The sequence below is a fragment of the Rhinatrema bivittatum genome, chromosome 14 (assembly GCF_901001135.1).
Source record: "Rhinatrema bivittatum chromosome 14, aRhiBiv1.1, whole genome shotgun sequence".
Taxonomy (NCBI): Eukaryota; Metazoa; Chordata; class Amphibia; order Gymnophiona; family Rhinatrematidae; genus Rhinatrema; species Rhinatrema bivittatum.
Genome location: NC_042628.1, coordinates 70,395,770 through 70,539,948, shown reverse-complemented (window position 1 = coordinate 70,539,948; position 144,179 = coordinate 70,395,770). Strand labels below are relative to the sequence as shown.

The window sequence follows — 144,179 nt, the reverse complement described above, 5'->3', positions numbered from 1 at the left end:
TCTCCAAGCTGAAAAGTCCTAACCTCTTTAGTCTTTCCTCATAGGGGAGTTGTTCCATTCCCCTTATCATTTTGGTAGCCCTTCTCTGTACCTTCTCCATCGCAATTATATCTTTTTTGAGATGCGGCGACCAGAATTGTACACAGTATTCAAGGTGCGGTCTCACCATGGAGCGATACAGAGGCATTATGACATTTTCCGTTTTATTCATCATTCCTTTTCTAATAATTCCCAACATTCTGTTTGCTTTTTTGACTGCCGCAGCACACTGAACCGACGATTTCAATGTGTTATCCACTATGACACCTAGATCTCTTTCTTGGGTTGTAGCACCTTATATGGAACCCAACATCGTGTAATTATAGCATGGGTTATTTTTCCCTATATGCATCACCTTGCACTTATCCACATTAAATTTCATCTGCCATTTGGATGCCCAATTTTCCAGTCTCACAAGGTCTTCCTGCAATTTATCACAATCTGCTTGTGATTTAACTACTCTGCACAATTTTGTGTCATCTGCAAATTTGATTATCTCACTCGTCGTATTTCTTTCCAGATTATTTATAAATATATTGAACAGTAAGGGTCCCAATACAGATCCCTGAGGCACTCCACTGTCCACTCCCTTCCACTGAGAAAATTGCCCATTTAATCCTACTCTCTGTTTCCTGTCTTTTAGCCAGTTTGCAATCCACAAAAGGACATCGCCACCTATCCCATGACTTTTTACTTTTCCTAGAAGCCTCTCATGAGGAACTTTGTCAAACGCCTTCTGAAAATCCAAGTATACTATATCTACCGGTTCACCTTTATCCACATGTTTATTAACTCCTTCAAAAAAGTGAAGCAGATTTGTGAGGCAAGACTTGCCCTGGGTAAAGCCATGCTGACTTTGTTCCATTAAACCATGTCTTTCTATATGTTCTGTGATTTTGATGTTTAGAACACTTTCCACTATTTTTCCTGGCACTGAAGTCAGGCTAACCGGTCTGTAGTTTCCCGGATCGCCCCTGGAGCCCTTTTTAAATATTGGGGTTACATTTGCTATCCTCCAGTCTTCAGGTACAATGGATGATTTTAATGATAACTTCTGCACACCTTGAAACATACTCAGAGGCCGTCAGCAAGACAAGTCCTGGTAATTCTGGGCCACATGGCAGCGGCGAATTTCATCGTTCCCAACACCAGGCTACACATGAGACGCCTACAATGGGGTCTAAAACGACAATGGAAACAGCATTATACCCTGTTTCCTGAGATGAGCCACCACCACTATCATGCATTTGGTGAAAACTCTGGGTGCAGCCGAAAGTCCAAAGGGAAGAACTTTGTACTGGTAGTGTTGATGTCTGTAGCGAAAGCACAGGTAACGCCAAGATGAAGGATGGATTGGAATGTGCGTGAAAGCATCCTTCAGATCGATGGAGCACATCCAATCGTTGGTTTGAATGAGAGGAAGAATTGACTTCAACGATACCATCTTGAATTTCTCTTTGATGAGAAATTTGTTCAATTCCCTTAGGTCTAGTATTGGGCGAAGGCCCCCAGACTTCTTGGGTATGAGAAAGTACGGGGAATAAAATACTGCTAAATTGGGGTGTGGGTGAATTTGTCGAATTGCTTGTTGTTTGCGAAGTAAAGCAATTTCCTCCCCCAGTTGTGGATGGGAATTGTAAATCTTGAGTGTGGAAAGATGAGGCAATATGGGTTTTGTTACAAATTGGAGTTGGTATCCTTGACGTACTATCTCCAGAACCCATTGATCTGATGTTATTCTTTCCCAGACATTCAGGCAAGTACGAATTCTGCCTGGAGGAGCTTGATGTTGTGGTGGCGGCTGAGTAACTAAAAAGATGACGTTGGTTTTGCTACAGTAGTCGGCTGTTGTGCCTGTTGTCTCTGGTTACGTGGTTTACCTCTTCGTTGATTTGAGGTATTGTTTTGTGGAGCAGGACGTTGGTAGGCAGGGTATGGCTGCGTACGAAAAGATTGATAAGATCTATAGGGTCTTCTGGCATATGATTGTCTACGGGTAGACCCCACATAACGACGTGTAGTCGAATAAGTAGGATGTGATGCTAGCGATTGTACCGCTAGGGCTTCATCCTTTAATTTGCTTACTGCTTCCTGGAATTTCTCTCCGAACAGGTTGTCTCCTGTACATGGGAGGTTTGTTAGTTTCTCATGCAAGTCATCTCGTATGGAACTGGAACGTAACCATGCCAGTCTGCGGGCTGCAATAGCTGCTGCAGAAGCCCTAGATGAAGTTTCATGCGCCTCATAGATTGATCTTAATAGGTGTCGAGAACATTCTTCCATGTCATGAAGAGGCTGAGGTATCTGTTCAGCTACTGAGGAATGTATACCTTTCATAGCTTGCATACACTCATATAAATATTGTACCATATAAAACTGATGTTGCATAATTCTTGCCGTTAACATCGAGTTATGGTATATTTTCCTTCCAAATTCATCCAAGTATTTGTTATCTTTCCCCGGTGGGAAAGTAGTGTGTAACTTTGTTTTCTTGAACATTTGCATCGCCGACTCTACTACAATTGATGCGTGAGGTAATTGTGGTAGAGTGTATAATGATGCCTTTTTCATACGAAATTTCATGTCTGTCTTCCTGGAAACAGCTGTAGTTGTATAAGGCGTTTCCCAGGATTTTTGTAAGACTGAATGCAGGATTTCTTGTGGTGGAAGAGATGTTGGTTCCACCTGAGTATCAAAGATTTTCAGAAGTCCAAGAGTTTCTGCTCTAGGGTCCGTTTCTTTTTGGACCTCTAGGTGTAGAATGGTACCCATCTTTTCTATGAATTTTGGGTATGCAAGGTCCTCAGGAGGGGAATACGGCTCCTGTATTTGGTCCTGGGTATCTGACAGACATCCCACTGAAGATGATGGGGATGTTTGTATTGAAGGAGAATCAAGAGATGTATCTTGTATATGAGTAGGCGAGGCTGGTTGGTTTATCCAGGGAGATGTCGGTGGTTCTACCGATTGTTCTCCATTAGATTGTGCTTTATGTTTTGTAGCATTGTCTTGAGAAGTATTAGTTATTTTAAAAGATGTTTGAAGTGTCTCATAAAGCCTGCTAGAGACTGCGACAATTGAAAAAATGCTTCTCTTGTATGAGAGGGCATTACCATACGATTGTCTTGTTGATGTGAGATAGTTGTTGTAGGCGAAGTTGCAGGAACTTCCCTATCTCTCTGTGTCTTATTGATTGGAGTATGTTTTAGATCCTCTGAATCTGAAGAAGTAGTAGAGGAAGGAATTTGTACCAGTTCTCTTAATGAGCCGGTATGAGATGGAACTTTATGAGATGATTTAGAAGTTGAAGGACTCATCTCTCATGTAGCACTCCTCTTTTTAAATCTTTTAGAATGAGAGTGATGTGAGTAGTTATGATAGTCCTCAGATGACGACTCAGTATCTGTGACTTCAGCCTCAGAAGAAGAGCCTTGTGAAGGGTATCGTTTTCGCTTCAATTTTCTCTTTAATTTTTGAGGCGAGTAATTTCGGCTTCTACGCGCTGATCTTGAGTTATGTGGCGAATTAGCTTTATGCGCGTATATGTTTTTACGCGCATAAGTAGGGGTATGCACCGGTATGCGCGTATGCGCAACTGTGGACTTATGCGCGCTTGAATATCTATGCGCGGAATTAGAATTGTGCGCGGTTGTAGTTTTATGCGCATATTTCTTTGATTCCGAGTGCTCAGGGTTTATCGGCGCCGTGCGCGTAAGTTTTCTTACAGTCGGCGCCGTGCTCGCAGGTATTTTCGGCGTCATACGTATAGGCGCTGCTGGCGCCATGCGCATAGGTTCTTCCCGTGCCATGCGCATAGTTGTCTTCGGCGCCATGCGCCTGAGTTTTCGGCGCCTTGCGTATCTCTGGGCGGCACAGTGGTTTATCCTGCGCCATACGCGCCGAAAATTCTGAGTTATGCGCAGACTCTGTCTTCGGCGCCGGTGTGTGAGCATCTGGCGCCATAGGCGCAGAAGTTGTCGGCGACGCCGGTAAGATTTCTTTCTCCGATGAGGTATGTTGCGGCTCTTTAGGCACTGGGGATTTCTGAGAACCCATTGGCCTTTGTTTTTTTCGATTTCCCATTACCTTTTAATTTAGAGGATTTAGGAATCGACGATAAAGCTTTCTTTTTTGTTGGAGCCGAGGAAGTTAACGGGCCCGGTGATGAGTGCGCCTCCGACGCGTCCCGTGAGGCAAAAAGCTCTTGAAGCCTATAGGCTCTTTGTTTTAACGCTCTCGGGGACATTTTAGAACAATACTCACAGTTGTCTGTATCGTGGTGTGATCCGAGACATTTATAACAGCGGTTATGGCTGTCGGTGACAGACATTCTTTTACCGCAAGGACAGGGTTTAAACCCCGGTTTTGACATTTCTCTGTTTTTAAACACTGAGGAGAGTATCAGCTCCGTGTGTGATTCCCGCTCGCGGAAAAAACAGACTGAGGAGATTCCGTTACTTTCCTGCGCGGGAACACACGCGCAGCCGCAGAGAGCAAAGCTCTGTTCTCTGCTTTGACAAGCTCCGCCTCCCGGGCCTGATTGACAGATCCCATGACAGCATGGCTAATTCAGCCCTGCTGTCGACGGGAAATATATGTGACACGGGTTTCTTGTACTTTATATCTTCAGGGTTAAGGCTGTAGAGACCTGCAGTTCAACTGATAGCCCAGCACCAATAATGAAGTTACACACCGCATTAGCATATAACAGCATTAAGCTTTACTGAATAATTAGCAGACTTAATCATTCTGCTCACTCTGCGAACACAGGCGCACTGTAGCAGCTTAGACATGAAATACTGCTCAAAGATTTCAACTGATGATAATTCAGCGGCTATCTCCAATCTTTACACCGTCTTTGCATTTAGTTCAAAGTCCCAGCTGGTGTCCTACTGTGAGGACGTTTGAATGCTGAGGGGCGGGAGATGACGTCAGCGCTTCTTCTGGTCCTAACGGCTGAAGGCTGAACCCTTGTTACAAAGGGAACCCTGTGGGGTACATTTTAAAACATAGCGCTCAAGTCAGGAACAAGTTCACAGTGAAGCAGGCTTGAGCAGGGAGCTGGACTTGCTGGCCGGCCACCAGAATCAGGAACAAGTTGCACTCTTGGAAGCAGGTTCTGTAGGAAGAGGAAGGTCAGCATTCAGATTGCTGCAAATAGCTTCAAGCTCCTAACATCTCCTTTTAGTCGTTTTTTGCTGCCCAGGAGTGTGACCTAAAGGGCTCTCTGAACAAGTCTTCTGTCCTACTGTTTCAGCTTACTCCAGATGCTCAGCTGGCCTAATAGGACTTGTGTCCTGAACTCTGGTGCTGATACTGGTTCAATCCCTTGTTTTGATCTTGTCCTGACATATGCTTTGTGTGCCTGTTTGCTCCTAGATTGCTTCATGCATCCTGTGTTCCTGTTTTGTCCATAGTATATCCACTCCTCCTGCAGTGGGCCTATACTGCTGATGTGGGTGCCTTCATTTCTCCATGTTTGGGTGCTACATTGCCTTAGTGTGTGCCTTGTGTTTCCTGTTTTCCAGTCCAAGGCCGCTGGCCACCAACACCTGAGAGCCCAAGCAGGCAGAAGATGTCACCTTCTACTCTTTTTAGAACCCATCAAACTTGCCTTGTCTGTGCTCTGCCTGCTCTTGGCTTTGGGGTCACATCTCTGGCTGAGTTCGCTATCACAAGTTCCATATTAGGCGTTACTACCCAGGAAAAGGACCTTGGGGGTCATTGTGGAGAGCACTTTGACATTTTCACCTCTGTGTGCAGCAGTAGCTATAAAAGAAAATAGAATTTTAGGAATTATTCAAAAAAAGGAATGGAAAACAAAACTGGGAATATATGAATGCCTCTGTATCAATATATGGTGCGGCCACACCCCGAGCGTTGTGTGTAATCCTGGTTGCTGCATCTCAAAACAAGATATAGAAGAACTAGAATAAAAGAACAGAGAAGGGCAATAAGAATGGTTATGAGAATGGATGGCTGCCTTGAGAAGGAAGGCTAAAGAGGTTAGAGCTCTAACTTTATAAAATTATGTGTGCTGTGGAACAGGTAAATCGGGAATGTTTATTTACAATTCAGTTAGTATTAACACTAGGGAACACTCTGAAACTATCAGGTGTCAGATTTAAAACACATTTCAGAGAGTATTCTTTCAGTCAATGAACAATTAAACTATGGAAATCTTTGCCAGAAATGTGGTTAAGGTTAGTGGTCTAACTGAGCTTAGAAATGGCTTGAACAGGTTTCTGGAGGTCAGGTCTCTAAGTAACTGTTCGCCAGATAGACTTGGGTTACTTCACCTCTAAATTCTTGGGGAGAGAAACCCGAAACAGGTTTTCAGATTGGGATTCGCCAGTTACTTCCCATCAACCCAGATTAGCCACTGTGGAAGACAGGAAGCTGGGCCCAAGGGACCACTGGTCTCGCCCCGCAGGGCGTCTCGTGCGTTCTTATGGCTCAGTCCGTTCCTGGCGACCTGAAGCCCTCTGGGAATCTTAGAAGGGCCGGATCACTCCCTCTCAGCTTTCACAATGTCACTGCATTGTCTGCTGCACCTTTTGCTTCATTCTTTTGGCTGTTGGAAAGTGGTGTAACGGGTTTGGGGGTCTTTCACAAGCAGAGGTCAGGGGACGTGCTATCGCAAGCCGTTTCCCTTCCTCAAGCTGCAGGCGTAACTCTTGTCAGTATTGCTGTAAAGTTGTAGTGGCCTTTTGCTGGCTCAGTGAACGAGATGTGGTAATTCTTTGCATTTCCTGAAAGCCCAAAGCATTGAGATTCTGGGACAGGAAGTGAACAGCTTGATAACTGGAAGAGTTTGTTCAGTATATTTATAATAATTGATGATGTCTCCTCCAAGTGGGCTGGGAGGAGCTTCTACAGGGCCCTTTGCAGTTGTAGCACAGTTGACAGAAGAGTAGAGGCAGCCTATGTGTGGGAAAAGGCTGTAAGGGAAGAGGGGGGAGGTAGGGGGGATATAGAAACATAGAAATGACGGCAGAAGAAGAAGACCAAACGGCCCATCCAGTCTGCCCAGCAAGCTTCACACTTTTTTTTTTCTCATACTTATCTGTTACTCTTGGCTCTTAGTAACCTTTTGGTTCTATTTCCCTTCCACCACACACCCCCCCTCCCCCCTCCCCCCCCCGTTAATGTAGAGAGCAGGGTTGGAGCTGCATCTAAGTGAAATATCTAGATTAATTAGGGGTAGTAACTGCTGCAATAAGCAAGTTACACCCTTGCTTATTTGTTTACCCAGACTATCTAATTCAGTCCTTGTTGGTTGTCTGTATATAGATCCACTTTTCTTCAGAGAGACAAGATGGAGGCAGTCCAGAGAAGGGCGACCAAAAAGGTGGAAGGTCTTCATCGAATGACTTATGAGGAGAGATTGAAGAATCTAAATATGTATACCCTGGAGGAAAGGAGGATACAGACTTTCAGGTACTTGAAAGGTTTTAATGATCCAAAGACAATGACAAACCTTTTCCGTCCGAAAAAATATCAGCAGAACCAGGGGTCACGATATGAAGCTCCAGGAGGAAGACTCAGAACCAACATCAGGAAGTATTTCTTCACGGAGAGGGTGGTGGATGCCTGGAATGCCCTTCCGGAGGAAGTGGTGAAGACCAGAAGTGTGAAAGACTTCAAAGGGGCGTGGGATAAACACTGTGGATCCATAAAGTCTAGAGAATGTGAATGAATGTGGAAAAAAAAGATTTGCAGTCACAAAAAAGCGGGGAGTAGCTTGCTTTTTACAGCAGTTACTACCCCAAACCAAATAAGCCTGATACTTCACTTTCAATGCATATCCAGCATAGCTCTCTGCTTCAACGGCAGAGGAGAAAGACCGATACTTCACGCATATCCAGCATAGCTCTCTGCTTCAATGGCAGGGGAGAAAGACCGATACTTCACGCATATCCAGCATAGCTCTCTGCTTCAACGGCAGGGGGAATGAAGAAAAATGGATCTATATACAGACAACAACCAACAAGGACTGAATTACATAGTCTGGGTAAACAAATAAGCATGGGTGTAGCTTGCTTATTGTGGCGGTTACTACCCCTAACTAATTAAGCTAGATATTTCACTTAGATGCAGTTCCAACACTGCTCTCTACATTAATGGTGGGGGTGGAAGGGAAATAGAACCAAAAGGTTACTAAGAGCCAAGAGAAACAGATAAGTATGAGAAAAAAAAAGTGCGAAGCTTGCTGGGCAGACTGGATCGGCAGTTTGGTCTTCTTCTGCTGTCATTTCTATGTTTCTATAAGTTTTATACAACCAGAAAACATGACAGAGATTTCTTACTTGCATACCGCATTTAACACATAAATTAGAGTTCCATAGATGCCTGGATGCGCCCATTGCTCCAGAAAGATATATTCTGTGTAAGAGCTTGAACTGGGTCTCCCAGAGTGCCGCTGAGAGCAGTTGTTTCCCTACTCCAGAAAAGGCTCTTTTTAGGATTTCTGCCGTTATCGATTCCCCAGGTCTTCCTGCCATTTATTCACCAGGTGGAGTAGATGAGAGTTGGGCAAAGTAGCTTTCAGCTGGAACATCCATACCTTGATTTTATTGAAATGCAGAGGGGTGTCAAAAAAGGAATCTTCCTTATCTGATAATGTTATTAGGCTCGAGTCTCCCTTGCTTATATGAGAGCAGTAATGTCGTGCCTGGAGATATGCGAAGAACTGTGATGAGGGAATTTCTCAGTGGATTTGCAGTTGTTGGAACAAGCAGATGGAGGAGCTATCCTCATCCACCCATTGATAGAGCAAGTGAAGTCCTTTTGAGGCCCACTCCTTAAAAATGCCCCCTCCCTGGCCTAGAATAAAATTGCCAATTCCCACCAAAGACAAAAAGGGAGAGACATGGCAGCTCCAGTGAATAGATGTGCGCCACCACCTCCAAGCCTTACTATGTGCCCCCATCCAAAATGATGACGATACCCGGGTGTCTACTTTAGAACTAGGCATGTGAAGAATATTAAGCGGAGAAAGTGGGGTGGTCCAGTCCAATAACAAGTCATCTGAGTCAAACTTGTTTGTCCAGATGCCCAATCTTGAATGTGACACAATAAGTAGGCAATATTGTATAGTCTCAGATCTGGTAATGCAGTGCCTCCCAGTCCCTTGTCCAGTCGCAGAGTATCATATTTAATATGAGCACGTTTCCCACCCCATATGAAGTTCCCAATCATAGATTTAAAACTATGCAAATCTTTGTCCCTTACCCAAAGAGGCAACATTTGGAGACAATATAAAAATTTGGGTAGAACCGCCATTTTAACGACGATACATCTCCCCAGGAGAGGCAGTGGAAGATCCCGCCAGCGGGCAAGTTGGCGTTTAGTTTTATCCATTATTGGGGTGAAGTTGGCTTCATATACTTTCTTATTCTGGACGACTAGATAGATCCCCAAATATTTTATAGTTGATGCCGCCCAGCTTAAGGGGAACGTACCCACCCATCGCTATGGTAAAGTAGTGTCTAATGGTAGGACTTTGGATTTGTCCAGTCGTAAGCCTGCACAAGAGCCAAAATGATCAATAGACTGTAGGATAGCTTCCAGAGCCTCTCCCGGATTCCGTACAAACAACATCATATCGTCTGCATATAGCCCCAGTTTAATCTGTTGCCGAAAAATTTGTATACCTTGATAATTGGGTAACGTGCGTAGTTTGATCGCTAATGGTTCTAGGGAAAGCACAAAACGTAGTAGGGACAGAAGGCAACCTTGGCGGGTATCCCTCCCCAAAGTGAAAGGCTTAGAAAGAGCCCCATTAACCATAACTTGGGCCTGGGGGTTAGTATACAACATCCATACCCAACTGATAAATTCCTCTCCCAGCTCAAACTTCCCCAGGGACCACAGCAGATACGACCATTCCATGTCACCCCCCAAATACAAATGCAATAAAAAAAGGCAAAGTGGATAACAAAAGTCAGCTAAATAAGTCACACAGAGAGTCCAAAAAAAGCATTAACCTGTACCAGAATAGCTGGAAAGCTATGTGCACAAATGCTCATAGTTTGGGGCAATAAAATCCCAGACCTGCAAGCCCTAATGGTGGAGGTGGAATTGGTTATTGTTGCTGTCACGGAGACGCGGTTCACGGATTCACATGATTGGGATACGGCCATACCGGGATATAGCTTATTAAGAAAGGACAGAGAGGACAGAAAAGGGGGAGGAGTGGCTCTTTATGCCAAAAACAATATCCAAGCATCCGAGCTGCAGGGAAAATGGGGCAAAGAAGAAACTTTATGGGCCGTCCTAAAAAAAGATGATGGGACATCCGTTTCTATTGGCATGGTTTACAGGCCTCCAAATCAAATGGAAGTACTAGACAGAGATCTGATTGAAGACATCCAAAAGAGGAGTAAGAAGGGAGAAGTGGTGATTGTTGGAGATTTTAATCTACCGGATGTAAATTGGAGAATCCCTTCTGCGGAATCTAACAGTAGTAGAGAGATAGTGGATGCCCTGCAAGTAGCTCTGTTCAAACAAATGAGGGAGGGAGCTATACTCGATTTAGTGCTCACTAATGGAGATAATGTCTCTAATGTCCGGGTGGGTGCCCACCTCAGCACAAGTGATCATCAAACGGTATGGTTTCATATCACTAGTACGATACGGAGAAGTCGCACTAAGACCAGGGTTTTGTGTTTCAAAAACACGAACTTTGTTGAAATGGGGAAGTACCTGGAGGAAGAACTAGAAAGACGGGAAAAAACCAGAGATGTGGAACAACAGTGGGCCAAACTAAAAGGAACAATTACTGAAGCGACTAATATATATGTTAGAAAAGTAAAGAAAAGCAAGAAAAGAATGAAACTTATCTGGTTCACAAAGGAGGTGGCTGATAAAATAAAAGTTAAAAGAACAGCGTTCAAGAAATATAAAAGATCCCAAAGGGAGGATCACAAGGAAGAATATCTGGTAAAACTGAGGGAGACGAAGAAAGTAATCAAGAAAGCAAAAAGTCAAGCTCTGGAATTTGTTGCCAGAGGATGTGGTTAGTGCAGTTAGTGTAGCTGGGTTCAAAAAAAGGTTTGGATAAGTTCTTGGAGGAGAAGTCCATTAATGGCTATTAATCAATTTTACTTAGGGAATAGCCACTGCTATTAATTGCATCAGTAGCACGGGATCTTCTTAGTGTTTGGGTAATTGCCAGGTTCTTGTGGCCTGGTTTTGGCCTCTGTTGGAAACAGGATGCTGGGCTTGATGGACCCTTGGTCTGACCCAGCATGGCAATTTCTTATGTTCTTAAGTGGAAGAAAGGATTGCCAAAGAGGTAAAGCGAGGTGACAAAACATTTTTCAGATACATCAGTGAAAGGAGAAAAGTCCAAAGTGGTATAGTGAAATTGAAAGGTGAAAAGGATCAATGAGTGGAGACAGATGACGAAATGGCAGAAATATTAAACGAATACTTCAGTTCGGTGTTCACTAAAGAAGACCCCGGAGAAGGACCGAAGCTAGTTAACAAGAAACTGGAGGGGACTGGAATGGATGAAACTCCGTTTATGGAAGAGAATGTATGGGAAGAGCTAGGAAAACTGAAAGTGGACAAAGCATGGGGCTTGATGAGGTTCATCCCAGGATACTGAAAGAGCTCAGCAATGTGCTGGCGGCTCCGTTGAGTGACCTGTTCAATAGATCCCTGGAAACGGGAGTGGTGCCGAGTGATTGGAGAAGAGCGGCAGTGGTCCCTCTTCACAAGAGTGGGAACAGAGTGGAGGCTGGAAACTACAGGCCGGTTAGCCTCACCTTGGTGGTGGGAAAAGTATTGGAATCACTGCTGAAGGAAAGAATAGTAAACTATCTACAAGCAGCAGAATTGCTGGACCAGAGGCAGCATAGTTTCACCAAGGGAAGGTCCAGTCAGACGATTCTGATAGACTTTTTTGTTTGGGTGACTAAGGAATTGGACCGTGGAAGAGCGCTTGATGTCATCTACTTGGATTTTAGCAAAGCTTTTGATACGTGCCGCACAGGAGGCTAGTGAATAAAGCGAGAAGCTTGGGAGTGAGTGCCAAGGTGGTGGCCTGGATAGCAAACTGGTTGAAGGTCAGAAGACAATGTGTGATGGTAAATGGAAATTACTCGGAAGAGAGAGCGGTGATGAGCGGAGTGCCGCAAGAGTCAGTGTTGGGACCCGGACCTGTTCAATATCTTCGTGAGTGACATCGCGGACGGGATAGAAGGTAAGGTTTGTCTATTTGAGGATGATACTAAGATCTGCAACAGAGTGGACACGCCAAAAGGAGTGGAGAGAATGAGACAGGATTTAAGGAAGCTGGAAGACTGGTCGAAGATATGGCAGCTGAGATTCAATGCCAAGAAGTGCAGAGTCATGCATATGGGGTGTGGAAATCCGAAAGAAATGCATTCGATGGGGGATGAAGGGCTGATGTGCACGGAGCAGGAGAGAGACCTTGGGGTGATGGTGTCTAATGATCTGAAGTCGGCGAAATAATGTGACAAGGTGATAGCTAAAGCCAGAAGAATGCTGGGCTGCATAGAGAGAGGAATATCGAATAAGAAAAGGGAAGTAATTATCCCCTTGTACAGGTCCTTGGTGAGGCCTCACCTGGAGTATTGTGCTCAGTTCTGGAGACCGTATCTCCGAAGGGACAGAGACAGGATGGAGGCAGTCCAGAGAAGGGCGACCAAAAAGGTGTATGGTCTTCATCGAATGCCTTATGAGGAAAGATTGAAGAATCTAAATATGTATACCCTGGAGGAAAGGAGGAGCAGGGATGATATGATACAGACCGTCAGATACTTGAAAGGTTTTAATGATCCAAAGTCAACGACAAACCTTTTCAATTGCAAAAAAATCAGCAGAACCAGGGGTCATGATTTAAAACTCCAGGGAGGAAGACTCAGAACCAATGTCAGGAAGTATTTCTTCACGGAGAGGGTGGTGGATGCCTGGAATGCCCTTCCGGAGGAAGTGGTGAAGACCAAAACTGTGAAGGATTCCTAAGGGGCGTGGGATAAACATTGTGGATCCATAAAGTCTTGAGGATGTGAATGAAGAGAAGAGGCATGGGGATGGCTTGCAGGAATGACAGCGACTACCTGGTGATTAATTCCCTTATTCAATAAACACAGACATGGTTAATGTGACTCCAACGTTGCTCTCTGCTTCAACTGAGTGCTGCCAGAACCCCGGATGAAAAATCTGGAAAGATCAAAATTTTATGTCCTTCATATTGCAGTTCTTTCTTTTTCCTATATGCTTGCAGGATGTTATGTTTATCCATGTAGTGAAGATAGCATGCTATGGCTTGTCTTGGTCTCCAATTTGGTTCAGCCTGTGGGCCTAGCCTATGGGCTCTTTCCACCATGATAGGCCTGCCTGTTGCAACAATGTCCAATGCGGTTGGTAGCCAGTTTTCGAACCAGTGGTGTAGAGCATCCAATTGCAAGGACTCAGGCAGGCCCACCACTCGTACGTTGTTTCTCCAGGCGTGGTTCTCGAGCTCGTCTATTTTTTCTCCCATGTCCTAAGTTTTTGCGCGCAGGGCATCATGCTGTTATCGGCCTCCTCCTGCTGTTCTTCTTGCCGCATGACTCGGGCTTCCATGGCAGACAGCTGGGTTTGATCCGTGGCCCATTTATTGTGGAGCTCGTCCAGGGAAGACTGTAGTTTCTGGAGCTGGTCGTTCAGCGCCGCGGAGACCGCACGAGTGATTTCTCTAATCAGCGTGTCCAACACCCATTCAGGGGGAAGCATGATGTCCGACGCCATTTTGTCCTCTGGAGCTGCAATTTTGTCTGGCAGAGGTCTTCTTTGCCGACTCGACATGCCGGGGATATGCAGCCGGGGCAAAATCTCAACTGGGTCGGCGAATTACAAAGACTTAGTTTATTGTGGAAGGAGGCCATTTCACAGGGGATGATTAGCAGCAAAATCTGTTTTTCGTTGCGAACTCTCATGGAACCCAGAGTAGGACCTCTGCTCAGGCTAACGTCATCGCCGGAAGTCAGATTTTTGGGGGGTTTTTTGTTAACAAATTCTGCTTTCATACTCATATTCACTAAAAGGTTCTCTAATTGTATCAGTGTGTTTGACAATAATTAGACCTCTCCATAATTCCACCAGAATCACAACCCTACCTTCCTTCTCACTCTTAACTGATACACGCTGTTTTTTTCCTCAGGTAATATTCCTACATTAGTGACATCATTAAAGAATAGTTCCTTACCTGTTTAGTTTATACTAACCTGGAATCCATTAATAAAACTCCTGCTTGTCTAATTTTGAGGGACAAAATTGTTTTAATAACTTAGAAATTATCTTCAAAGGATGCTAGTTTGTTAAAAACTATTGTGATTTGGCTGCTTTAGCCTGCTTACTACCATGACATTTCTATGGTAACAATACCATAGCTCTGTTTTCTCCTTTCCCTCAAGAGAACAGAGTTTGTTTTTAACAGATTCACTTGGAAATTTCAATATTAATGTGAATAATTTTAAAAGAATGAGAATTCGCCTTAACCCAAACAAAACTCCTGAAATACTCCCAATGTAACTCCCAATGTAACTTTATCCAACGTTCAAAGATAGAAAGTTTTTTTTTCCGAAAATAAGGATATAATCAGCACTTCTGGCACTTTTACAGAAGCTCACAACTTGAATTTAGATCTCCTTGAGAGTTTTTTAATTCTTTTGTAGTCTCTGACACCCTTTGTCCCAAATGGGATAAATAGGTTTTACAATAATCAATTCTGTCAAGGTTCACCTGGGACTGTAAAAATTGGTAGGAGCTTCTCCTGCCTCCCTTCACCTGAATTGCAAAAACTTTACATTTTATTTACTTCAGCTTTTATTTTAACTTTTAAACATAAGATTGTAACATAGTAATGATGACAGAAAATGACCAAATTGGTCCATCCAGACTGCATAGTAAGCTTCTTATGATAGTATCGGCCGCACTGTGCACTTACCCCCAATGTTTCTCTTTTACTGGGTGATGAGCCTTCTTGAAAATTTAGACAAGTGCTGTTTGATGTGCTTTGCTTATGGACTTGGCCGTAGAAGCAGTCCTGTGCTTTTTCCTTTATGTATATTAGTACCCCAGAAAGTCAGGGCCCGTGTTGATTATCGTCTGAACCCAATACCTCTTTCTCCCTGCCCTCTACTCCCTGGCAGAGAGTGATGTTGCAGTTGCGTCAAAGGAATCAAGGTTTATTAGTTAAGGGTAATAATTCCATACCTTATGTTAAGGGTTGTAACTGTGCAGATTGTCCCCATGCTTATCAGTTCCCCAGACCGTAAAAGTCAGGCCCCTTGTTCGTTGTCCTCTGAATGCAATTCCCTTTTACCCCTGCTGTTGAAGCGGAGAGCAATGTTGCAGTTGCATCAAGGCTTATTAGTTAATGGTAATATTAATCTCTATATCTTCTGTTAAGGGTAGTAACCGCCATACTAGCAAGTTACCCCCATGCACTCTTTTCTTCGTGTCCATCCTCTAGGTTTTAGGGATCCATAATGTTTATCCCATGCTCCTTTGAATTTTTAGATAGCTTTCGTCTTCACCACCTCCTCCGGAAGGGCATTCCAGACATCCACCACCTTCTCCATGAAGAAATATTTCCTGACATTGGTTCTGAGTCATTCTCCACTGAGTCACTTGTCGACATAACTGGCATTGCTGAGTTCCGCCAAGGTCATTGATGACATCAGCGGCCTAAACAACGCTATCATGCCAGGGGCTTACTTAAGACCTTCTGTTGTCTGACATGCCTTAATGGCATGGTGGCAGCTTCCCTAAGACTACCACTACCCTTCAAGACTCCACTGCGGCAAAGTCCCACCTCAAAATTGCCACTGCCGCGACTCACGTCAATGGGAGGGAGGCTTGGAACGTCAGTGTCAGCTGAATCAGCTGATCCTTCCAAGTCTTTCCCTATCGCAGCTGCTATTTCATGCCCTAGGAGCTCCCCAAGCTCCCATGCGACTGTCACACTCTTCCTGTGCTGTCACACTCTTCCTGTGGCTGATTATCACTTCCAGCAGGATCTCTCTGCCTTCTCCTTCTCCAGGGCCCTTAAAAAGAAACTCAGGTCATTCACCTCAGGCCCTTTCCAACCACCAGACCCTACTAAAAACATCGGGCACTCACTTCTGTGAGCCTCTTCACCTCCTACAGCTCAGGTAATTTATTTATATCTGTTTTCCACTATTTACACAAAAGCCACACTGTTCCTCATGCAAGCTTTCTTTTATCCAGTGTTGCAGCCTGCTAAGCATTCGGTGAAAGGGACAGTATTGCAGGAACACCATCTGTTTTATGAGCTTGTTTTAGTTGATCTTTTTAGGTCCTTTTTCATCAAGAGATAAGTAGACCTTTATTACTTCAGTCAATGACTCATTGTGAAGAAGCCTGAAGTATTGGTTTTATTGGTAGCACAGTCTGTCCATATTTATTTTTTCAATAAAAAATATAACAAAAATCAGAAATTAAGATGGCAATATTTAAAGCACATTAGAGGATACCAAAAGAAAATGATTACAAAAGTGTGCAAAAAAATATTCAATTCTGTGTTCAAGCTCATCCGAACAAATGGATGCTTAATCCAAGGTACCACTGTGATATATGATACCATGAGTCCTTTGGGATATTATATGTACTTTCACATAGATGTGGAAACCTCATTGTTTACTTTCCTTAATGGTGTGACAGCACTTGAGTATTGTATGCAGTTCTGGTCATCCCACCCCAAATCGACAGAGCAGAACTAGAAAAGATGCAGAGGAGGGCAACAAAAATGATAAAGAGATAGAACTGCTGACGGCTGAGAGAGGATATGCAAGAAGCTTATAAAATCACAAGAAGGATAGAGTGGGTAAAGAGGGAATGGTTATTTACCCTTTAAACTGTAACCTCCAGGCTGGTAGACCTGGATACAAGATCCAGAGAATATATCTCAAATATATCTCCCCCTCGTATGGTAAGATCTGAGCCGTCAGGATTCCCTGAGTAGGGGGAAAGAAAGTTTTGAAGGCACTGCAGTTACTTAATTCTGGGTTCAAAGTTCTAGTGTACAGCAGTAATGATAACAGCACTGATGAGCATTAGTCGCTAGGCAGTAAAAAGCACACGGAAAGCTGATTTGGTTTCCAACATTACTTTTACTGCTATGAAATGATGAAAATAGTCTTTACAGCTGTTTGACTTGCTTATCGATGTTACAAGTGATGCTTCTTAATAAATGTGTGACCTCTTATAGTTTTATTAAACTTTAAGTTGGCAAAGTCAGTTTTCTCTTCTTTCCTTCCCATGATTTTAGGGCAAATTTTAAGCCTCCCTCCCATGTGGTTGGCAGGTAGAACGTTCAATCCAATTTATATTTATGTCCAAATACAAAGTTTCATAATCTCCTACCTTCTCAATAGTTTGTCAGATACTCCTTTTCTCCTCATAGTTTCAGACTGATATTGTTTTGTACTCCTCTTCTAAAACCTTCAGGAGATGTTCATGGCCCTGTTAGGGGTTCATCCTTTCTCCCCTCTCTCCCCCTTCTCCTCTGGATGACTGAATGTCATCCCTCCTCTGGATACAGATGATCCTCGGGCCCTTTCTCAGTGACTCAACCTGTCCCTTTGTTTTGTTGGTATCAAAAGATTGAGCCTTTGGTTAATGGGAACCCAAGAAAGATATAACAAAATCCTTTTACAGAAAAAGAGAGAAAATGCATGCGCAGAGGAGGGTGGAAAAACTCCCAGCTCGCCAAAAGGAAATATTCTTAAAAGTGGTTCTTCAAGAATAAAGGAAGGCTCTCCAACTCCATCTCTGTCCCAAATCTCATTCTTGAGAACCCCGGAGGCCTAACCCCTTCAACAGAATCAAAATAGGGGACAGCCAGAAGCAATGCTGCCCCGAGAGGGAAACTAAAAACTCCACAACATAAAATGGTGGTCAGAGCTTATACAATCAGAGGAACTCACCATTTACTCTCCCACATAGGGGAGCCAAACACTCACACTACAGCTTTGTTCTTCCCCCATAACCACTTTACTACTGGTAGAGATCGAACAGGATCGAGACAAAATAATACTAAAACAAAAGGACACTATACAACAACATGCCAATTTACAACCAATCATAGAGAATATTTTTTTCAATCAGCACACAATAAATCTGTGGTACCCGTTGCCAGAGGACGTGTCCAAATAGTGGGGTTTAAAAGAGGTCTGGACAAGTTCCTGGAGGAAGTGTCCATAAACCATTATTAGCCAGGTAGACGTAGGAAAGCCACTGGTTATTTCTAGCAGTGAGCAACAAGAAGTAGATATACTCTTTCTGCTTTGCTGGGAACTTGGGGACAGGATACAGGATACAGGATACAAGGCGGGGAATTTAAACCTCCGCTCCAGCCCTCATCGCTCCTTTCTGCCTTGCCGAGCACCGCGACCGCACGGAACGGATCCCCCTCCACGATCCAGTAGGCGCTGGGAGAAGGGCCGCGCAGCCGGCGCAGGGCCCATCGGGGTAAGGCCTTAACTTCTCGCCCTACCTCCGACGGCCCCACTCCGGCCACGAGGCTGCAACCACGACCCAATCCGAATTTACTTACCTCCAGCCAGCCTCCCCTTGCCGCCACGAGTCGCCCGAGTGGAGTCGCATGGCCGATGACGTCAGAGAAGAGCAACCAAGGCGGGGAATTTAAACCTCCGCTCCAGCCCTCATCGCTCCTTTCTGCCTTGCCGAGCACCGCGACTGCACGGAACGGATCCCCCTCCACGATCCAGTAGGCGCTGGGAGAAGGGCCGCGCAGCCGGCGCAGGGCCCATTGGGGTAAGGCCTTAACTTCTCGCCCTACCTCCGACGGCCCCACTCCGGCCACGAGGCTGCAACCATGACCCAATCCGAATTTACTTACCTCCAGCCGGCCTCCCCTTGCCGCCACGAGTCGCCCGGCCGATGACGTCAGAGAAGAGAGACCAAGCCGTTCGCCTTTCCATAAAGGCCAAAGCAATCTAGGCGTCACGCGCCGAGTGTCACGCGCCGAAGGAACGCGACAAAGGGGCCTGCCCCTTTGAGCGCCCCTTCGAGCAGCCCCTTCGAACAGCCCGGAAGAATTGCTTTCGCTTTCCAGTTTTCTGGTCTTGCTTTAGTGGTCGCCTCCAAGCTGACGCGGAACATTGGTAGTAAGTCCCTACGCCTTTTTGGCCACGCTCTTACCGAAAAGGACATTACAGCACCTCGCACGTATATCCTTAAGCAAAGCCTTCTAAACAGTCACGCTATGTACCCCCAAGGACAGATACACCGCCAGCAACCGGGCAGACAACTCCATTCACAACTACTGAGGACAGAGCACTCCTCCAGCCAAATCAACAAATGTACAAACACTCTCAACATTCTTCCAAACCTCTCTTCAATCAGACAGACACCATTTTTTCAACCATTCTTCTCGGACTAAACCTCCTCCAGAATTCCTCGCATCATGTTCACTTACAACATTCCAATCATCCACAACCAAAGGAGAACACCTTCAACTTATTCCACTAACGTCATACAAAAAAGAATCATCCCTATCATGACATCACCACTGAACCAACTTCTAGGCCTCACGCTTCTCTCAGTCACCCTCTTCAATGCGCAATCCTTAACTAAGAAGACACATATCCTCATTGATTACCTTTTGGATTCCAACCCAGACATCTGTGCCATCACAGAAACCTGGTTAAAAAACTCGGACATAGCCTTAACCAACCAACTACCCATCCAGACATATGACATTTTCACCTTCAATAGACACAAAAAAAGAGGAGGTGGACTCCTCATAGCCTCCAAGAAAGAACTCAGACTGACCGCACTCTCAATTAAGTCAAAGTCCAAATTGGAAATGGGTCTAGTCAAATCAAAACATCTTCAAATACTCTTAGTCTACGCTCCCCCGGGAGCTCTAGAAACGGACCCGTCACCCCTTATAGAATCCATCGTGAAACATATTAACTCAGACCTACCAACAATGATCATGGGGGATTTCAACCTCCATACTAACGCAACACCTCTTTCTGCAAACTGCGAAGCCCTCCTCACCACCCTCAGTGCTATGGGATTTACTCAGACCATCAACAGTCCCACACATAAAGCTGGACACACTCTGGATCAAATATTCATCAACTCCAACTTCACCTGCACAGTAGAACCTTCATGTACCCCAATCCCATGGTCAGATCATTTCCTGATAGAATCTTCCTTCTCCTCACACAAACAGACACACACCGCCCCACTCCTGTCCACCATTCAATTTAGGAAAGCATGTCCATCTGACACTCTCAGCGATCAACTCTCCAAAGAACTTTCCAACCTAGACCTAGCTAACCCCGACTCAGCCCTATCCACCTGGCAAAAGATTACTGAAGCAGTCGCAAACAAATGGTGCCCTATAGTCTCCAAATCAATTAACCCAAAAAAAAAGGGAAATCAACCCTGGTTCAGCGCTGAACTTAAACAAATGAAACAGACCTTACGCCATAAAGAAAACAAGTGGCGAAAAACCCCTAACACTTCGACCCTTTCCACATACAAGGGATTCTTACATCACTACAGGACCGCCATTCTACAGAAAAAAAAGGAATACTATGCAAACAAAATACACCATTTCCAATATGATGCCCAGGCCCTATTCGCCTACGTGACACAAATCACCAAATCTACCCCCCCACCTATTCCAGATGAACAAGCTCTTTCCAAGGCTAATGAGCTTGCCACATTCTTTCAACAGAAGATCTTAAATACTCTCGCCCTCCTGCCTCCAAATACTACACCTCCCAAGCCATGTGAGAATCCCCAGGCTCTTACTAGACCCAAATTTGACAGTTTCGAGTCAATCTCCACTAAAGAGATTGAATCCCTTTTAAAAAGGCAGAAACCATCAAGCCATCCAGCTGATAACATCCCATCGAGACTCCTGCTTCTCATCCCAAATGTGATCTCAGGACCTCTATCCGGTATCATTAACAGCCTTCTAACGCAAGGAAAATACCCAGACAGCCTAAAAACCGCTTCACTCAAGCCCCTCCTCAAGAAACACAATTTAGATCCTAATGTACCAGCTAATTTCAGACCTATCTCTAACCTCCCATTCATTGCTAAACTAACAGAGAAACTGGTAAACACCCAGCTTTCTGAATATCTTGAAGACCACAAGATCCTATACCCGTCGCAATATGGGTTCCGTAAATCTCGCAACACGGAAACCCTTCTCATCTCACTTACTGACCACATTATCATGGGGTTAGACAAAGGACACTCCTTTCTGTTAGTCCTGTTAGACATCTCGGCGGCATTTGACACCGTCAACCACACCATCCTGCTGGATCGCCTAGCAGATATCGGCATCTCCGGATCTGCCTACAACTGGTTCAAGTCCTTCCTCAGCAATAGGACTTTCAAAGTCAAAATCAACAATAAAGAGTCACCCCTAACTAAATCAACTCTAGGCGTTCCTCAGGGTTCCTCCTTATCTCCTACCCTCTTTAACATTTACCTCCTCCCCCTCTGCCAATTGTTAACAGACCTCAACCTAATTCATTATCTGTACGCAGATTCTAATCCCGATAACAGAATCAGTCTCAAAAGCGCTCACCCATTGGAACAACTGCCTTCTATCCATCACTAATCTACTCAACAGCTTAAACCTGGTTCTTAACACCTCCAAGACAGAGCTTCTCCACATCTCCTCAAACGAAATCAATACCTCCCCACCATCTTCACACATCCCTCACATTACCTGCAAGCAGGTTAGAGATCTCGGGGTAATACTAGACAATCGTCTAAACCTGAAGAGAATGGTCAACACAACATCCAAAGACTGTTTCTTCAGATTACAGATTCTAAAACGACTCAAACCACTCTTATTCTTCCGCGACTTCAGGACAATCCTCCAAGCGCTACTGTTCGCCAAAATAGACTACTGCAGTGCCCTTTTCCTAGGCCTCCCCAAATCCACTGTCAAACCACTACAGATGTTACAAAATGCAGCGGCGAGATTGCTGACAAGTACCAGTCGTGGCGAACACATCTCTCCCATCCTTAGGAACCTACACTGGTTACCAGTTAATTTCAGAATCCTATATAAATCAATCACCGTAATACATAAAACTATCCATCATCATCTTCAACTCGACCTGGAAATCCCATTCAAACTCCACTCCTCTAACAGACCAACTAGAGATATTCTAAAAGGCACCCTGAAATTTCCCCCTACTAAAGCATCACGCCTCTCGATGACCAAAGACAGAGCTTTTTCGATAGCTGGCCCATCCATATGGAATAGCATCCCTTCAAGTCTTAGAGTGGAGCCTTGCCTGTTAACTTTTAGAAAAAGACTCAAAACCTGGCTCTTTCACCAAGCCTTCGCCGACCCACCAGACAATCACTAGTTGTCCTCACGCTTACCCGTTATGGTGATTACACTTCACGAATGGACTCTGAATCTTCCAGGTTAAAGCACCATTAAGCTTCAACCCGTGCACCCTATGATATAACTTCATATTTATTTCCTGCCTTATCTTCTTTCCAGCTTATTGCAAGCTTCCAAGTTCGCTTACCCTGTTAATTGTAACTTTGACTCATTCCTACCTACTGTTTACTTTTGTTTACTTGAATTGTTACCCCAGTTATATTCTTTGTTTATTGTAAACCGGTCCGATATGGTTATTTACTATGAAGGTCGGTATATAAAACTGTTAAATAAATAAATAAATAAATACTGTGTGTGAGATGGATCTTGGTCTGGCCTAGTATACATTTCTTATAAAAGTGCTTTTCTGGACAATCTCACATTTCGAGATCTCATCAGTCAAGCTTTTACAAGATCAGTGGGAAATTTAGTAAGTTGTAAAACCTCTTAAATTGGTCAAACTTTTAGATAACAGAGCGTTCTGAGAAGATTTACTCTGATCCTCAAATACAAAATTTTCTACAGGATTATGATGCTGTGTTTTATGGTTTGGTAAACTTAAGAAACATAGAAACATAGAAATGACAGCAGAAGAAGACCAAACGGCCCATCCAGTCTGCCCAGTAAGCTTTCACACTTATTTTTTTCTCATACTTATCTGATACTCTTGGCCCTTAGTAACTTTTTGGTTCTATTTCACTTCCACTCCCGCCATTGCTGTAGAGAGTAGTGCTGGAGCTGCATCTAAGTGAAGTATCTAGCTTAATTAGTTAGGGGTAGTAACTGCCGCATTAAGCAAGCTACTCCCACGCTTATTTGTTTACCCAGCCTGTGCAATTCAGTCCTTGTTGGTTGTCTGAATATAATTCCACTTTACTTCATTCTCCCCTGCCGTTGAAGCAGTGAGCTGCGCTGGATATGTATTCCAAGTGAAGTATCATGCTTAATTGATTTGGGGTAGTAACCGCCATAACAAGCAAGCTACACCCATGCTTATTTGCTTATCCAGACTATGTAATTCAGTTCTTGTTGGTTGTTGTCTGAATATAAATCATCTTTTCTTCATTCCCCCCCTGCCGTTGAAGCAGGGAGCTATGCTGGATATGCAGTGAAAGTGAAGTATCAGGCATTATTTGATTTGGGGTAGTAACCACCGTAACAAGCAAGCTACTCCCCTCTTTTTTGTGAATGCAAATCCTATTTTCCACATTTCCTCTTGCCGTTGAAGCATAGAGCAATGTTGGAGTCGCATTAACCGTGTGTATGTTTATTGAATAAAGGTATCTCCAGGTAGTAGCTGTCATTCCTGCAAGCCACCCCCGTACCTCTTCTCTTCATTCACATCCTCTAGACTTTATGGATCCACAATGTTTATCCCAAGCCCCTTTGAAATCCTTCACAGTTTTAGTCTTCATCACTTCCTCCGGAAGGGCATTCCAGGTATCCACCACCCTCTCTGTGAAGAAATACTTCCTCACATTGGTTCTGAGTCTTCCTCCCTGGAGTTTTAAATCATGACCCCTGGTTCTGCTGATTTTTTTGCAACGGAAAAGGTTTGTCATTGACTTTGGATCATTAAAACCTTTCAAGAATCTGAAGGGTTGTATCATAAATCCCCTGCTCCTCCTTTCCTCCAGGGTGTACATATTTAGATTCTTCAATCTCTCCTCTCTCTCCATACACCTTTTTGGTCGCCCTTCTCTGGACCGCCTCCATCCTGTCTCTGATACGTCATGTACGTATTGACTCAACTGTTGTTACTACAGCTCAAGAGCATCACTGCATATATGCAAGCAAGCAGAGAATTAGGACTTCTTGAACAGCTGGATATCACAGAAAAAGAAAATGTCCCACTGCATGTGTTTTACCTATAGCAGTAATTCCAAAATCTAATATTCAGTAACCTGTCGAAAGGCAAAATTATCCCTGATAACTTTGGCTGAATAGTCAGTGGAAATTACCTTCAGTTAAAGTTACCTCTGCCACCACATTTTTCTTTAAACTTGGCAGGAGAGAAAGATTGCACTGCTGCTGTCCGTAACATTCATTTTATTGTTTGGTGGGAGGGCAGGGTGGCTGCAATATATATTTTTTTTCAGTTTACCCTAAGGCCAGGATATTCAGTAGCAAACCAGTCCCATTGAATACATCCAATTGAATTTAAAGTTGTCCGGGTAAAGTCTCCACCATGATCAGATTTACCTGGTTAAGTTGAAGCTCTGGCCCTGGAATTCCCTTATGCCACTTCTTTTTATGTGCTAATGACTTACCCGACTAAAAAGCTGGTTAACAAGATCATCTTGTATCCAGAAATGACAATGTGTTATAGAATACTCTGCTGTGTGATCTACGGTTGACAACAAAACAGGGCTTACCAGCTGTTCTGGAAGAGAGCGATAGGGAAAGGATCTCCCAATTCGGATCTGCGGGTGCTTCCATGTGACCTGTCTAATAGCCACTGTCAGAAACAGGATGCTGGGCTCCATGCCCCGTTGCTTTGACTACTACAAAAGTGGCAGTGCCAGTACTAGAGTGGCCTGAACATCCAGTCTCCTGGGTCCCCTTCATAGCCTGCTAGACAGATCTGGCTATGCAAGCACTTGGGTTTCCACTAGGACTCCTAGTTATTACTGTATCTGCAGTGTCCCAGACAGACCCAGCTGCGTGGCTGCCGGTGTTCCCGCTAGGATTTCTAGCATTTCATGTTGCCATTCATTGTGGCAGCCCCATAAAATGAATCATTCGAGGAGAGCATCTTAACGCTTAAGCACGTGCCACTTCTGCTGCCTTTTCCCAATAGAGTTGTGTCTAGGACCAGTATGGCTTCCAGACCCCTGCCCAGCAGATGGCCTGCGAAGCCGCTTGCGTTAAGTGTCTGTGGAATAATATGTTAACTATATGCTTGGTCAAAGAAATTGCAGGGTGGGAAGACAGGGATGCCAGCCATTAGCTAATTGCTATACTAAACGAGAGAAACCATTCATTTTTCAGTCCACTGTGTGGCCTTTGAAGCTGAAGCAAGGTCGGTAGGTGGTGAGGTAACTAGCTGACCGTATTCTCTGTTGGTTTTTACTGGGATTGACTGTGGGATTAATTGAGAAATACTGCAGCATTTATTTTTGCAAAAAAGGAAATTACCTAAAGGGCTGTGGTTAAGGAGGGAGGCAGTTGAAACTAACTCTATAACTCAACCAGAAGCCTGCACTATGCAATTTGAAACATTTTTTTTTAAATTCACTCTCCTATTATACCTTCAACTCTCCTATGTCCTGCTCTTTCTTTCTTTTCATAGTGGATCCATTGTGCAATTATGTAACACTCTGGTATTTGAATCCAATGCTCAGAATTCAACTCTCAGTGAATCCTTGTCCCTCAAAAAAAAACAAACAAAAACCAAGATGGGAAGGGAGGTCATGGCCAAGGAAAGAGGAGAAATGATCCAGTGGCTGGGAATCAGGATACCTGCGTGCCAGTTCCGCTTCTGCCACCTGAGGCTCCCTCTGACTTTGGGAAAGGTTATGTCATCTTCCTATGCCTCAGGTACCCACTTGCGGGTCCATTTTCAATCAGGCACCTAAGTGTAAAAGTATCTGAGCAGAAAGCAAGCCAATTTTCAAACACAAGGAAGCTGATTTTCAGAAGGTTTAGCTGTTTAACTGTGGAAGTTAGGCTCCTAACTTGCCACTTTTGAAAATGTACTTGATCTGAGAACATAAATTTAGGCTTCTAGTTTCACTAGGAGCCTAAATTTAGGAGTCTAAATAGAAGGTAGCTGCAGGGGTGGACTTAGGCCTGGGAAAAATGTTAAAGATTTTCACTGATTTTTCAGAATGAGGCCCCAGACTTGCAGCCTAAATCAAGACAAATGAATAGCAAGCGTAAATGTAGGCGCCTAAGTTTTAGAATCGAGAATTTAGGTGAATTTTCAGTTGAAACCTTAGGGCCTTAGGGAGTCATTTATTAAGCTGCGCTAGGCACTTACTGAGCAATAAATGCGTTAATGCAGTGATAGCATGCAGTATTTCACATGCTGTTTGTTATTTTTCCCCCAATAATGCAAAACTACTTTGGGCAGAACCTGCAAAGGTGCTGTTTCTAGTGCCGATGACGTAGTTCTCAGGGATGGAACCACAAGGCTGGCTTGTAACAGAGATCATAGAGGTTGGGAAGGGTCATAGCAGGTAATGGCATTGCTGAGACAGGACAGAGTCAGGTCTTTGAGGGGCTTGTAGGTCAGGGTCATGATCTTGAATTTGCTACGATAGTGGTGGTCAGGAGCAGTGCTCGGTGCTTCAAAGATCTGGGGCACAGGCCCATAGATGTTTTCTCTCCCCACCAGGGTTGCCAACTTTTCCAAAGACCAGGATTGGTCACTTGAGGATCGGGACCCAACTCTCACCTAATTTACATACATTAGCATAAATTTGCCACTCCCCCTTTCATCTTTCTGTTCCTTCCATTCTAGCCCTCTAAGGATAGTGGCAATGACCAATCTACCAATGAATCAGCAGAACCAACAGGGCCTTGAATGATGAGTGCTGCACTCATGAATGGACGTGAAACACCATAAGAATGATGTAGCATAATCTGTAGAGGTATGTAATCCATGAATTGTGTGCTCACGTGTAATAGGGGTATTTCCCAATGCTATGGAAATGAGTGCATCAATCATTCATACCTTTCACTGCTCTCTTCTTACGGAGATCTTACAGCTGGCTGAGGAACCCAAGCACAATACAGCACACAGCCACTTACATAGAGCGTTTGGGTTGTGTTATTATAGACATTTAAAAGTTGTGCTGTTTTTAATTTGATGCCGAAAACAAATTGACAATGAATCCTCTGGAAAAACGTGAATTACAATTATGATATAGTAAATTTCCCATATCAAAACAGCACTAACTGCCAGCACTTGAACAGAAACAACTCTACCTATGAAAATGCAGCACTGCAAATATTACACCAGGCCCGAAAGGAGTACCTGTTAAGGAGTCAGAGGTTTATGCTGTCATCCAAGGTCTGAAGCTTGGTAAGTGTCTGGGCTGGTTGGGCTGGGGACTGAATTTACAAGATTTTGAAATTTCCTATGTTGTCATCCTTAACAATATTCTATACTGATATTTTAGTGCATGGAGCTGTCCTTTCTGCAATGAAGCAGTTGTTAATAGTAGTCTTGCCAAAGAAGAATAAAGACCCTTTTAGGATAAGTAAGTGAGTAGGCCCTTTGGCCGAGGTAAGAGGTGTAACCGCTCAGGGGCAGGAGCCCTGCTGGGCCTCACCTTCGGGAGGCGGAGCCTCAGCTGCGGGATGGGATACAGCAGATGTAGAGGTGGGAGAAGGAGAGGGTGACCCCTGGAGACAGGCCATAATACGGCAGCAGAGATGCTGACATCAGACTCAGTTAGAGCGAGAAGAGTCAAATAGAGAAGTGGCACTACCTGAGGAGCAGGGAATGCCGAGAAAGTGCAGTCACTGAAAACACTAGATCTGTAGTGAAGTATGAAGGAGGGTTCTTCGATGGGAGAACACAGTAGTGGTCCATAGAGCATGGTACACCAGCGAGGGTTCCTCTGATGGTATCATGGCACAGGTCCGCAGAGCAGGGAGGAACCTGGGAGTGAGTCCTTGTGGCAATGGTCCACAGAGCAGGGTACACTGGTGCGGTATTCTCTGATGTTTAACAAGGTGCGTGTCCTGCAAAACAGGCAGAGACCTGGAAGTGAGTCCTCGCAGCAATGGTCTGTAGAGCGGGGTACACCAGCAAGGTATTCTCTGATGGTAACACGGTGCAGGTCCTGCAGAGCAGGGAGAGTCCAGGAAGTGAGTCCTCGTGGCAATGGTCTGTAGAGCGGGGTACACCAGCAAGGTATTCTCTGATGGTAACACGGTGCAGGTCCTGCAGAGCAGGGAGAGACCTGGAAGTGAGTCCTCGTGGCAATGGTCTGTAGAGCGGGGTACACCAGCAAGGTATTCTCTGATGGTAACACGGTGCAGGTCCTGCAGAGCAGGGAGAGACCTGGAAGTGAGTCCTCGTGGCAATGGTCTGTAGAGCGGGGTACACCAGCAAGGTATTCTCTGATGGTAACACGGTACAGGTCCTGCAGAGCAGGGAGAGACCTGGAAGTGAGTCCTCGTGGCAATGGTCTGTAGAGCGGGGTACACCAGCAAGGTATTCTCTGATGGTAACACGGTGCAGGTCCTGCAGAGCAGGGAGAGACCTGGAAGTGAGTCCTCGCGGCAATGGTCTGTAGAGCGGGGTACACCAGCAAGGTATTCTCTGATGGTAACACGGTGCAGGTCCTGCAGAGCAGGCAGAGACCTGGAAGTGAGTCCTCGCGGCAATGGTCTGTAGAGCGGGGTACACCAGCAAGGTATTCTCTGATGGTAACACGGTGCAGGTCCTGCAGAGCAGGGAGAGTCCAGGAAGTGAGTCCTCGCGGCAATGGTCTGTAGAGCGGGGTATACCGGAGAGGATTCCCATGTAGAAATCACCACAAGGATCCAGAGGAAGTTACTCACAGCGACTGGAAGCAAGGGAAGTTCCAAAGTAGGCCTCAGGGATGAGGCAGGTTGAAGTCTGGGTGAAAGCCCTCCGAGGAGCAGATAGCCAAGAGACAAGGGGGGCCCCCGAGGAGCGGGTACCCGATAGTCTCACACCATGGAAGCAGGAACTGGAACAAGCTGGAGAGAAGCTGTAAGATACAGCAAGTGAACTCCTTGCCAAGTCGCCGGCTGTCTGGGCTGGTGAGTATAAGTATCGGAGTAGAATGACGTCATCTGCTGGGGACACCCCCAAGGTTCCCGCCATGACGTGGTTAAGGCTAGTATGAGAGCACGTGTGCTTACGGAACCCCATGGGTAAGAGGGCGGTCAGCAGCATCCATGCTGCTCAAACAGGGCCAGGAACAGAGGCCGGAAGGCCGGCGGTAGCTGACCGAAGCCACGAGTTCGCCCAACAGAGCCAAAGTTGTAAAAAGAGAGGTGAGCAATGGTGGCCGCAGCCATCTGTGGCCGCGGAGTGTAACAGACCCCCTAGACCAGTGATGGCCAACCTTTTGAGCTCAGTGTGTCAAAATTCATAAAAAAACGAGCATAACTCGGGTGGTGTGTCACTTCTAGAAAAATCCATAATTTTGTGATATTTGTAGCTCTAATCAATAACAAAAAGTTATAATTTTAATATATGTTCTGTATTTATTAATAAAGCAAAAACAAATAATTCTTTACCTTACCTGCTTAGTGACTTTTTTGTTGCTGAATTTCATTGGCTAAATCTTCAATTGAAGGTTGGTATTTTGTACACTTCAAGCCCAAGCAAGCGTTACAAACTTCATCTGTCAGTCGGTTTCTTTTATTGGCTCCCATTCATTTTCACACCACTCCCTCCCCATCTCCCAGGCATGCACACATTCATTCTCACACACACAGACCCCCAGGCAGGCACCCATGCATTCACACACATACACCCCCAGGCAGAGTCCCATTCATACACATGCACACACTAAAGGCAGACCCCCCTCTCTTTCTTTTGCCAGCAACCTCAGAGTCTCTCTCATTCCTCTGCTGCCACTGTCACTGCTGCCACGTGGCTATTGGGGAGACGCTGATTGCTGCTACTGACACTGAAGCCCATTCTGCTGCCTCCTCTGTGCAGGCCCCGTGGGTTTCCACTTTCTCCATGTTGATCTCGTACATTGTGAGATCCGCATAGAGAAAGTGCTATTCTTGCACATTCCGAAAGATTACATGTGCCAATCACTAAAAAGTAATTTTTTTTTTTTTTGCCTTTGCTGTCTGATCTTAGTTTTCTAATTGGTTGGTCACAGGCTTTTTTTTTCCACCTTCCCTTTCTTAGTTTTTTGCCAATTCCTTTTATATTGTCTTTTTTTCTGTTTCTTTTCTCTCCATCTTCTTCCCTCAAACACACAGTCAGGTTCTCATTCTCACATGCATTTCTCTTTCTCACACACACAAACACACACATACACACACACACAGGCTCTCACTGTTACATGCTCTCTCATACAATCATTCATACACACAGGCTCTCACTGGCACATGCTCTCTCTCTCATACAATCATTCATACACACAGGCTCTCACTCTTACATGCTCTCTCTCATAGAATGATTCATACACACAGGCTCTCACTGGCATATGCTCTCTCTCATACAATCATTCATACACACAGGCTCTCACTGTTACATGCTCTCTCATACAATCATTCATACACACAGGTTCTCACTGGCACATGCTCTCTCTCTCATACAATCATTCATACACACAGGCTCTCACTGTTACATGCTCTCTCTCATAGACTCATTCATACACACAGGCTCTCACTGGCACATGCTCTCTCATACAATCATTCATACACACAGGCTCTCACTGGCATATGCTCTCTCTCTCTCTCATACAATCATTCATACACACAGTCTCTCACTGGCACATGCTCTCTCTCATACAAACATTCATACACACAGGCTCTCACTGGCCGCACCAGCAAGTTACCCCTAAGCACTCTTTTCTTCATTTCTATCCTCTAGTCTTTAGAGATCCATAGTGTTTATCCCATGCCCCTTTGAATTCTTAGATTGTTTTCGTCTTCGCCACCTCCTCCGGAAGGACATCTTTTCCCCACGACCCTCTCCATGAAGAAATATTTCCTGACATTGGTTCTGAGTCGTTCTCCACTGCGTCACTTGTCCACGTGACTGGCATTGCTGAGTTCTGCCGAGGTCATTGATGACATCAGTGGCTTACACATCGCTATCATGCCAGGGGCTTACTTAAGACCTTCTGTTGTCTGACATGTCTTAATGGCACGGTGGCAGCTTCCCTAAGACTACCACTACCCTTCAAAACTCCACTGCGGCAAAGTCCCACCTCAAAATTTCCACTGCCTCGACTCACGTCAATGGGAGGGAGGCTCGGAACTTCAGTGTCAGCTGAGTCAGCGATTATTCCAAGTCTTTTCCTACCGCAGCTGCTATTTCATGCCCTAGGAGCTCCCCAGGCTCCCATGAGACTGTCACATTCTTCCTGTGGCAATGGCTTCCAGCAGCATCCCGCTGCCTTCTCCTTCTCCGGGGCCCTTAAAAAGAAACTCGGGTCATGCACCTCAGGTCCTTTCCAATCACCAGACCCTACTACAAACATCGGGCACCCACTTCTATGAGCCTCTTCACCTCCTACAGCTCAGGTAATTTGTTTCCCACTATTTACACAAAAGCCACACTGTTCCTCATGCAAGCTTTCTTTTATCCAGTGTTGCAGCCTGCTAAGCATTCGGTGAAAGGGACAGTATTGCAGGAACACCATCTGTTTTATGAGCTTGTTTTAGTTGATCTTTTTAGGTCTTTTTTTATCACGAGATAAGTAGACCTTTATTACTTCGGTCAATGACTCATTGGGGTAGATTTTCAAACCACGCGATTTGGCGTACTTTTGCTGGCGCATCAGGCGCAAGCAAAAGTACGCGGGATTTTAGCGGGTACGCGCGTAGCCGCTAAAATCCTGGATCGGCGCGCGCAAGGCTATCGATTCTGTATAGCCAGCGCGCGCCGAGCCGCGCAGCCTACCCCCCGTTCCCTCCGAGGCCGCTCCGATTTCGGAGCGGCCTCGGAGGGAACTTTCTTTTGCCCTCCCCTCACCTTCCCCTCCCTTCCCCTACCTAACCCACCCGCCCGGCCCTGTCTAAACCCCCCCCCTTACCTTTGTCGGGGGATTTACGCCTCCCAGAGGGAGACATAAATCCCCGCGCGCCAGCGGGCCGCTAGCGCGCCGGGACGCAACCTGGGGGCGGGTCTGGAGGGCGAGGCCACGCCCCCGGGCCCGCCCCCGGAACGCTCCCTACACGCCCCGAAAACGCTGAGCGGTTCGGGCCCGCTCCCCGACACGCCCCCCTCAGAAAACCCCGGGAGTTACGCGAGTCCCGGAGCTCTGCGCGCGCTGGTAGGCCTATGTAAAATAGGCTCACCGGCGCGCAGGGCCCTGCTCGCCTAAATCCGCCCGGATTTGGGCGGATTTAGGCGAGCAGGGCTCTTAAAATCCGCCCCATTGTGAAGAAGCCTGAAGTATTGGTTTTATTGGTAGCACAGTCTGTCCATATTTATTTTTGCAATAAAAAAAACTAACAAAAATCAGAAATTAAGAATGGCAATATTTAAAGCACATTAGTGGATACCAAAAGTAAATGACTATAAAAGTGTGACAAAAAATATTCAATATTGTGTTCTGGTTGAATCGAAAAAATGGATGCATCGCTGCATATATGCAAGCAAGCAGAGAAAGAATTAGGACTTCTTGAACAGCTGGATATCACAGAAAAAAAGAATAGCAGTATAGAAATATAGAAATGATGGCAGAAAAGGACCAATGGTCCATCCAGTCTGCCCAGCAAGCTTATGGTCGTCTCTGCCGTGCCATAGAGTCACCCCCATAGTTTTCAGATTCCCAGACCATCAGTCAGGGACCTTGTTGGTTGCTGTTTGAGTCTGATTTCTTGTTACCTGCTGCCGTTGAAGCAGAGAGCAATATTGGAATTGCATCAAGAGTTTCAGGCTTTTTGATTAAGGGTAGTAACAGCCACATCAGCAAGTTATCCCTAGGCTTAATTGTTTTCCCAAACCACAAAATTCAATGTCATTGTTGTTTGCTGTCTGAATCTAATTTCCTTTTTCATCTTTTCCCCTGCCATTGAAGCAGAGAGCACTGATAGAGTTACATCAACAGCATGAAGGCTTATTGGTTAAGGGTAGTAACTGCCACTCAGCAAGTTACCCCCATGCACTCATTTCTTCAATTCCATCCTCTAGCCTGTAGGGATCCAAGGTGTTTATCTCATGCCCCTTTGAAATCTTTCACCATTTTTGTTTTCACCACCTCTCCTGGAAGGGCATTCCAGGCATCCATCACCCTCTGCGTGAAGACATATTTCCTGATGTTGGTTCTGAGTTGTCCTCCATGGAGTTTCATAACGTGACTCCTAGTTCTACTGATTTCTTTCCAACGGAAAAGGTTTGCTGTTGATTGTGCATCATATCAGGTCTATATCATATCTCCCCTGTACCTCCTCTTCTCTAGGGTATACATATTCAGGTCCTTCAGTCTCTCCTCATAAGTCATTTGATGGAGAATCCCCACCATTTTTGTTGCCCTTTTCTGGACCGCCTCCATCCTGTCTCTGTCCCTTTTGAGATATTGTCTCCAAAACTGAACACAGTACTCCAGGTGAGGCCTCACCATGGACCTGCACAAGGGGATTATCACTTTTTTTTACTAGATATTTCTCTCTCTATGCAGCCAAGCATTCTTCTGGCTTTAGCTATCGCCTTGTCACATTGCTTTGCCTTCATCAGATTACTAGACATGATCACCTCAATGTCCTTCTCTTGCTCCGTGCAGAACAGTCCTTCACCCCCCCATCACATACAGTTCTTTTGGATTACTGCATCCCAGATGCATGACTCTGCCCTTCTTGGCATTGAATCTCAGCTGCCATATCTTCGACCACTGTTGAAGCTTCCTTAAATCACGTCTCATTCTCTCTACTCCTTCCGGTGTGTTCATTCTGTTGCAGATCTTAGTATCATCCAGAAATATACAAACTTTACCTTCTATCCCTTCTTTAATGTCATTCACAAAGATATTGAACAGAACCAGTCCCAACACCAATCCTTGTGGCACTCCGTATAACACCGCTCTATCTTCAGAGTAGATTCCATTTACCATCACACATTGTCTTCTGTCCATCAATGAGTTTGTAATCCATACCACCACCTTGGCGCTCACTCCCAAGCTTCTCATTTTATTCACCAGCCTGCTATACGGGACCGTATCAAAATCTTTGCTGAAATCTAAGTAGATCACATTGAGCATTCTTCCTCGATCCAGTTCTTTAGTCATCCAATCAAAAAAATCAATGAGATTTGTCTGACAAGGACCTTCCCCTGGTGACAGCAATCCTCCCGACTGTAGATAGTTCACTATCCTTTCCTTCAGCAGAGTCTCCATTAATTTTCCTCTGGCAACAAAGTTAAGGGCATCCCAGGCTTTTCAGGGTATTAATGTGGTTTCTACAACATGTTTTGCTCTTCTTGGGGGTCCTATTGCTGGTATACCATTCATACAGGATTTGTTTTCACAATTTCAAGTTTTTGTGGGTTTAAAAATTAATTTTGATAATGGATATAGTTCTAAAATCACAGTGGCAAGATAATTTTCCTTTGAAGTGGACTGCTGACAAATTGAATTATTTAGGCGTTTGGATCCCGCAGGATCTTGCTTTACTATGTTCTGTTCGTAAAGAGGAAGTTATTTGAATTATGAGAGCGCAGTTACATACGTGGAAGGATTTACCTGTGTCTTTTATGGGACATTGTGAACTTCTGAAAATAATCACCCTTCCTAGATTATTGTATAGACTATACATGCTGCCCTGTTGGCTAACATAGACTGTTCTCTTTCTAATTTTGTCTCTGTTTATCACATTTATTTGGAGGGGCAAGGGTGCGTAGATGGACTATGACAAGTTGGTTAATACTAAACAGTGTGGTTGTCTTCACCTACCAAATCTTAAATTTTACAATGCTGCTTGTCAATTGCATTTTGTGGGAGAATGGTGCTGTAGGGAATTGCCTACTGTGAAAAGAATATGGTTGAAAGCATGGTTTCACCGTGGTTGCCATTTTTCTTAGTGCAAACAGAGAAATCCAAATTGCTTTTAGGGACAATGTTCTACTGTGGACTGGAAACTTGGCTTGGGAGTGTTTTAGACATTGGTGGGGCCTCAAGTGTAATACCTCTATGGTCATGCCCATATTGGGGAACAAAGAATTCCTCCCAGCCAGCCACCGCCGGAAACCAAGCTGGCGGGGGCTGAAAAAATGAAGATGGGCGCCACCCAGCCAGCCCCCACTGGAGACTAAGCCGGCAGGGGCCGAAAAAATGAAGATGGGCACTGCCCAGCCAGCCCCCGCTTGAGGCCGGCTGGGAGGCACCCATCTTCTTTTCTTCGGCCTCCGCCGGCCTCAATTTTAATTTCGTCGGCCCCGGCCGGCTTGGTCTCCAGTGGGGGCTGGCTGGGAGGCACCCATCTTCTTTTCTTTGGCCTCCGCCGGCCTCGATTTTAATTTCTTCGCCCCCGCCAGCTTGGTCTATGGTGGGGGCTGGCTGGGAGGTGCTGAGGCTGGGCTGAGGAAGAGCCACGCGGTCGAGACCACATGACCAGCTAGACCAGCCCACTGGGGGAAGCCCAAGATCTGGTCTTCACGAAAACAAACTGAATGGCCAATTGGGACTGCACCAAATAAATTGCCATTGTGGAGGAGGACACAATTCAAGCTCTGCTTTGAGCTATCGATGAACAGTCGCCATTCAGTTGCGTTATAGATTGGAATTCCCAATTCCTCCATTAAACCATGTATGTTATGGTAATAGACAAAGCCACTGTCACTTCGAAAGTACTGCAGAAATGCACTTTCTCTTGATCGAAAGTAGGATACCTGCACTCCTTTTTCAAGCAAGTTTTTCTCGTGCAGTGTGGAACGACTCCCTGGTAGGGACCAGGAATCACCTGCCCCAGGGGGCGGAGCACAGGGGGAGACAGAAGCTAGGATGAGCTTCACCACTGGAAGCCCGCGGTCCGCCCGGGTGGATACCATAGGGACTCAGGCCTCACAGGGTCTCCCGGAGTAGTAGAGAGGCGTGCCCATGAGCAGCAAGGGAGCGCAGGCGGTCACTAGGCTGTAGGCCTGGAGAAGCAAGGAAGGCCTGTACAGCGTAGGCGATAACAAGGCAAGGGACAAAGCCAGAATCAGAGACGTGGTCAATGGCAGCCGGGGTCAGGTTCTGAGTTTCAGTCCGAGGAGTAGTCAATGAAGAAAGGGTCAGGGTTCCAGAGGTCAGATGAGGTCAAAAGGCAGGCAGAGGTCAAGATCCAGACAGCGAGCAGAATGGTCAAGGAACAGGCAGAGGTCAGTACCAGAGAGTCAGTCCAGAGGTACTACCTGAGGAGACAGACAGATGCTGGAACAGAAGGACGTTGGAACAGGACTGGAACAATAGGATGCTGGAACAGTAGGACACTGGAACAAGGCTGGAACAAGACTGTGAACGCGGGGGCAAACTAGTACACTTGCAGTGCCAACCTGATTGCCAAGGCAAGGAAGTGCAGGCAGCAACTTCCTTATATCGTACGTTCAATCAGGGCACACTGCGGAGCTAGGACCCGCCCCTGGCCCTACAAGAGGCCAGGCGGTCCGAGCACATGCATGTAGGGGCATGGACAATGCCACTGAGGACGCTGAACTCCGGTGTGAGGCCTGTTGCGCAGTGGAAGGCCCGTCGGCCACCACCATGGGACGCCAAGGCCTGGAGGAGCTCGCGGCTACTGCTGGGGAGGCCGACCTGTGACCTGCAGAGGAGTTAGCTAGGTGAGCAGGCCCGTGCATGGGCCGGGCGTGGATGGGGCACGCAACAGTATCTTCTACGACAGAGATTCTGGCTTCTGCCATATCCATCCGACCTCCAGTTTCCAACACTGTATTTTTCAAATCAGATATATTTTTATTAATCGTTTCCAACTTATGTTCTAAAGCATTCACCACTGCCACCATCAGCAAGGCAATATCTGCATTGTCAATGGTTGATATTCCTTGAGCTTTCTGGCCATCGGCCAGCTTGCTGTCTAGTGCTTTTGGTTTATCTTTGTCCTTTTTTAGCACTCTGGAGGACATCTCCACGTCAACCTTATAAACAAACCGATGCAGAAATTCTCAGCAATCCCATACCATCAGAGTGTAAATCTGAAAGACAGGTTTAGAGGTAAAGCAGGCAAAAATAGTAGGGGCGGCACCCAGAGCTCTCACACTTCATGACCTCACAGCTCACCACATCACATGTACTGGCTATACTCCTCTTTTCCCAAGATCTTCAGTAGATGCCAGTGAATCCTTGAAAGGATTCACAATTACTCCTTTCTCCCCTCTCTCTATTTCTCCTCCTCTGGATGGCTGTAAATCATCCCTCCTTTGGATGCAGATGATCCCATGTTCCTTTTTAGTGAAGGGACCTCTCCCTTTTGTATGTCAAAACAAAAAGGCTGAGCCTCTAGTTAATGGGAACCCAGAAAAAAAGTAACATGAAAATCCTTTTACAGAAAAGAGGGAAAAATATACACGAGTCCAGGAGGGTAGAAAAATTTCCAGCTCAGAAAAGGAAAATACTCTTAAAAATAAAGAGACTCTCTGACTCCATATTCTTCCCAGTTCTCACTTCTGAGAACCAACAGAGGCCTTATCCCTTAAAACAATCAAAACAGAGGACAGTCAGAAGAATGCTGTCCTGGCAAGGGAACTGAATTCTTCCACAAAGTAAAATGCTGGTCAGAGCTTGTACATCAGAGGAGCTCACTATTTCACAGCCAGCTACCCCACTACAACTATAACGATGGACTATTCTGCCTTACTACTGGTAAAGATCTAACAGGATCTAGTAAATGTCCTCAAGGGCACACAATAATGGAACTTCGCTCCTCCAATATTCACCTCATTTACTAGTTTTCTACCCTAATAAGTTAACTGGCCCTAGACCAGGCTCGGACATGTCACACTGTATTTAATTTAATTTAATTTAATTTAATACCCTCTTAAGGCTTCTCTTTCTTTTTCCAGCTGAATCAGCTTCCAAGTTCATGGTCCATGATTTTATGTAACTTTTTGCTTCTCGGCTTTTGCCTCCTCTAATTATAAAAAGTTGTTCCTTATGTTATGTTATGTTATATTGATCTATCCCCTGTTCGATGTAAACCGACCTGATATGGTATTCAACCTTGAAGGTCGGTATAGAAAAAAAAATGTTAAATAAATGTTAAATAATAAAAAAGACCCTATCTGCAAACAATTATCCATGGATAGCTTAACTTCTGAGTGGTCCCGGACTCCATGTGGGGGGAAGCAAAGCTTCAAGGCCGTTTTGCATTTAATAAAATAGTCCTCCCTTTTTTTTCAGTCTCTGCACACAGCACAGATAATCTCCACATATTTTAGCAGCAATAACCACATTGAGAAGCAATACTATTTCCAACGTCTTTACTGACAATTGATGAAATGGATGAAAATATGTTTACATCCCTTTTGATGTTAATTAAATTACGTGTGCATGTTAAAATTCATAAATTGGTGACCTTACTCTTCTGGTAAAAGTCTTTAATTGATAAAGCCAATTCCTTAGTAATTTATCTCCTCCTTCCATTTACTCAGGTAAATACAGTGTAAACCTTTGCCCCATTCTAATTTGTGCCAGAAATCATACAACTCTCGCCCCAACACTTCTGCGGTCTGATTCCTTGGGATGTAATGGGGAAGGTTTATATGAAAGGATCACCAGTTGTGCTCCTTAGGGGGAGAGCTCAGGTTGTCCTTGCTTGGGAGGGTTATGGGAGTGCTGCTAAGTGACCACAGGGTGGCATTTGGTGTAATGTAGAGCAATGGGTTGTATTATGTTCTACTGAGAGGTTTGTAACCTGAATGTTATTAAGGAGTTTGGTGTAGATTTCCCCTTAAGAAGGTTAGAAGTTCTGATTGTTGGGAGAGTGGCCTAGGCGGGTATAAAACCTGGGTCAGTCTGGCGGACATAGCCCTCTTGGTTACACTTTGGAAGAAAAGAAGGACCTTCAGGATGTAGGGAGCCTGGAGTGACCAGCTCGTGGGCTGGTGAACCTAAGGACCCCTCCAGTATGGAGTGGGCCTGCAGGGTATACCTGAAAGGCCTATGTGCATACAGGTACTACAGTACAAAAGGGGGAAGGGATGGCTGACCGTATTCATAAACCAATCCGGCTACACTCGTCCCACGGTTCACGTCACCCAATACTTACATTCAGATTACTCTGCTGCTTCTATTTCATTTAACAATACACTTTCTGCCTGCTATTAATTTTAAAAAATCCACTTTATTGATGGTATGATAAAGAAAGTCTCCAATCACATTTCCTCTCCTCATTTCATAGCACATTGATGAGAGCAGTGTTTACCAGTCCAACAGCTTGCAGAATTCCCCTTTTTCTGGTACTGACATCCTCACAACCGTTCCCGCAGGCAGCAGTTTCTGAACAAAATGGCAGCGTGAGCAAAGGCTGTTTTCAGTGCCCCCTTCCTGTTTGTGCTTGTGTGTTCACAGACTCATAGATACACTGAAAAGATGACACGGCGCCCACACCTAGTGATGGTGGCCCTGCCCGCAGGGGGAAGGGTGCACTGGTGGAGACTGAGAGTAGCCCATTGATACCTATTCTGGTGGTGAGAACACGTGAGCAGCCAGGAACAGCGCACCTGTAGAAGAGACAGACAAGCACATTCATCTCATTATAAAAAACAATTAGCATTAATATTGCCAGCAACAAATGATCTGCCATGCTTCAACTGTTTGAGGAATATATCATCAGCCCATCCATCCAAAGAAAGATCATTTCAAAGCAGTCTTGTTAGTAGAAATGCAGGATGGAAGGATGACTTAAGGTTAGAGCAGTGAATCCGAGCATCCCAGATTATAATCCCTCCACATTCATCAGATCTCCATTCATCAGCTCCCTGAGGAAGGAATCTTGTCATTTGGAACCTGCAGGACTCCCTGGCCACTTAGATTCAGTTTCCCACCTATGACCACTTCTGACTCTGAAGTGGCAGCTGCCTTGATGACTAATTGTTATGAAATAACTTCTAACATTCACAAGATTAAGATGGATCTTAATCCAAACTAGGATGCTGTCTCAGAAATCCAGTTAAAAAGAGCCAGGTTGAGCGCAACTGCTCTGCAAGTAGAACTGGGTGACGGCCATCCCACAAATCTCTCCTCCAAGGAAAATGGCTCACGGTTTCTTCTCCTCAGAGGTCTGTCTCTTCTATGTGGCTCCTTTCCTTGGCTCTTTCTCTTTTCCTGTCATCTTCTCTGCCTTGCTCTACCCTCAACATTTTACTTACTTTCCACTTCTCCTTCATTATCTTGGTTTGACACTTCCTGCCCTCTTTTCCACACCTAGTCTCCTATTCTACCCTTTCTTCCATATCTCCTCATCTCTACTTTTCTCCACATCTCTCCTCTAATCCTCTTCTCTTCTATCTTCAACATCTCTCTTTCTCCTCCTCTCTTCCTCCCCTCACCACCCCTTCTCCTCCAGTCCCTCATCCTTTCCATCCCCAAGCTATCTTATCAATGGATTTCCATGACGGATACAAATCATGAAGCTGAAAGGGAGATGCTGAAGATAAATCCCAGTTTTATGGAAAAGTCTACTCTCACATGAGCAGTGAGGACCTCACCTTGGCAGTCATTCTGTATTTCCCGTTACTGAAATACTGACCTGCGATGAGAAGCAGAGGGAAAGCAGTCCAGCCCAAAATGAAGGACCAAGCATAGTGTGAACTCGCAATATTAGGTAGCACTTTTCCTATCTCTCCTGTATAAACTGCCATCGAAATGACCACACAGCCAGCTGCAACAAACAGAAAGGGTTAATTCCAGCACTCTAGTAACCGAAGATATTTTGGATCCTGGAGTGTCTATTCTAAGAATCTTCAGTTCTTTTTCTGGGCCCCAGGCTGACTTAAAGTACTTTTTAATATACAAAAATAACGAGAGAGAAAACACAAAACGTTTTAGTATTTTTATGATTGTAAAATTGTATATGATTATTTTAAGATTTTGTTTATTTAATTTGTAAACTGCTCTGGCTAGTATTTCTGATTGAGTGGTATATAAAAGTCTGGAAATAGCAAATAATAATATTCTGGGTATCAATAACTTATGCCAGACCTTATGCTTATTACCTACTGAGTTCCAAATGAGAGTGGTTTTGTCTCTTCGAAAAACAAAAAGATGACATTTCAGCGTTTTATTGAAATAATCTTGATATTTAATTATGATAGTGATACCACTGAAGCTGAGACCAACAATTGCTATGATTATTATTACTATTACCATTTCCACTGTTGTTGATCATCAATATCATCATTCTTAATTATCCTGCTAATCATTGTCATTGTCATGATCAACACCATAAATCATCGCCACCAGCCCCACTGTCATCATCACCCTCACCACATCATTACTATCAGACCTTCTATCATCACAATCATGTTCAACACTGTTATCTCTAGCCCCGGGATTGTTATCACTGTCATGACAGGCCCCATACTGATTACCACTATGATGCTCATCACCATCAACCATATGTTTATGATCTCCATCATCTTCATCACTTCCAGCCCCACTATCATCATCATCATCATCTTGCTCATCACCAGCTCCACTATTATCTTTACCATCATAGACATCATCAACCCTACCATTATCATCACCATCACCATCTTCATCACCAGTATCATAAACACCATCACCAATTACCACTAGCATAATCATAACTTAACTAGCACAGACTATTGGGCTTACCAGCAGCTACCATCACATCTGTGTATGTTTTTTAAGCTGTGGAGCTTATAGTGAGCTGTGTTCTTGAATTCCCTGAGCCAGGGGGAAATGTATGCTTGACTCAGTGAGACCTCTGAATCTTACAGTACTGGGATCCTCAGTATCATGGGCTGTTGTTACCTAGCAGTTCTGAGACCTGTACAATTGTGGCTATTTTATAAGCTCCAGGTCCTTCATGAATGAATACAACAGAAAAGAAGAATTATAGGAGAGGCCATTTTTCTAAACTATGTAGGCAAGGTCAAAGTCTGGGGGGTACTTTTACCCACTGATTTTTCACATACTCTCCCTTTGAAAATCATCCAAGGAAATGTGCACCTGTTTTTTTCCTGCAGATATTTTTGTGGCAAAACAATACGTGTAGTTTTGACAATCATCATCATTCATTTATGTATTGCTTTTCCAACCGAAAACAGCATGCTAAAGGTTGGATTCCTACAGGCTAGAGGTTGGAAATGAAGAAAAGCATGCATGGGGATAACGTGCACGGAGCGGCAGTTACTACCCTTAACAGAAGGCATGGGAAGTACTGTCCTTTGGTGCAACTGCTACATCGCTTTCCGCTTCGATAGCGGAGGGAAAAAGGGAATTGGCAAAAGCCAATGCTGGTCCCCAACATTTACAGTCCAGGGTCCTGATTATTTATTTTCTGCTTTTTGGAAGACAAAACTCACTCAAAGCAGATTACGGCATATTAGAAATGAATAAGCAAGCAGGCTGCAGCGCTCTGGAGGAGCTGCAGAACATGGTTGAGGGAGATGGGGATTCCAACAGAGGAAAATACAGTAGTCTGGGTGAGAGAGTATAAGGGCCTGAATGGCAGTTGCGAAGGCAGTGTCATCCAGGAGGGGATGGAGATGGCGAAGCCAGTGGAGGTGGGAAAATGCAGATTTGGCTACTATTTGGAGCTGAAGTTTGCTGGAGGGTTGGGAGTCTGGTACTTAGCCTAGACTCTGGATTTGGTTGCTGAAGGGTAGAATTGATCTGTACAAGGTCACTGTGGGGTGTAGCTGACTGCATTCTTTTTTCCCCGATCCACAGTACCTCTGTCTTCTGAGAGTTTAGGCTTGCTCTGTTTTTGATGTAGCCAGATAGCAATTTTTCCTAAGCAGTCAATTAGGTTGGTTATGGTACTGGACTAGTAATTGGATGTCATCAGTGTAGGAGAGGTACCGGATTAGGCAGCCTTTGATGGATTTGTCCAGAGGAGCCATGTAAATGTTGAATAAGGTTGGTGAGAGGACAGAGCCTTGTTATACTCTGCATGAGAGGGAGGTTTTGAGAGCGCTGTTCCCAGGAAGCAGGGGCAGTAGCAGGGAGACAAAAGCACTGCCTGCCTGCCCTCCCTCATGTCCTGCAGCAGGGAGCTCTCGGCTCCCAATCCACAGGAGTGTACAAGACAATATTTGAGGTGCTCAAGCACCCACAGAACTGGCACCTATGGTATGCTCTTGCCATAGGCTCTCTGATGCACTCTGCATTCATTCCTGTCAGGCTTTGCTTTTGATTTCTGCCACTTTCGTTCATTTCCTGCCAGAGTACCAAGGGGCTGGATTGGATTTCTTGATGCATTCCAATTGTCTGCTAGGATGGCAGAAGGGGCAGTTACTTCCCCTAGCCTAATCCTATGATGGGAATATCTCAACGAGAATGCGTACCTACATTTACCTACATACAGAGTGGATAATTTTAATAATGCCTTTTCACCTGTGTACATAGTCATTTACATGGGTAAATTATTTTTGAAAATTGCCCTCAGAGAGCAATTTTTATACAGCTCACATTGCTTGCAGATCTGCATACATTTTCTTGCCTGCCACCTATACCTGTATTGTGAACAGTACAGGTAATTTTACCCTCAGTGAAAGGAGTGGGCCATTTTCAACAGGCCTTTTCCTGCACGTAAACAACTGATTATCCATGGCAAAAGCATTGAAAATTATCTTCATATTGACTTAGACCTTGGAGTTCACTATAAAATTTATGCTGATGATATTCAATTCTGTTTTCTTCTCAAGGAAACATGGGTCCTGACAGAATCTTTCCTCACCAACTGTCTTACAACAATCCAAAAATGGTTGCACAGCAATAAATTAGCTCTCAACATATCTAAAATGGAAATCATTGTGTTATCACGCCACCCAGTTGTTGACGTTCCCAACCATATCTCTTTTGATTCCCATTCCATCTTCATCTCCCAAAGTGTATGAAATTTGAGAGTCACTATTGACCCCTCTCTCTCCATGCGCAACCATATAAGTTCTATTACCAACTGCTCCTTCTACAAACTATGCTTTATCACCTATCGGGTCTGTCCTTTGGGTCAGTCCTTCAATCTACTATTCTCTGAGTTAGATTACTGCAACTCCCTCCTGTCAGGTCCACCTTTATACGCTACCCATCCACTACAGATCATACAAAACTCAGCAGCAAGACTTCTTACAAGCACTTCCATGCACAATCATATCTCTCCTGTACTCAAAGCTCTTCACTGGCTCCCTACCGAATACAATATAAGCTTACCATGAGCATTCACTCCTTGATCCCCATGGCTCTCCTCAACAATAAAATTCCATGCCCCCTCCCGATCATTCAGATTGGCTAACCTAATACTACTAGATGCTCCACCTCCAAAACTCACCTTGAGGAAACCAGAGAACGTGCATTCTTCTCTGCAGGACCACTCCTATGGAACAGCCTACCTTAGGAACTACGATGTCTCCAAGAAAGAACTTTCCTTTAAAAAGCCCTAAAAACTTTCCTCTTCAAGAAAGCATTTCCCAACCTAAATGACAATGGACTACCCCCAAAATGTCCCCCTTAGAGGATTCTACTTAGCTTACTCCTCCCCTCTCCTCTTGCCCCAATTGCAATGGAACTTACTCCCTAGGTGCTTGTTTGTTTTCTCCCCCTTCTCCTAAAATGTATTCATTGTCCTGTTCCCTCCTTTCATCTGTCTGTGTATGTTTATATTGTACCCCGCTCTGAATGTAGGAAGGGTGGGTAATGAATGTTTTCAAATAAATAAATGTTAAAAAATATATGAAAATAACAAGGTCAAAATTCTGCAACAGGGTGTCTATGTACGTTATCTGGATCATTTAAACCGACACTGCTGAATATACCCAGCTAAAGGCCCGTTATCCAAATAACCATCAAACCATGAAATTTCTTATAATATCCTGTCATTTTTGATAGGTAGTTTTAAAATTCATGAGGGGGTCCATTTTCAGCTATTGAGTGGCTCGGCTAGTTAGCTGGATAAACATAGCTGGTATGTCTAATTGGATAACTTTAGGACAGCCCTATGCCCTGACCAGAGTTAGCCGCATAGGTTAAGCAGCTAACTCCACCTGGAAATGCTCCCGTCCCGCCAACACCCCCAACTTATTTATTCATCTAAATGCTTTTGAATATCGACCTCATTTCTTGTATGTTGCACTGGAGGTGGATCCTTAGGCTGAGGTGGAGTTGACGCTACCCGTGAGCAGGGGCCCTCGGGTCCCCACCATCAGCAGGTGGAGTGGGCTGAAGCTAGAGGCCACTGGAGCTTCACCTATACCAGACCACGTTCCCCTCGGGTTGAGCCTTTGGGTGCAGGGGCCGGCAGGACAGGCGGGCCTTGAGTTTGTATGACAACGGAGGATGGTTCAGCCCAGCCAGCAGATGGCGTGGTTCTACCCCGGACGGGTTATGGAACAGAAACTCAAGCACTAAGGAACAAGGGGTGGCTGGAGGTGCCTGAGCAAGGAAAGTCCAAAGCCTCAAGAGTCCATGTCCAGAGGATAGAGACAGGGGCATCACTGGCAAGCTAGGATGGAAGTTGGCAGCCAATGGGAGGTGTAGCAAGCTGAAAGAGAGTCTATAACAATGTCATCTGTAGGCAAGGGTCAGGGCGCGAAGAAGGCAGGTGAAGTCAGGCGTAGCAAGGGTCAAGGCTAGGAGAAGGCAGGTGTAGTCAGGCGTAGCAATGGTCAAGGCTCGGAGAAGGCAAGCATAGTCAGGCGTAGCAATGGTCAAGGCTCGGAGAAGGCAGGTATGGTCAGATGTAGCAATAAAGGCTCGGAGAAGGCAAGCTTGGTCAAACGTAGCAGAGGTCAGGCTTGGAAAAGGCAGGCGAAGTCAAACGTAGCAGAGGTCAATACCAGGAAGTCAATCAATGCAGGAAGATGAGACAAACACAGGAGCCAGGAATGGAAGACACAGGAACAGGATCAGGAAACACAAAAAGGCAACGAGCACTTGGAAACCAGGAATAGGCAAACCAAGGAGACCTGTTGCAAAGGCAAAGCTTCTGTGGAAAACCAGGGAATTTATATGATACAGGACATGATGTCATCATCCGGGGTCCGCGGCCTGGTTCCCGACGTGGGCCCTTTAAAGGTCTCAGGGTGTCGCGCGTGCCTAGAGGGAGGCGCAGCGCCACTGGAGGCGTCTCTCCATTGACCACACGGAGAGACTCGGCGGACGGAGATGTCCCGGCTGGAGAACCCGGGAGGAGATGCAGGGCCGGAGGCGCTGGTAGACACCCGAGGTCGAAGCCGGAGGCCCACCGCTGCCAGGGACAAGGAACTGACTCCCACAGGCTGCGCAGCAAGGTACGAGGGCCGCACCATGGGGTTGCTGCGGGCGGCGAGCGTAACATTAAGTGTGTTTTTATACTATTACATATGAAAAGAGAACTGGGAAGAGAATACTTTTCTTAGATTCAACCCATGATGTTATTGATTGAACAGCAAAAAAAATGTTAAAGGTAACCATTGCTGAAGAAGTGTTTACATGGAAGATTTTTGGCCTAATGATCATTGTTTGGTCAAAAGTGTCAATTTGACCTCAGGTTTTTGTAAAAATGTAGAATTCTAGTTAATAAGTTAAGCCAATCATTTTATAGGTTGGAAAAATGTAAATGCAGATCGAAGGCAATTTATAATCACCAGTTCCACTGTCATCATTCCCTTTATCACCTCTCAGCTTAATTGTCATTATTCCCATCATCAACATTACTTCCAGCCCAATTATTATCATCCTATTCAACATCCCCTCCAGCCTCATTCTCTTCATCCCCATTATCACCATCCCTAGCATCATCAACCCATCAAATTCATCCCTACAATCATCACCTCATCATAATCACCTCCAGCCCCATTATCACCGCCACCTCATCAACCTGATAATCATCACCTCCAGATCCAGTAACATCACCTCCCATTCCACTGTCATCATCATCCCTTCTGGTTCCCCTATCATAATCCCTATCACATCACCTCCAGCCTCACTGTCATCTTTCACATCATCATCATTACCTCCAGCCTCATTATTGTCATCCCCATCACCATATGCCCATTATAATTACTCCCATCATTACTGCCAGCTGCACTGCCACCTTCTGCCCCAGCATTATCACCTCCAGCCCACTGTCATAGCCTATCATTACCTTCAGTTCTACTATTATCACTATTGTCATCTCCATCATCATCATTCCCATCATCTCCTCCAGCCCCACTATCATCCCCATTACCACCTCCAGCCCCAGTGTTGCCATCCCCATCATCATAATCCCCATCATCACCTCCAGCCTCCCTATCATCAACCCCATCATGATCATGCACAGCCCCATTATCCCCATCACTGCCAGTCCCCACCATCATGGACAACCACCTCCACTATCAAATTATCTAACAGTCACCCTCAAACCAACTTCAATGTCTTTTGTTTAATACTAACTGAAAGTAGCTCTGCCAACTCTGTGATCATCTGACCAAATCCAGACGTTTGCAGTGTCAGAGCATCAGCAAACATGTGTTTCAGCATTTAGAATACAAGTCCCCCGAGCTTAAATTAAAAAACGGTTCTCGTGATTTTCAATAGCACTTACCTGATACAAAACTTAAAATGGCAGCAATCAGCACTTTACTGAACTTGCCAAGGAAAGGACTGTTGAAGGAGGAGAATGCTAAGATTCCAGCAGAGGAGGCAGCAATACAGGAGAAAATGATGAATGTTCTGGTGACATCAAGGAATCCTAAAAAGGACAAACAAGCAGATGGACAGATATTTCATGATGCCTCGTTTCCTTCGTTCAGGGCTCAAGCCTTGAGCATAGATGTTTCCAACCTGTGCCCGCTTAATCCCCCTTTACTTGTCTTCATTCTGTACATGGTTTTGATATTCATTTCTGAGATGGGTTTTCCTTCTAAGAAATTAGACAAGAACTGGTGTTAGCTGTTGACCACAGGCACCTACCAAGAACAGGGCAGCTTTTCACATGGAAGTGGCTTACCAGTGACGAAAGGTGGAATTTACTCCAATGAAATGAAAATGCTCAATGTGGGCTGTCCTGGTGGCTTAGTGGCAAGTGCTGGGCAATGCCAGGTGGAAGAGCCGGATTCAGTGCTCAGGCTGGGGGTGCCGCAGAGGCGGCGTTCTCAGCCAGAGTTTGCGCTTAGATTTGCTGTTAGTTAAGCGTGCAAGGGAGGGCCTGGGAAACAGCAGACATGAATTCTGCAGAGACACGGGGTTCATTTTAGCTAGAAAGGGGCATCCCACATCTGTCTTGTAATTGTGTGCACGGAGCCTTTCTTTCTCTTTCCTTTCCTATTACTTTTCGTTTCTTTAAAATGAAGACACAAACAGCATAATCCCCCTCTTGGGCTCAATGCCAGCAGCCGCCTCGGACCCCTCCCCTACCTTTTAACCCAATTGTGGTTTAAATGGGGCAGGCACGATCCCTCCAGTGGCAGCTGCTCCACTGCTGCTGTTTTCCAAAATGGTGATGCTCACTTCATGCCACTGAAAATTCCATTCCTGGGAACTCTCCAGAATTCCACAGGAATTGCTGGTTCTCCGGGCCAACATCTGAAAACTCCGGGGGGCGGGGGATCCTGTCCTCCCCAGCCAAGAAAAGACCCCATAACCACCGGGAGGGATCCCATCCCGCCCAGCGCAAGAAGGGAAGATGCCTGCGGTCAGGCCTGGCGCTAATGGCTCTGCACACCCGGAAGGGGCAATGACAGCCAAGAAGAGGAGGAGGGCCGCAGTCAAAATGAACAGGAGGGCAGCGAGGCTGCCGGTGGACCCCATCCCATCGGCGGCTGAAATGAAGAGGAGGAGACGCACAAGGAGGGAGCCCATTCTCCTGCTTCTCTGTGCCGGCGCTGGATATTCAAACCAGGTGCACCTAGCACTACTCTATGCACAAGATCAGCAAAGAGGAAGTGCTAGCCCCGTGAGATTTGACGATGTAGGAGTTAACTTCTGAGGGTAAAAATGTGTGCATTAGGAGGTAATAGCTAACAGCCTCATCAACGTGAATTTACATGTGATGAATGCTATTAGCTTCGCAGAGGGTTGGATATGCGTTTTCCAACGCGTTAATCCCCTTATAGTGCACTGTATTGCATTGGCCTGAAAGAGGAGTAGCAGAATGGGCTCCCCTGTCTGCTCCCGATGGTGTGTGTCTGTGTGTGTGTGAATGAAGGAATGAATGAGAGCCTGCCTGGATGTGTGTGAGTGAATGGGAACCTGCTAGTGTGTGTGTGTGTGTGAATGGGAACCTGCCTGGGTGGGTGTATGTGAATGGCAACCTAACTGGGTTGTGTGTATGTGAATAGGAATCTGCCTCATTGTGTATTTGTGTGAATAGGAACCTGACTGGGGGGGGGGGATATGTATGTGTGAATGGGAACCCCCTTGACTGGGTGTGTGTGTCTGTGTGAATGAGAACCTGCCTGGATATGTGTGTGTGTGTTATTGGGAACGTGCTTCTGTGTGTCTGTTTGTGTGTGTCTGTGTGAATGACAACCTGCCTGGATATGTGTGTGTGTGTTATTGGGAACGTGCCTCTGTGTGTGTGTTTGTGTGTGTGTGTGTGTGTGTGAATGAGAACATGCCTGGGTGTGTGTGGGTGTGTGTGAGAATGGGAACTTGAATGGTTGTGTGTTTATTGTGTGTGTGAATGAGAACCTGCCTGGGGGGGGGGGGGTGGTGGTGTGAATGAGAACTTGACTGGGTATGTATGTGTGTGTGTGTGTGTCTGTGTGTCTGTGTGTGAATAAGAACCTGCCGGGGGGTATATGTATGTGTGAATGGGAACCTGGCTGGGTATGTGTGTGTGTGTGTGTGTGTGTGTGTGTGTGTGAATGGCAACCTAACTGGGTTGTGTGTATGTGAATAGGAATCTGCCTCAGTGTGTATTTGTGTGAATAGGAACCTGACCTGGGGGGGGGGGGTATGTATGTGTGAATGGGAACTTGACTAGGGGTGTATGTGTGTGTGTGTGAATGGGAACCCCCTTGACTGGGTGTGTGTGTGTGTGTGTGAATGGGAACTTGAATGGTTGTGTATATATTGTGTGTGTGTGAATGAGAACCTGCCTGGATATGTGTGTGTGTGTTATTGGGAACATGCCTCTGTGTGTGTGTATGTGTGAATGAGAACCTGCCTCTGTGTGTGTGTGTGTGTGTGTGTGTGTGTGTGTGTGAATGACTGGGGGGTATGTATGTGTGAATGGGAACTTGACTGGGTATGTATGTGTGTGTGTGTGTGTGTGTGTGTGTATGTGTGAATGGGAACCTGCCTGGGTGTGTGTGTGTGTGTGTGTGTCTGTGTGAATGGCAACCTGACTGGGTGAATGTATGTGAATAGGAATCTGCCTCAGTGTGTATTTTTGTGAATAGGAACCTGACTGGAGGGAGTGTGTGTGTGTGTGTGTGTGTGTGTGTGTGTGTGTGTGTAAATGGGAACTTGATTGGGGGGGGTGTGAATGGGAACTTGACTGGGGGGTGTGCGCGTAAGGGAACTTGTCTGTGTGTGTGTGGGGGGGGGGGGAACTTATCTGGGTGTGTGGGTGTGTGTGTGAATAGGAACCTGACTGGGGGTGTGTGCGTAAGGGAACTTGACTGGGTGTGTGTGTGTGTGTGAATGGGAACTTGACTGGGGGGAGTGTGAATGGGAACTTGACTCGGTGTGTGTGTGTGTGTGTGAATGGCAATCTGACTGGGGAGGTGTGTGTTTCTGTGTGTGTAAATGGGAACTTGACTGGGTGTGTGTGAATGGAAATCTGCCTGCTTCTGTGTGTGTGTTATTGGGAACCTGCTTCTGTGTGTGTGTGTGTGTATCTGTGAATGAGAACCTGGCTGGGTATGGGTGTGTGTGTGTGTGTGTGTGTGTGTGTGTGAATGACTGGGGGGTATGTATGTGTGAACAGGAACTTGACTGAGTGTGTGTGTGTGTGTGTGTGTGTGTGTGTATATGAATGAGAACCTGCCGAGGGGTTTATTTATGTGTGAATGGGAACCTGCCTGGGTGGGTGTGTGTGTGTGTGTGAATGGCAACCTAACTGAGTTGTGTGTATCTGAATAGGAATCTGCCTCAGTGTGTATTTGTGTGAATAGGAACCTGACTGGGGGTGGGGGGTGGGGGGACTTGATTGGGGGTATGTGAATGGGAACTTGACTGGGGGATGTGTGTGTTTGTGTGTGTGTGTGTGTGAATGGCAACTTGACTGCGTATGTATGTATGTGTGTGTGTGTGTGAATGGGAACTTGACTGAGTATGTATGTATGTATGTATGTATGTGTGTGTGTGTGTGTGTGTGTGTGTATGGGAACTTATCTGGGTGTGTGTGTGAATAGGAACCTGACTGGGGGTATGTGCATAAGGGAACTTGACTGGGTGTGTGTGTGTGTGTGAATGGGAATCTGCCTGGATGTGTGTGTGTGTGAATAGGAATCTGCCTTAGTGTGTATTTGTGTGAATAGGAACCTGATTGGGGTGTGTGTGTGTGTGTGTGTGAACCAGTCTGCCTTCCTGCCTCTGTGAATATAAAAAAGGTTTGTGCCGCCCCACTAATCCACAACATGCTCAGGTTGACTGGAAATGAAGTTTTCAGGTTATGTAGTTCAGTGAATTTTCCATCCTTATTAACTTTAATTATTGGGTGTCTGTGTCTGCCATTTTGAAATATGTTATTGCTATTTGGAAAATGTTTAAAATGTTGTATGAGCTCTTAATTATTGGATGTTATTCTGTTCCTTAGCTTGTTGGAGAGAGTCATTTTTATTAGTATGGTTTTACTAATAGGATTGATTTATATTCCCTGATTTTATTGTTTGATTATTTATGAGGACGGGGGATGTTTGTTTCTCTGTTGCTGCATTACATACAGAGTCTGACTAGTTGCAGTTCCCAGTTCAGGTTTCTGTCTGTATGTCTCTGTTTACTCTTTATGGTCTCTTTATTCTGTGTTTGCTGAGGGTGAGTCTGCGTTCTGTATGTGTAACGGAGGTGGGCATTCTGCCAGCTTGCAGTTTCTGCGTAATGATTTACAGCAGCCTGGTGTGTGCTGTTTTTGCCACAATACATACAGTGGTGTTTTCAATCCTGGTGTAATATTTGCAGTGTTGCCTTTTCATAGATAGGATTGTTCCTGTTTGACTGCTGGAAATTAGTATTTTTTAGTATGAGAAGTTTACTATTTCATTATTGCTTTTTTGTTTACTGAAGACCCAACATGTTACAATAGGCCTGACACTTTATGGGTTTACTGGGTGGCACCAGAGCAGTGCATGCATTTCTGTACCACAAAAACGGTGGCAGCTACGGGGCCAGCCGGCACCATTTATACATAAACTCTGACATTGAGGTTCAGGGCGTCAGTTTTAAAAGTTTAGATTGCAGGAGGTAGCACGGCTTTTTTTTGGTGGTGAAAGGGTCCTGCGACAGAGTGTGAAACTGACGGTTTCTACTGGGAAAAAGAGCATTCTGTGGTTTAAAAAAAAAGGAGCGAGGAGAGGGCAGCAAAAATGCTAGCACTGGCCCTACCAGTGGCTGCCGGGGCATCTCACCCTGCCCAGCAGCAGAGGTGGAGGAGGGTGAGTGACTGAAAGGGAAGGGAGGAGGTGAGTGAGAGGGAAGGGGTGGGGTGGAGTGGGGGGGTGACTGAAAGGGAAGGGGGGTGAGTGACTGACTGAGGAGAGGGGAGGCGAGTGATTGGAAGGGAAAGGAAGAGGGATGAGTGAGTGAGAAGGAAGGGGGAGTAAGAAGAGAGGGTGTGTGTATGACAGAGAGAGGAGAGAGTTTGTGTACTTCCTCCTCCCTCCCTGCTGCCCCACCTCCTTTCCACTATTCCTCCACAATCTCAGGATGACTGAAAATCAAAAGTCCCCAGGTATGGAAATATCCTGCTTTGTTTCAGAGAGAAGTACACCCCTGTTGTCCTGGGGACCCTCACCCCAACAACCAGCTGGGTGGGCTCTTAGGATATCTTAGGAGTAGCCTAGTGGTTAGAGCGTGTGATTTTTATTAAAATAATCTAAGTTCCTGTGCAGTTCATGATGTCTTCCTTCTGGACGTGTTGGTTTGCATTCAGTAACGTCATCTTAGCAGCAGCCTTCATCTTTATGCGCTGTGACGAGCTGCCCTGCTTGCCTAGCAGGGGAAACCCGGACTGGATAACTCCAAGGCGAGCCAGAAGCAAACCTAGACAAGAAGAAAGGCCCTGGAGAGATAGGTGGGAAACTACATTTCCCAGAGAAACCAACGGGAAGGGGGGGGGGGGAGAGGGCTGGCACCCACTGGGAAGCGTGACCCTGGGGGACTGGATACACACAGGTAAGCCCCTGAGGAGGGGGTGGGAAGAGGAGGAGGACACAGAGGTAGATTACCCAGTAACATAAATCCAGATATGGACGTGGACTACGGGGATGGTGCTTTGAGTATTTTTTTCCTGGGCTTTGAGTTTGAGGAGGGGGAAGGCTGGTGCCTGAAAGCACAATGGTGCAGCCCAAGAAACCTTCTAAAGGTGTTTGGGCTCAAACTTCAGGTTGCGAAGGGTCGTTTTTTGGGGGTTTTTTAATGTTAAAGGAGTGTGAGTGAGTAAGCTAAAGTCTGCAGGCAGAGCTCCTGTTCTCACAGGACAGCAGGATGTTAGTCCTCACATATGGGTGACATCACAGGATGGAGCCCAATCACGGAACACTTTTGTCAAAGTTTCTAGAACTTTGACTGGCACCTACTCGGCATGCCCAGGATGGCACTAACCCTGCAACCAGCAGGGTTAGCGCCTTCAGTCTTCTTTTTTCCGCGTAGCAGTAGCCACGCGGTTTAAGGAGCTCCACAGAGATTCCTGATGGGAATTTACCTCACAGAATTACTACAAACTTTCATACCTCACAGGGGTCCCCCTTTCGAATTTTTGCTACCGCGGTACTCCGGTAAGTTTTTTTACCTGGTTCTGGTCGATTCCTGTCGAGTTTGGCCCTCGCGGCCTACTGGCCGTTAACCACACCGTGGCTCAATTTTTTCAAAAGCCATGGCATCGGGGTTCCATCGGTGCCTGGACTGTACTCGCACCATGTCCATAACAGACCCTCATAAAGTTTGTGTAATGTACCTTGGGTGCGAACATGATGTCCTGACTTGCACCAAATGTGTCTTAATGACACCAAAAGTTCGCAAAGCCAGAATGGAGAAAATGGAACTTCTCTTTCGTTCCCAAACTCCGATGCCGTCTATTGCATCGACGTCGTCCGAACTGACGCCGTCCACTTCACGCCAGCATTGGGCACAGGCCGATGGCTGTCCGGGATCGACGACTTCCTGGCCATCGGCAACCTCTACTCCCCCTCAAGATTGATGTATCGTAGAGAGAAACATTGGCATCGACTTCGCCATCTCCGAGCCACCATCGAAGAAACCCCGTCCAGAAAAGGCATCGACCCTTTCTGGGACCGGGTCACTGAGGCAACCCTCACCTGGACAGGTATTGGGAGCTGCGACTCCGCCTTTAATGGTGGTCCCTCCAGCTATGCCTCTGCCTCCTTCTTCCCTTCCGGAGCCGGGGCTGCTTGCTCCAGGTCTCCGTGAAGAGCTGGACCAGATGGTTCAGGAGGCCATCGATAAGGCGATGCACAGGTTCCAAGTTCCTCCGACACTGGTGCCGATTGTGGAACCGACCACCAATCCCATGCCAGCAGCGTTGGCACCGCTGCTCTTGAAGATGGAAGCGCTTATAGCCGCTTTTCCATCGATGGATCCTGGGTCACCGGTGGCTCTGGTGCCTTCTCCACTTACTCTTTCATCGGGAGGAGAAACACTGTTCCGTATTCCCCCATCGGGAGTCCTGCCGATGCCTCAGCCATCGATGCCGATCCGGCCATCGGCATCACCGATCCATCCATCGATGCCCTCGATGCCTTCATCGGTGCCTCCAGTACTTCCCTCGGTGCCTTCAGAGCCTAGAACAGGACCTTCAGGAATACCATCGTCCTGTCCTCCTCAGGTTCCCAGAGGGACAGGTGTTGATCCTTATGACACCTGCACTGACGATTCATCTCAAGACACCGATGATTTACCATCTCCTCCTTCTACGGAAAGCAGGAAGCGTTCTCCTCCAGAGGACTTGTCCTTCATAAATTTTGTGAAGGAAATGTCTGAGTTGGTTCCCTTCCAATTACAGACTGAACAAGATGATAGGCACCAAATGATGGAGCTGTTACAATTCCTAGATGCTCCCAAGGAAATAACCTCCATCCCTATTCATCAGGTTCTTTTGGATCTTCTCAAAACGAACTGGGAACACCCTGGTTCAGTAGCTCCAGTCAACCAAAAGGCAGATACCACTTACTTAGTCCAGTCAGCCCCAGGGTTCCAGAAACCTCAGCTGGATCACCAATCCGTGGTAGTAGAGTCTGCCCAAAAGAGGGCACGATGCTCAAAACCTCACTCTTCCTTCCCCCCCCCCCCCCCCCCCCGGGTAAGGAACAGAAATTCCTGGATGCCTGGCTGGTGTATTTTCTAGGGAAAAATGCTTATCTCTCGGATCGCCTCTTACCAGCTGTATATGACCCAGTATAATATAGGGTCTTATTCAAACAGATACAGGACTTTGCAGAGTCCCTGCCTCAGCAATTCCTGGAACAGCTTCAAACCCTGGTACACAAGGGTTTTGAAGCAGGGAAGCATGAAATAAGATCCTCTTACGATATCTTTGATACCGCTTCCAGGGTATCTGCAGCTGCCATTTCTGCAAGAAGATGGGCTTGGCTTAAGTCTTCGGACTTGCGCCCTGAAGTACAAGACAGCTTGTCCGATCTGCCTTGCATAGGAGACAATCTGTTTCGCGAACAGATCCAGCGGACGGTGGCTGAACTGAAAGAGCATCATGAGACCCTTCGCCAACTCTCTCTCATGCCTTCTGAGTATTCCTCCAAACAGCCATTCAGGAAGGATACTAAAAAGTCATTCTTCCATCCAAAGAAGTCCTATCCACCACCTTCTAGAAGTCGTTCCACGAGACCTTTCCAGAAGGCCCAGTCTCGTCAAACTCAGAAACAAAAGCTGCAACCAGCTCCTCAGCTGGGCCCTGCTTCTGGCTTTTGACTCTGCATAGAGAGCAGCAGCCAGCTTCCACTGCCTTATATACCAGTGGGGGGTCGATTGTGCCATTTCAACAACAGATGGCACACAATCACCTCAGACCAGTGGGTCCTTGCCATAATCTCTCAGGGTTATCACCTGAACTTTCTCTCCATCCCACCGGATTCCCCACCTCGGCTGACGTGGGGAACATCCGACCATTCACCACTCCTGGAACAGGAGGTTTCCCTCCTCCTCCAGTCCAGAGCAATAGAACCAGTGCCCTACTCCCAACAAGGCCTAGGATTCTATTCCCGGTACTTTCTAATCCCAAAAAAGTCAGGCGGCATTCGTCCAATTCTGGACCTAAGTGCCCTCAACAAGTACCTCCAGCGAGAAACGTTCAAGATAGTAACCTTGGGTTCCCTCTTTCCTCTTCTGCAAAGAGGAGACTGGCTCTGCTCTCTAGACCTCCAGGACGCGTACACACACATTGCGATAACTCCATCTCATCGCAGATTTCTGAGATTTCTGGTAGGCCCCAAGCACTATCAGTACCAAGTGCTGCCATTTGGCCTGGCATCTGCACCACGAGTCTTCACCAAGTGTCTCATAGTAGCAGCCTTCTCAGGACTCAAGGTGTTCACGTCTACCCCTATCTCAATGATTGGTTGATCAGAGCTCTCACTCAGCAGCTGCTCTGTCGTCCCTACATCTCACCTCACACACTCTGATTTCGCTAGGATTTCTCGTCAACTACGCGAAATCCTGCTTAGTCCTATCTCAAACTTTGTCCTTCATAGAGGCAGACTTGGACACCTTTCAAGCAAAAGCATTTCTGCCTCAACAGCAAGCTCTCACTCTCATTTCTCTCACACACCAGCTACAGATTCAGCACCGCTCAACTGCACGCCACTTCCTCATCCTGCTGGGACACATGGCGTCCTCAGAACAGGTTACTCCAATGGTCCGCTTGGCCATGAGAGTCATGCAGTGGACTCTAAGGTCACAGTGGACTCAATCCGTCCAACCACTATTGACCATTGTCCACATCACCGACCCACTTCGTCAGTCTCTAGCCTGGTGGAAAAATCAGACCAATCTCCTCCAAGGCCTACCCTTGCAGGCTCCAGACCCTCAAATAATTCTCACCACCGATGCTTCCAACCTCGGCTGGGGAGCACATGTCGCCAATTTTCAGTCCCAAGGAGCTTGGTCTCCAGAGGAAGCCAAACACCAAATCAATTTCCTGGAGCTATGAGCAATCAGATATGCTCTCAGGGTATTTCAGGATCACCTTTCCAACCAGGTCATCCTGATTCAGACAGACAACCAGGTGGCCATGTGGTACATCAACAAACAGGGAGGGACGGGCTCCTACCTACTGTGTCAGGAAGCAGCACAGATATGGGCGGAGGCCCTCTCCCATTCGATGTACCTCAGAGCCACCTACTTGCCGGAAGTGGACAATGTGTTGGTGGACAAGCTGAGTCGTGCCTTTCAACTGCACGAGAGGTCCCTCAACCCCACTGTTGAGGACTCAATATTCCAACGTTGGGGTTACCCCCCGCATAGACCTCTTTGCATCACCTCAAAACCGCAAAGTAGAGAACTTTTGCTCTCACTCACAGTCAACACTCACACCCAAGAGACGCATTCTCCCTCTCATGGGCAGCTGGTCTCTTATATGCCTTCCCTCCACTTCCACTTCTCTCAAAGACTCTTGTGAAGCTACATCAGGAGAAGGGAACCATGATCCTGATAGCACCTCACTGGCCATACCAAGTGTGGTTTCCGATTCTTCAGGACCTCTCCATTCGCAGGCACATTCCCTTGGGAATGGACCCGCTTCTGAACACTCAGAACAACGGGTGCTTGAGCCACCCCAATCTTCAGGCCTTATCCCTGATGGCCTGGATGTTGAAAGGTTGATTCTTCAACCACTCAACCTTTCGGAGCCAGTTTCCCATGTCCTCATTGCTTCACGAAAGCCTTCCACGAGAAAATCTTACCTTTACAAATGGAACAGATTTAAATCATGGTGTTCTCTTCAATCACTTGATCCCTTTACCTGTTCCACCATGAAGTTTTTGGACTATCTCTGGCACTTGTCAGAATCAGGTCTTAAAACTTCTTCCATCAGAATGCATGTCAGTGCGGTAGCTGCCTTCCATAAAGGTTTTGGGGATGTTCCTATTTCAGTACAACCCCTTGTAACACAATTTCTGAAGGACTTGCTCCACCTCAAGCCTCCTCTGCGCCCTCCAGCCCCTTCTTGGGACCTCAATCTGGTTTTGGGTCGGTTCATGAAGCCATCATTCGAGCCTCTCCAATCTTGTGATCTTCGCTATCTCACATGGAAAGTGATTTTTTTTTTGGCAATCACTTCGGCTCGCAGAGTTAGTAAAATACAGGCCCTCTACCAAATTCCACCCCAGTTGTTGTGCCTGTTGCACGCCGTTGGGTACATTTGGTGCATTGCTCGGGCAGCCTCAGCTCGGTACTCACCCATATGTGAGGACTACCATCCTGCTTGTCCTGTGAGAAAGCAAATGTTGCTTACCTGTAACAGATGTTCTCACAGGACAGCAGGATGTTAGTCCTCACAAAACCCGCCCGCCTCCCTGCGGTGTTGGGTTCGTTACGTTTTCTTATTTTATTTTTCGGCCCTGCCTGTAGCTTTTTAAACATGACTGAAGGGGGACCCCTGCTGGCTGCAGGGTTAGTGCCATGCTGGGCACTAACCCTGCAGCCAGCCCGTGATTGGGCTCCATCCTGTGATGTCACCCATATGTGAGGACTAACATCCTGCTGTCCTGTGAGAACACCTGTTACAGGTAAGCAATATTTGCTATCTGTGGACTAGGAAGCATTAGCTACAGGGTGGTGACTTTTGCAGACAAGGAAAAACCGTGTTCCTTCAGGGACCTATTGAAAGAACAATATACTGAATAAGCTTTGTTATGTTACTGCTGTTCTGGTTGACCCCTTTCTCCTGGGTCAGTACCACGGGAGGACTGGTACCCAGGTAGCCTCACCAGAGTGGACTACTTGCTGAGCAGCTTGGTTTTTCTTCCCTGCTTGGACTCCAAGAGCACTGTTGTTGGAGAGCACTGCAGAGTGGAACTGCCTCTAGAAGTCTGGGATGTCTGCAGCGAAGGCGCAGCTCTCCCTCAGGTGCCTACCCCAGGATAACTCCTATAGCATGAGTGGTAGCAGCAACACAGACCACCCTGCTTTGAAGAATGGTCAAAATGAGCAGTAACATTGCACAAGATTTCACATTTGAGAGGTAGAAGGAGGGAGAGTAAGGAGAGAGGCCATGTATGATGTGTCCTTATTGAGAGCCAGTGGGAAAGGCATGAGGAGAGGAGCAGTGTATGAACGGGCTGGAAGGATAAAACAGTGAAACAGCATAGTACTTACTAATTCCTGATGAATAATGAGAACAAAACAGCCCGCTGCATGCCAGCCAAATTCCCTCATGAGTCACTGAAGCTGAAATCCAGTAGTCACCAAATAAAGCTGTCCCCAGGAAGACAAGGCTGAAGGATAGAGCCACCAGTGCTAAGATTTTATAGCAGGTCATGGCCTGAAGAACTGGTGTGTAACCTAGAAATAAAAGGAAAGGCAAAAAGAGGAAGGTATCACATTGTTACTAACAGTCTACATCACATACACACACGCACACTCATTCACACTATCACTAACAACCAACACCACACACTCATACTATCACTAACACCCTACAGAAAACACACATCCACACACTGTCACTAGTATGCTACAGCACATACACATGCACATTCATTTATACTATCACTAACAACCAACAACACACTCATACTATCACTAACATCCTACAGCAAACACACATCCGCACACTGTCACTAGTATGCTACAGCACATACACATGCACATTCATTTATACTATCACTAACAACCAACAACACACTCATACTATCACTAACATCCTACAGCAAACACACATCCGCACACTGTCACTAGTATGCTACAGCACATACACATGCACATTCATTTATACTATCACTAGCAACCAACAACACACTCATACTATCACTAACACCCTACAGCAAACACACGTCTGCACTGTCAGTAGTATGCTACAGCACATACACACACGCACACTCATTTATACTATCACTAACAACCAACAACACACTCATACTATCAATAACACCCTACAGCAAACACACGTCTGCACTGTCAGTAGTATGCTACAGCACATCCACACACGCACACTCATTTATACTATCACTAACACTAGGGATGTGAATCGTTTTCCATATCGTCTTAACGATAGAAATCGTGTGGCAGGGCAAGAAAATCGTCTTAGGCACGATTTTTTAGTTAAAAAAATCGTTAAAAATCGTTTTTTCCGATTAGTGCGCACTAACTCGAGTTAGTGCGCACTAACTGAAAATGATACAATTTGACACTTTTCAGGTCAGTTAAGGTCAGTTTAGGAATGAATATGTATTCCTATTGGCTGCCCTCTTATTTATTCATGTTACCAAGTTTCCTACTGACAGTATATGGGGGATGGGAAATGGAAACAGTTGGTAGCTTGACAAAACAAGTAATGTGATCAGTCAATGTGACTAGAACTTGTGCCCTAACCCTGATACCAGGGGTATTGTGATCTTCCTGCACACAGTGCCCTATCCCTATTAATACCAGGAGTGTTGTGATCTTCCTGCACACAGTGCCCTATCCCTAATACCAGGGGTGGTTGTGATCTTCCTGCACACAGTGCCCTATTCCTGATACTGGGGGTGTTGTGATCTTCCTGCACACAGTGCCCTATTCCTGATACCGGGGGTGTTGTGATCTTCTTGCACACATCCCGATATCAGGGATAGGGCACTGCATGCAGGAAGATCACAACACTCCTGGTATTAATAGGGATAGGGCACTGCATGCAGGAAGATCACAACACTCCTGGTATTAATAGGGATAGGGCACTGCATGCAGGAAGATCACAACACCCCTGGTATCAGGGATAGGGCACTGTGTGCAGGAAGATCACAATACCCCGGAGGAGTGAGGGTCAGGCAGCTCCCCCCTGTCTGTGAAGCCAGCCTCTCACTAGTAATGCAGGGAGGGAGCTGTCTCAGACTTCACCATCCTCCCCCCCCCCCTTACCCACACACCATTCACTAGCTGGGACATGGGGGAAGTCAGGAGTGAGGGTCAGGCAGCTCCCCCCTGTCTGTGAAGCCAGCCTCTCACTAGTAATGCAGGGAGGGAGCTGTCTCAGACTTCACCATCCTCCCCCCCCCCCTCACCCACACAACCATTCACTAGCTGGGACATGGGGGAAGTCAGGAGTGAGGGTCAGGCAGCTCCCCCCCTGTCTGTGAAGCCAGCCTCTCACTAGTAATGCAGGGAGGGAGCTGTCTCAGACTTCACCATCCTCCCCCCCCCCCCCTCCCCCACACCACCATTCACTAGCTGGGACATGGGGGAAGTCAGGAGTGAGGGTCAGGCAGCTCCCCCCTGTCTGCGAAGCCAGCTCTCACTAGTAATGCAGTGAGGGAGCTGTCTCAGACTTCACCATCCTCCCCCCCCCCCTCACCCACACACCATTCACTAGCTGGGACATGGGGGAAGTCAGGAGTGAGGGTCAGGCAGCTCCCCCCTGTCTGTGAAGCCAGCCTCTCACTAGTAATGCAGGGAGGGAGCTGTCTCAGACTTCACCATCCTCCCCCCCCCCTCACCCACACACCATTCACTAGCTGGGACATGGGGGAAGTCAGGAGTGAGGGTCAGGCAGCTCCCCCCTGTCTGTGAAGCCAGGCCTCTCACTAGTAATGCAGGGAGGGAGCTGTCTCAGACTTCACCATCCTCCCCCCCCCCCCCCCTCACCCACACACCATTCACTAGCTGGGACATGGGGGAAGTCAGGAGTGAGGGTCAGGCAGCTCCCCCCTGTCTGCGAAGCCAGCCTCTCACTAGTAATGCAGGGAGGGAGCTGTCTCAGACTTCACCATCTTCCCCCCCCCCTCACCCACACACCATTCACTAGCTGGGACATGGGGGAAGTCAGGAGTGAGGGTCAGGCAGCTCCCCCCTGTCTGTGAAGCCAGCCTCTCACTAGTAATGCAGGGAGGGAGCTGTCTCAGACTGGTATCAGGGTTAGGGCACTGTGTGCAGGAAGATCACAACACTCCTGGTATTAATAGGGATAGGGCACTGTAAGAGATGACTGTAGTAGATTGAATAAAGATCTGATGTTTCTGCTCTCCTCACACCAAACAAAAATAACACACAAGCAGAGAAGCCCTTCTTACAAAGCTGAGCTAGTGAGTTAAGTAGGAGGAAAAGTAAACATACTGGTGCCAGTGTGGCTACTTAAAAAATACACTTACCAACAATCAATTACATATATTTGAACTGTGTACAGTTCCAGCCAGGACCACCTTTCTAAAATGCACAGTGATTGGCAATTCAACATGCACTAGCATTTCAGGTGCCTGCTAACAAAAATAATAAACAAACAAGTTCTAGTCACGTGAGTGCTGATCATTACATTACTTTTTTTGTCAAGCTTCCAACTGTTTCCATTTCACATCCCCCCAACCATATTGGTAACATCAATAGATAAGAGCACAGCCAGCCAATAGGAATACATACATACATATTCATTCCTAAGTGACCTTTACTGACCTGGGAAGTGTGAACACTTTGTTCATTTTCTGTTGGTGTTCGTTAGTTTCCAGTTCCATTTCCCATCCCCCCAACCATCACCTCAGTGGTAACCTTGGTAATATCAATAGATAAGAGGGCAGCCAGCCAATAGGAACACATATTCATTCCTAACTGACCTTCAGTGACCTGGAAAGTGTTTATTTGTATCATTTTCAGTTAGTGCGCACTAAATCGAGTTAGTGCGCACTAACTCCCCGTTAGTGCGCACTAACTCGAGTTAGTGCGCACTAACACGATTTAACGATTTTTAACGATAAATCGTTAGAATTTCTATTGTATCGTGTTCTATAACGATTTAAGACGATATAAACATTATCGGACGATAATTTTAATCGTTGAAAAACGATTCACATCCCTACTAACAACCAACAACACACTCATACTATCAATAACACCCTACAGCAAACACACATCCACACACTGTCATTAGTTTGCAACAGCACATACACACACGCACACTCATTTATACTATCACTAACAACCAACAACACACTCATACTATCACTAACATGCTACAGCAAACACACATCCACACACTGTCACTAGTATGCTACAGCACATACACGCACACTCATTTATACTATCACTAACAACCAACACACTCATACTATCACTAACACGCTACAGCAAACACACATCCACACACTGTCACTAGTATGCTACAGCACATACACGCACACTCATTTATACTTACAACCAACAACGCACACTCATACTATCACTAACACCCTACAGCAAACACACATCCACACACTGTCACTAGTATGCTACAGCACATACACACACGCACACTCATTTATACTAACAACCAACACACACTCATACTATCATTAACACCCTACAGCAAACACACATCCACACACTGTCACTAGTATGATACAGCACATATACATGCACATACTCATTCACACTATCACTAACAACCAACACCATACACTCATACTATCACTAACACCCTACAGCAAACACACATCCACACACTGTCATTAGTTTGCTACTATCACTAACAACCAACACCACACACTCATACTATCACTAACACCCTACAGCAAACACACATCCACACTGTCATTAGCTTGCTACAGCACATACACACACGCACACTCATTTATACTATCACTAACAACCAACAACACACTCATACTATCACTAACACCCTACAGCAAACACACATCCACACTGTCATTAGCTTGCTACAGCACATACACACATGCACACTCATTTATACTATCACTAACAACCAACAACACACTCATACTATCACTAACACGCTATAGCAAACACACATCCACACACTGTCACTAGTATGCTACAGCACATACACGCACACTCATTTATACTAACAACCAACAATGCACACTCATTTATACTAACAACAAACAACACACACTCATACTATCATTAACCCCCTACAGCAAACACACATCTGCACACTCACTAGTATGCTACAGCACATACACACACGCACATACTCATTCACACTATCACTAACCAACACCACACACTCATACTATCACTAACACCCTACAACAAACACACATCCACACACTGTCATTAGTTTGCTACAGCACATACACACACGCACACTCATTTATACTATCACTAACAACCAACAACACACTCATACTATCACTAACATGCTACAGCAAACACACATCCACACACTGTCACTAGTATGCTACAGCACATACACGCACACTCATTTATACTAACAACCAACAACACACACTCATACTATCATTAACACCCTACAGCAAACACACATCCGCACACTCACTAGTATGCTACAGCACATACACACACGCACATACTCATTCACACTATCACTAACCAACACCACACACTCATACTATCACTAACACCCTACAGCAAACACACATCCACACACTGTCATTAGTTTGCAACAGCACATACACACACGCACACTCTTTTATACTATCACTAACAACCAACAACACACTCATACTATCACTAACATGCTACAGCAAACACACATCCACACACTGTCACTAGTAGGCTACAGCACATACACGCACACTCATTTATACTATCACTAACAACCAACAACACACTCATACTATCACTAACACACTACAGCAAACACACATCCACACACTGTCACTAGTATGCTACAGCACATACACACACACACACACTCATTTATACTAACAACGAACAACACACACTCATACTATCACTAACACCCTACAGCAAACACACATCCGCACACTGTCACTAGTATGCTACAGCACATACACACACGCACACTCATTTAGAAACATAGAAATGACAGCAGAAGAAGACCAATCGGCCCATCCAGTCTGCCCAGCAAGCTTCACACTTCTTTCCTTTCATACTTATCTGTTTCTCTTGGCTCCTTAGTCAACCCTTGGTTCTATTACTCTTTTCACCCCCACCATTAATGCAGAGAGCAGTGATGGAGCTGCATCTAAGTGAAATATCTAGCTTAATTAGTTAGGGGTAGTAACCGCCGCAACAAGCAAGCTACACCCATACTTATTTGTTTACCCAGACTGTGTTATTCAGCCCTTATTGGTTGTTTTTCTTCTCCCCTGCCGTTGAAGCAGAGAGCTATGCTGGATATGCCTGAAGTATCAGTTTTTTTTCTCCCCTGCCGTTGAAGCAGAGAGCTGTGCTGGATATGCGTGAAGTATCAGTTTTTCTTCTCCCCTGCCGTTGAAGCAGAGAGCTATGCTGGATATGCCTGAAGTATCAGTTTTTTTTCTCCCCTGCCGTTGAAGCAGAGAGCTGTGCTGGATATGCCTGAAGTATCAGTTTTTTTTCTCTCCTGCCGTTGAAGCAGAGAGCTATGCTGGATATGCGTGAAGTATCAGTTTTTCTTCTCCCCTGCCGTTGAAGCAGAGAGCTTTGCTGGATATACGTGAAGTATCAGTTTTTCTTCTCCCCTGCCGTTGAAGCAGAGAGCTATGCTGGATATGTGTGAAATATTAATTTTTCTTCTCCCTTGCCGTTGAAGCAGAGAGCTATGCTGGATAAGCGTGAAGTATCAGTTTTACTTCTCCCCTGCCGTTGAAGCAGAGAGCTATGCTGGATATGTGTGAAGTATTAATTTTTCTTCTCCCCTGCCATTGAAGCAGAGAGCTATGCTGGATATGCATTGAAAGTGAAGTATGCATTGAAAAGCCACATTAACTATCAACAATATTGAATAAGCCTAATAATTGGTAATACCTATAGCCTATGAACTCTCCGTTAATTTTACATACTCTTACCCACCCATGGTTTTTTTTTTGTTTGTTTGTTTTTTTTAATATGGAGATGGCAGGCCTCCATCCTTCCGCTCCGTGAAGGTGGAACACCAGCCACTGGCCACTGGCATCCCGCTCTGTGAATGCCTCTGTGGCTACTGCCACTCCATGCAGTGTTTTGCTGCCTCCTCTTTATACACGTCCTCTAGACCTGATGGATCCACAATGTTTATCCCACGCCCTTTGAAGTCCTTCACAGTTTTGGACTTCACCACTTCCTCCGGAAGGGCATTCCAGGCATCCACCACTCTCTCCTTGAAGAAATACTTCCTGACATTGGTTCTTAGTCTTCCTCCCTGGAGCCTCAGCTCGTGACCTCTGGTTCTGCTGATTTTTTTCTGACGGAAAAGGTTTGTCGTTGTCTTTGGATCGTTAAGTTTTTCAAGTATCTGAAGGTCTGAATCATATCACCCCTGCTCCTCCTTTCCTCCAGGGTGTACATATTTAGATTCTTCAATCTCTCCTCGTATGTCATCCGATGAAGACCCTCCACCTTTCTGGTCGCCCTTCTCTGTACCGCTTCCATCTTGTCTCTGTCTCTTTGTAGATACGGTCTCCAGAACTGAACATAGTACTCCAGGTGAGGCCTCACCAAGGACCTGTACAAGGGGATAATCACTTCCCTTTTTTTACTCGATATTCCTCTCTCTATGCAGCCCAGCATTCTTCTGGCTTTTGCTATCGCCTTGTCGCATTGTTTCGCAGACTTCATATCATTAGACACTATCACCCAAGGTCCCTCTCCTGCTCCGTGCACATCAGCCTTTCCCCCCCCCATCGAATACAGTTCATTCGGATTTCCACTCCCCATATGCATGACTTTGCACTTCTTGGCATTGAATCTCAGCTGCCATATCTTCGACCACTCTTCCAGTTTCCTTAAATCCCGTCTCATTCTCTCCACTCCTTCCGGTGTGTCCGCTCTGTTGCAGATCTTAGTGTCGTCCGCAAAAAGACAAATCTTACCTTCTATCCCTTCCGCAATGTCGCTCACAAAGATATTGAACAGGACTGGTCCCAACACCTATCCTTGCGGTACACCACTTAACACCGCTCTCTCTTCAGAGAAAGTTCCATTTACCATCACACATTGTCTTCTGTCCGGCAACCAGTTTGCAATCCAGGTCACCAACTCGGCACTCACTCCTAAGCTTCTCGTTTTATTCACCAGTCTCCTGTGCGGAACCGTATCAAAAGCTTTGCTGAAATCTAAGTAGATGACATCGAGCGCTCTTCCTTGATCCAATTCCTTGGTTACCCAATCAAAAAAGTCAATCAGATTTGTCTGACAGGATCTTCCCCTGGTGAATCCATGCTGCCTCTAGTCCAGCAATTCTCCGGACTGTAGATAGTTCACTATTCTCTCTTTCAACAGTGACTCCATTACTTTTCCCACCACTGAAGTGAGGCTAACCGGTCTGTAGTTACCAGCCTCCTCTCTGTTCCCACTCTTGTGACACATCGGTGTCACAAGAGTGGGTGTATACTATCACTAACAACCAACACCTCACACTCATACTATCACTAACACCCTACAGCAAATATACAGCCACACCTGGGATTAATTTTCAAAACATTTCATGTGCAATAATTAGTATTTAGGTGCATAACTACTTTCTGATGGCATATTCCATATTTTATAAAAGTCCAAAATCTGTATTTTCACTTTCTCATGCACATCTAAGCTTGTTAAAAAAAAGAAAGGGAGTGGTCTAGGGGCATTCAGGGGCTGGGCCAACATCTATGTACATACATAGCTTTTGTAAAAGACATGCAGTTTGCTCGCGGAAATATCTGGCGTAAGTGGTATTAAACTTGCTTATTGTGAACTGATAACCAGGTGGGAGGTCTGGGTGAATGGGGAGAGTTCAGGCTGAAGAATCAGGAAGCTCTCGAGGACTGGGCAAACTGGTGGATTAATTGGTACACCGATGTAGATGAGTGAATACTACTTTATTTTCACGCATAAAATATACACGCATATATTTGTAAAATAGGTAGGAAAAGTATGCGCATTCAGTGCATTGATAAATGTTCTTTCAATGCATTATGTTGCAGGGTAGAGATAAACATATTTTATAAAATGTGCATATAGGGGCGGATTTTAAGAGCCCTGCTCACCGGTGCGCGCAGAGCCCCGGGTCTCGCGTAAGTCCCGGGGTTTTCTGAGGGGGGCGTGTCGGGGGCAGGGCCAATCGGCACGGCATTTTCGGGGCGGGACGCGGCGTTTTGGGGGTGGTCCGGGGGCGTGGTTTCGGCCAGGGGCGGTCCGGGGGTGTGGCCGCGCCCTCCGGAACCACCCCCGGGTTGCATCTAGGCGCGCCAGCGGCCCGCTGGCGTGCGGGGATTTACTTCTCCCTCCGGGAGGCGTAAATCCCCCAACAAAGGTAGGGGGGGTTTAGACAGGGCCGGGGGGGTGGGTTAGGTAGAGGAAGGGAGGGGAAGGTGAGGGGAGGGCGATAGCGAATTCCCTCCGAGGCCGCTCCGATTTCGGAGCGGCCTTGGAGGGAACGGCGGCAGGCTGCGCGGCTTGGCGCGCGCCGGCTACACGGAATAGGCAGCCTTGCGCGCGCCTATCCAGGATTTTAGCGGCTACGTGCGTTTCTACTAAAATCCCGCGTACTTTTGTTTGCGCCTGGAGCGACAACAAAAGTACACGAATGCGCCGTTTTTGAAAATCTACCCCATATCATATGCGCAGGTTATAAAATTTTTTTTACATGTTCATGTAAAAAAAAAAAAAAAAACAAACCCCGGTCTAACCTCCCAGACCAGGGCAACCTTTTCGTTACTTGTAAACCGGATTGATTTGTATTGTATACAGGAATTCCGGTATATAAAAATTAAAAATAAATAAATAAATAAAATATTAGCATAAATGTGCTTGCGCTTATATACGCACATACAAGCCACTGTGCGCATTTGTTGGAAAGTTATCCTCCCCGTCACTAACTCCTTACAGCCGGGGTTCTCAACCCAGTCCTCGGGGCACACCTAGCCAGTCAGGTTTTCAGGATATCCACAATGAATATGCATGAAGTGGATTTACATGCATTGTTTCCATTGTATGTAAATCTATCTCCTGCATATTCATTGTGGATATCCTGACGACTGATTGGATGTGTCCCAAGGATTGGGTTGAGAATCACTGTCCTATAGCACATAAACACACACACACACACACACACACTAACAACCTACAAAACATACTCAAGCCCTAGAATGCACAAACTTGCTCACACTGTCATTAACTCTTTACAGCACTTACACACGTGCATGCGCGCATACACAGGACCATAGCAAGGGGTGGGCAAGCAGGGTGCCATGCTGGGGGGAGGGGGGTTCAGTCATGCTGTTCCTTTGAGCCTGCCTGAGTTTGTGAACAAGTTAGCCGAAAAGGAAAGGAGGAGGTACTGAAAGCAGGCCTTGTCCAGGAGGCCATTTTGTACAGCGGCTGCCTGCACACATAAATAGAGATACTGCCCCATTATAGGACAGGTACAGTATAGATAGGAGCAGTGCAAGTTTCCATCTCATACACACATTCACACATTCACACTATCATTTACACCCTTCGGCGCACACACTGTCATTGATAGTGACTGCACACTCATAATTACCAACCCTAGCACCTTACTGTATACACATGCGCACTAACTCCGTCCTGTGCACAAACACACGCTTGGAATGTGTGCAGCATGCTAAGGCAAAGGAACACATACATTCCCACGTATGAACTCTCTTTCACACGCACCCCTGTTCATATTAGGTACAATTTTCAGTAATGTGCACAAGTGCTTCCTTATGTGTGTATTGTAACACATACAGAAAAGCAGCAAGTGTTCCCAGGTGTAGGGTGCTGTGTACACAATGCTGTGATACTTTTCAAACAGTTCATATATGTGCACATGCTGTCTTAAAATATTGCCAAGTTTTGTTTAACACACGAGCATATGCACATGCATACAGATACTGAACTCCTCATCACTTCAAATCACCCTGACCGGACGCCACCTCACCCTCCCCTCAAATGCTCTTCCCTTCTTCGTGCGAGACCTCGGTGTCTCCCTAGACCACCAACTAAACTTCAAAAACCACCTTAACACAATCATAAAGGGAGGATTTTTCAAGCTCCGCATCCTCAAAAAACTTAAACCTCTACTCCACTCGCAAGACTTCTGCACAGTCCTGCAAGCGACAATGCTACCAAAAATGGATTACTGCAATTCCTTACTTCTAGGCCTCCCCTACTCTACTGTTAGACCCCTGCAAATGTTACAGAATGCCATGGCAAGAATCCTTACAAATACACGCAAAGCCGACCACATCACCCCTATTCTTAAGGAACTCCATTGGCTTCCCATCTCCTCCCGCATCAGATACAAAACCCTCACCATTATTCACAACTCCCTGCACAACCACAGTCACTCCTGGCTTGAGGAAGCTCTTCGATTCCGCTCCTCCAATCGTCCTATTAGAACCGCACTCTCAGGAACCCTCTACACCCCTTCCCTTAAATGTGCTCGCCACACTTCCACCAGAGAAAGAGCCCCTCCCTCGGGAACACTGCGCCACTTGGGCTCCGACTAGAACCATGCATTCGGAAATTCAAAACAGGGGTTAAAACTCTTTAAAAATGGCCTAACCTGATCCGGATCCTACGTAGTCCCCCTGCTCCCTCTACTCCTTCAGAGAAAGAGCCCTGTCATTCCCGCACTTATAGCCTTCCCTTTATTCCTTTAATTGTATTCTGATTTGTCTCTCATATCTCTGTACCTTCTTATTTACCCCCTTTTATACCCGTTATATACCCCTTTCCTTAAACCTTACCTTCCCAATAGCAACCCCTGCTAGACTATATATAGTTGCCTTTCTGAACGTATAATTTGTAATGTCATATATACTATCTTCTGTATGTACTAGTTAAAGATAATGTATATTGTTGTATATAGTGCTTTTTGGAGTGTATAATTTATATAAGGTTATCCACAGTGTATAAGGTTATCCACAGTCCCTTTCTGAGTGTATAATTTGCAATGTTACATATTATGTTCTTCTGTTGTTTTCCATCAGGTACTGTTCCTATTCTCCTCTTCCTGTTTTTCCCTCTCTTCTCTCGCTCCTTCTCTCTTCCTATCTGCTCTCCTCCCCCCACCCTGGTTTTTTGTATTTTCCTCCTCCAGTTATATTGTAAACCGGCATGATGTACCCACGAATGTCGATATATAAAAGCTAACAAATAAATAAATAAAATAGAGATGCCCTACAGAACAGCCCCACACTTACCCTGACGGTAATATTCTGCTTTCCCACTCTCTCTTCCACCCTATCCCTACAATTTCACCCTCCATACACCACTGGGCCAACCCTTAACGCTGTATCTGAAATACCACTGCAGCAAGAAGAGCGAGATCCTCACCTGTAACAGGAAAGCAGTGAAGAAGCTGTGTCCTTCTGCTAAAGCAGCTATCTACACCTGGAATTTATACACCTGCTTAGGTGTGTCATCAGGGGGAAACTGAAAGTCACTAGGGCTATATTATTTTAAGGCTTTCCGTGGGAGGAATGTTTTCCAGATACTTCTAGTAAGTGTCGACCCTTTCCTGTAAATGAATGGGTTTTAATTCAGCGACTCCCACCGTCTTGCCACCAGCAGTTAGGGATGTGCAGAGCAAAATTTTATGTTCATATTTTTTATGTCCGAAAGGGGGTCCCACTTGCGGCCAATATGGACATAAAAAAAATCCAATGAGTTGGGTATATGTACATATGTGCAAAAAAAAAATTTAAACCCCCTCACCCTCCTTAATCACAATGCCTCTTTGAACAGGAGTCCCTGCCTTTTTTGGGCTTCATCGTGTCCACCACTGGCTTCCGAATGGACCTAGACAAGTTAACCAGCATCCAGGAGTGGCCGCGGCCTGTGGATCTTCGTTCACTCCAACACTTCCTTGGCTTCGCCAATTTCTACAGGAATTTTATTCCTCCTCACTACTCTCACATTATAGCACCCTTGACAGCATTAACTAAGAAAGGGGCAGATACTAAGCATTGACATGCTTAGTATCTGCCCCTGCTTAGGCACTCCATTGACCTGCTTAGGTACTCCATGCCTTTGAAGAATTAAAAAGAGCATTTCTGCAGGAACCTAGTCTTTACCATCCAGATCCAACTCGCCCATTCATCGTTGAAGTGGATGCCTCTGACTTCGCGGTACTCTTCTCCTCTGCTCCTTCTTCTCCCACAAATTTTCCCCTGCAGAGAGGAATTATGGAATCGGAGACAAAGAACTACTGGCCATCAAAATGGCTTTTGAAGAGTGGCGACAATGGCTTGAGGGGGCGCAGCACCCTGTTACAGTTTACACTGATCATAAAAACCTTGAATTCCTCAGTAAGGCTCAACATCTGAACCCATGCCAGGCCCACTGGTCGCTTTTCTTCAGCTGGTTTGATTTCACTCTACGCTATCATCCCGCGGCTAAGAACATACGAGCAGATGCCCTTTCCAGACTACATGAGGTTGACGATGCACCAGATTTACCTCATTACATCTTAGAACCTGCCAAGGTTCTACTAGCGGCTACCAACACTGTAATTCAAGGTAAGACAGTGGTCCCCCTTTGCCAAAGACCAAGGGTATTAGCTTGGGCACATGACTCCCTTACCGCCGGGCACCTGGGCAAAGTCTGAACCTTGGAGTTATTATCCCGGTATTATTGGTGGCCTCAGATGACTCAAGACGTGAAGTCCTATGTTGATTCCTGCCCGACTTGTGCACAGCAGAAGCCATTGCCTGGTCACCCCTGGGGACTTCTACAGCCTCTCCCTGCTCCTCAAGAGCCTTGAACATCTCCACCGATTTCGTGGTCAACTTACCTACCTCAGCTGGTAATCATGTGATCTGGGTCGTGATCGATAGGTTCTCTAAAATGGCACATTTTATTCCTCTACCTAAACTACCCTCGGCTTCTGAATTGGCATGACTGTTTACGCTGCACATATTTTGTCTGCATGGCCTTCCCTGGCACATTGCATCCGATCGGGGTCCTCAATTTATGGCCAAGTACTGGAGTACCTTATGCAGGAAATTTGGGGTATGCTTGGATTTCACTACGGCCTTTCACCCACAAGGGAATGGACAAGCCGAACGGCTTAATTGGGGGTTGAAGACCTTTCTCTGATCCTTCGTGGGAAGCCGCCAAGATGATTGGTCTTCCCTGTTACCCTGGGCGGAGTTTTCACACAACTCACATATCCATTCTGCTACTGGATCGTCCCCGTTCCTAGTGGTCTATGGGAGGCATCCTAGGCCTCCACTATCACTGCAACTGTCGGTGCCTTGTCCTGCAACATAACTCACTACTGACCAGATGCATGACCTATGGGAGACTACCAATGCCAACTTGAAAAAGGCCGCTGACTCTGCCAAACGCACTTCTGACAAGCATCTCCGTCCAGCTCCCCTCTTTAACTCGGAGGGACCGGGTCTGGCTCAGCACCCATCACATCCGCCTTCGGGTCCCATCCATGTGACTGGCACCCAGTTACATTGGTTCTTTTTACATTGCAGAACGTTTGGGCCCAGTGACTTATCGTCTATGACTTCCTTCCAGTCTCCGGATACACAATTCCTTCCAAGTGTCTCTCTTGAAGCTGTTAGTGCTTTCTTCTTACATGCTATGCCACTCAAACCCCCGGAGGTAGTTTTGGAAGACGACCCAGTCTATCAGGTTCAGGAGGTCCTAGATGTTCGATGACACCATAGACTTTGGGAGTATTTGATTGCCTGGGAAGGTTTCGGAGCTGAAGAAAATTCTTGGGAACCCTCATCTAACAACCTGGACAAGTCCTTACTTCATCACTTCCATCACACACATCCTTACAAACCCAGTTCTTCTAGGCGGGGGCTTAAGAGGGGGATACTGTTGTAGCGCCTGGCCGCAGCAGCCCCCTACCTCTTCTGTCCGCCCGGCACGGTGACCCTTCCTCCACGGTAGGCCGAGAACGCACGGCCGCGCAACCCGGGCAGCGTTCCTGTATCCAGTCCTCGGCTTGATCTCCAGGTTTGACCTCGGCTTGTCTTCTCATCTCTGATCGCCTGCTGCCCATCCTAACCCTTGGCCTGTGACTCCGTTCCGCTTCTTCGCTGCCTTCCCCGGATCTTCGGCCTGGACTCCATTCCGCTTCTCCGTGGAGCTTTGGTTTCTGGTTCCTGTCACGCTGGGTGAACTCTCTGAGTACCCGCTCCTCGGGGGCTCTCCCGCGTTTATAGGCTATCCGCTCCTCGGAGGGCCAGCCCGCCTGATCTCTTGAAACCATTCTGTGTGAGTGCTTCTCTTCTCCAGCTCCACCTCCCGGAGACGAGTTCCATCAGGGGCAATCCCTCAGTGGTCATCACTGCTCACTCCGGCTCAAGGGTCCACAACCGTAACAGCCTGGTCTTAGGTGGGCCTCGCAGGATCTCCTAGAGAGGAAGCACAGGGGCGTGCCCACCATGAACAAGGGTGCGCAGTCGAGGTTCAGAGCAGAATATCCAAAGGTCACAGGAGGCCAGAACAGGGAGTCCGAGTGTATAGCGAGGATCAAGGCCAGATTATCAGTCCATAATGGTTAGCCGAAGCAGGGGTCAGTACCTTGTAGTCAATCCGGAAGTTGTCAGGTCAGGCAGAGGTCAAGTTCCAGGCAGCAATCAAGGGTAGTCAGTAGTCAGGCAGAGGTTGGTTCCAGGCAGCGATCAATAATAGTCAGGAACAAGCAAAGGTCAGTACCGTGAGATCAGTCTGGAGGATACTACCAAGGATGGAGAGACGAAGGAACAGGAGACGCTAGAACAGGAGATGCTGAAAAGCAAACTAGACACACCGGAGTGTGCGACTCGATTGCCAATGTGTGGAAGTGGTGGCTGACTACTTCCTTAAGTATTCCTTCAATCAGGATGTGCACCGCAGAACTGGGACCCGCCCTTGGCCCTTTAAGAGGCCGGGTGGTCCGCGCGTGCGCGCTTAGGGGCGGGGCCAATGCCACAGAGGACGCCGAGCCCCACCGTGAGGCCTGGTAGGAGGTGGAAGGCCCGGGAGTAGCCGCCGTGGGACGCCGAGGCAGATACAAGCTAGCAGCAGCAGCGGGGGAGGGCGGCCCGGGACTCGTAGGACCAGGAATGAGGTGAGCAGGCCCGGGCCGAGTGCGAACAGGACACGCAACACAGAGTAGTGATAACTCTTGAAATAATTTAATTATTCCATCATCTGTCAGACCTTTTAAAGGAATAAAAAAGCAAAATGTTGTAATACCTGAGTTTGTGAGATGTCACAGGCTTCTTTTTCAGATTTTATCTTCAAACATAAAGAGAGTATACAATACGAAAAGTCTGTTATATGAGGCACAAGACTCAGTGCCATGCGCAGGGAACATATCCTCAGAGTTGCCAAGTTACTCAGTACTAGGAGGGAGATTTCAGGCCAGTCCTGCATTTCTGACAATCCCACTCTGATGTATTCTGCAGTGCTGATTTCAAATGTAGAGGCAAGGACTAGAAATACCACAATACAATAATATCTAAGTTAAAACACTAGGAGTAGCCAAAAGTCTTCATCCATGAAAAGTCTCACTTGACAGCTTTGTATTTTACAGGCAGATGTACGAACACTCTCCAGAAATGTAACCGTCTCTTTTTAGTCAGTAAGGAGGTCCAGACAACTGATCCGTAAAGATAGACTTTTATTGCCAGCAAGATGCAGCTAAGACAAAGGCTCAGTACAACTGCATGCCCCTCCCCTTCAGGAGCAGACTCTTATGCACTTTACAGTTCTTATCTTTTACACATGCGTTCTAAGCACTGCTGAGCGAGCATACTCCGGCTGAAGGGGCTACTGACCCCCCTCCCTAGACACCCTGGAACTTTCGTGAAACTTCTCCCATGTTCTGCAGGAGAGGCTGCTGGGACTTGCAGTTCTGGAAAGGAATTTGCGAGTCTGCAGTAATACAGCCCATCACATAATACATCCATTGTTCTAATCTAGGTTACAGCAGTGAAAGCTTATCAGAGAATAAGAACAGCGAAGCCAAAAAAAATGAAAATGTGCAATGTGCTGACAGAGTTTCTCAATGTCCTAATTACAGCTGTATTGCAGACTGTAAGTAAACCCGTCATGAAGCAGGGAATTCTGGTACATGAAGTCCTTTGTCAGGTTGAAGCGTTCAGACCCCTTCATTCCCCCCTTTGATACTTATCATTCTTTATGAAAGTATCACACCATCACAACGCAACTGTGGAGCTGAAAGAAACAGAAACAAGAATAATTAGCAATTTGAGTTCTCAGGGGGCCCTAATTTCCCAAACAGTCCGATGGTTTCTTCACGGGTTTGAGACGGATGGGCCCTATTGGCTCCACCCCCCTTTGTAGCCCGAACTTGTCATGTATGGGAAGATGGCCCAGGATAAAACATGAGGATGGTTAAACAGGTTCTATAGGCTCAGAGGAATACATGTACAGTGACAGAAGCTGCGTGGCTGTTTTGCGTTCAGCAATGTCCTTCATCACCCGACGAAGGCGGTTTGAGCAAGAAAGGAATAATTCAGGGTCCTAAAAAACAAAACAGAATTAAACTGGCTGGGATAACAAACAAGCTCTTAAATCCACCGATCATGGAAAACCAACCACGGAATCCATTGGTCCAGTCCCAAGCACTATTCCATTGCTGGACAGGGACGTGTGCCATCTTGACCATGCGATCAGTGATGTCTTGGATAACCTTGTTTTGGTCATCTACCTGTAAACAACAATTGGAGAGGTTTAAATGTTCCACAAACCCTCCTTCCTGGGCCAGAGGGTAATCTAAAACCAATCTATTCTGGTACACTGCAGTCATAATTTTGGTATTTTGTTTTGCCCAGAGTTTAAGAGCGAAAGCAGTTGTTGGTGATGAGCTCCAGGACTGCCTGAAGCCTGATGATTCGATGCAATTAATACTGCTTGGAAGGGTTCCCGAGTTGCCCCCTTTTTGCTGCTTCATCTGCTCTCTGATTTCCTTGACAATAGGGTTTGATGTCCTGGTGTGTGCTTTGCAATGCATTACAGCCACCTTGCGAGGTAGCCCAACTGCGTCTAGTAATTCACGTACTTCTGATGCATTGTTCATTGTTTTCCCTCTATAATGCTCCATGCACTTGAATTGTAAGGAAGGCATATTTAGAGTCTGTATAGATATTTACAGTTTGTCCTTCTGCCAACTGCAGAGCTCGAGTAAGGGCAATTAGTTCAGCTTTTTGTGCAGACGTTCCTGGGGGAAGAGGTTGAGCCTCAATGATTTCATCTTCGGATACAACAGCATATCCAGCAGAACGTATCTCATGAATGATTTGGCTGCTCCCATCAGTGAATAAAGTTCAAGCTCCTTGCCAGGGTTGATCCCTCAGGTCTGGTCTACTGGAATGTATTGTAGTCATGACTTCTTCACAGTCATGGGCAACTGGTTCAGGTGCCGGCATAAGAGTGGCCGGGTTCAAGTTTTTGCTGTCTTGTATTTGAATTTCAGGAGTTTCACATAACAGAGCTTGATACTTTACAAGACGTGAATTAGTCATCCATTTTGGCCCATGAGTTTCTAGTAGTCCTTGGATAGTATGAGGAGTTGTTACTTGTAAAGTTTGTCCAAATGTTAGCTTAACAGCTTCGGGTATCAGTAGACATGCAGCAGCAATGCTTCGGAGGCATCCCGACCATCCTTTTGACACATTGTCCATTCCTTTTGACAGATATGCAACAGGTCGTTCCCATGAGCCTAAGGTTTGAGTCAATACCCCTATGGCCATGCCTTTTTTTCTCGTCGACGAATAGATGGAATGGTTTCATCACATCTGGCAATCCTAAAGCAGGTGGTTCAATTACGGCTTCTTTTAATTGACGTAAGCTTGCTAGCTCGTGTCCTTCCCATTGGAAGGGTTGAGATTCTGCCTCTTTACCCCGCAGTTTGTCGTACAGGGGTTGGGCAATAACTGCATAGTTAGCAATCCACAGCCTACAGTATCCTGCAGCTCCAAGGAACGCCCGGAGCTCTTTCTTGCAAGTGGGTACAGGTTGATCTCTTATAGAACTGGTGCGAGAAATCCCCAGACATCGGGTTCCTCCACGTATTTGGAAGCCTAAATACTCTACTTCCAATTCACAGATTTGCGCTTTCTTTTTACTTGCACGATACCCTTTTGAGTACAACGTCTTTAGCAGCTGAAGAGTGGATACCGCACATTCGAGGTACGTCTCTCGAAACAACAGAAGGTCATCCACGTATTGTATGACTGGCCCATACTTTACTTGATACATCTTTAAATCTTTTGCCAGTTGCTCACCGAACAGCGTAGGTGAGTGCCTAAACCCTTGAGGCAACCGAGTCCATGTGTACTGCTGCTTTACTCCAGTATCTGCATCTTCCCATGTGAAAGCAAAAATCTTTTGACATTCCTCCGCCACCGGGACGGAGAAGAAGGCATCTTTGAGATCAATGACACTGTACCACTTTGATGCAGGAGAGACTTGAGCCAGGATTGAGTACGGATTTGGGACGAGGGCTACTAGATCTGCTACTTGACTATTCACTTTTCTTAAGTCTTGTACTGGTCGATAGTCATTTGATCCAGGCTTCTTTACTGGCAACAGAGGGGTGTTCCAAGCAGATCGGATTCGCCGGAGAATGCCCAAATCATACAGTCTCTGCAGATGTATCTGGATTCCTTGCCTGGCCATATATGGAAAGGGGTATTGAGGTTGATTAATCACCTGTGCATTCTGTTTCATCTCTATCCATATGGGGGTAGCGTCGATAGCTATTCCTCCCGGGTTCTGTTCGAACCATACTTGGGGTACACTATCCATCAGTTGTCTTCGTTTTTGTTGAGGGGGGTGTTGTTTTCATATCGATGTTCGATGGTTCGTTCGACTATGGGAAGATGTAGTCTCCATTCTTCTTGGAGGGGACAGATGAGTATCACTGGATGGTCCCCGAAGGAGGCTTTAACTTCCCCTGTTGGTTGAAATCTCAATGTGGTCTGAGGCTTACACAGCAGGTTCCATCCGATAAGGGATACCATGGTCCCGCCTACTTGTATACTTCATTCTTTCTGCAGAGGGGCAGTGAGTACCTGACCTGAGGCACCCACTATAGAAACAGTCTCTTTCGTCGGGGGGGCCGATTGGTGCAGTCATGACAGATCGTTGGCCTCTGAGTCCAACAGGCCCCTGATTTTTGTTGTGTTACCTCGTGGATCTCCACCAGAGGGTCAGTGGGGATTCTTCCCTCCCGGTCTCTTCAGGCTGTATGCTCCTTGTCGCCTCCCCCGCCATCTGCCAGTGGGGGTTGTCCGATCTCCTTCCTCCTCGGCCCCTTTGTGTCGGTGCAGGTCCATTTTTGTCGTTAGTATTCACTGCAGGGCTCCCGTATTTCTTTTGCCATTCTTCACAGTCTCTCTTCCAATGGCCTTCATTTTTGCAGTACGCACACTGATTCTTTCCCAAAGGGGGGGGTCTTGTTCCCCCTCCTCTTCGCGGTCTGCCATTGTCTTGGCTCCTTCCCGTCCGCGTGTCCTCGAGAGCGGCGGCTAACAGTCACTTTCTCCTTCATGTCTCTACTTGCTTCTCTCTTTTCTCTTCCACTTCTCTATTTCCACATACTTGGTCTGCTATAGCTTTTAACTGGCTGAGGCTCATGCCCTCAAAGCCTTCGGCCTTCTGCAGCTTCTTTCGGATGTCGGGTCTCTATTATTAAGTTCCTGGTTGCAGGGACGGGCCCTTTTCTTCTCTTCCTGATCCCTGTTCCAATACACCTCAAAATATGATGAAAAGATCACAGTCCATCTGGAAATTGAATAGGTGACCTGCGCCTGGAGGCAAATCAGTTCTGACGAGGCTGAGAAGCTGCAAAACATTGCTTCCTTCATACTTGTAAGTTTGGCATTGGGTTAATTCAATAAAGTAAACCTGGATCTGCAGGCAAGGATCCAGGGGGGGGGCGCTTTAGGTGTGCAGGAGTGATGATCAAACCCTTGGAAGCCTTGTATCAATTACATTGCAAACACTAAGAACATATGGTAATAGCCAGAGCCCAGCCCCCACCAGTGGTCAAAGAACATAATTGCAATATATATATATATATATATGGGTGTGTGTGTGTGTGGGCCACTACTTTATCATTTGGGCCGACTCATATTTGCTCTTGTTCCTAATCTTGCATAGTGGCCCCTTCTCTTGCCCACAACTTCCAATAATCCTTATCTTGCGCCTGCCACTGAATCAAAATTTTTAATATTAAGTCTTTGTTTTCTCCGGTTTTTTTTTTTTTTTTTTACAAACGGCATCCTGTAATTCTCACAGTCAGCGCTGCACATGCTTGGCTGTCTTATCTTGCCAGTTCCTTAAAACAGGGAGTAGCTCTGCATATTTAACTACTGCTAGCCAAAGAAAGCAACAAGAAAAACTTTAACAAAGAACCCATTCTTAATCATTTCTCTAAATTTCCCAGAGACAGCTTCAAAATAAACTGCGTCAGCAAAAGAGAGTTCATACTTTATCATGCGTTCCAATGTAACTTTTAAATAACAGATAATATATAGGAGACAAGTAAGAACAATAATTAACATGGTATTAGAGAATAGAAAGATAAGCATAGGGAGGACACTGGGATAGAAGATATGAGAAAACTGGAAGCTTCTGATTAACGTCAGCATTGAAACGCACAGCCATATTGAATGCACTACGCACTGGCTCAACGTCTTTTTTTTTTTTTTCTGGCTCGATTCCCTCCTCTCTCCTGTAATTATCTCTGCCGTTAACCCTTAACTGCCATCAAGTTCTAAACTTCAACACCAGTAAATGCATTCTCCAGTAATCAAATCAGTATTTTAACTTAACACTGTACATTAATTTGTTGTATAGTAGTCTTGTGCAGCATTTGTAACCCAAAATCTCTTCTTATTAGGGTTTAAAACAATTAAAACAATTAAAAAAATCCCTGGTACATGTGCTTGCAATTCACAGATAGCAGTTACATACATTACAATCCTTAATAATGGGGACTTCCAGTTCCCCATTTTGTGCGCCTGAGCCACCATTATGAGGGCGGCTCCCTCCACTAACTTCTTTGCCCACGACGGAGGATTTTCAATAACTGCAATCCAAGCAGTTATGTACGGTATATCCTCAGGGCAACCCGGATTCCCTTCTCGTATAACTATATTCTGGACCCTTGTGGCCGTTTGGAAATCGAAAGTTCCTACCGGAGGCCAATTTACACACAAACTGGGCCACCTATGGGTGCATCGTTGAATCATTCCGGGTTTAGTACATTTATGTCTATCGAACACTTCCCTATAGTGTTCCGTCATGACTTTTAATGGAGTCGAACCGCCCCCTCCCATCAGGATAGAATTCACAGACAAAGGAGGGAAGGGAAGACGGATAGGTAAGGGGTCCGTACCCGTCAGACACAAAAGGGTCACAATCGCCCCGACTAGGACGCGGTCAGCCCGGCCTAGAACTGCGAGGCCATTCACTCTCTTTCACACAACAAGAAACCTATTCCCACTATCGTATGCGTTACTTCTTTTTCCTCTTTTTATGCGCGTGGCTTTCGGAATGCAATTCCTACCAAACCACCGCTTGGGGTGTGATCAAAGCCCCCTCGGTCCCCTCACGGATGGACCGGTCATTTGCTACTCTTTTAGCTATTCTTCACTTTTCCCATCATTCCCATAATACTCGCCTGCAGGGTTCTTCCGATCGTCACGAAAGCCTTCTTCCCAGATCACCAGCCCAAAGGTCTCAGAGGATCTCCGTGGAATGACCCCCTCAGATACCTGATCACTGAACTCAGCGGTGGCCACTCACCAGGCAAGTCTGGGGGATCACTCCGCCACAAAATCCCCTGGACCAACTGGGGGGCTAAAATAGCGTCCCCGGTACCTCCTGGCTGAGGCTCGCCAAATGTAACCGTCTCTTTTTAGTCAGTAAGGAGGTCCAGACAACTGATCCGTAAAGATAGACTTTTATTGCCAGCAAGATGCAGCTAAGACAAAGGCTCAGTACAACTGCATGCCCCTCCCCTTCAGGAGCAGACTCTTATGCACTTTACAGTTCTTATCTTTTACACATGCGTTCTAAGCACTGCTGAGCGAGCATACTCCGGCTGAAGGGGCTACTGACCCCCTCCCTAGACACCCTGGAACTTTCGTGAAACTTCTCCCATGTTCTGCAGGAGAGGCTGCTGGGACTTGCAGTTCTGGAAAGGAATTTGCGAGTCTGCAGTAATACAGCCCATCACATAATACATCCATTGTTCTAATCTAGGTTACAGCAGTGAAAGCTTATCAGAGAATAAGAACAGCGAAGCCAAAAAAAAATGAAAATGTGCAATGTGCTGACAGAGTTTCTCAATGTCCTAATTACAGCTGTATTGCAGACTGTAAGTAAACCCGTCATGAAGCAGGGAATTCTGGTACATGAAGTCCTTTGTCAGGTTGAAGCGTTCAGACCCCTTCAGAAAGAGCTGTTCCCATCTCAAATAACAGTCCCTTTAGCAGTTCTAGAGGCAGCACCGTTCCAGGCAAAGCTGGGGATATTCACTAGGGAGAGGCATTCGGGGAGAAATGAAACATTTCCTATTTTGTTTCAGATCTTTTCAAAACGGAACAAGTTAAATTCCGACGAAATTTCATCAGAATCTCGTTTTTGTTTTGAATTTTTTTTTTTTTAAAGTTGTCATTCGAGCCTAGGCCCGAAGCCAGGGTTTTGTCTAGGGAGTAGGCTAAGACACAAATCAGGCGTCCTCCAGCCTAGGCCTGAACCCCGGGCCTCACCTGGCAATAGGCCATGACCCGATGAAGGGCCTAAGAAATTTCCTGACAACCCCACCCCCAAAAATGAAACGAAAAACAAAATGAAAATTCTCCCCTTCCCACCCCTAATATTCACATACCCTGTAGTTCTCACCCCTATCCTGAAGGCATACTGAACCAGTCCTTAATAAATATGCATGAGATATTTGCATATACTGGACACCCAAAATATGCAGATGTATGCCATGTATATTCATTATGGCTATCCTGAAAGCCCGACTGATTAGATGTGCCTTTAGAACCCCAATCCCTCCGTTAGGCAGGAGGGGAGGGAAGGGAAGGAGAAGCTACCATGACTGTGTCTCAGAGATTAAAACATATATGAGGTAGTATTGTACTTAGTACTAAGACACATAAAAAGGACTTTATTGGAGATGTTAGAGCTAGGCTAAAGGGGAAAAGCCAAGAAATTATCAGTGTTAAACAGCGAAATTTATGATCCTGCAAATACCAGCTGTGACTCTCCCTAACTGGCTATCTCTCAGCTAAGTGTGAGAACAAGGATAGATCAACAGGAAGCAGACGGATGGGAATTTTGATTGGCACTAGATGGGAGTCTATGGGTTCCTGGATTCAAAACAGCCAGAGCCCCCTGGCCTCTGCCCTTTTCTGTCAACCTCCAATGATTTGGGGAGGTGTTAGGAGCTCTGGCACTGTTCCTATAGCCAGCGAAAAGCTTCCCTGCCACATGATTAACGAGAAAAGAAATCATTGTAAAATGATGTAGAAATCATTTGATGAGAAAGAAGGAGTCAATACATCATTCATCAGTGGAACTCATTGCCACAGGATATTCTGGAGGCAAAATGGTAAAACTGGCTTAAAAAAAGATTGAGTTAAATCTATGGAAGATAAACCACAGACTATTTACCAGGTCAGGGATGCTGCCTGAGGGTTAAGGGTTCTTTAGGCAAGAGCAGCTGGACACTGGAAGTAACCGTGCTACAGCTGCTGTTTCTCACATACTTCCTCTAAACCACTGGCAGAGGCAGGATGCTGGGCTGGCCACATCTTAGCTTTCACCCAATTTAGCACTTTTTAAGGAGAAGACGACAAAGAATAGGATGGCGACACAGATGATTTTTTTGTCTCATATGAATGTGCTATCACAGTTTATAACCACATTTTTTTCTGGTATCTTGTGGCTATGTGATCTTAAAAATAAACTCTAGGGATGTGCATTCATTTAAAATGAATAAGCAATCTGAACTGAATCAAGATGGACATTTGCAAGTGACCAATGAAGTTCTATGAGGAGTAGACGTAGCGTAATAGCATTGTTCTGGAGAGGAACGAATGTGGCGTTTTTCATTTAAAATTGTAAATAAAAAACAAAATTTCAAATGGAGAGATATATAGAGAATGATTAAGAAGATAAAGATGATATATTAGTATTAAAGTAATAATGTCTAGAAACATAGATGGCTAAGTCAGAAGGACATTACTAATGGTCTACATTTTGATGGACATAAGGGAAAACCAATTGATATTAAGGAATTTATTTTATTTAACAGGTTTTATTGACCATCGTTTAGTTGCAACTTTCACAACGGTTTACAAACTTTAAGAAAATAAATAGATCATGAAAGAGAACAACCGATTGGATCCTTAGAGTTTAAATATAAGCTGCTGGTCTTTGTTTAAGCAAGCAGTAGGTGGTTGCCACCAATAAGCTCCGAATGTTGAGATGAGAACACTTAGTTTCGTTTGGTGAGTGTTTGGAGGGTTTATGATAAAATAATTATTCAATGATTTTTGTTTAAAAATGTTTCTATATCTGGATGACAGGAATATTGGAAGCTGAAGCACGACTCCCTGATGCACCCACCAAAGCAAAACACTGGCCAGGTCGGAATGTTTTATCCATAAGTTACAAACTGAGGGGGTCATTTATCAAAGTGCTTTATGGCGTTTTCACATATGAAAAACGCCTTTAACGCATGCGAAAAGCACCATAACGCATGGTGCGATGCAAATTTAAAAAAGGGGAGGAGAGAGAGAGAGACAAACTACCTTATAGTATGTAGGTATTTATACCTCTATATGAGGCCCACCTAGTACCTTGAGGTGAGGTTTAAGTAGTAGTGTCGGGATTAGGAGCCACTTTGACATTCAGAGTGAGACATACGAACTGAACAGCACACTCTTGTGAAGATTTGCTGTCCTTCGGAGTGAGGAAACTCACCCAAAGATGAGATTTGTGCAATGTTCTCTCAACCGAGCTTGATGGACTCTCTACCTGGGTTAGGAACTGATTGAGTGGGAGGTGACAAAGGGAAATGGTAAATGGAGTTCACTGTAAGGACAGGAGCATTACTGTACGTAGCATGCTGCAGGGATCAGTCTTTGATAAGCCTCATTGAAGAAGGATTGTCGGGAAAGGTGTGTCTTTTTGCAGATGATACCAAAATCTGCAACAGAGTAGACAGCCAAGATGGTGTGGAAAACATAAGGAAGGATCTAGCAAAGCTTGAGGAATGGTTTAGAGTCTGGAAGCTAAGATTTAATGCTAAAGAATGTAGAGAAATGTATTTGGGCTGAAAAAAACAAGGGAGCAGTGCAGTATAGGGGGTGAAATTCTTCTGGGCATTAAAAACCAGTGGATGATCTTATCTGTCCCAAGGTAGTAGACAGGCAACGTTAAAGGCTGACATGCTGCATTGGGGAAATGATTGCTCTGCATGACCAGCCCTTACATGGGATTTAAGCGGTTGCTGCAGCTGTAAGCCCCCAATTATAAAGTGCACCCCCCCCCCCCCCCCGCGTAACATTCAGCAGGCATGTTATTCCTGGCCTGTACACTCAATGCCGTGTTTGTATGCAGGCGCAGTTGGACAAGGTGGAGAGGGGAAGCGGCCATTTCACTAGTGACGTTTGGACCGTACGTCTTTCGTTCCCTGAAAGCACACTGATGGCTAGGGATGTGAATCGTTTTCCATATCGTCTTAACGATAGAAATCGTGTGGCAGGAGAAGAAAATCGTGTTTGGCACGATTATTTCATTGAAAAATCGTTAAAAATCGTTTTTTCCGATTAGTGCGCACTAACTCGAGTTAGTGCACACTAACTCCCCGTTAGTGCACACTAACTCGAGTTAGTGCGCACTAACTCAAAATGATACAAATAGACACTTTCCAGGTCACTGAAGGTCAGTTAGGAATGAATATGTGTTCCTATTGGCTGGCAGCCCTCTTATCTATTGATGTTACCAAGGTTTCCACTGAGGTGATGGTTGGGGGGATGGGAAATGGAACTGGAAACTCATGAACACCAACAGAAAATGAAACAAAGTGTTCACACTTCCCAGGTCAGTAAAGGTCACTTAGGAATGAATATGTATTCCTATTGGCTGGCTGTGCTCTTATCTATTGATGTTACCAAGGTTACCACTGAGGTAATGGTTGGGGGGATGTGAAATGGAAACAGTTGGAAGCTTGACATGTGATGATCAGCACTCACGTGACTAGAACTTCTTTGTTTATTATTTTTGTTAGCAGGCACCTGAAATGCTAGTGCATGTTGAATTTGCCAATCACTGTGCATTTTAGAAAGGTGGTCCTGGCTGGAACTGTACACAGTTCAAATATATGTAATTGATTGTTGGTAAGTGTATTTTTTAAGTAGCCACACTGGCACAAGTATGTTTACTTTTCCTCCTACTTAACTCACTAGCTCAGCTTTGTAAGAAGGGCTTCTCTGCTTGAGTGAGGGTCAGGCAGCTCCCCCCTGTCTGTGAAGCCAGCCTCTCACTAGTAATGCAGGGAGGGAGCTGTCTCAGACTTCACCATCCACCCCCCCCCCCCCTCACCCACACACCATTCACTAGCTGGGACATGGGGAAAGTCAGGAGTGAGGGTCAGGCAGCTCCCCCCTGTCTGTGAAGCCAGCCTCTCACTAGTAATGCAGGGAGGGAGCTGTCTCAGACTTCACCATCCTCCCCCCCCCTCACCCACACACCATTCACTAGCTGGGACATGGGGGAAGTCAGGAGTGAGGGTCAGGCAGCTCCCCCCTGTCTGTGAAGCCAGCCTCTCACTAGTAATGCAGGGAGGGAGCTGTCTCAGACTTCACCATCCTCCCCCCCCCCCCTCCCCCACACACCATTCACTAGCTGGGACATGGGGGAAGTCAGGAGTGAGGGTCAGGCAGCTCCCCCCTGTCTGTGAAGCCAGCCTCTCACTAGTAATGCAGGGAGGGAGCTGTCTCAGACTTCACCATCCTCCCCCCCCCTCACCCACACACCATTCACTAGCTGGGACATGGGGGAAGTCAGGAGTGAGGGTCAGGCAGCTCCCCCCTGTCTGTGAAGCCAGCCTCTCACTAGTAATGCAGGGAGGGGGCTGTCTCAGACTTCACCATCCTCCCCCCCCCCCCTCACCCACACACCATTCACTAGCTGGGACATGGGGGAAGTCAGGAGTGAGGGTCAGGCAGCTCCCCCCTGTCTGTGAAGCCAGCCTCTCACTAGTAATGCAGGGAGGGAGCTGTCTCAGACTTCACCATCCTCCCCCCCCCCCCCCCCCGCCCCACCCACACACCATTCACTAGCTGGGACATGGGGGAAGTCAGGAGTGAGGGTCAGGCAGCTCCCCCCTGTCTGTGAAGCCAGCCTCTCACTAGTAATGCAGGGAGGGAGCTGTCTCAGACTTCACCATCCTCCCCCCCCCCCCCCTCACCCACACACCATTCACTAGCTGGGACATGGGGGAAGTCAGGAGTGAGGGTCAGGCAGCTCCCCCCTGTCTGTGAAGCCAGCCTCTCACTAGTAATGCAGGGAGGGAGCTGTCTCAGACTTCACCATCCTCCCCCCCCCCCCCTCACCCACACACCATTCACTAGCTGGGACATGGGGGAAGTCAGGAGTGAGGGTCAGGCAGCTCCCCCCTGTCTGTGAAGCCAGCCTCTCACTAGTAATGCAGGGAGGGAGCTGTCTCAGACTTCACCATCCCCCCCCCCCTCACCCACACACCATTCACTAGCTGGGACATGGGGGAAGTCAGGAGTGAGGGTCAGGCAGCTCCCCCCTGTCTGTGAAGCCAGCCTCTCACTAGTAATGCAGGGAGGGAGCTGTCTCAGACTTCACCATCCTCCCCCCCCCCTCACCCACACACCATTCACTAGCTGGGACATGGGGGAAGTCAGGAGTGAGGGTCAGGCAGCTCCCCCCTGTCTGTGAAGCCAGCCTCTCACTAGTAATGCAGGGAGGGAGCTGTCTCAGACTTCACCATCCTCCTCCCCCCCCCCCCCTCACCCACACACCATTCACTAGCTGGGACATGGGGGAAGTCAGGAGTGAGGGTCAGGCAGCTCCCCCCTGTCTGTGAAGCCAGCCTCTCACTAGTAATGCAGGGAGGGAGCTGTCTCAGACTTCACCATCCTCCCCCCCCCCTCACCCACACACCATTCACTAGCTGGGACATGGGGGAAGTCAGGAATGAGGGTCAGGCAGCTCCCCCCTGTCTGTGAAGCCAGCCTCTCACTAGTAATGCAGGGAGGGAGCTGTCTCAGACTGGTATCAGGGTTAGGGCACTGTGTGCAGGAAGATCACAACACTCCTGGTATTAATAGGGATAGGGCACTGTAAGAGATGACTGTAGTAGATTGAATAAAGATCTGATGTTTCTGCTCTCCTCACACCAAACAAAAACAACACACAAGCAGAGAAGCCCTTCTTACAAAGCTGAGCTAGTGAGTTAAGTAGGAGGAAAAGTAAACATACTTGTGCCAGTGTGGCTACTTAAAAAATACACTTACCAACAATCAATTACATATATTTGAACTGTGTACAGTTCCAGCCAGGACCACCTTTCTAAAATGCACAGTGATTGGCAAATTCAACATGCACTAGCATTTCAGGTGCCTGCTAACTAAAATAATAAACAAACAAGTTCTAGTCACGTGAGTGCTGATCATTACATTACTTTTTTTGTCAAGCTTCCAACTGTTTCCATTTCACATCCCCCCAACCATTACCTCAGTGTTAGCCTTGGTAACATCAATAGATAAGAGCACAGCCAGCCAATAGGAATACATACATACATATTCATTCCTAAGTGACCTTTACTGACCTGGGAAGTGTGAACACTTTGTTTCATTTTCTGTTGGTGTTCGTTAGTTTCCAGTTCCATTTCCCATCCCCCGAACCATCACCTCAGTGGTAACCTTGGTAACATCAATAGATAAGAGGGCAGCCAGCCAATAGGAACACATATTCATTCCTAACTGACCTTCAGTGACCTGGAAAGTGTTTATTTGTATCATTTTCAGTTAGTGCGCACTAAATCGAGTTAGTGCGCACTAACGGGGAGTTAGTGCGCACTAACTCGAGTTAGTGCGCACTAACACGATTTAACGATTTTTAACGATAAATCGTTAGAATTTCTATTGTATCGTGTTCTATAACGATTTAAGACGATATAAACATTATCGGACGATAATTTTAATCGTTGAAAAACGATTCACATCCCTACTGATGGCAGGTGTCCAAGGCAGGGGCAGAAAGCTGGTCTACTGGTGGTGGAACAGCAGGATACAGGTGGGCCTCTCTCCACATCCAGGTGATGGATAAGAGCCATATCTTGGTAAAATCTTAGCAGCGATAAAGGAGGGCTGGCAGCTGGAGTGGAACAATAGGATTGTTCATGGGTTTGTGTGATAGACAGTGGTGCAAAAATATCAAACAAGCAATAGAGGATGGGGGCTATGAGGGGATCCATTGCTTTGCACACTTGCTGCACATGGCAGTAAAGGATGCCCTTGGAGCTATACCTGGGAACTGTCAACAACTGGTCACCCTGAGACTTTCATCAGTTGGCATGAGGGGGCAGGTTGGGCAGTATTCATACAAGCTTTCCTCTCATAAACACACAATTGCATGTTCACACTCATGCTCTCTCTCACACACATACATGCTCGTTTACACATACATGCTTGCTCACAATTTTCGCATTTTCCCACACACACATGACCCCTCATGTATACTCACTCCCTCCACACACACAAATGCCCACGCTCATACACACATTTATATGCCCCCCCCTCACATATACTCTCTTCCCGTGCACTCACTCACTATCTCTCCCCACCCCACCCCACCCCAACCCAGCAGCAGCCACCTCCTCCTTAGGACCCCTACAACCAAAGGGACTCCTCCTTCTTCCAGCCATGCCAGGCCACCTCCTTATCCTGCCTTGGACCTATGGGAATCCCCCTTCTTCCTGCTCCCCATGGACAGGAAGAAGTGAGGAGGCATCCGTTTGGTCCATAGGGGCAGGAAAAAGGGAGGAGGCATCCGATTGGATCCACCTATCTAATATTGCAGAGGTTAGTGGAGCAACAGATGTCCCTTATGATTTGGCTCTGGAAGGCATAATAGGTGTAGATTGCCTCTGGGGCATCATGATTGAATATTCATAACAGGGTTGAATGACTCCTTTCAAGGGTGCCATGGGGGGTCTCAGTTCCTCTAGAGCCAGCTGGGGTGAGGTGATCCACCCCTAGTCAATATCCTACAGAATAAGTGAGAAGGAGGTGAGAGAAGAGGTGATGGTGTTCATTGACTCCCTGCAGCAGCTGCAGGACAGGCTGAAACCCCTTATCGAGAAGGATAGTTTACAGTGCCTTGTAAAAGTCTTCACACTCTCTTTACATTTTTCATATTCTGCCTGTCTAAAAAATAAAAATGCATTAAAGTAGGATAACATACTCTAAAATCTTTTCATGAAAGAACAATTATAGAAAAATTCCAAAAGTAATTAAGAACAAAAACCAAAATTCCTTGAATGCATGAGTCTTCGCATCCCTTGACTCAATACTTGCTGGAAGCTCCTTTTGCAGCAATGAAAGCCATGGATCATTTAGGATAAGTGCCATGGGGAGCCAGGCTGGAGTCAAGATACACCCCCACAGTGCGGTACAGGACTGAAGGGCTGGACAAGGGTTGTCTTTGGCCTAGCCAGCCCCCTCCCCCGCAGGTTGAGCCCTTGGGTTGTGGGGGATAGTAGAGCTTGGCTTCGGCAGCAGAACTACATGATGTGAGTCTGGGCAGGCTTGATGAGGCTTTGACTGTCTGGACAAGGTGGACAGGCTATGCGAGGTGGGACAGGCTGGGCAAGGCAGGCACAAGCTGGAACTGAGGTCAAGCATAGGCTATATGTTGTGGGAAGAGACAGACCCAAAAGTAGAGGTCTGGGTACTGGAACAGGCTGGACAAGAATAGACAGTCTGGACAGGATAAGGGCTATCCTTAAATGACATCACACTATTTTGGCATGACAGCAACCCTCACCCCCTCTCATCACACTTCATCACAAATCTCCAAACCCCCTTTCAACTTAGAATCCCCCCTCATCATCCTCCCCTCTATCAGAGCAAGATGTCCTTTATGGACAGCCTCATACTAAACAGGTGCTGGACTAGATACAGACACATACTGGGGCAAGGCAAGGCAATGCCAAGGCAGGAAATTAATTCCAGGAACTAGACTGGGCAGGGCTAGAAAGGGACATATCAGGACAGAACTGAACAAGGACTAGACAAGACAACACAGAACAAAGAACATTGAGGCCCAAAGGCAGCAATACTGAAGGCCACTAGGCAGGAAGAGGCCTGGATAGGCCATAGAGCAAAGCACCAGGTGAGAGAAGGCCACAAGACAAGGGAATACTTGAGTAGACCATAGACCAAGGCACAAGGAAAGAGTTGGCCTGAAGGCCACAATACAAAGGAAGGCCCGAGTAGGCCATAGAGCAAACTATAAACAAACTATATAAACTATAAGCAAACTATATAAACAAGAACAGGCCCAGAGACCACAAGGCAGGGAATGGCCTATGTAGACCTGAAGACAGGGTGCTAGACCATAAGGCAGAGAACCAAGAGTGACTATGAAGAGGCATCAAGGTACTGGCAAGGCTGGGTTAAATAGTGCAGGGATTGTTGAGTCAGATGCTCATATGGTCAGATGGCTAGGAATAGAGCTTGCTGCTGGATGGCAGATGTTATTGAAGGTAGAAGCAGGGCATTTTAAGGCTGCACAGCAGATGAAACCATGACAATAAGGGTCTACCACCTTTGCACAATGGGATGGTTAGGGCAAGCAGGATGGTCACCGGGGCATTGTGAGATGTGAGATAAGAGATGCCTCAGGTGTGGCCAACATCACCCATTTTGCTAGTCAACTAGTAGGCCACACAAATTTGGGAATCATACGCATACAGTAAAAGACATGGCTTGAGGAGATGGAGCCTCCCCAAAGCCTGGTGAGCCGGGTTTGTCTCCATGTCCTCCCTTCAAGAAGCATATGACTGGCAGGAGGAATGAAACTTAATAGGGATGTGCATTTCATGAATTTTTAAAAATGGAATTAAAAAAAAATCAATGAGATTCCATTGTTTTTCTTTTGTTCTGCTTTGAAAAAATAAACAGGAAAAAAATCCTTGTGTCAACTCTAGGCTTTCCCGGGGCCTTCCCTGACCAATCCAAGGCCTCCCTGGGCCTGAGACCTAGGCCTGGAGCTGGAGTTCAGCCCAAGGCCGGGTCCTGTCACTGAAATCTAAGCCCAAGTTCGACACCAGGGCCTCAATCTGTCCAGGCTTAACATCAGTGCCTTGGCCTAGGCCCAGCCCATACTCGATGCTGGGACTTGGCCCGGAAGTCAGGTCCCATCTTAGAGGCCTCAGCCTAGGCCCAGGCTCAGGCCCAGGACCAACACTGGGTGCCAGCATGAATGTTGGGTCCTGTCACCATGGTGTCAGCCTAGACCCAAGCCTGATACTGAGTCCCAGGGCCTAGGACCAGGCCAACACTGGGTGCCAGCATGAATGTTGGGTCCTGTCACCATGGTGTCAGCCTAGACCCAAGCCTGAAACTGAGTCCCAGGGCCTAGGACCAGGCCTCAAAAATATCCTTTTCCATCCAACATCTCCTAGAAATGACGCCGCAGTGACGACGTTACTGCAGCGCCTTCCTCCTGAGTGGAGGGTGCCATTTTGATGTCCATGACCATATGTAGTACTTTCCTACCTTGCTCCGTATGCCTGTCACAGAGGGACAGACAGACAGAGCGAGCACTGGTGATTAAGTGCTGAAGATCTCCTCGTCATGGCTTCTTTAATCTGTGGTTGCATCATATTACTGCAGCATGCTTCAGAGTACCTGACTAAGAGCCAGTGAAGGAAAGGAAAGATTTTGAAATAGTTAGGCCTTCTGGTGGAATTCAGTTGGAGAGAGAGGACTCAGGTTTTGCAGGAGAATTTTGTTTGCTAGAAGTTTGGCAGAACCAGGCCGCCTTTGTCTCCCCTGGAAGAGATCTAGACTTTGCAAGGAAACCTCATTCTTGATTAGTGGGTTCCTGCCCAGTGTGAGTAGGTAAACAAAAGAAAAGCAGACAGCCAGCCTAGGACAGGTGCAAAAGAGCAGCTGCGTTCCTGAGAGCTGTGCCGAGGCTGTTTGCTGGATCTCCTGCCAGAAGTGTGAGTACTGTCTGATTCAGAGACATGGGAATAGACTCCATCACAATGCCCTGTGCTAATTTCTGAGCTCTGCCTTCCCTATTGTGACTTTCCTCATTATGTAAAAAAAAAAAAAGCTAAATATCTGCAGCACCTACAAACTACAAACAAAACCAAGTCTGAGTTGTTTAACTGTGACCCCTTTATTCCCCAGCCCCAGCACTGCACCCCAGGGGTGAAGGATGGTTCCTTTTTGCCTATCTCAGCTGTAATAGTGTCACCCGCTACTTTTGGGCAGTGAGTTTCCCGCTATGGTGGCTATTAGAATAGGGGGTTTCTGTTGTTACTCTGGGAGCCACTAGAGCCACAAAAGAGAGGAAAATTTGTCTTCCTTCCTGTTAGACCTTGCAATAACAGGAACCAGGGGGACTGAAACTCACCCAACCAGTCTTCCAGGGCAGAGAGGGAAGGCAGGGTCTTTAAAAGTCTAATACTCAGATAAATTCAATGTTAAATTTAAAAAAAAAAAAAAGTTTATTTAGCCATTTTATTCATCAAGCAAGTAGTGTAAATCAGCATTCAAATGTTTGTGAAGATAACATTCAAAGCAGAAAGTACCATTTTACATTAGTGAATAATATTAAAGAACCTTTTTCTCGCTCTCTTTTCCTCTTAGAATTCTTATTCTGACTGGTACCGGTACCTGCTAACATGGAACTCTCAGCAGATGTGTATATCTATATATATATGTATATATATATCTATATATATCTATATATATATATATATCTATCTTTATATCTGAGTAATAAAGTTTGCTCCAGTTGAAATAATGTGAATGTAAAGCAGATGTTTGTTTGATGCTTTGTAGGATTCTTGTCCTATGCAGCGATAAAACAAAAAAGGAGATGGGTGTATAAAAAGGACTTTTATTAGAACTTGCCCGACTCTGGCCGAGTTTCGCTCACAAACGTTGCTGCCTCAGGGGCGGCTATTTTTTATGGACTCTCGAAGAGAAAGGCTTCAGTGAATAATCAACGTAATGGACTCATAAGAATTCTTAACACCGTTTTTGCTGTCAGTCCTGCGGACATGCTTTAATCGGGATTTCAAAAAATCGCTAGTTGTACTAAGCGATTACATTCGGATTAAATAAAAAGGGGAATAAAAGCCAGCCGTCAGTCAAAATAAATCAATCAATACTATTGAGGGGCCCCGATGGTCCGACAGTGCAGCGCGTATAACATGCGCTTGTCGCCACGCACGTGTTATAAAATACGATGCACGTGCTCACCCAATCTAAATATCGGCGTGCGCATTTGCGTTGGGCCTTTGCCTAGTTCCCTCCCAGTCTGCTTCAATTGAGTGGACTGGGAGGGAACTTCCCTATCCCCCTTTCTACTCTGCTTCCCTTTCCCCCTGAAACCCCATTTCCTATCTCTTTTTTTTATTTTGGAGCTTACTTTATCTGAATAGATGAAATAAATTCCGCAAGCCGGCCAGCTGCTGGCGCACATTTCCCTGGGACGGGGCCTGATGGCCACTGTCCGTCCCTTTCACAAAGGCCGGCACTTCCGATACACGCGTGGCCGGGCCGTTGCGAAAATACGCTCGGCATGCGCTCAGCCCGGCCACGCGTGTATCCCCTGGTTTTTGCGAGTGCCAGGCTTTTAAAATTTGGGCTTTGTGTTGAGTGTATACACTTAGCTCTTCCAGATGAAGCCCAGCGTTACTCAGTCTCCTCTCGCTGTACAGCCTTGATGAATCTTTGCCTCCGGTCGCTGGATCTGTGAGTGCGCTGTCTGTATTTCGGTTCTCTCAGCCGTCTCCTGGTCTGTTGCAGTTTTCCTGACTGTCTTTAAATAACATAAAACATGTGTACCCCTAATTACTCTATGGCATCCCCTTCTTCTGAAGATGTGCTACTGGTGTTGCTGCATGTGGTGTCTTCGCCATCTAATTGAATTTGTTCTAGCTTAGTGAAGAAATAAAAGGATAAGCAAGGGACCCTGCTCTGGCTAACAGAGCGAATGAGCAGTATCTTATTCACTCTTGTACTTTTCTCCTTGCACACTCTTTCTGTGGTTCAGAAATCTATACTGTAATCAAAGGGAGAAGATGAAATATCCCGCTGTCCTTCCCTTTCTTTTCCCACTCCCACCTTTCTGTCTGTGGTTCTGTTATTCAGATGTTCAGGGCCGACTCACAGTTTTAATTAATTCTTAATAGTAGCTATCCTGGCTAAGAATAAGGAGATAGCAGTTAATGTCTCTCTCCCAGATGTCAGTTTCAAAAACTATCCTATATACTTCACTGACTTTTCCTCAGGTATTTTCACAATCAGGACAAGTTTCCCTTGAAGTTATTCACTGGATCCCCTCTAGCAATTTTCTTCTATTCAAGGATGTTCTTTCATTTAAAGTAACCACTCCGATAAAATGACTGCAATTTCTTTCTCTCTGTCTGTTTACTTATCCCTCTGTCTGAACTCAGGGTTAAGCAGGCACCTGAATTACCCAGAAAGTTTATGGTAAATAACTTATAAAGGGTACACAATTAAATCAAAGTGTGATTTTAAAATTATTTTTCTTTCACACCATATCTTCTTTCAACCCTTACCTGGAGTTCCTAGGATTAAATCCTCTCAAAACAATTTCATTCACTCTTAGACATTCAGACATTACCAAATTTGCCTCAGTTCAGTCTGTACTTCAGAGAAACAGGCTGTATGGAGAGGCTCTGTAGCAGCCGTCTGCTCTCGGCTCTGTGTCCTGGTTTCTCTCCATTTGCTAAAGCTTTCACAAGATAATAGGGGCTGGTAATTTGCACCCCCCTCAGCATGGACTTCCCATCAGCCCTAGCAAAATGACAATAAAAATCTGCAGCCCTGCTCCTCCTTCTCAGTTCACTCTACTTCAGTCCTGCCCATCCCTTGTAACTGAACGGGGAAAGGAAGACAGAAAAAAAAACCTCTCTCAGCTGATTCCTCACCTCCTCCCCCTTCTAAATTCCCAATTGTTTCTCTTTTCCTGCCAGCACTGATAACCCAAAGCTGCTGTTGTGTTTTTTTTTCTTTGTAGCTGGTCACTGTCTGCACTTAAAGAAACTTGTCACACAGCTCCTCCAGTTTTGGCACAACAGATCTTTTCCCCAGGTAGGCACATACCCAGTGATAAAGGGAAAACAAGCCACACCCCAGCAATGTTTTCTTACAGCCCCAGGTTAGTAAAAAAAAAAAAATTCTTTACCCTCTTATTTGATATTTTAACCCCTGGTTATAATGGCTTTGTGCTACAATATTGCCTGCCACTCCCAGAAGTCAAGGGCACTGCATGTAGCTGCTAACTCCTAGAGTCAAGGATCATTGCAGACTGCAGTGCACTCCTAGGAAAAGGGAGGGGAGAGGCAATTGTCCTTGCTTATGCATGAATAGTTCTGGGCTTAATTATTGATATAATTCTTTGGGGGGGGGGGGGGGAGAGAGAGAATTATCCCAGCAGGAATATAGCGAGCTTGCTAGTAATTCTAAAGTATACCAGGTCTGGGCCCTTTAAGCATAAAGATATACAAAGTCCATGGTTAATTATTTCAAGAGAACATTGCTCTGAAACTGTTTACATTAATTATGCTTGCTGGTATTTATATCTGTGGTATGTATCACTTTTAATGCACTTCGTTCTTGCAATAATAAAACAGAATGACTTATATCAGTCTGTTTGCTGATGCATAGGGACAGTTCCCTTTGGCAATCTAGTCACATAGGGGGGAATCCAGTATTACACAGGCCACTTTGTCGAATGGGGCTGCACATACATCAAAATGGTGCCCTCCACTCAGGAGTAGGAGCTGCAGTGATGTCACTGTGGTGCATCCTCCAAGTGGACAGCATCATTTGAAGAGAAGTTGGATGGAAAAGGACTGTCGGGCTGTTACAGAACGGTGCACTCAGGCCGAGCTCACCATTAGCCCCCGTCTGGATGCGCGTTTTCGACGTGCTATTATCATCCCTTATACAATAAGGGATGATAATAGCGCGAGGAAAATGCGTGTCTAACCCCCCAAAACCTAATAGCACCCGCAACATGCAAATGCATGTTGATGAGCCTATTAGTTATTCCCACACCATACAGAAAGTAAAATGTGCAGCCAAGCCGCACATTTTACTCTCAGAAATTAACGCCTGCCACCAGGAAAGTGTACAGAAAAGCTGAAAAAACTGCTTTTCTGTACACCCTCTGACTTAATATCATAGCGATATTAAGTTGGAGGCCCAAAAAATTAAAAATCTTAAAAAAAAAAATCAGCCCGCAAGTTGGAAGACAGACGCTCAATTTTGCCAGCGTCCGTTTTCTGAACCCGTGGCTGTCAGCGGGTTCGACAACCGATACGGGTAAAATTAAGCGTCGGCTGTCAAACCTGCTGACAGCCGCCACTTCTGCCAATAAGGAGGCGCTAGGGACGCGCTAGTGTCCCTAGCGCCTCCTTATTACCACGGGCCCTCATTTGAATACAAACTCGCACACCCAGGAGAGTGGCCTGGGTGTGCGTCGGGAGAGCCGGCGCTCGCCTTGGAGCGCCGGCTCTCCCGACGCACACCCAGGAGAGTGGCCTGGGTGTGCGTCGGGAGAGCCGGCGCTCGCCTTGGAGCGCCGGCTCTCCCGACGCACACCCAGGAGAGTGGCCTGGGTGTGCGTCGGGAGAGCCGGCGCTCGCCTTGGAGCGCCTGCTCTCCCGACGCACACCCAGGAGAGTGGCCTGGGTGTGCGTCGGGAGAGCCGGCGCTCGCCTTGGAGCGCCTGCTCTCCCGACGCACACCCAGGAGAGTGGCCTGGGTGTGCGTCGGGAGAGCCAGCGCTCGCCTTGGAGCGCCGGCTCTCCCGACGCACACCCAGGCCACTCTCCTGGGTGTGCGTCGGGAGAGCCGGCGCTCGCCTCGGAGCGCCGGCTCTCCCGACGCACACCCAGGAGAGTGGCCTGGGTGTGCGTCGGGAGAGCAGGCGCTCGCCTTGGAGCGCCTGCTCTCCCGACGCACACCCAGGAGAGTGGCCTGGGTGTGCGTCGGGAGAGCCGGCGCTCGCCTCGGAGCGCCTGCTCTCCCGACGCACACCCAGGAGAGTGGCCTGGGTGTGCGTCGGGAGAGCCAGCGCTCGCCTTGGAGCGCCGGCTCTCCCGACGCACACCCAGGCCACTCTCCTGGGTGTGCGTCGGGAGAGCCGGCGCTCGCCTCGGAGCGCCGGCTCTCCCGACGCACACCCAGGAGAGTGGCCTGGGTGTGCGTCGGGAGAGCAGGCGCTCGCCTCGGAGCGCCTGCTCTCCCGACGCACACCCAGGAGAGTGGCCTGGGTGTGCGTCGGGAGAGCCGGCGCTCGCCTCGGAGCGCCTGCTCTCCCGACGCACACCCAGGAGAGTGGCCTGGGTGTGCGTCGGGAGAGCAGGCGCTCGCCTTGGAGCGCCTGCTCTCCCGACGCACACCCAGGAGAGTGGCCTGGGTGTGCGTCGGGAGAGCAGGCGCTCGCCTCGGAGCGCCGGCTCTCCCGAGCATTTTACTGTATCAGCTCGATTGTGAGGCAGAGGCCCGGGCCTAGGCTAAGACGGCAGGACCTGGCCTCTAGGCTAGGCCCCAGTGTCAGGCCTGGGCCGAGGCTACGGTGATGGGACCCGGTCTCCGGGTTGGGCTCTGAGGTCTGGTCTAGGCCTAAACTGAGGTCATGGTGATAGGACCCAGAGGCCTCAGCAATAGATCCCAGCCTCCAGGCCGGTCCCCGGTATCAAGCTGGACCTGGGCCTAGACCAAAATATCAATGATGGCTTCTGGGCTGGACCTGGACCTAGGCTGAGGTCTCAGCAACAGAACCTGGCCTCTGGGTTGGGCCCAGGCCTGGGTCTAAGCCGAGGCCTCAGCAATGAGACCGGGTCTGTCTGGGCCTAGGCCTTTGCAATGGTACCAGTCCTCAGGCCAGGCCTAGGCTTTGGTGATGGAACCAGGTTGCAGTGACAGGGTAAGTGGGGGCCAAATTATAGAGCATGGGAGTGATGAGGCTTGAGGGCCCTATTTTGGGTTTTTTTTTTGTTTTGTTTTGTTTATTTAGTTTCTGCAAAGAACAGAAATGAAATAAACAGTAAACAAAATGAGGCCTGAAAGAAAAAACTCCCAAAACAAAAAAAAAAGACATTTTTTCCCTGCATATCCTTAGTGTTTAATAATATATTATCTTCCTCTGTGGTGTTCACACAGTCAGCTGCGAGACTATGGGATCGTAAATCTTAAACTGTGAGACTGGCTCCTTGCAGCAGAGGAAGTAGAGGTGCGATTAAGAGTCACTCCTGCCAGCTGCAGAGCTGGGAATACCGATGCTGGGGGTGAAAGTAGTGGGAATAAGAGGCATGGAGAAGGACACCTACATCATATTTTGAGGGAGAGGGAGGGAGACTACACCCAGTAGAGGAGTAAACAAAGACAGGCAGGGTAGGTAGAGGTGAGGGAGGGTGCAGAAAGTAAATGATGTGGAGAAATAGCAAGAAAAAGTGGCCAAGAGTTGGTTATAGGAGAGCTTGGATAGCTGGAGACAGTCAGCCTGGGCTTGGCGAGGAATCAGAGAGGAAAGGAAACCAGCAGTTAGGACAATAGAGCCAGATATCTGAAGATCGGCGGAAGATGGAGGATTGAGAGCAGGCAGTGGAAGGGAGGTGAAAAGTTAGGGGAGTGAGAACTAGAGGGGAAAAGGATGGGATGAAACCTAGCTATGGGTGAACAGAGAAGCAGAGAAAAGAAAGGGAAAGAGCAATGTCAGAGATAGATGTAGGGGAAGATGTGAAGCAAATAGGAAAAATAAATGCAGACCCTGGAAAAGGAAGGCACTGAAAGCAGAAAAAACTAAAATGCTAGGAAATATTTTATTTAAAGCTTAGTGAGTGGAATCCTGCCAGGTACTTGTGACTAGGAGACTGGAGACTGGGCTTGACAGACCTTTGCTCTGATCCAGTAAAGCAAATTTTATGTTCTTATGGCTATGGAAAATGTGCATCTCTGATGTCTTTGTATTTTGTACAGTGGAGAAAGAAATGAATTTCCGTTTCCAGTATTGCATTGCACGAAGAGTCTGGCTGCTTGGGGTTTCCAGTTAATTAATTAATTAATTAATTAACTTTTTTATACCGGTGTTCGTGGGAAACATCACGCCGGTTTACAGGTAACCTTGAAAGATTAGAAATTACAATGAACACGGTGGGGGAAGGTGGGGCAGGCTGAAGAAAAGGAGGCGGCAGCTGGGAAATTAAGAGAGGGAGGGAGACCATGGAGACCATGGAATATGTACAAAAATCAACATGGGTAATGTACAATAATAATAATTTTACAGAAACTGTCATAATTTGGGGGAGCGGAGTGAGCATCATACAATGGGGGGTACGGCAGTCAATATAAAAACTATGTAATAAAGGCTGGGGGAAGAACTAAAATAAACATAGGCAGAAATACTGTACTATTCTGAGGGAACAAAGTGGGCACAGTACATCAGGGGGTACATTTGTAAAGGAGGGTATGAGGGGCTGTGCGAAGTTGAAAGACTGGCTAGGTTTGGTTCGAGTCTGGGTAAGCTTGTTTGAACAGCCAGGTCTCGAGTCCTTTTATGAAGTTACGCAGGCAAGGTTCTAGTCGGAGTTCCAGAGGGAGGGGCCGGCGATGGAGAAGGCTCTTTTTCTGGTGAAGGTGTGATGCGCAGTTTTGAGGGAGGGGGTATAAAGGGTGCCTGCGAGGGAGGTTCTAGAGGGACGATTTGATGAACGGAAATGTGGAGCATCCTCTAGCCATGAATGATTGAGATTGTACAGGGAATTGTGGAGGATGGTAAGGGTTTTGTATTGTATGCGGAATGTAATAGGTAACCAGTGTAAATCCTTTAGAATGGGAGTGATATGGTCACCTTTTCGAGTATTAGTAATGATCTGGCCATGGCATTTTGCAGTATTTGCAGGGGTTTGATAGTAGAAAAGGGGAGGCCCAGAAGGAGGGAATTACAGTAGTCCAGTTTTGATAGGATGGTCGTCTGGATTACAGTGCGGAAATCCTGAGCATGGAGGAGGGGTTTGAGTTTTTTAAGGATATGAAGCTTGAAGAAACCCCCCTTATAAGGGTGTTGATATGTGGTTTGAAATTTAGCTGTTGATCTAATGACACACACACACATCTCTGACAGATTGCAAGGGGGCTTTTCCTAGATTGGTGGTGTCGGAGATAGAATGCGGTATCCGGTCAGGTTGATTTGAGATTATGAGGAGTTCGGTTTTCGAGGCATTTAAAGCGAGCTGAAGGTTGGATAGTAGTGAGTTGATGGATGTGAGACAAGAGTCCCAGAACTATAGAGATTTGGTGAGTGATTCTTGGATGGAGATCAGGATTTGCACATCGTCTGCATATAGAAAAAACTTTAGGCCTAGGTCGGAGAGAAGGCGGCAGAGTGGCAGTAGATAAATATTAAAGAGGGTAGAGGAGAGGGAGGATCCTTGGGGAACGCCTTGAGTGAGGGGAACATGAGTGGATTCACCATTATCAATTCTTACAATGTACTCTCTATGGCTGAGATAGGAGGAGAAGCAACGGAGAGCTGTGTAAGCAATACCTATCTCTGCTAGGCGGGTAATAAGGATTTCATGGCTGACCGTGTCAAAGGCTGCCGATATGTCTAGGAGGGCAAGGAGATATGATTGTCCATGGTCCATGCCCTTGAGAATGGTTGTCAGTGATTGCGAGAGTAAGAGAGTTTCGGTGTTGCGAGATTTACGGAAACCGAATTGTGAAGGATGCAGGATATTGTGGTCTTCCAAGAAATCAGAAAGCTGTGAGTTAACTACCTTTTCCATGATTTTAGATATGAAGGGCAGGTTGGATATGGGACGGTAGTTAGCGGGGTTGATGGGATCGAGGGAGGGCTTTTTGAGGAGGGGTTTAACAACTGCAAGTTTAAGGGGATCTGGGACTATCCCAAGCGAAAGGGAACAGTTGATTAAATCGGCTTGTGGTTTTGCAATGGTAGAGGGGATGGAGAGGAGGGGTTTCTTAGGGATGATATCAGAGATGTGTGTGGCAGGCTTAATCTTTTTTAAGATGGATTCAGTTTCCTTTGCTGTAATAAGGTCGAGGGATCCTAAGTGGACATTGTTGTTATTAGGGAGTCGAACAATGGAGGGGGGGGGGGGGATTAGTGGGAAAACGTAGAAGAATGTTGGCAATTTTGCTTTTAAAGTACGATGTGAGTTCTTCGCATTTGTTACTGACGTTTCCTTCAGAGGAAAGGGGGGGGGGGGGGGGTGGAGTTTGTGAGCTCTGCCATGTATGAGAAAAGGTATCGTAAACACTGAGGGTAATCTTTTAAATACAGCTCTCTATGTCACTATCTTAAACTCAACCACAAATTTAGAGAGACAACACATTTAACCTATATAATATTTATTGTAAATATCCACATATATACCTACATAGACATTTAAAACTAAGCTAGCACACTCACACATTCATACAACCCAATTAAAATAACAGGTGTTCATTCGAGATGTTAAATTGAGATTTCCTAGCGTGTAGCAGATGGACTCAAAACAAATGGGTATAGTGTGCTCGTGCTAGCAGTTGGAGACGGATCTGATGTCAGCACGGGTACATATACCCCCACAGGAAGTGAAGCACTTCAGTAATTTCCGTCTCCAAAGCAGTTTGGAGCTACCTCACGCTCGCTGAGCGTGTTTCCAAATTCTAACGACTAAATTCATAGAAGAAACCTACTGAAGACGAGCCCCGCACTCCTGTGGTGATACCAGGCGGTCACTCACCCAGGTGTTTCCCGAGCTGACTTCTGTGGTCCCTCGGAGGTAAGAGCCTCGGTCCGGTGGCCGGTTCGCGGCAGGGACCCAGCCCCCGAGTGAGAAGGGCTCGGGCGCGGCTTGGCCCCCGAGCGAGACAAGTTCGGGCGCGGCCTAGAGGCAGCCTCGGTCCCGGCATGGACTTGGCCCCCGAGCGAGACGAGTTCGGGCGCGGCCTAGAGGCAGCAGGTGCACTTCCTTAAGCGCAGCGGTGAAGGTACTCACCCTCTCCCCCCGCAGCCGGAGACCGCCCGGGTCGCAGCCGGGAAGCGCCGAAGAGAAGGTAAGGCGTACATCTTTACTTGGTCTCCGAGGAAGTGTGGACTACCTAGGCTTGCCTACGAGGCAGCCCGCCAAGGAGGTCGCCATTTTTTGCCTGCCTACTCATCTTCGCCAACTAAGCGCACGTTGCTAAGCGCACGCGATAGGCGCACGTTGTTAGCGCACGCGTTAGGCGCACGCGATAGGCGCACGTTTTAGGCGCACGTTGCTAAGCGCACGCGATAGGCGCACGTTGTTAGCGCACACGTTAGGCGCACGTTGACTAAGCGCACGCTACTAGGATAAGCGCACATTTATAAGACGCCCGTTATAGGCGCACATTTATAGGATGCCCGTTATAGGCGCACGTTATAGGTCGCACGTTATAGGCGCACGTTATAAGACACCCGTTATAGGCGCACATTATAGGACGCCCGTTATAGGCACACATCATTGGGCGACACCGAATTTCAGGCGAATGGAGCATAAGAGAGCCCATACGTCCGGCATGAATCAGGCATGAAAGCTCTAAGCCTCTGCTCAGCATGCAACCTCAGAGCCACACAGAGCGAGGAAGCAGACTCACTATGTGCCCAATGTGAGGAGGCCATGGGAGTTCCAGGACAGGACAGGTCCCAGGCCAGCGGTTCCTCAGGGAACACACCGGACTTAGCAAGCCACGGTGAGCAGCCAGGGAACCCGAAAGACCTGGTGCCCCTACGGCCAGATCCGGCTTCGCTTTCCTGGGTGGAATTATTCAAGGGGATTCACGCCTTTGTCCAGATGCAGTCTGCTCCTCGTATGGGTCTTTCCGTCCCGGTTGATCCGGCCCCTGGACCCTCGAGACCTAGGCGTGGCCACTCGCCACCCGACAGCCCCGATTATGGGGATTCGGATTGCTCCGAGGAAAATGAGGAGCCCCCGAGGAGGGTGAACTTCCCTCGGAGATAGAACCATATCGGACCATGAGACGCTTCTTTCGGAAAGAAGATCTTCCAGGCCTGGTCTCACAATGCCTATCGGAGCTGGCCATTCCGGGCCAGGACACCCCAGGGGACCCCAAAATGAACCCCCTGTTAGAAGACCTGCACCAAACGGCTCACCATTTTCCCCTCCTACAAGCAGCACAGCAGCTAATAGATCTGGAATGGAAGGCACCGGAGGCCTCATTCAAAGGGGGTCGGGCCTTGTCAGGCATATACCCTCTGGATCTGGCGTCCAAGGAGCTGCTGGCGTGCCCCAGGGTAGACGCCATTGTTAACGCAATCATGAAGCACACTACCATTCTGGTGGAGGGGGGAGCGGCCCTCAAGGATACGCATGACCGACGCATGGACACCATTCTGAAACAAGCCTTTGGGTAGCAGCCATGTCCCTACGAATCGTGACTTGCTGCACCGTGGTGACGCGTTCCTGTTTATCACAAGCAAGAAACAACACACCGGGAGAAGACATGGAATCAGCTCTCGCTTTTCTCACTGACACAGCCTCCGATCTCGTCCGAACGGCAGCCAAGGGAGTGTCCTCCTCAGTGGCAGCCAGGAGACAGCTTTGGCTATGTAATTGGGCGGCCGACTCATCCTCCAAGACATGACTCACAAGAATGCCCTTTAAGGGTTCCCTACTGTTCAGCAGCGATCTTGAGAACTGGGCTACTAAATGGGGTGCCTCTCCCTTACCCTGTCTACCAGAAGACAGGTCGAGGAGGAGCCAGCGTTCTTTTTCTAGACCATCCAGAGGTAGAAACTCTCAGCGCTTCAACCCCTACAGGACTCGCTATCAAGCACCTCGTCCTCAGGCCAGGAACCAGCCCTTTCGGACTAAGCAAAACAAGAAGAGAACCGGCTCAGGGTCTGGCACCGGCCGCAACCCACAATGACAATCAGCCGACCCATCCAAGGGTAGCAGCCATAGGGGGCAGGCTAACCCTCTTTTACCGCAGGTGGGTCAAGATCACTTCAGACCAGTGGGTCCTCGCCATCATCCGAGAAGGATATTACCTGGATTTTTTTCGGCTTTCGCCGAACAAGTTTGTGGAATCTCCTTGTTCACCGCTCAAGAAAGCGGCACTAGAAGTGACCTTACAGAGGCTCCTGGCCCCAAAAGCCATAATCCCAGTACCTGCAGGAGAGATAAATTCTGGGCATTATTCCATCTATTTCATAGTACCCAAGAAGGAGGGCACTTTCAGGCCCGTCCTGGACCTCAAGTCAGTCAATCGACACCTACGGGTCCCCAGCTTTCGCATGGAAACTCTGCGGTCTGTCAAGAATTCAGTACAGCCAGGGGAGTTTCTCACCTCCCTAGATCTGTCGGAAGCCTACTTACATATCCCAATCCATCGGGATCACCAGCGCTATCTATGCTTCAAAGTCCTGAATCAGCATTTCCAGTTCCGAGCTTTACCCTTCGGGTTAGCCACCGCGCCGCGGATCTTCACCAAGGTCATAGTAGTAGTGGCGGCGGCACTCAGGAAGGAAGGAATTCTCGTCCATCCCTACCTGGACGATTGGCTGATCAGGGCAAAGTCACCGGAGGAGAGTCACCGGGCAACCAACAGAGTTATATCTCTTCTGGAAAGCCTAGGATGGGTAGTCAACATAAAGAAGAGTTCCCTACAGCCGTCCCAGTCGCTGGAATACCTAGGGGTCCAATTCGACACCCAAGAAGACAAGGTCAGCCTGACCTCCAAAAGAAAGTCAAAACTCCGGAATCATCTGCAGGTCCTGCTGAGTACCAGCCGGCCCACAGCTCGAAATTACCTACAAGTCCTCGGCCTCATGGCATCCACTCTGGAGGTGGTACCATGGGCACGGGCTCATATGAGACCATTGCAACGCGCCCTTCTATCTCGATGGAGCCCACGATCACAGAACTACACCATACACCTACCTCTGCCGACCAGAGTGCGAAATCAGCTATGGTGGTGGTTACAGCCCGGTCACATGGGCCGGGGGTCAAGAATGTCCTCCCCAACCTGGATTCTGCTCACCACAGATGCCAGCCTGAACGGATGGGGAGCACACTGCGAGGAACTCACAGCCCAAGGGCGGTGGACCAGAGAAGAGTCAAGGTGGAACATCAACTGACTAGAGGCACGGGCAGTCAGGCTAGCGTGCCTGCGATTTGCCCACAGACTTCGCGACAGAGCGGTCAGAGTGATGTCAGACAATGCCACCATGGTGGCATACATCAATCGACAGGGCGGAACCAGAAGCCAACAAGTGTCCCTAGAAATAACGCCCCTGATGATTTGGGCAGAAGCAAATCTTCAGGACATCTCCGCCGTCCACATTGCCGGGAAGGACAACACGATGGCAGACTTCCTCAGCAGAGAAAGCCTAAACCCGGGGGAGTGGCAGCTGTCGCCCACAGCTTTCCAGATTGTGGATCAGTGGGGGACGCCGGGCATGGACCTATTAGCAGACAGGTCCAACGCTCAAGTACCCAGATATTTCAGCCGCAGGCGGGATCCGCTATCCCAGGGGATCAATGCCCTGGTACAGCCGTGGCCTCAGGGAATCCTGCTATATGCCTTTCCTCCGTGGCCCCTGCTGGGCTCCATTATACACAAGATTCAGCGACACAGAGGCCTAGTTCTTCTAGTGGCCCCGGACTGGCCAAGAAGACCCTGGTACGCAGACATGAGAAGACTACTGGCAGGGAGTCCATTACCCCTGCCTCCACACATGGACCTGCTGCGGCAAGGTCCCATCCTCCACGAGGATACAGCTCAATTCTCTCTTACGGTCTGGACATTGAGAGGGCTAGATTGAAGAAAAGAGGATACTCGGAGCCGGTAATAGATACACTCCTCCGAGCACGCAAGTTCTCCACATCACTGACATATATCAGGATCTGGAGAGTTTTTGAAGCCTGGTGCGACTCTCACAACACCAATTCACATGCCGCTAAGATTCCTCTCATTTTGGACTTCCTACAAGATGGACTTCAGAAGGGTCTGTCCCTCAGCTCCATCAAAGTTCAGGTAGCAGCACTATCTTGCTACGGTCCCAGGAGTGACGGCAACTCCATTGCCAAACACCCAGACGTTTCACGTTTCCTGAAAGGAGTCAAACACATTCGCCCGCCACTGAAGTGGCCAGTGCCCTTGTGGAACCTCAACCTAGTATTGGAATTTCTAGCGGGATCCGCCTTCAGGCCCCTTTGAGGCCTGTCTCTCCATGTGTTAACCTTGAAGATGGTGTTCTTGCTGGCCGTATGTTTAGCACGCCGCATCTCAGAGCTACAAGCACTGTCCTGCCGTGATCCGTTTCTCAGAATCACTCCAGAGGCTATCCATCTTCGCACGGTTCCTTCCTTCTTACCCAAAGTGGTCTCACAATTTCACCTCAACCAAACCATATCCTTGCCTACCACGGAAGGTTTGAAGAAGTCGGAAGAAGGTCGAATGCTACGCCATCTCGACATCAGCAGACTACTGTCCAGATACCTGGAAATGTCTGAAGCAGTACGAAAGACGGACCACCTGTTTCTCCTGCACAGCGGGAAGAAGCAAGGGGAAGCAGCCTCATGGCCAACCATCGCCCGCTGGATTAAAGAAGTTATCAAGGCAGCCTACGTAGAGGCAGGAAAACCACCACCTCTACAGGTCAAGGCTCATTCTACCAGAGCGCAATCGGCCTCTTGGGCAGATGCTAGGATGCTGTCGCCTGCAGAGATATGTAAAGCGGCGACGTGGTCCTCCCTCCATATCTTCTCCAGATTCTACCGTCTGGACGTCCAGGCCAGGGAGGACACAGCATTCGCGAGGGCAATCCTACACGATCCTCGGGCAGCCTCCCGCCCAGTCCAGGAGTAGCTTTTGTACATCCCATTTGTTTTGAGTCCATCTGCTACACGCTAGGAAATGTTGAGATTACTTACCTGATAATCTCCTTTTCCTTCGTGTATGCAGATGGATTCAGCATCCCGCCCGGCTGCCGGTATACATGGGGATTCGCCGACTCACGGTAAGACATGTTTTCTTATATAGGGCATCCACCCTACCGGGTGCCGACGCCTTCCGGCTGAGTACACTGGCGGTCTCCAGCTACCATCAATTGGTCAGGGTAATCCTGTTCATTTAATCGATCGGTCAGTCACACATATATCCATAAAAGCTTTTGCAAGGAAGATTACTGATTTGCTACACTTCCTGTGGGGGTATATGTACCCGTGCTGACGTCAGATCCGTCTCCAACTGCTAGCACGAGCACACTATACCCATTTGTTTTGAGTCCATCTGCATACACTAAGGAAAAGGAGATTATCAGGTAAGTAATCTCAACATTAACATATATTGTTTTTGCAATAAAGGCGCTTATTTAACTGAAAACTGAATATTTGACAGTACAAAGATTAAACCCACTAAAATATCAAATCTCAGTTATAACCACTATAACTTCTTCTTTAACTTCATGTATAATTCACATTCCATGTATCATTATAGATTATCACTGTAGAAACACAATGCATAGAAATACAATGCATAGAAACACAATCCAAAATCCATATTGTACGGCGTTCCACTGAGTGATTATTATAAACTTTTACTTTCAAACCATTACACTTCTATATGGAAACGCCAACCTGCATACTCAAGCGAACATAACTATGTTCGCTTGAGTATGCACGCCGGGAGTGACGGCGTGCTACGTCACTTCCGACGACATAGTCACTTCCGACGACATAGTTATGTTCGCTTGAGTATGCAGGTTGGCGTTTCCATATAGAAGTGTAATGGTTTGAAAGTAAAAGTTTATAATAATCACTCAGTGGAACGCTGTACAATATGGATTTTGGATTGTGTTTCTATACATGAATATGATTAGAGACCCGAAATAATATGAGTCCCTGAGGAAGCCCCTGATAATAGGGGTGAAACGTAGATATCTTTTGTCGGACACATCGAGTATATCGTCATGACTAAATGAACGTGGATATATCGAATACATTGTGATGACCAATGAACACACTACAGTGATAATCTATAATGATACATGGAATGTGAATTATACATGAAGTTAAAGAAGAAGATATAGTGGTTATAACTGAGATTTGATATTTTAGTGGGTTTAAACTTTGTACTGTCAAATATTCCGTTTTCAGTTAAATAAGCACCTTTATTGCAAAAACAATATATGTTAATCTCAATTTAACATCTCGAATGAACACCTGTTATTTTAATTGGGTTGTATGAATGTCTGAGTGTGCTAGCTTAGTTTTAAATGTCTATGTAGGTTTATATGTGGATATTTACAATAAATATTATATAGGTTAAATGTGTTGTCTCTCTAAATTTGTGATGGAGTTTAATATATGAGAAAAGGGCATTTGCATTGAATTGATAGTCATGGATTTTTGATGAGTAGAAATCTCATTTAGCTTGGAGGGTGGCTTGTCTGTAGGCATGCAGTGCTTGTTTGTAGGGTTTGTGAAAGGAGATTGTCTTGCTATGGGTAGGGAAGGCGGATGTGGGTGTATTTGTTGAGAGGAGGACGTTGATGAGGTAGTGGTCGGACCATGGGACTGGGATGGCTATGGGTGGGTTGGGCGCTTGTATGATGGAATTAACGAAGATGAGGTCAAGAGTATGACCTGCCTTGTGTGTAGGTGCAGTGATGATTTGTCTGAATCCTTGGGCCAGGAGGGTGTTAATTAAGATCTCGCAAGAGGGGGTAGAGGGGAGGATATCAACATGGAGATTAAAATCTCCTAGAATTATTGCCAGGATATTTGAATTGATATTGTCGGTTATGTATTCAATGATGGGGGAGGGGTCATGTTCAAGTTGGCCTGGGGGGGCATAGATGAGGCAGACCTGTAGCGTCTAGGATTTAAATAGACTGATTTCTAATTTGTGTGGAGAGGAGATGTTTTGGAGTTTTAGGTTGAGATGTTTTTTTGCAGCAAGGAGTAGCCCTCCACCTCTTTTTTTAAGTCGTGGGATGGAAAAGATGTTGTAGGATTGCTGAGGGAGCTGGTTAATGAAAACATGGTCTGTGTTCTTGAGCCAGGACTCAGTGATTGCACATATGTCAGGACTGGAGTCGGTGAGCAGGTCATGATGGATGGGACCTTTTTTAAGAATGGATTGGGCATTGAAGAGGGAGAGAGCTAGTGTGGTTAGACCCAGAAATTGTGTGAGTGGAGAAATCATGATGGGTAGTAGGGATTTTCGAGGGGTGGAGGTGGAGAGGGGAGGGGTTTCTTTGGGTAGGGCGGTGTAGTTGGGGAATAGAAAGGACGTACATTTAGGCTGTTTTGATGGAGGCAGGGAGTGCGAATTGAAGAGAGGATAATACAGATACACTTACTGGGCAGCGCTTCTGGAGTGGAGACTGTGGGTGCCGTAGGTGGCTCTTTCGGGCGGTCGTGCATGCGGTCTCATACCTGGGTGATGTGGCAGCAGCTTCAGATGTGGGCAAGGCAAGGCTGTCTCTGCGCGGAGCAGGGACAGGAGGGCAGAAGGCAGAAAGGCTGCGTTTCTGGGTAGGAGGTTATAAGAGCAGCAGCGTAGTCGGGATGGTGATCCAGAGAGAGCAGGGTAACAGCGGACTGTAGGGCTAAAAAGGGGCTGCACAAAGGGGCGCACTAAGGGGCAGACCCCTTAGTCGCGCTCCTTTGGCGCGAGATGCCAGAAATAGAGAGTGCAAATTAATAGGTCCTCCCGGACCGGAAGTGATGTGCGCCGGGGGGTCGGTCCTCGGGTCGTCTTGGGCCGGATGCAGGAGGTAGGCCACGGCGTGGCTGGGCTCAGACCCTGATGGGTCACCCTGCCGAATGCATCGAGCCGGTCGGTGGTGGGCCCAGGAGGCGAGGACGGGTCGGTGGCGCTGCAAATTAAGCTTTTGTCTATTCTTTTCCATTTCTAATTTGTAGTTCCCAATACTGTATTTGATAAGGTTATGTCTGTTTTCTGTATATATGACAAAAGTGGGATATTTTACTAGTGTTTAGTTTCAGTATAGTAATTTGTAGCAGTCTGTCTTATTCTGTTTCCCCCTAGGAAGTGTATTGGTGTTCTAGGGCCCGGTATAATATTTGCAGTATTGTCTTTCATAGGCAGAATTGTTGCTGTTCTAGGACTTGGAAAACAGTGCTTTTTAGGAATGGAAAATTTTCTATATAGAATTAGAATGTGTTTTTTTATTGGCTTTTGTCTGGTAGTAGAAAGATTGTGTTGCTTTTTCTGAGGTGAATCCAGAATTTGTAATTATATACATTGAGAGAAAGCCTGGGGGAGGGGAATACCTGAAGAGGAGAGAAAAGGAGAAAGAGTGCCTGGAGGGAAGTTGGAGAAGTGAAAAAAAGGGAAGATAATATTTTGAGGGAGAAAGAGTGGAGAGAAAAATGCCTGAAGGAAGGGGAAATTGGGGGACAGAGGAACAGAGGAACAGAGGAACAGAATGCCTGGAGGCAGGAGGAGAGAATTCCTGGAGGAGAGGACATAGGGGAAAGATGAGACTTCCTGGAGTCAGGAGAGAGTTCCTGGAGTAGAGGATGTAGGGGAAGGGTGAGACTTCCTGGAGTCAGGAGGAGAGAATTCCTGGAGGAGAGGATGTAGGGGAAGGGTGAGACTTCCTGGAGTCAGAAGGAGAGAATTCCTGGAGGGAGAGGACATAGGGGAAAGATGAGACTTCCTGGAGTCAGGAGGAGAGAGTTCCTGGAGGAGAGGATGTAGGGGAAAGATGAGACTTCCTGGAGTCAGGAGGAGAGAATTCCTGGAGGGGGAGGAGGATGTAGGGGAAAGATGAGACTTCCTGGAGTCAGGAGAGAGTTCCTGGAGGAGAGGATGTAGGGGAATGGTGAGACTTCCTGGAGTCAGGAGGAGAGAGTTCCTGGAGGAGAGGATGTAGGGGAAAGATGAGACATCCTGGAGTCAGGAGAGAGTTCCTGGAGGAGAGGACATAGGGGAAAGATGAGACTTCCTGGAGTCAGGAGAGAGTTCCTGGAGGAGAGGATGTAGGGGAAGGGTGAGACTTCCTGGAGTCAGGAGGAGAGAGTTCCTGGAGGAGAGGATGTAGGGGAAGGGTGAGACTTCCTGGAGTCAGGAGAGAGTTCCTGGAGGAGAGGATGTAGGGGAGGCAGGGGATGTAGGGGAGACAGGAGGAGAGAATTCCTGGAGGAGAGGATGTAGGGGAAAGATGAGACTTCCAAGAGGCAGGAGGAGAGAGTTCCTGGAGGGCGAGGAGGTAGGGGAAGGGTGAGACTTCCTGGAGCGAGAGAGTGGGAGAATGGATGGAACAAGAAAGGACATTTATTCTATTTTGTTTCTTTAACTTATTGTTTGCCACTCCTCTGAGGCCCATGGCGAATTTGCATGTTACGATATATATATATGATATGTGTGTGTATATATATATTTGTGTTTTTATATATATATGATATATGTGTGTGTGTATATATATGATATATGTGTGTGTGTATATATATATATATATATATATATATATGATATATATGTGTGTGTGTATATATGACATGTGTGTGTGTATATATATATATGTGTGTGTGTATATATGACATATATATATATGTGTGTGTATATATATATATGATATGATATATGTGTGTGTATATGTGGGTGTGTGTATATATATGTGTGTGTGTGTGTATATATATATATATATATATATATGATATATGTGTGTGTATATATATATGATATATGATGTATGTGTGTGTGTATATATATGTGTGTGTATATATATGATATATATGTGTGGGTATATATATATATGATATGATATATATATATGTGTGTGTGAGTATATATATATTTATTTATTTATTATTTATTTATTTTTAGTTTTTATATACCGATGTTCCTGTATAATATACATATCACACCGGTTTACAAGGAACACTCCTCACCAGACTTAAAGAAATTGGTCTTCAAGACACCACAATCAAATGGTTCAAATCCTACCTCTCGAACAGATCCTACATCGTCAAGACAAACTCATCTGAATCCTCTCAAGTGCCCCTTACACATGGGGTCCCACAAGGTTCTTCCCTATCCTCAACCCTCTTTAACATTTACCTCCTCCCACTATGCAAATACCTTGCAGAGGCAAACCTCACCTACTTCGTCTTTGCAGATGACATACAAATTTTACTCCCCATAAACAAGTCCATTCAACTCACCATGGAAAAATGGAACAAACTCAGCTCAAATTTATCCCACTTGCTATCTCAATTATCACTATGCCTCAACCAAGCAAAAACAGAAATCATTCACATTCACGATGACCGTCCCTCTTATCCACTCAAGTGCACCCCCTCTAACCACCCAGGAAGCTCAATCAACCCGGGAGTGCCACAAATCTCACAAATCTCACTCATGCTGTCCACAAGAAACCTAGGCGTAACAATCGACAGCCAACTCAACTTTAAACGACACATCTCCAATACAATCAAGGATGGATTCTTCAAACTTCAAACACTAAAAAAACTCAAACCCCTTCTCCAAGCGCACGATTTCCGAACAGTCCTTCAATCAATTATCTTCTCAAAACTCGACTACTGAAACTCCCTTCTCCTCGGCCTACCAGAAATCCACATCAAACCCCTCCAAGTTCTACAAAATGCCGCCGCCAGAATCATCCTCCCACATCACACCCACTCTCAAAGAACTCCACTGGCTACCCATCACACAAAGAATCCAGTATAAAACCCTCACCCTCATGCACAAAAAAATAAACAACAACAAAATGAACTGGCTAAACAACGCAATACATCCTTACCCCACACAAAGAACCCTCAGATCCACCAACACAGGCCTCCTAGCCGTCCCCAATCTCAAATCTGCGCACCTCAACGCAACCCGCAAACGAGCCATAACAATAGCGGGCCCCACCTTATGGAACTCCCTCCCCACCTGTCTCAGAAATGAACCCTCATTGCAAGTCTTCAAAAAACACCTCAAAACATGGCTGTTTTTAAAAGCTTTCCTACCTGACCCTTAACCTGCCCGAATGCAACACACCTCACCCCCTACACAAGCATCTCGCCCCACCCTCATCCCTCCCTGACACTCCCTTCCTCCCACCTATCCCTCTCCTCCCCCCTCCTCTCAACCCTCCATTCTATCCTTAATCATAAATTATCTTTACCAACAAGTCATTTATGTACATATGTTATATACTATAATCTATTGTTCCATGTATTTCTGTTATTTCTGTTAATTCTGTTATAATTGTTATATTTATTATCATGTTATAATGTAAAATAGGGCTGTTACCACCCTATTCTTTTAGTTATCTGGAAACCGATGTGATATCTCGATTGAATGTCGGTATATAAAAGAAATAAATAAATAAAATAAAATAAATAAATCAAACTAACGCCTCAGTGGGCAGTTTACATTGAAACAAGATAACATATAACATGGAGGGGCAGAGGAGGTTACAGAGATTAAGCATGACTAGTTAAATAGTGATAACGAAATATTCAGTAAACTATGTACATAAGGTGATGTTGGGTCAGAGTCCAGGCAGATATTGTTTTCTTCCGGCTCTTAGGTTTCCGGGAAAGCTTGTGCAAAAAACCAAGTCTTTAGTTTCTTTTTGAAAGTAATGTGGCACGGTTCGAGGCGAAGGTCTGGAGGGAGCGAGTTCCAGAGTGTGGGGCTGGCTGTGGATAGTGCGCGTTTCCTCAGGGAGGTTTTTGCCGGCTGAGTGCGTAGCATATTTCTGTACGCAATTCTTGTTGGTCTCTTGGAGGTGTGAAGCTGAAGTTGAAAAGTTAAATTGAGAGGAGAGATGTTATGTAGGGCCTTGTGTATCATCATAATGGTTTTAAAGTGAATTCTGTATTTGATTGGTAGCCAATGTAGGTGCTGGAGAATGGGGGTGATATGATCCCTTTTTTTGGTGTTTGTAAGAATTCTGGCCGTTGCGTTCATGACCATCTGAAGCGGTTTGGTGGTGCAAGCGGGGAGGCCGAGAAGGAGAGAATTGCAATAGTCCAGTTTCGGTAGTATGATGGCTTGTAGGACCAGGCGGAAGTCTCTGTAGAGTAGTAGAGGTTTTAATTTTTTTAATACTTGCAATTTGAAAAAGCACTCTTTTGTCGTGTTGTTTATGAACTTGTTGAGGCTGAGTCTGTTATCTAGGAGTACTCCAAGGTCTCTTACTTGAGGCGAAGTGATGTCTTTGGAGTTGATAGGAGATTGGCTAGTAGTTGAAGTGATAGGTGGGACGTGATTTTCAGGAGAGATAAGGAGGATTTCCATTTTGTTTGTGTTTAAAACCAAGTTGAGGCCTGCAAGTAGGTTATTTATTGATGAGAGGCAGTTATTCCAGAATGACATAGATTTGTGTAGAGATTCCGTTATAGGGATGAGTATTTGTATGTCATCCGCGTATAGGAAGTGAATTAGCTTGAGATTGGTAAGAAGGTGACAGAGAGGCAGAAGATAGATATTAAAAAGAGTGGGTGAGAGGGATGATCCTTGTGGGACGCCCATCTTGGATGCAGTGGGGTGAGACTCTTTGTTATTTATTTTGACCTTGTAAGACCTATTTTCTAGAAACGATTTGAATCAGTTGAACGCTGATCCTGTAATGCCAATGTCGACTAGACGCTGTAAGAGGCACGAGTGGTTCACGGTGTCGAATGCTGAGGAGAGATCCAGAAGTGCGAGGAGGCAAGGTTGACCTTTTTCCAGATTGAAGAGAATAGTGTCTGATAGTGAGGCTAATAGCGATTCAGTGTTCCAGGTCTTATGGAAGCCAAATTGGTTTGAGGTAAGGATGTTGTTTTCATCTAGGAATTCTGAAAGTTGTCTATTTACAATTTTCTCCATAATTTTGGCGATCATTGGCAGATTTGCTATGGGTCTGAATTGGCTGGGTCTGCTGTGGACAGATTGGGTTTTTTGAGGAGAGGCTTGAGCATTGCCATCTTGAGTTGGTTGGGGACATGGCCTTGAGCAAGCGAGCAGTTAATGATGTCTGCAACGGGTTTAGCAATGATGTTAGGGATGGAGCTCAGCAGGTTGGAAGGGATGTGATCTGATGGATGAGACGATGGTTTTATCTTCTTAAGGATGTTCTCTATTTCTAGTGTGGATGTTGGCTCGAAGGTGTCGAGAGCTGCTGGGGTTGAGTGCACTGCTTGAGAACTAGAGATGATTGAGGAATTCGGAGGCGTCGATGTCCCCTTGAGGGGGGCGACGAGTGTGGAGATTTTTTTGTCAAAGTAGTCTGCTAGTTCGTTAGCTTTGTTAAAGGCTTGTTCATCTGGTATGATGGGCATGGATGGTTTAATAAGGGCTGATACATAGGAGAACAGGGCTCTTGAGTCGAAGATGAAGTGGTGTATCTTTTTGGCGAGGAATTCTTTCTTGGATTTGTTGATGTTGTTTCTATATGAGTTTAGGCATGATTTATAGGTGAGGAGGGTTGTTGTAGATGGGTTTTTCTGCCATTTGTGATATATATGTGTGTATATATATATATATATATATGATATATGTGTATATATATATATATATGATTGATTATATATATGTGTGTGTGTATATGTGTGTGTGTATATATGATATATATATATGTGTGTGAGTATATATATGATATGATATATATGTGTGTGTGTGTATATATGTGTGTATATATATGATATATATATGCATGTATATATATGTGTGTGTATATATATGATATATATATGTGTGTGTGTGTGTATATATATATATATATATATATGATATATGTGTGTGTATATATATATATATAGGATATATATATGTGTGTGTGTGTGTAAAATATAAAAGCAATCAACTTAGAGGAAGGGGAGAAGGAGAAAAGAATTCTTAGAGGAGGAAGGTGGTCAATATCTGGAGAAATATCAACTGTAGGAAAGGGGAAGGGAGGAGAATGGATGGAGTGGGGGAGAAAGGAAGAAGATTGCCTGGAGAAAGGGGGATAAGAGGGGTGGACTGTCTGAGGGAAGGAAAGTGAGGAGGAGGACGTTACAGGGCACCACTGGTCATTTTTGCCCAGGGCACCATTTGACCTAGAGCCAGCCCTGCAGGGTACAGTTCTTGCCCATTCTTCTGAGAATGAGCTCCATCTCTTTCAGGTTGGCTGGGGATCATCTGTGGACTGCAGTCTTCCTTACCATAGTGTTCCTCTTGGATTCAGGTCTGGGCTTAGACTGGGCCCCTCGAGGACCTTTAGTTTCTTCTTGCTGAGCCACTCAATCGTTGCTTTTGCTTTAGGCTTAGGATCATCATCCTGCCAAAAGGTGAATCTTCTCCCCAGTCCCAGGCCTATGGCAGACTGGAACAGGCTTTCCTCCAGGATCTGCTTGTACTTTGCACCGTGTGTCTTTCCCTTGACATTGACAAGCCTCCTTGTCCCTTTTGCTGCAAAACATCAACTCAACATAATGCAGCTACCCCCATGCTTTACTACAGTGACAGATTTTGCCACCCCTAGGCACTGTAGATGCCCACATCCCCACCCCCTAAACCTGACAAGGGAGAATAGAGCAGATGGTCTAAGGCACTGGATCTTTATTCTCCAGGCTTTCCTCCTCCTCTCATGTCCCTAAATTACAAGAGGAGAGGGGCAGGGTTAGGGAACGGAGCACTTTCTTTGCTCCCTACTGCCTATTCTGACTTCCTACTCCCTTCAGAGCCCAGGAGGGAAGAGTCTGGAATAGGGAATAGAACAGGTTTTCTTTGCCTTACTCCTCCCTTCCAGTTCTCCGCACTGGGTTGGAAGAGGGAGGGATGGAGAGGCCTACAGCAGGAAGCAAAAGACAGTTCTCTGCTGCGTGAGATTCAGCACATCGTAGGCTGGCCTGCTTCCTCCCAGATGTTTTGCCTCCCTAGGCACAGGCCTAGAGCCTATTGGGAAACCCAGGACTGTATTCCTGCGTTAGCAGGAGGCTGTGCTGTGTTTGTGCCACACATATCCCTTAGCATTGAGACCAAAAAGTGCCTCTTTGCTCTCATCAGACCACAAGACCTTCTCCCACATGCATGAAGTGACCCCTGAGTGTTCATTTGCAAATGCCATGCGCCACATCATGTGGCTTTTCTTCAGCAGTGGCTTCCTTCTTCCCATCTCTCACTCAGGCCATGTTTGTGGCGTAATCTTGAAATTGTTGAACAGTCAACATTTTCTCTAGTCTCAGCCTCAGCCCTCTATAATTCTTTTAAAGTAATCATAGGCCTCACAGTGACTTTCTGCAGCAATTTCCATAGCCCATTGGCTATTGACTTTGGAGGGATGGCTGACAGTGGCAGTGTCTTGGTGGTGCCAAAGTGTTTCCACTTTACAGTGATGGACCTGACAGGGGACATTTAAACACACTGAAATGTTCTTATAGCCTTCCCCCAATCTCTCTTTTCATAATGTTATCCTGGAGTTCTTTCAGCAGCAACGTGTTCGGCATGATGCTCTACGTAACTTATTATGGACCTTGTTAAGGCATTTTTTGGGGTTTGCTATGTCAAAGGAATTATGCAATCAAGACTTTGTTTTTTATTCTTAATTATTTTTGGACTATTTCTTTAATTGTTCTTTCATGATGAAACTAAAGCATATGTTGTGTAGCTGAGTGAAACAAATGCCTACTTTAATATATTCTTTATTTGTATTTTTTAGACAGCAGAATGTGAAAAACTGTACAAGAGTGTGAAGACTTTTACAAAGCACTGCATGCTAGCTATGCTGTGTGGCCCGTGGGTGAAAAGGGAGTATCGCTGCCTGGTCCAACTCTAATTCGGTGTAAGGAGTGATTGTTGGTGAGGATGTGCCAGAGGCAGAGGAAGAGTGAGGATAGTAGTGTCAGTAAGATGAGCCCCAGGTCAGCTTCCATGGCCTTTCCACCTTAATTGACTTAATAGACTTAGTGTTTGGGTAATTGCCAGGTTCTTGTGGCCTGGATTGGCCACTGTTGGAAACAGGATGCTGGGCCTGATGGACCCTTGGTCTGACCCAGTATGGCATTTTCTTATGTTCTTAATCAGCCACACCTCCACCTTCGTGGTCAAGAGAGCTCTTGAAACAGGCCATAGTTACAGTACTTGGCAGCAATGGAGACGATCCTCTCCCAGCAATGGAGTCACCAACAGAAATAGCCAGTCACATGCTATCTGACACAGCCTATGGAGGATGAGGCCCGAGCGGGAGGGGCAAGTGCGAGAAGCGGAATATGAAAATCTAAATAAATAAATGTTCAATTTTTTAAAATCTCCATCATTCAGACTCTTTGTTTTTGAAATTGATAGAGCAGGCCAAAAATATTTTAAGAAGAAGCTTGCCAGGGAGGCAAGAAACAAGAACAATAATCAAAGGGTTTTTTTCAGTGTAACAAAGTAAGAGACCAGCGAAGAAAGCAGTTAAGCCCATTGGACAACAAGAGTGTTATGAAAAGTAAAGCCATCGTGGATAAACGGAATCATTTCTTCACATCTGCTTTCACCAGGAAGTGATGCCTCTGAGGTACTAAAAGATATCATTCTGGAGCAGGAAGAAGTAATAAAAATTATAGATAAGTTAAACAGTAACAAGTCCCCAGGGTCTGGATGGAATCCACCCTACAGTTCGGAAAGAACTAAAACTAGAAATTGCAGACCCATTTACACTGATTTGCAATCTGTAACTAATGTATCAGAGGACCGAAAGGTGACCAATGTGACTCCAAGTTTGAAGGGCTCTAGAGCAGAGCCAGGAAATTATAGACCTGTGAGCTTGACATGAATATTGGGTAAGATGGTGGAGACAATTATCAAGAATAAAATCAGTAAACACATAGAAGGACATGGTATAATTAGAAATAGGCAGCATGGATTTCAGCACTTTGGACAAGTTTCTGGAGGAAAATTCCATAAACCATTATTAATGTGGAGTTGCAGAAATGCATTGCTTCCCTGGGATAAGCAGCTTGGAATCTGTCTATCCCTTGGGATCCTGCCAGGTACTTGTGATGAGGACTGGCCACTGTTGGAAACAGGATATTGGACTTGTTGGACCTTTGATCTGACCCGGTAAAGCAAGTCTTATGTTCTTATATTTTGAAATTCTCGGCTCAATATTTATTTATTTATTTATCTATCTATCGAGTTTTATATACCGTCGTTCGGTTTTGCCATTACAACGGTTTACAAAAATATGTGGCGTGGTCAAAAAAAGCAATCAGAATACTAGGAATTATTAAGAAAAGAATGAAGAATAAAATGGAGAATGTCATAATACCTCTATCACTCCATGGTGAGGCCACACTGTGTGAAGTCCTGGTTGCTACATCCCAAAAAAGATATAGTTGCATTGGAAAAAGTACAGAGAAAGGTGACCAAAATGATAAAGGGGATGGAACAGCTCCTCTTTGAGGAAAAGCTAAAGAGGTTAGGGCTGTTCAGCTTGGAGAAAAGATGGCTGAGTGGGGGATATGATAGAGGTCTATAAAATCATGAGTGGAACAGAACTGGTGAATATAAATTGGTTATTTACTCTCAAAAAATACAAAGACTAGGGGACACTTCACAAAGTTAGAAAGTGGCACATTCAATACAAATTTGAGAAAATTATTTTTCACTCAATACACTAATAAACTCTGGAATTCGTTGCCAGAAAATGTTAACAAAGCTGGGTTTAAAAATGGCTTGGACAATTTTCTGGAGGAGAAGTCCATAAACTGTTATTAACCAAGTAGACTTAAGGAATAGCCCCTAGTTAGCACTGTGCGATAGTAGCATGGGATCAATTTACTGTTTGGGTAATTGCCAGGTACTTGTGACCTGAATTGGCCACTGTTGGAAACAGGATGCTGGGCTTGATGATCCCTTGGTCTATCCCAGTATGGTAATTCTTATGATCTTATGTTTTCCCTAACGTGAACTCTATTTACCACTAGCCTTTGTCACCTCCCAGTCAGTCACTTAGGGCCCATATTAAGGGCACTCAATTTTTTTATATGTCACCTATATTGAATTGTGTCAGAGGCCCTAACGAAATCCACATCTACCACATCTAGTGCTCTCCCCTTATGCAACTCTCTGGTCATCCAATGAAAGAAGCTGATCAGATTCATCTGATAAGGCCTTCTTCTGATAAAACCACGTTGCCTCGGGTCTTGGAATCCATTGGATTCCACAAACTGTACTTTGTTCTGTTTTAGCTGTGAGTCCATTAGTTTGCTCGCCACAGAGGTCAGACTAACTGGCCTGTAGTTCCCAGCCTCCTCCTTACTTCCACTTTTATGAATAGGAAGCACATCTGCCCTTTTCCAGTCCTCTGGGATTACTCCGGAAAGATCAGCCAGCGGAGCTGTCAGGACATCTCTAATTTCCTTTCGTACTCTCAGATATATCCCATCCAGTCGTACCTGCTTTGAGTTTAGTTAGCTCCTCATGAACAGACTGTTCTGAAAGTCGATGGAGGTTTACGTCACCTCTGATCTTATTTGGTGTTCATTTTATGTGGTCCTGTTCCAGACCCTTCCACTGTGAACACCGAACAGAAATTTTGTTAAGTAATTTCTCTTTTCCCTCGTCAGCCTCTATATATTCTTCCTCTTTGCCTCTGAGTCTGACACATAAACCTATAAATAAAAGTCAGCAAACAAGTTAGCGATGAGAGATGTTTATTGGATTCTTTCCAGAGGCCCTGAGCAGAGTGTAGTCCGGTCAGGTGTCTGTCTTACAGGAGAACGGCTTAGCCAATTCTGGTTTTATCCCCCGTGCATCGACAAGATTGGTTGTTCCTGTCTCTCTTAGAGAATCCAGAACATCTGGGATGCGATGGGAAATAAAAGCAGGCCCTGGCTCAGGCTGTCCATCGTGACATGGAGCAGAGCGGTCCCCTTAACCCCGGCACGGAATAGAAGCCTTGGCGAGAGCTCCCCATCCTCTTCTCTCCAGGCCCCGTCGTAGCCTCCATTCCTGCTGCAGAGTCACAAGAGTTGACCTATAAGCTCTCATAGTTATTAGGAGAGTTGTGGGCAAACAGCAGAAGTATACCTGGGGAGGGAAAGAGAGAGAGAGAGAGAAAAGCGTGTGCAATTAAAGGAGAACTGCACTTTCTTCAGGCTGGATGTAGTGCTAAAGGAGAACTGTCTCCGATACAAGGGTTCACCTCACAAAGGACATTTGCACTGTTCAGTCAATATACAATTAAACAAAGCTGTTTGTTTCAGTACTAAATGGAGTATTTTTTCAGTGACCTGCAGTTTATACCACACTCTGGACACCCACCTCCAATCCTAGCGATGAAAGGTTAGTATTTTGCCCCCTAAACTGAGCACTACGTTTGTTTTCAACATTTATGCTAATAGATCCCTTACCTGCAATAATGAGGAGTGGGAGGGCTGTCCAACCCAGGAAAAAGGACCAGGCGTAGCCCCAGGATGCAGCAGTCACCATCCCTGGCGTCTCGCTGGAGTACACCGCCATAGCAATCAGGTCAAAGAGAGCTGCAAGCAAAGGGAGAATGAAGGGCTGTGAGCCATCTCAGGCCAAACCCATCCCAGGGGTCCCCAAGGCCATGCCCAAGAGGATGACAGTGTTTAAGAAAGACTGATGACACTGACAGCACCGCATGCAGCTCGAGCCACATTCATTCCACTGCCTCTGGGGTCACCAGCTTGCTCCACTGATCATAGTAACCTTCCACTGCTCATTGCATGCTTGGACCTGTAACACGTGATCTATATAAGACCAGTGGCAGAACTAAAAAGATACCAATCTAAATTTAAAATGATTCATAAGGTGGCTATAAATCAAAAGAAAGGAAAGCAATACATAGGGAGATTGTGCTGTGACTCCTCGTGCTCCGGAGAGGTAAGGGCAAGGGACAGAGGAGCTGCAGCCTGAGCCCTGCACCATGACCCCCTCATGCTTCAGAGATGTGAGGGCAAGGGACAGAGGAGCTGCAGCCTGAGCCATGCACTGTGACCCTCTCATGCTCCGGATAGGTGAGGGCAGAGAGCGTAGGTCACTGTGACCTCAGCCTAGCCTTTAACAAAGCCCAGGCTTGAAGTTCTGGTCCCGACGAGGCCTAAGCCTAGCGCAAGGACTGGTCTGGAAGCTGTGTCCCGACACTGGGGCCTCACCCAATAACCAGGCCCAATCCTGGGGCCCAGCAAGAAGGCTGGATCCTGATGCTTGGGCCTTGAACCAGACCCAGGCCCAGGCTCAGACCCTGAGGTTAAAACCCGGGCCTTAGTGCATCATCCTCTTCTTGAAAATGATGGCGGCCGTAGAGGATGCATTGCAGTTAATTAACTCCAGTGCCTCCCTGTTCAGTGGAGATCACCATTTTGGTGTATGAGGCCTGACACAGGGGTATTTTCTGGAGGCCATATCTCAATGTTAGGACCTTGGCCCAATGCCAGGACCTAGCCTGGAGGCTGGATACCAACACCTGGGCCTCAGCCCAGGCCCGGAGGTCAGAGTCTGTCTTGAAGCATTGTCCTTGTCTGTCTTCTTGAAAATGACGGCGTCCACTGTGGAGGCGCTAGTTAATTATCTCCGTTCATACACCAAAATGGTGGTCTATGCTGAAGAGGGAGGAGCCAGTTAATTAACTGCAGCATGTCCCAGCGGATACAGTCATTTTTAAGAAGAAGACAGAAGAGGATGACACACTGAGGCCTGAGCTCCAACCTCCAGATCTGGGCCTGGTCCTATGTCTGGGCCAAGGCCCCGGTATTGAGACTTGGCCTCCAGATCAGGACCTAGTGTTGGGCCAAAGACCAGACATTGGCTTAGGCTGAAGCCCAGGCATCAGGATCCATCCTCCAGGCAGAGGTCCTGGTGTAAGGTCCGGGCCAAGGCCCTGACATCAGGCTGTGGCCCAGGCATCGGGATTTGTCGTCCAGGCTGGGCCATGGCATAGGGACAAGGCCTCCGGGTGTGATGTTGGATCTCCAATGAAGTAGGTAAGTGTGAATAATTTTTGGGGTCTTGGGTGAGGACCCAGAATTGGGCTTGGGCTTTGGCTGAAGCCCTGACATCTTACTCAAGCCTAGGCCGCAGCTTGTCCTTTGGGCTGCAGCCTATGCCTAGGTGAGGCCCCAGCCTCGGGCCTAGGCCCATGCTCTGGCCCTGACATCACGCTCGGGTGTAGACCCTCAGCTTTGGGCCTCAACCTATTCTGTAGGCGATGTCCTCGCCTCGAGCCTGGGCCTAGGTCCGACGGATCCCTTTATTTTTTGTTTTGAAAACAAAACATGAAAACCAACACAATTTCTTCTGATTTTTAATCATTTTGTTTTGAGAATGAACTGAAACAAATTAGGAAATTTTGTCAATACTTATTGTGTTGCTCCCCAATACCCATCCCTAGCTTCTATAGGAGCAGGAAGGGGTTGGAAATAATGCTAAAGAAATTGTTTCTAACCTAAACCCGGCATAACAGAGTTTGTGGGTGTCATTAAATTTAGGGTTCGTTGCCTACCTGTGAAAAAACTGAAGACGCTGGTCATCAGGGCCCCAGTAATGGGTCCAAATCGCCAGTTAGCAAAGGAGGAGATGGCCCCAAGGAGAGCGAAGATGCTCAGCACAGCAGAAAAGATCAAGCAACCTCTGACAGAGTTGATGTAATCTGGGGTAAAAAAGGAAGGGTCAGCACGACCACCCAGCAACCATCACAGTGACAATTCTGACCGTGTCTTGAGACTGCAAACAATTACACCCCTCCCCCCCATTCTTTTTTTTATGTTTAACATTTTTATTGGGATAATGCATGATTATAATACAAACCAGGTATTGATTCATGCAGCTGATTCTCCCCTTAGAGATCCACATTATCCAAATGTTCCCACGTAATACCCCATCTCCACCCGTAAACCCCCTTCCCCTCCCTCCCTGAACATACATCAAGCTACATATTGTAATCATTACCCCATCTCTGAAACAATACAAGAGATAATAAGCAGTTCACATAACCTATCCCATGTTCAACAATGTGTTATTAGTGTGTTAATGGAGCTAACAGCTATTAAACTCATCTGTATCAAAGTTGTCTCTTCAATCGCCGTTGCCCCCTTGAGGGGTGACTTTAGATCATCATGTACTCATTGCTTGAAAGGATGCCACGCTTGCTATATGAAGCCATGGCATCCTTGCAAAATGCTGTTATATTTTCCATTGCCTTAATGCCCAGTAATTTGTTAACCTCAATACGTTTGGCTGGGATATCCCATCTTTTCCACCAGGTGGCTACCACCAGCCTAGCAGCAGGAGCCAAATAACATACCATACTCAAAGGCAGATTGGAAATCATCCTCCCAAGTCCCCAAAAGCCACACATCCGGGGTCAGGGGTGGTTCCTCCCCCAGAATTTCCTTAGCCAGCTCACGTATTTGCACCCAGTATGAGCGTATCCTCGGACATGATCACCATATATGAAAGAAAGTACCTATGGATCCACCACACCGCCAGCATGTATTGGAAAGTGTAGGAACCACTTCGCCAACCTTTCAGGGCATAAATACCACCGAAATAGCAATTTATATTCATTCTCAATCATTGTGGTGGACATCATGGGGCAGATTTTTAAAAAGTACGCGAGCGCATACTCTTGTTCGCGCACTCGGCGCAAACACGAGTATGCTGGATTTTAATAGATCCGCATTTATCTTTAAAAATCCGGGGTCGGTGCGCACAAGGCTGCGCAAAATCGGCAGCCTGCGCACGCCGAGCCGCGCAGCCTGCCTCCGTTCCCTCCGAGGCCGCTCCGAAATCGGAGCGGCCTCGGAGGGAACTTTCTTTCCGGTGCCCCCTACCTTCCCCTAACTAACCCGCCCCCTGGCCCTAACTAATTCCACCCCCCCCCCCCACCACCTTTATTTCAAAAGTTACTCCTGCCTGAGGCAGGCGTAACTTGCGCACACGGGCCGGCTGCCGGCGCGCCATGTTCCGGTCCGGGGGCTGGTCCGGAGGCCACAGCTATGCCCCCTGGAATGCCCCCACATGACGCGCTGCCACGACACGCCCCCCCGGCATGCCCCCGACACGCCCCCCCCCCAGGAAAGCCCCGGGACTTACACCATCCTGGGGTTTGCGCCCCCGGCATGCCCCCGACACGACCCCCCCCCCCAGGAAAGCCCCGGGACTTACACCATCCTGGGGTTTGCGCCCCCGGCATGCCCCCGACACGCCCCCCCCCCCCCAGGAAAGCCCCGGGACTTACACCATCCTGTGGTTTGCGCCCCCGGCATGCCCCCGACACGCCCCCCCCCCAGGAAAGCCCCGGGAGTTACACGCATCCTGGGGTTTGCACACGCTGCCAAGCCTATGCAACATAGGCTCGGCACGCAGGGGGTGGAAAGGGCAGCTTTTCGGGGGTTACGTGCGTATCCCTTTGAAAATCTGCCCCCATATGTTTTCCCAGTCCTTGAAAACACCTATCCCACTTGTCCTTATCCCAAGCAGTTCCCATGTCTGCTTCCCAAGCATGAATATGAGCCGCTATAAATACCCCTTCACCATCCAATAATTTATATAGTTTGGACATTCATTTAGAAGGTTTACTGATAGCGGCACAGAATCCCTCCAGTAAGGAGACTCCTTTAATGAGATCCCGCAGGACCTCCGAGGTGTGTAGGAAATGCCTCAATTGTGCATATGCCAGAAAGTCGGCCTCAGGAAGATTATACTCAATCCGTAGGGTTGAAAAAGGTATCACATGCCCAGTCGTCCATACTTGATAGACATGGGTGAGTCCCTTAGCTTCCCAATACTTGAATGTTTGGGCTTCCTATTGGGAAATCTGAAATTTGTCGAAATTGTGCTGGGAAAAAACACCCTTTTTTCCCTGTTAAAGTTTCTCTACATTTATAACCATAACATAAGGGTGCACTGCAATGTTGGAAGAACATTTTGCCTCTCAACATCTGGTCTCTTCTTATCCCAAAATAAAGAAGCCAGGGACCCCTTGCCCAGCCTACATTGTTCTATGTGCATTCATTGTTTTTTGCAATGTGGGATATGGCAGTCCACCACATTCTGGAGCTGTGCTGTAATATAATATTTCTTAATGTGTGGGACCACTAACCCTTCCTTACTCCTGGACCTGTATAAAACTTGCCTAGCTATTCTAGGGGGCCATCATTTCCAGATAAACTTAAATAATCGCTTTTGCAGGGATTGAAACCAGTCATCCTCAATGAGACCTGAAACAGATAGCTCAGTCACGGAAATAGATTCATTTTAACGACTGCAATCCTACCCATCCATGACAGTTGAAACCTATCCCATTTCAACATATTCTGATAAAATATTTTGAATTAAAGGATCATAATTGGCCTTAAAAAGGCCTTTGGGATCCAATACTATATTAACGCCCAGATATCTCACAGGGAATACCTGTTTTAAACTAGAGCTTTGTGAGGTGTTGAGGCCAATGTTCAGAATCTCCGATTTATCCATATTTACTCGGAAACCTGAAACCTTTCTGAACAATTTCAGCTCCTCAGCGCTATCAACGAGGCATCAGGTTCCATCACTATAAAAATAATATTTTCTGCGTATAAGAATATCTTATACTGTTCATTGCCCAACTGCACTCCACAAATAAGCATGGATCGTGGATCACTTCGGCCAAGGGCTCCACACTCAATGCAAAGAGCAGAAGGGATCGCAGGCAACCCTGGCGAGTTCCCAGAAGTATTGGGAAGGCCTGGGTGTATCCTCCATTTATCTTGATACATGCCCATGGCTCCCTATATAGCTCCTTCACCCACCCCAAGAAGTGGCCACCTAACCCCATTTTCTCCATCACCTCAAACAAAAATGGCCAATGAACCTATCAAATGCTTTTTCTGCATCGATAGTCAGGAGCAAATATGGAGCATGATCCCGTTGAACCACCAAGATGAGATCTAAGATCTTCTGAATGTTATCTGCTGTAGTTCTCCCAGACATAAACCCTGCTTGATCTTCCTTAATAAGAACATAAGAACATAAGAAAATGCCATACTGGGTCAGACCAAGGGTCCATCAAGCCCAGCATCCTGTTTCCAACAGTGGCCAATCCAGGCCATAAGAACCTGGCAAGTACCCAAAAACTAAGTCTATTCCATGTAACCATTGCTAATGGCAGTGGCTATTCTCTAAGTGAACTTAATAGCAGGTAATGGACTTCTCCTCCAAGAACTTATCCAATCCTTTTTTAAACACAGCTATACTAACTGCACGAACCACATTCTCTGGCAACAAATTCCAGAGTTTAATTGTGCGTTGAGTAAAAAAGAACTTTCTCCGATTAGTTTTAAATGTGCCCAATGCTAACTTCATGGAGTGTCCCCTAGTCCTTCTACTATCCGAAAGAGTAAATAACCGATTCACATCTACCCGTTCTAGACCTCTCATGATTTTAAACACCTCTATCATATCCCCCCTCAGTCGTCTCTTCTCCAAGCTGAAAAGTCCTAACCTCTTTAGTCTTTCCTCATAGGGGAGTTGTTCCATTCCCCTTATCATTTTGGTAGCCCTTCTCTGTACCTTCTCCATCGCAATTATATCTTTTTTGAGATGCGGCGACCAGAATTGTACACAGTATTCAAGGTGCGGTCTCACCATGGAGCGATACAGAGGCATTATGACATTTTCCGTTTTATTCATCATTCCTTTTCTAATAATTCCCAACATTCTGTTTGCTTTTTTGACTGCCGCAGCACACTGAACTGACGATTTCAATGTGTTATCCACTATGACACCTAGATCTCTTTCTTGGGTTGTAGCACCTAATATGGAACCCAACATCGTGTAATTATAGCATGGGTTATTTTTCCCTATATGCATCACCTTGCACTTATCCACATTAAATTTCAACTGCCATTTGGATGCCCAATTTTCCAGTCTCACAAGGTCTTCCTGCAATTTATCACAATCTGCTTGTGATTTAACTACTCTGCACAATTTTGTGTCATCTGCAAATTTGATTATCTCACTCGTCGTATTTCTTTCCAGATCATTTATAAATATATTGAACAGTAAGGGTCCCAATACAGATCCCTGAGGCACTCCACTGTCCACTCCCTTCCACTGAGAAAATTGCCCATTTAATCCTACTCTCTGTTTCCTGTCTTTTAGCCAGTTTGCAATCCACGAAAGGACATCGCCACCTATCCCATGACTTTTTACTTTTCCTAGAAGCCTCTCATGAGGAACTTTGTCAAACGCCTTCTGAAAATCCAAGTATACTATATCTACCGGTTCACCTTTATCCACATGTTTATTAACTCCTTCAAAAAAGTGAAGCAGATTTGTGAGGCAAGACTTGCCCTGGGTAAAGCCATGCTGACTTTGTTCCATTAAACCATGTCTTTCTATATGTTCTGTGATTTTGATGTTTAGAACACTTTCCACTATTTTTCCTGGCACTGAAGTCAGGCTAACCGGTCTGTAGTTTCCCGGATCGCCCCTGGAGCCCTTTTTAAATATTGGGGTTACATTTGCTATCCTCCAGTCTTCAGGTACAATGGATGATTTTAATGATAAGTTACAAATTTTTACTAATAGGTCTGAAATTTCATTTTTTAGTTCCTTCAGAACTCTGGGGTGTATACCATCCGGTCCAGGTGATTTACTACTCTTCAGTTTGTCAATCAGGCCTACCACATCTTCTAGGTTCACCGTGATTTGATTCAGTCCATCTGAATCATTACCCATGAAAACCTTCTCCATTACGGGTACCTCCCCAACATCCTCTTCAGTAAACACCGAAGCAAAGAAATCATTTAATCTTTCCGCGATGGCCTTATCTTCTCTAAGTGCCCCTTTAACCCCTCGATCATCTAACGGTCCAACTGACTCCCTCACAGGCTTTCTGCTTCGGATATATTTAAAAAAGTTTTTACTGTGAGTTTTTGCCTCTACAGCCAACTTCTTTTCAAATTCTCTCTTAGCCTGTCTTATCAATGTCTTACATTTAACTTGCCAATGTTTATGCTTTATCCTATTTTCTTCTGTTGGATCCTTCTTCCAATTTTTGAATGAAGATCTTTTGGCTAAAATAGCTTCTTTCACCTCCCCTTTTAACCATGCCGGTAATCGTTTTGCCTTCTTTCCACCTTTCTTAATGTGTGGAATACATCTGGACTGTGCTTCTAGAATGGTATTTTTTAACAATGACCACGCCTCTTGGACATTTTTTACTTTTGTAGCTGCTCCTTTCAGTTTTTTTCTAACAATTTTTCTCATTTTATCAAAGTTTCCCTTTTGAAAGTTTAGCACGAGAGCCTTGGATTTGCACACTGTTCCTTTTCCAGTCATTAAATCAAATTTGATCATATTATGATCACTATTGCCAAGCGGCCCCACCACCGTTACCTCTCTCACCAAGTCCTGTGCTCCACTGAGAATTAGATCTAAAATTGCTCCCTCTCTCGTCGGTTCCTGAACCAATTGCTCCATAAAGCTATCATTTATTCCATCCAGGAACGTTATCTCTCTAGCGTGACCCGATGATACATTTACCCAGTCTATATTGGGGTAATTGAAGTCTCCCATTATTACTGCACTACCAATTTGGTTAGCTTCCCTAATTTCTCTTAGCATTTCACTGTCCATCTCACCATCTTGACCAGGTGGACGGTAGTATACCCCTATCACTGTAGTCTTCCCTGATACACAAGGGATTTCTACCCATAAAGATTCAATTTTGTATTTAGTCTCATGCAGGATGTTTATCCTGTTGGACTCTATGCCATCCCGGACATAAAGCGCCACACCTCCTCCCGACTGCTCCTCTCTGTCATTGCGATATAATTTGTACCCCGGTATAGCACTGTCCCATTGGTTATCCTCTTTCCACCATGTCTCTGAGATGCCAATTAAGTCTATGTCATCATTTACTGCTATACATTCTAATTCTCCCATCTTACTTCTTAGACTTCTGGCATTAGCATACAAACATTTCAAAGTTTGTTTTTTGATTGTATTTTTATTCTGCTTTTTAATTGATAGGGATAAGTTAGAATTTTTTAGCTCAGGTGAGTTTTTAGTTACAGGCACTTGGACTACTTTTCTAATTATTGGAACCTCACTGTCGGGATGCCCTAATTCTAATGCATCATTAGTATCCTTTAAAGATACATCTCTCCGAACCATGCGCTGCTGAGCGACTGTCGGCTTTCCCCTTTGTTCTAGTTTAAAAGCTGCTCTATCTCCTTTTTAAGCTCCCGAATCACTGACCTAAGTCATGTGGCTAAAATTTTCACCAATAATTTGAGATCAATATTAATCAGAGATATTGGGCGGTAGGACCCACCGAGCATCTCATCCTTTCTGGGCATAGGAATTATAGTTATTCCAGCTGTATTTCCATTAAGCAAGAACTACCCCCCTCCCATATAGCATTAAACATATTCCTCAAAGGGTTTGTCAATACACCCATAAATGTTTTATAAAATAATGGGGTAAATCCATTTAGCCCAAGAGCCTTCCCTCCTTTCAGAGTTTTAATGGCCTCCTGAACTTCTAGAACTGTTATAGGGAGCCCCAAGGATTCCTGTGTGGTCAGAGGGAGAGATGGTAATGGTACCTGCCGTAAATATGCCTTAATGTTGTCTGAAGTGACCTCATGATCTGTGGGATACAGGGTCTCATAAAATTTGGTAAAGCATTCTTTAATCGCTGTAGATTTTACTTGTAACTGACCTTGTGGATCCTTAATACAATGGATATGGGCTTGTGTTCTTTGGCTTTTGAGTTTATGCGATAATAATTTCCTGGGTTTATCCCCATGCTCATAATATGCCTGCTCTACCAAATCTAGTTGATGCGCAATCTTGTCTGCATCAAGTTCCTTCAGATTTTGACGTATCTGGTCTAGCTGAGAGATCGCTATGGTGCCAGGGTTCTGCTTATGAGTATGCTCCAAGATCTTTAATTGTTGCGCTAATTGTGCTGGGTCTCCTCCTTTTGTCTTTTATGATATGTGCCCAAACTGATAAGATTGCCCCTCATAGTAGCTTTTAACCCATCCCAGATTGTCAAAGGGGAGGTCTCTTCTACAGTATTTAGCAACACATACTCCTCTATGTGGTTTTGCAATTGGGAAACATAGTTCTTATTTTTAAGGAGACTGTCATTTAATTTCCAGAATTGCAGGCCTGTGTCAACCTCTGGCAAATCCACCTCCCACCAAATAGGCATATGGTCAGTCCATGTAATGCATTCAATATCAGCTCTTTGGATTTTATCGCTTAAGGCTTTATTGACTAGGAAATAATCAATGCAAGAATATGTATAATGTGGCCTGGAATAAAAGGTATAATTTTGACTATTTGGATACAATAGCCTCCAAATATCTACTAATTGCCAATCCCTCAAAAAATGCCTAAATGACAGTCTATCCTTCTTAGATATTCCACCCTTTCCCGAGGAAGTATCCATAGTTACCAAGCTTGCCATATTAAAATCTCCTCCTACTATCAGAGGTCCCCCCTCCATTGTATGCAGTTGCTGGCTGATCTCCTCAATTACCACGCGCTGATCCCTATTTGGGCAATACATATTAACCAAGATGAATTAACAGTTATTGATCTCTACCCCAATATTAAATAACGACCATTGGGATCCGCATGGGTTTCAAGGACTTTCACCCCCAAGGATGATGCAAACATAATCCCCATTCCATTATGTTTACGACCTAGAGTGCTAGCGGCAAAGTATTTTTGGGAAAAAAATTTTGACTGGAGCAGATGTTCATCTCTCCATCACAGGTGCATCTCTTGAAGAAAGACCACAGAGGGCTTTAGTCTAGAAATGTCAGCGTACATATTCCTCCGCTTAAATGGGGAATTTAAACCTTTCACAGTTAGTGATACAAATTTAAGAATAGCCATTATAAATAATCCAGCATCTGCTGTTAGCCGCCCCAATCAGTCTGGTAGCCAATCTATCAATCTCTTGACCCTGTGTAGTTCTAGTATAGCATCTCCCCTTTCCCCCTCCCTCTCCCCCTCCCCCTCCCCTTCTCCCCTAACCCTCTTAGAACTTCTGTCGCCCATTATCAGGTGAACCCCTAAATGAGGAAGAGACATCTCCTCTTCCTCTCCCCAACTATCTTATAACCTGTTCCGCCATTTTCCAATTCCAGCGTGAAATCTTGAGTCTCTTTAACATCATTCGGCACATAGTGTACCCCCTAAGTCAAAATCCCATCGTGCGGCCTATGTAGCATAGAAGTGCTGCATGAACCTAGGCAGTATCTGCAAGATCCGGTTCAGTTTTTGTAGTTGTTCAGCCCCTCTAATCACGATTAGAGTGTCACAATCCAGGCCCAATCGCCCCTTTCTTTGTTCAGCCTCATATGGGCAATGGATCGCGGAGACCCTCGGTGGGCAACAAATGCTGCATCTCGCCAGTTCCTGATGTTCTTTTCAGACGTCGGCCTCCGTTTCCTACTCTCTACCATTTTGCTTGTTCCACTGGTGGAGGTGCCGACCGTTCCGATGGTGTACTATAGGGAAGCTCCACTCCCGCAGCCTGCAATATAGGAACTCTTCTTCGATCAATTTTACCCTCGATGTCTCGCCTTTTATGGTAAAGGCCAAACCCCAAGGGTATAGCCAGCGGTATCGGTGGTGCGCCTTCCTCAATGCTGATGTCAGTGGTTGAAATTCTCTACGTCTCTTCAGGGTGGCTGGAGATAAATCATTGTATATAGATAAAGCGTGTCCCTCTAATTTCCTGGCTGCTTTCATAATGGCCTCCTTTACAATGTAGCTGTGCATACAAATCACAATAGCTCTTGAAGCAGTCCTCGCTGTGGCCCCCAAGGCCCGATGTGCCCTATCCACTATAATGTCAGCGGGAGTGCTCTTGTTCTCCAGATCAGCTGCTGCCTGTAAAAGTGCCCCGCAAATTAATTGTACCACCTCCGTGGTATTGGCGTATGCTGCTTCTTCTGGTAATCCACATATGTGAATATTATTACGGCGCGTACGATTTTCTAAATCTTCCGGTTTCAAAGCTGTATATTCCTGTGCCTGTTGGAGGATTTTAATCTCAGAGTTTAAAGTCTTTATTCGCGCATCGTGATCTTCCAGCTGCGCTTCGTTTTCGTCCGTTCGGTTGCCAAGCTCTTTAATGTCCGTGCGTAGATTAGAAATCGCCTCTCTGAACTCCTCCGAGAGAGTGTGAATATCTGTTTTTTTAAGGTCTGCAAACCATTCTTGTAAGTCCTGTTTTGTCAGGGGATGAGCTCCTTCAACAGCCTCCGCCTGCGCCTTTCGTGCCTTTTCTCCTGCGCCATCTGGCTCTGCTTCATTCGCGGCCTCGCTCAGGGCCGCAAAACGGGAGCCGCCGGCATCATAGGAGTATTGCTGAAGGGCAACTGCTTTTTTTCTCGTGGTCATGTTCGCGACCTGCCTCCTATCTCAAACGCTGTAAAATGATGTTGATAGATGAGCTGAAACCGGAATATTTTGCTTTAGTTGAGTGAGGAGTAGCAGAGCAAATGGTTTAAGCTGCCATCTTGGATGGATGATGTCACTTCCCCCCCCCCCCCCCATTCTATCTATGAAATTTCAGCTCCTGCACTTCTTAAGAGAAAGCACTACAAGTCCAAAGAAGCAATGGACTAAAACTGGGCCTGATTCAGCCCGACTTTTATGATATAGAATTGTTGGAAACCCTGTCTAGTTGATATTGTATTGTATTATTTTTAAATGCTGTATACTGCTCTGGGACCTGTATTGGCATAGAGCTATCTATATATGTGAAATGCAATGAAAATGACATAGAAAACCAGGATTGGCTTCACTGATGTTCTTAGCTGAACTTCATGTCTTATGGAATGCAAACCCAATCCTGGTTATCCATTTGACATCGCTATGCACCTCAGTCCTTATTCTCCTGTGGAATGCACTGGGATGAGAATTATAAAATAAGAACTGGACTAATAATATCTTATGACGACAAGAAGCCAGGTTGGCAACTCTGCTAATTAGAGCTTCCTCTGAACCAGGAAGATGGAGAGGTCAGCGCAGTGCGGATTTCCAAGCCCAGGTTAATTCTAGCATGGTTCAACCCTACGTGACTTAAGTCAGGCTCAATTTCTTGAATCTCACTTTGGGTTACCAGATAGCTCGGCCCTGGTTGTAACTGCACTGCATGGGTGGGCCTTGGGGTCCTGCCTTCTTTGAGAACAGTAGAAACTAGAAGTCCATGCAAGCAATGGCAGTAAGACCAGGATTGAATAAGCATGTGATGGTGAGCTTGAAACTATCTTGTAACCCTAACCTGCTCACAGAGAGAAGGGGGAATAATCTTGCATGTCTATGAAAGAGATGAACACCAAAAGGTAAGGACATTACTAATGGCTCCAGAAAACTTTTGGAACTGAAATTCAGTGATCAAGTTCAGCCAGCAGTTCAATAAATTACACTTAAGATTGATATATAATGCCCAAATTGCTTCAGCCAATGACAAAAACTTGATCTGTTGTCACAGATAATAAAAAAATTGGAATCATGGATCCATTCCTTACCGAAATTGGAGGTTATCTCCTGGCACTTTCCCATGGAGCACATCTGCCACAGCCCCCAATGTGCTCTTGCTTTCACATCGTAGATGACAGTCCAGTAGTCTGTCGCAATTGAGACAAGCAGTAGGACAGAGCTGATACTGGCAAGCGCCGTGCCGGCTAGTTTGTACCACATCTGGCAGATGTCCGTGTGTTTTAGAGGTGCAAACGAAGTCTTTCCTGGGACAGGAATGGGAAAAAGGTAGGAGGAAGAGTGAATAGATTTCTCCCCACTCAATTTTTATTTATTTATTTAAGACTTTTATATACTGGGAACATCTCATCGGTTTACATGAAAACAAAATGCAGCAAACAGGCTTTACATATAACAAGGAACAGGGATATATAAAATTTTATCAGTTAACATGTAAACGAAATGCCACTAACTGGCTTTTAGAGGTAATAAGGAACAAAATTGGACAGCGGTTATATATTAAAAAATTAAATATGTAACAGGATTTATACAACTGTTAAATCAAAACTATGATATAGGAATTATATCCAGTTTTATATAAATGTTAAGGTGACAGGTAAAAAGAGCGAGCTGGGGGAGCGTTTTACGGAGAAAAGTATACACGAGGGATCAAGGGAGGGAGAGGGTGGAACAGGAATAGGAGTGGGAGGCTGGGGAGGGAGGCTGGGGAGGGAGTGGCTCTGTGACGTTTTAGTGTCCTGGTAGTGCCGGGGCTCCTTGCCAGCTTCCATGTCCATCAAAGCTCTGACATTCTTTGGGTAGGGCATCCAAGAGATAGCTAAGAAGCAGAGAGGCCTCATAGGTGAGGCTGCCAACCAACTCAGGCTCATATGGGCCAGGCTACTGTAGTCCTCGCTTTGCCCCATTACATCGACTGACCAGTTCCTACTTTCAAAGAGAAATTGGAAATACGAGTTCATGCAGTGGAGTAAAGTCAGGACTGGATCAGTCTGTCCCCGACAAAACAGGTTTATTTAGTCACTTGATCTTTGGGATGAGGGTAGGAAGAAAGGGTCGTGTTTTAGAGCCCTGGCAGAATAATGTTTTGCAGAGGAGAATAAAATAACCTGGGGATTTTTTAAATAAAATGAAAGAAAGTTGAATAGATGCAAAAGAGAGGAGGTGCTCTTCCTAGTGAAGTATACGGCTTAAAATTGGAATAAAATTCTTTCCCACTACACCCACGGACACAATTTCTTCCAAGAAAGAAGCTACATGCCTGACGCTTTCTGTCGCCTGACACCCCCTCCCCTGCATAGGCTTCAGGGCTTAGCGACCACACACATGGACCCACAGACGTGCGACGAGCTGCCCTGACCACAGGATGTGCACAACCTGCAGATGTGTTAGCTCCTAGCTCAGTTTCTGACAGGAAGCCTAAGGTCAATGTTAGCAATGCTGAACGAAGGATTGCCTCACCTCAGACACAGAGACCTCAAAGCATTTTGAGGAAATGTTAAAGTAGAGTACGTTAAACAGAATGATGTGTTACAGGTGACAGCAGGTAAGGCCCAATTCACCTACCCAATCTGTTCCCATCTGCACTGCAGCAGCTAAAGGTACAGCATTATCCCAACAGACAGCTATACAAGCCTGATGGCTCCTTTTGTAAGTCACTTTTGTACTCTTTTCTCTTTGGTTTCATATTTAAATTCAACCTCAGGGCCCACTTCCCTCACATCTTCTACCCAAGCTCTTAACCCCTCTCCTAATCTTTGTATCTGTCCCACACACTCTTAAGTTCTGTCACAGTTTTAGTTTTCATCGTCTCTGCCGGTAGGTTGTGTCGGGCACCCACCAACTCATTCACTAAAGACGCCTTTTCTCTCCAGCTTCATACCATGACCACTTGCTCTTTCAGATTTCCTTGCTTTTGGAAACGTTCACCTTCCTCTATTTTATTAAATCGTGCCAAGAGATTTTAGTGTTCTATCGTATCCCCCGTTCCCTTCATTCCTCCAGCGAGCACTAACACTGAAGATGTGCTGATGAGCGCCGTTCCGGAATAGGCCACTATTCGATTGTACAGCTCAGATGCCGTGTTCAGACAGGAAAGAGCAGAAAATGCTTTTCATGTGAGATTTCTGCAATAGACAGGTTTTATGGTGATAATCTTAGGGCCACTTCAGTGTTTTAAATTTCCCAGCCTTGTTTTCAGGTTGCTTAAAACAGAAACTAATCAGACCTGGAGCTAAAAATTTCAAATTAAAGTTGTCTACTCCTTTCTTCGCATAATTGTTTTGCAATAGACAAGTAGTAGTAAGGCTCTTATCTCTCCTCTTCTAATCTCGTTCCAGTAATAAATGAGATCGTTTACAAAACATGATCAGAACTATGTTCAAAACCCTTTTACTCCCAACCTCTGACCTTTCTAGGCATGGTTTTCAGATGTCTACTAGTTAATGTTTACATCCTTTTGGATCTTATTGTTGTGCCTATGGAATACAGGAATCTTAGGAACTGAATTCAAATGCTTTGCTTCTTTCCTATCTGATCATATGTAGCAGCAGACGTCAAATTGATATCTCATGGGACCTGGTATCACACAGGGCTCTGCCCTGTCGGCACGTCTGTTTAATATTTATCTGCGACCAATCTGTAGCCTTCTTGCCATCTTGAGTGTTGTCTACAGACTGCATGAGGATGATAGATAGTTTATTTTGTTCCAGTTAACATCCGCATTGACACAATATTCATAGTCACTAACTGCCTGCGTACCATTAGGCTTTGAATGTCCAGTAATAGTCTGATGCTTAATGGTGGAAAGGCGAAGTTGATGGTGCTGGATTCCCTTTAAATGGCTTTCCTTCCGCTTTCCAGTTTGGGGAATAGATTATTCCTGTTTCTCATCAGCTGTGACATTTGGGAGTTTATTTGCAAATAAAGGGTCCGTCGCAATATCTGTGCGCAGAAAACGGGCACGCAGTGTTGAGTGCCCGCTTTCCTATCGTGCCCCCAGCCACCTCTCCCGGGCGCGTGATACAATATTTAAATTGGGGGTCACGCTAAAAAGGAGGTGCTAGGAAAAATGGGTGTATCCCTGCCGCGGCATCAGGCTCACAAGAGAGGTGGCTGTCAAGCGGGTTGGGAAAACGGACACTCAGTCTGTTTTCTCCTGCTACCGGCATAGGCACGCACAAGATGCACAGCCAGGACCGTGGAATCACAGAAAGCAGGGTTTTTCTTTTTTTCCCCAATGCACCCTTTGTTCATGCCGGCCCCAAGCTGGCATATGCGTTGCAATGGGCACTTGGGCCATGCAGGACATTTTTCACATCGTGGGGATTAGCTAACGGCGCTCATCTACATGGAATTTGCATGTGATGAGCGCCATTAGCTACACAGTGATTTGGTCGCGCGTTTTGGATGCGTTAATCCCTGTATTGCCTCGGGGGTTATGGACGCACGTCCAGATCATGCATCCACTTGCTGCTGCTCTGCATGGTGTTGCATCGGCCCCCAAAGGCAGTAGTAAAAAGCGCCTTTTTTTAAATTGCGAATTCTGCGAAGGTTAAAGCCATCTTTGTTTCCCGATGATTTTTGCACAGTTTTGCAGGCTTTTGTATTATAAAAGCTGGATTACTGTAACTCACTTAATGTTGGATCGCCAGCAACTACTCTGAAAGCTTTGCCTTCTGGCCATGTAGAATGCGGTTGCAAGGATTTTGATGGAAAGTAAGCTTTAGGTTCATATTATTCCCGTGTTACTCCCCATATGTTGCAGTCAGCTTTTTCCTAAAGATCTATAAACCTTCCCAGATGCTAAGACTGATAGATCAAGATCTTCTAGACATGCCATCTGACTAAGTCGTGTGCCAGAACCCTTTCTGTTGAAGACCCACCTCTCTCTGATGAGATCAGGGCGATCAAACGCTGCTTTAGAAAGCCGGTGAAATTACTGTTTTCTGAGCAGGCTTACATCCTCTGACCTATAGCTGAGGTTAATGAACTCTGATGCTGCCACGTTGATGGCTATAGGCTGTAAGCGGTTGCTTGGTCTGCTTGTCTTGGAATGCTGTTGGTCTTGTGCGCGCAGGTCTCACTGTGAATGGATCATTTTTTTTACTCCGCATTGGATTGTGCGGGATATAAATTTTATAAATAAATTTGTGTCAGTACTAAAAATGGAAAACTCTGCACACTCTATTAGCCACTCCTCAATTAGTGGGATCAGGAACGAGACCTGATAGCAAATAAGCTGGAAAAGGTGAAAGTTTAAAGATTACAGTAAGTGTGGGTGCATGAGCAGAGCTATCAGCAGCAGAGAAAGGGAGGTGTAAAAGTCCCCAGTGAGACCCCCACCTTGAGTACGTTGTATAGAGCTTAGGAAGGACACGGAGAGGACGGAAGCAGTTTGGAGAAGGGCGATTAAAATGACGCAAGATCTGCAACACGAGCCCTACACAGTAAGGAACTCAAAATGTACTCAGTGGAAGGGAAAAAGAGAGGATGTGCCAGAAACGTTGCAATACTCAGCAGCTTTAATAGGGCAGAGGAAGGCGCAATTGTCCATCCAAAAAGAAATTCAAAGTCATGATAGGATGCTGGAGAAAGGGCAGCTCGGAAGTGCTGGAAACCAAAACTGGGACAGACCCAGAGGGGAGTGGGAAGAACAGGGTTGAGAGGTTGGGTAAAAGACACAGGAGAGGGGCTGGGTGTTGGGAACTTGTAGGCTCATCTACACAGACTGGGTCAGGACCAAAGAAGGAAGACCTCAAAACTGCAGGTGGTCAAGCTTGTACAGCTGAAAGCAGAGAGAGGCTTTGCTAAAGCAGTGCAGATGACAACCATCAGGCAGATTGAGATGGGCAAATGGGTCCTTATCTGCTGCTATCTCTTATGTTATTTCTGTGTGATGGCTTAACTCAGTTTCAAAGAAAGTTTATACAAAAGTTTAAAAGCTATCTTTACCTACTTCCTTGCACTAAACATTGGATACACTGTAGACAGCATTATAAAATGGTTTCTTACCTTTGGGAGCTGTCTGAGGCTCAGTGTCTGAAGATGGCAGCTGAGAAGTGACTCAACCTCTCCCCATGCTGCTGAGGTGGACCCCACTAAACACGCAAGAGGAGGTGTGACATTTGTAGCCCTCTCTCAAGCTCTGCAGTATGTCAAAAGGTGGTTAGAACTGTGACATTCTCAGTTCAGGAGAGATCTCTGGGCTTCTATTCTTTCTCTCTCTCCAAAAAAGGTGTCAAACTGTTAACACAGCAAACAGAAACCCTTTTTTTTTTTTCACAAGACATGTCCAGGTCAATGCTAAGCTTTCCCCCATCCCTTCCACCACAGAGCAGATATCTCACAGACAGCAGCAGTGCAAGCTTTCTTCTCACACCACAGAACAGATACAGCGCACACAGCAGCAGTACAAGCTTCCCTCACACACACATACTGCCCATCACAGAACTGAGACCACACAGACAGCAGCAGTGCAAGCTTCCCTCACACACACACATACTGCCCATCACAGAACTGATACAATACAGGCAGCAGCAGTGCAAGCTTCCCTCACACACACATACTGCCCATCACAGAACTGAGACCATCAGACAGCAGCAGTGCAAGCTTTCTTCTCACACCACAGAACAGATACAGCGCACACAGCAGCAGTACAAGCTTCCCTCACACACACATACTGCCCCATCACAGACCTGATACCATACAGTCAGCAGCAGTGCAAGCTTCCCTCATACACACATACTGCCCCATCACAGAACTGATACCATACAGACAGCAGCAGTGCAAGCTTCCCTCACACGCACATACTGCCCATCACAGAACTGATACCATACAGACAGCAGCAGTGCAAGCTTCCCTCACACACACATACTGCCCATCACAGACCTGATACCATCAGACAGCAGCAGTGCAAGCTTCCCTCACACACACATACTGCCCATCACAGAACTGATACCATACAGTCAGCAGCAGTGCAAGCTTCCCTCACACACACATACTGCCCATCACAGAACTGATACCATACAGTCAGCAGCAGTGCAAGCTTCCCTCATACACACATACTGCCCATCACAGAACTGAGACCATACAGTCAGCAGCAGTGCAAGCTTCCCTCACACACACATACTGCCCATCACAGAACTGATACCATACAGACAGCAGCAGTGCAAGCTTCCCTCACACACACATACTGCCCATCACAGAACTGATACCATACAGACAGCAGCAGTGCAAGCTTCCCTCACACACACATACTGCCCATCACAGAACTGATACCATACAGACAGCAGCAGTGCAAGCTTCCCTCACACCCACATACTGCCCATCACAGAACTGATACCATACAGACAGCAGCAGTGCAAGCTTCCCTCACACACACATACTGCCCATCACAGAACTGAGACCATACAGACAGCAGCAGTGCAAGCTTCCCTCACACGCACATACTGCCCATCACAGAACTGAGACCATACAGTCAGCAGCAGTGCAAGCTTCCCTCATACACACATACTGCCCATCACAGAACTGATACCATACAGACAGCAGCAGTGCAAGCTTCCCTCACACACACATACGGCCCCTTCACAGAACTGAGACCATACAGTCAGCAGCAGTGCAAGCTTCCCTCACACACACACATACTGCCCATCACAGAACTGAGACCATACAGTCAGCAGCAGTGCAAGCTTCCCTCACACACACACATACTGCCCATCACAGAACTGAGACCATACAGTCAGCAGCAGTGCAAGCTTCCCTCACACACACATACTGCCCATCACAGAACTGATACCATACAGACAGCAGCAGTGCAAGCTTCCCTCACACACACATACTGCCCCATCACAGACCTGATACCATACAGGCAGCATCAGTGCAAGCTTCCCTCACACACACATACTGCCCATCACAGAACTGATACCATACAGACAGCAGCAGTGCAAGCTTCCCTCACACACACATACTGCCCATCACAGAACTGATACCATACAGACAGCAGCAGTGCAAGCTTCCCTCACACACACATACTGCCCCATCACAGAACTGATACCATACAGACAGCAGCAGTGCAAGCTTCCCTCACACACACATACTGCCCCATCACAGAACTGAGACCATACAGACAGCAGCAGTGCAAGCTTCCCTCACACACACATACTGCCCCATCACAGAACTGAGACCATACAGACAGCAGCAGTGCAAGCTTCCCTCACACACACATACTGCCCATCACAGAACTGAGACCATACAGTCAGCAGCAGTGCAAGCTTCCCCCACACACACATACTGCCCATCACAGAACTGAGACCATACAGTCAGCAGCAGTGCAAGCTTCCCTCACACACACATACTGCCCCATCACAGAACTGAGACCATACAGTCAGCAGCAGTGCAAGCTTCCCTCACACACACATACTGCCCCATCACAGTACTGATACCATACAGACAACAGCAGTGCAAGCTTCCCTCACACACACATACTGCCCCATCACAGAACTGATACCATACAGACAGCAGCAGTGCAAGCTTCCCTCACACACACATACTGCCCATCACAGAACTGAGACCACACAGACAGCAGCAGTGCAAGCTTCCCTCACACACACATACTGCCTATCACAGACCTGATACCATCAGACAGCAGCAGTGCAAGCTTCCCTCACACACACATACTGCCCATCACAGAACTGATACCATACAGACAGCAGCAGTGCAAGCTTCCCTCACACACACATACTGCCCATCACAGAACTGATACCATACAGACAGCAGCAGTACAAGCTTCCCTCACACACACATACTGCCCATCACAGACCTGATACCATACAGACAGCAGCAGTGCAAGCTTCCCTCACACGCACATACTGCCCCATCACAGTACTGATACCATACAGACAGCAGCAGTGCAAGCTTCCCTCACACACACATACTGCCCATCACAGAACTGATACCATAC

The 144,179-nt window shown here is 46.2% G+C and overlaps 2 protein-coding genes across 4 annotated transcripts; both read right to left on the bottom strand.

The window, feature by feature from the left end:
* Positions 1–38,573: 38,573 nt before the first annotated feature.
* LOC115076192 (lens fiber membrane intrinsic protein-like) lies at positions 38,574–97,029 on the bottom strand. 3 transcript variants are annotated; one of them, XM_029577364.1, is made up of 5 exons: positions 96,922–97,029; positions 59,743–59,928; positions 47,837–47,983; positions 40,835–40,966; positions 38,574–39,806 (listed from the first exon to the last, which is right to left on the bottom strand). In XM_029577364.1, exons 2-5 carry the CDS (start codon positions 59,903–59,905, stop codon positions 39,763–39,765), a joined length of 486 nt encoding a protein of 161 aa, XP_029433224.1. In that variant the 5' UTR covers positions 59,906–59,928; positions 96,922–97,029; the 3' UTR covers positions 38,574–39,762. The 3 variants fall into 3 exon arrangements, with proteins under 3 accessions (XP_029433224.1, XP_029433223.1, XP_029433225.1); XM_029577363.1 differs by lacking the exon at positions 96,922–97,029 and adding an exon at positions 96,358–96,502; XM_029577365.1 differs by lacking the exon at positions 96,922–97,029 and adding an exon at positions 71,758–71,831.
* A 25,342-nt stretch (positions 97,030–122,371) lies between these two features.
* LOC115076272 (lens fiber membrane intrinsic protein-like) lies at positions 122,372–141,383 on the bottom strand. The gene is made up of 5 exons (XM_029577529.1): positions 141,233–141,383; positions 136,252–136,467; positions 125,206–125,352; positions 123,092–123,220; positions 122,372–122,768 (listed from the first exon to the last, which is right to left on the bottom strand). The coding sequence occupies exons 2-5, from the start codon at positions 136,421–136,423 to the stop codon at positions 122,716–122,718; spliced, it is 501 nt and encodes a 166-aa protein (XP_029433389.1). The 5' UTR covers positions 136,424–136,467; positions 141,233–141,383; the 3' UTR covers positions 122,372–122,715.
* Between the last annotated feature and the right edge of the window lie 2,796 nt (positions 141,384–144,179).

Excerpts from the sequence above, each read along its gene's own strand:
- LOC115076272 (XM_029577529.1), bottom strand. The coding sequence starts at position 136,423 with ATGTGGTACAAACTAGCCGGCACGGCGCTTGCCAGTATCAGCTCTGTC. Across the intron at positions 125,353-136,251 it reads GGAGATAACCTCCAATTTCG|ATTACATCAACTCTGTCAGA; the intron begins GTAAGGAATGGA and ends TTTTTACCCCAG. Across the intron at positions 123,221-125,205 it reads CGTCTTCAGTTTTTTCACAG|CTCTCTTTGACCTGATTGCT; the intron begins GTAGGCAACGAA and ends CTTTGCTTGCAG.
- LOC115076192 (XM_029577364.1), bottom strand. The coding sequence starts at position 59,905 with ATGACCTGCTATAAAATCTTAGCACTGGTGGCTCTATCCTTCAGCCTT. Across the intron at positions 40,967-47,836 it reads CATTTTAAGTTTTGTATCAG|CTGGCTGTGTGGTCATTTCG; the intron begins GTAAGTGCTATT and ends TGTTTGTTGCAG. Across the intron at positions 39,807-40,834 it reads CCCTCTGCTTCTCATCGCAG|GTGCGCTGTTCCTGGCTGCT; the intron begins GTCAGTATTTCA and ends TCTCTTCTACAG.